Raw genomic sequence first — 126549 nt, 5'->3', positions numbered from 1 at the left:
AAATAGTCTAATTAGAAAATGGGTGAAAAAACACAGACATATCTCTGATGATACAGAGATGGCAAATAAGTACATGAAAATAGGTTCAACACCATTAGCTAGTAGGGTAATGCAAATTAAAATCACAAGGAGATACTGCCACAGACCTATCAGAATGGGTAAAATGAAAAATAGCAACAACACTAAATGCTGCTAGGATGAGAAGAAAGTGGATCACAAATACATTCCTGGTGAGAATGTAAAATAATACAGCCACTCTGGAGAACAATTGGTTAGTTTATTACAAAACTGAACATGCAGCTAATATTCAACCGAGTAATTGTATTCCTGGGCATTGACCGAAGAGAAGTGGAAACCTGTGTTCACAGAAACACTTGTACAGGAATGTTCATGGTAGCTTTGTTTTTAACTACGTACAAGTGAATGGCTAAATAAACGGGTACATCTATATCATGGAGTACCACTCAGCAATAAAAAGGAATTTATGCCGACAAGATCAAAGGATGGCAAACAGATGTTGTAGGAGATGCCGTCAGCTCCGCCCAGACCCCCTTGGATCCTTGAATCATGTCTGTAAGCTCACGCTGCTGGCTTCTATGTGTTTTGCTCTAACTACCTGCAACTGTTCATTCTGAGGATTGCCTCAGGCTAGGGAGTTGCTTTGCGTCACCAAAAGCCAGAAGCGCATGTGTTTCCTTCTCCCCTTCCCCGCCACCATCACTGCTGCAGAAGTGGGAAAGCTCAGCTCCCTCGCCCCTCGCCCCCTCGGATTACACTCCGGAGCTCCCTGTGAGTCAGGCTGGGGCGGGCACTTCTCCCAAAGCACCGCCCTGCACCGCCTCTGCCTTTTCCCTGATCTTCCTCACTGCCTGACAGCTTTCTCAGGGAAGCCCTTCCTCAGCCAATCATCTGGGCATTGCATTTGTTGTCTAAGCATTTAAACTATACCCTTTGGGAGGGTCTGCATTCCATGTTCAAATATAATTCTTGTAGCTTTGGGTCTTTATCAATGGTCATTATCACTGTTTCTGATTGCTTTCACTGGTTTTCTGATTAAAAACCTTGTCATGATTGAAAATCCAGGCAGTTGGTTCTCACACTCTTTTAAAAAACACATATATGTGTTTTTTGTTTGTTTGTTTTAGAGAGAGAGGAAAGGAGAGGAACAGAGAGACAATCACATTGATGAGAAACTTCATCGATCAGCTGCCTCCTGCACGCCCCCTACTGGGGATTGAACCTGCAACCCATGCCTGTGCCCTGACTGGGAATCAAACCGTGGTCTCCTGATTCAAGGGTTGACAATCACTGAGCCACACCAGCTGGGTGGTTCTCACACTCTTTTGACTAAAGACTATCTAAGAGGCAAAAGACCTACCATGCCACGTACATTTCATCCCCAACCCACCCTTTTTTGTGTGTGTGCATGTAAGGAAAAGTAACTCAGTGACAATAAAGAACTGGAAAGAATGCTAGGAGTTGTTCATTTACTTTTAAGGGAAGAATATTGATCTCATCCATATGATTATGTATTTCAAAATATGGCCTTATAAATTTTCCAAAAAATTTATTTTATCACAATTAACAACCTTCTCCCCAAAATGGAAATTTCAGTTCTCTTCAAGTGTATATGGCAGGACCTTTGCAATGTTGTGCACAGAAATGATGAACAGCCATTCTTGGTAAACTTGAATAAGGTGCTAATTTTAATTTATGAATTCTAAACATTGGTAATCCCTAATATCTTACTTGGTAGATTTGTAATAGATAAACCTATTAGTTGTATGTAAAAATAAAAACCTACAAAATTGCAAGTTATTTTTTCATGGTAACTGAAGAAATGACGTGCTTGTTGATATCATTTAATAGCCTATCAGGAAGATCCTTGAGTTCCAACAGTAGATGGGGGATGATGTTGGGAGAGTCACTGGTCTAGACTTTTCAAATATAATCTATCATCATGAATACATCTTAGTCATAAATGCTTGCTTGCAAAAAATGGAAACCGTCCTGTATTAATTTCATCCTTTGCACAATCCTGTGAAGTAGGTATCATTGTATCATTCCTATTTTCAGATCTGGATTTGGAGGCTCAGAGAGGTAAAAGAAAAATTGTGCTGACAAAAGCTAGTAGGTAAGCGAGCTGGAACTTGAACTCAGAGGATAGCACTCATTTCACGATTGCACTGCATTGATCTGATAGCTCTGACACCAAAGAGAAGGTAGGAAAAAAGAGAAATGTTAGCTTAACTCCACCTTTATAAATGCTTCTTAATGGGAAGAACCACATCTCATCAACAATGTGACATTTACACTTGACATGCAAACAAGTCTGGTAGAGGTAGCCTCCTTCCAGCTCACAGGTGTGTCTGTTTAAAAAATGCAGGATAAACTTTAACCCAATATTCTAAATAAGCTCTTGTCCAGCAGTCAAGGTCTTTGGTAGTTTTTCTCTCTCCCCCCTCATTTGTCTTTATAACCACAGAATACCTCTGTCTGTGTATCTCTGGACATGTTCACTCTTACCTCTGTAGAATGCCTTTCCCATTCTTCCAGGCCCCAAGCTCTTCTGTTGGTTACCTTCTATCTGCCTACTTCTCCAATCTCACCTCTGGATATATAAGAATCCTTCACTTTTGCTTGTCTGGCCTTCACACTGCAATCATTCATGCTAGTCAAACTGCCTGTTGACTCTCTTCCTCTAGGAACCTTTCCTGATAGAGCCTTCATGAGATGTTCACTTTCCCCTAGAATTATTGCCTATTCTACTCACATTATATGTGGTCAACTATGTTTCTGTGCTGTCTTTTTATGTAAGCATCTTTCACTCCAAAAAGAGTGTAGGTACCTTGAGGGTAGGGGTCCTGCCTCACACTTTGTATTCAGGCACCTAAACCAGGCATTAAACAGGGTATAGATAGTCAAGAAAATTTTGATGATTATAATATATCCACAATTCCACTCAAATCCACTTTTACAGGCAAGGGACTCTAATTTTTTATTTTGCATCTTTTGTGACTTATGTATTAAGTCTCACTTATATTTTGTATTTAGTGACAAGCTTTGGATCGGAGATAAGCTAGGTCAAATTTTGTCTCACATTAGCTGTGTAGCCATGGACAAGTCATTTAAATTTTTTGTCAATTTCTTCTGATGTAAAATGGGATACTAAATACCTGTCCTAGCCCATCACAGAATTGTTCTGTAAGGACCACATGAGCTAGTGTTTATGAAGGAACTTAGCAAATTCTAAAGCACCGTGTAAGGGATCATAAACACAGGCTCCTCCTGTGCTTCTCTTCCTTACATCTTTCATGCTTTCCTCTCTCCAAGAAACAGTTGTTTGTGGGCAAGGAATCACTTAGCATTCTTGCCATAGCATTCCATCTTCACTTTTAGCACAGGACGCTTCACACAGTTTGCTGATGGACTTCAGTGAGACATATAAAGTCCCTAAGCCTGGTTCTCACTAGCAGATACCTTGGCTCGGGTTTTAATAACTGCAATTTACCTGAATGCCTTTATTTGCTTATTTTTTTTTCTGGCACAAAAAGCCTTCATTATTTGTTTGTTCATTCACTTACTTATTTAACAAAACAAATTTGTTTTGAGTGCCTACCAGGGGCCATGAAGCCTGCTGGGTGTCCAAGCAAAGAAAGTGCTTCAAGATGTTAACATTGGACTGAGTAAAACACACACACAGCAATTATAGTAGAAATGAAAACTATAATAAGACATGCACACTGAGTATAGAGGTGGGCAATATTTCTGCCAGGGAAGGGAATTACAAGGAGGTGTGAGTTACAAGGAGGTGTTCATTTATCTTGAAGACTGAACAGGTGGAGAAGTAAGGTAGGGCAAATACAAGTGAAAAAAATAACTGGAGCGAAACAAAAGCATGCTGGGAACCATGGGCAACTCAGCCAGTGATTTCACTCTCTCTGTTGCTATGGATTAAATACCTGTTAGGCTAGTGGATGGAGTTACAGGGATCAGTGTAGGGAGCCCAGGGATTGGTGGTCATGTAGTGTTAGGTAGGACAAGGGTCTCAATGTCTGGGCAGGTCTTACTAAAATGTCAACTTGCTAAATGTTAAAGGTAGCACAATATTTTGCAGATGCAGCTGTACACAGGATGAGCTTGACAGGAACTCCACCAAATAAGAGTAGTCAACCCCAAAGAAGAAATCAACATGAATTGACCAAATAGTATATATGAACAATGGCCAAGCATCCCTTCCCAGAGGCAAAGCTTTGAATGTGAATCCCCTGTCTCCTTTCTTTGCTGCAAGTGAATAAAACTACCTTGGGACAACCAGTCTAGTTCTTGAATAGAACACCCCAGGCAGCAAGTTCTGTAACAGTAGCAAAGGAAGACTAGCCAGATTATGAAGAGCCTTGAACAACCATTTTACTCCATATATGGTAAAGGGTTAAAAGGCTATGTGAACCTGCTGCTACCAATGCCTTGATATTCTCTGGAACCTTGTTAACCACGTAAGGGGCTTTACTGCAACCTGGGCAGCGCTGTCTTAAGGGACAGGTCAACAGCTACTAGTAAGTGACAAGAACTTTCACACGAGAGGAAATTCAAGTAGTGAATAAACATGTGGGAAAATGTGCCACCTAATTAGTAATTAAAGAAACACAAATTCAAACAAGGTGGGATCTAGTAATCAGGAAGACAAAGTAAAAAAAAAACCACACACACACAACGTTTAAGCTGTTTAGCTGATGGGGAGGCAGGCACCTTGGAAAATCAGAAGGCCAAACTGCAAGGTAAGGGCTTGATAAACAAGCGAGGGATTCTGTGTGCTGAGGTTTAGGAATGGCAAGCGCAGGGGCCACAATCACTGCACCAGGGGAGGGCAGGGTCTTGGGGCTCAGGGAAGACCTAGCTCATCCTAGCCCAAGGGTGGAGTTACTAAGCGCTTGGGCGTCTCTAGGCAACCGATAAACCTTCCCTCTCCAGAATCAACTCTTTTGTAATTGGCTCACGAACCCACCAATGGGCGCACAGGAGGCGCTTTCCCGCCACGTCTGGCGCCCGCTTTTAAACAGCCTGACTTGTGCAACTGCAGGCGGACTTCTCAACCAACCTTGAGCAAGGCGGAGACTTTCGCTTCCACGTCCCGCCCCACCCCGGCATGGCCCCGCCCACCAGGAGAGCCTCTAGTGGGCGATTGAAGGAGGCAGCTGTTCCTCAGTAACATCAGGACTCCGGGTTCGGTTGTGACTAGGAAGGAGCTAGCAGATAGGAGCCTGGCTCTGGGGGTTTGCTAGAAGTTGGACTTCAGCTAGAGTTTCCCCGCGGTGACAGCATCCGCGGCCTCCGGTGAGTTTCGCTTAGCCTCCGGGCTTGGGGGGTACAGTTAGAGGAGGTGCGGGAGCCTCCGGATTCTGGCGGAGGCTTCCGGGCGGGTTGACCCGCCCCCTCCCCAAATCCCGCGGAGGTGCATTGCCCTGCGGGAGCTCAGCCTTTGACTTTGAAGTGTCATCCTGCTTAGCTGTGAACTCGGGGAGGCCCTCTTCTCTTAGGCTGCTGGGGTGACCCTGAGCCTCTACACTGGGGACCCCCTCCGTGGTCACCCTGGCGCCGCGCCTGGCTCACAGTGGGTGGTCTATACTCGTGTGTTGACCGAGTGCATGTGACGCTGGCAGGCAAAGCCCGCCATCCCAGGCATCCTGGGCTCTGTGCAGCTTCTGTCTACCGGAACCTGCTTGCTGTGCCATAGCTGACGCCAGACGCAGCTCCTGGGTAAGGCCTTTGATTCATTCATTCGTTCAGCCCGTGGGTACTTGCTTACTCGCTGCATCCTCTGGGATCCCTGACTTGATTTGTCTAAGCTGCTGTCATTAGCACTGATCACAGATTATTGTCATCCTTTGTTTATATGTTTAGTTTCTTCCACCAAGTCCTGTTAAGTTTTGTAATCTTGAGCAGTGCTTGGTAAATGGTTGAATGAATGAATAGACCTCCTAAACCTGATATTGCAAGTCTAAAACAGGCTAGAGTGCTCCGGCTATTTCCATTCTAGAAGAGAAGCAGGCATGTAAGCAAATAAGTAGAATTTACTAGCTCTCAGAGCTCTTATAAACCCCTTTTGTGGCACCTAACGTTTTCTATCTTATGGTCGTGAACTTACAGTGTGATTTAAGCTGAATTTCGTGGTATCCTTTCACCATATGTGACACTATATATGCACTTCCTAGATATGTGAATGCATTCAAGTTCATTGCCTTGGAATTTTCTTATGGCTGGAATTGAAGCCATAAGAAAAGCATAAGAAATATAGACCAAAAGTGGAAAAAGAGTGATTAATTCCATGGGGGAACAGGATAGGGAGGGCATTTTGAAGAAGGAGGCATTTTTATCTCAGAAGGGGTTGCGTTATATAAAAGTTTCCCACAGGCTAAACGTTTACCTTTTCTCAAATATTCTGAATGCTCTCTCTTCCTTTAACCTCTTTTGTAGCTGGCCGACTCTTATTCAACATTAATGTCATAATAATAACTAAAATGTATTGGTTGCTACACAGTGCTAAGCACTTAATATGCATTATCTTGTGAAGCCTTATAGCCAATCTTGGAGGTAGGTACTACTTTTGTCCTCATTTTACTAAGGGACAAATGGAAACACTTTGCTCAAAGTTGGGCATCTTGTAAGTGGAAGAGCCAGGTTTGAGCCCAGGTTGTCTGAATGAGTGTTCTCATTCTTCACTTCCAGCCGTATTGTGTCCTTGAACATCTATTTCTGATTAGAAGTCGTTCTGTGAAACGTCCCTCAGCCTTTTTTTCTTCTCAAAGTTAATATTTACTGTTACTTTTCTCTATTATAAAATTTATGACAATGTATCATTGTAACTATTAATTAATATCATTGTTTCCCTAAGGAACTGTTAGCTTCTCACGTCTGGTACTATGTCTTGGATATATCTAGGATATAACCTGGCACCCAGTAGGTGTTCAGTAAAGTTTTATCGAAATAATGAATCCATATAGGGTAACATGAATGCATTATATTCATTTAACCAGGACTCGTGTGCCTACCCTGTCCAAAGAGTAGGGTAGATACATTTAATTTCTGCCTTCAAAATGCTTGTAGACTCTTAAATGAGGCAACAACAAAATGTTTTAGTTTAGCTTAACGTTTTGTCTAACTAAACCCCCATTGGTCTTCCTTCTCATTGCAAGGAGAGCAAAGACAACATAACCGGGGACAACAAAATGAGTACTGAGGCCGAGCCCTGCTAATTTGAGTGTAAGAAAGGGCACACCATAGTCTTGATAATAGGTTCAGAAAAGTGACCTAGCTGGAAGGAAGTATTAACTAGCTTGCTATTAAAAAAGCATACTGGACACATATTTTGCCTCTTGATTTTTAAATGATCAATCAATAAATATAGAAATATTTAATTTTTATTAGTGGCATAGTATTGCCAGATTTATTCAAGAGTACATTTACTAGCCCTGGCTATTGTGGCTCAGTGGTAGAGTTTAGGCTCGAATACTGAAGGGTTTCAGGTTCGATTCCCAGTCAAGGGCACGTACCTGGGTTGCAGGTTCATTCCCTACTCCCGGGAAGCAACCAATTGATGGATGTGTCTTTCTCACATGGATGTGTTTCTCTCTCTTAGTGGAAAAAATGTCCTTAGGTGAAGGTTAACCAAAAAAAAAAAAATTGTCATGTCAGTTGCCTATTTTTAAATTGTTTTGTGTTTTTTTCTCCTCAATTTTTGTGTGAGAACTGTATATTGGGACTTTGTCATGTATTTTGCAAATATTTTTCTCATTATTATTATTATTTTATCTTTTGACATTTTTAGTGATGTATTTTTCCCTGAATAATTTTTAACTTGTTAATATTATCTTTTGCTTTATACAAAACTTTTTGTGTGGTTAATTTCTGTCAAGTTTTTCCTTTATGGCTTCTGGGTTTATTATCTTGCTAATTCTTTTTCTAAAGCAGGCTCTTTTATTGTTCTGAATATTATAGTAAAGTCTCTGGTAATTAGTAGAGGTTAATAAGTTGAAGAAGAACATTGGCTTTTATTTTAAATTTTAATTAAAATGCTAATTATCTTTTTAGTCTTTTTTTTCTTAACCACAGTTAGTTTATCAAATTCCCCTTTATGCCTATAATAGTTCTTAAGCTCTCTGGTATTTCACTTTTCAGAAAGAAAACTTGTCTGTATCTTTTCTTCTGCAATGGAGAGAGATTTTGGCCTTTTCAGATATTTTCAAATTTCTTCTTTAATGAGATGGTTTGAATTTAAAATGTAATTTAAAAAAAGATGTGCTTTGATCTTTTACATTCTCTTAACTTAAAAATCAAAATACCAGCCCTGGCTGGGTAGGTCAATTGACTAAAGTGACGTCCCCATACGCCAGAGTTGCGGAGTTTGAATGCCTGGCAGGGCACATCCAAGAAGCAACAAATGAATGCATAAATGAGTGGAACAAGAAATCGACGTTTCTCTCTTTCTCATTCTCTCTCTCCCCTCTCCCCCTTCCTCTCTAAATTCAATAAATAATAAAAAAATGAAAATACCTTATAGAATTCATTATTCGCTATCTGAGAAAAAAGTAGGCTCCTATAAATCTTTTTTTTCTTCAATGTTCAACACATTACTGGCATGTTAGTGAAAGAACACCTCCCCTTCTTTTACCTAATAAAGAAAAAATTAACCCAAATGCCACCGTCTGGCTTTAATGATAAAATTCAGGAAGAGGTGAATAAGAATCAAAAGCAGGAAAGATTATTTATGCCTGGAGACTTTCGGGAAGTCTTTAAGGTCTAGCTTCATCTCATTTCTTTTATGGAGCCAGGGTTTAAACGGCCTAGTATTTCCTTTATCTATAGATTGTGTAGACTTGATGTTCACAAGCAGTAGTGAAAAAAATCATGGACATGAGCTTGTATGTTTCCCCCCTCTCCATTTCAGCTCTACTATAGACTTGTAGCTCAGGGGTGGGGAATGTCTGGCCCATGGGCCGTATAAGGCCCGTGAAATCATTTGGTCTGGCAAAGCATTAGGGGTGAATTAATTAAGTGTTTGACCAAATAGCAGGCTAGTTTTTAAGTTGATAATTTTGGATGGCCTGCAAATGATGTTACAAATATCCAAATGGTGCTTGGCAGAAAAAAGGTTCCCCACCCGTGTTGTAGCTGCTGGGGGGAGACAGGGTTTAGGCTGCCCAAGCATAGATATTTTCCCTCTCAGTGAAAGAGAACACATGTCCCCTCCTCTTAGCCCTGGCACAGGAGCAGCAAGGAGCAGGGCAGGCCTAGGCAGCAGAGGCTTGGCACGTTTACAGCTGATGCAGGGAGTGTGAGTCTATAGAGTTGAAAGTGATGGGCAGGGTGTAGGGGTCCAGGAGGGAGGGATAAAAAAGGTGGACTGCAAATTAGAGTTGGGCCAAGAAGCATAACTCAGACCTTGAAAAAACAAAAACTGGACAAATGGGGATTTCAGCATTGAAAATCCTGTTTGTGTTGACCTGTAATCCCATATTTCTCCTACTTTAAAGTGCACATTTTTACCATCTACAAAGTCAGGCTGCATTTTAAAATTAATGATGTGCCATAACTTAATTGGCCACATCTTTCTCTTGGTGGTACAAATGGAACCGTGTCATACCATCCAGGGGGCCTCGGATCTGATGAAGTGGGATATCTTTTCCGTTAGAGCTGTTGGCTTATATAAAAGTTTGTGATCATAGCTCTTAACTGTTCACACGAAGGAGTTGAGTTCTTTATGGCAACATGCTTCTGGATGGCTGGGTCCATGTTTCTTATTTCACTTCCAGCTTCATGACATTTTAGAGCCTGAACAGTGTAGCGAATGAGCTGTGGCTCAGGCTCACATCAAAGTGCCTTTCACTGGCACCCGGGAGGGTCCGCGTGGAGGGCAGTAGCAGGGTAATTGATGGCGCCCGCCTCCTTTTCTGTCAGGATTGTTCAGAGCTTTGAAAATCCGGGTCGTTTCTGTGTAGCGTCAGGATCCCAAAGTATAATTCAAATCATCGGCAGCCTTTTCGGCGCAAGTGCTTGAAAACCCATTTCCTGCTGCTGCGTCTGCCACGGCGGTTACCATTCTCCGGGGAGCCCCGGCTGTTGCCTTTGGAAGGGGAACTCCACAGTGGTACCACTTCACAGCCTCCACTTCTGTTTTTCTGGAGTATTTTTTTCTCCTGGAACCTGGTTTTATCAGGTTTAAGAGCAGGACATTAACCACTTATAGTTTAGTTGTGTGCAGTATGGAGTCCACCCGATTGAAAATGGTTTTTGGGTTCCAGTGATTAACTCAGGGGTTAGTGGCTCATTTGTGTAAAACATGAACTTTGGATTTGTGACATTCAAAGGAGGGAGCCATTTGTGGAGGGTACTGCCTGTGCCGTACCGAATACGTCCAATTAGAAACTTTGAGCATGTTCTTAAGATTTTTATGTTTTGGGACATTTCTAGTTTATTATTATTATTATTATTTTTGTGTGTAAACTAATATCTTACTTGTAAAAAAAGTCTTTATTGTTGGAAGTATTACATATGTCCCCTTTTATCCTCATTGACCCCTTCTAGCCTGCACCTGCCCCTCTGCCCCAGGCCTTCACCACACTATTGTCTGTGTCCATGGGTTATGAAGTCTTATTGTTTTAAGTTATATTTTTCAGAACACTGGAAAGGTCTAGTCATCAGTTTATAACATTTTTGCATTTTTTTTTCTGCAAATTGCTGTCATACCACTATTTTCTGTGAATCACAATTGATTTGTAGTAACTCCCTTTATATTGGGAATACTAACCATTGGTCACACGTGAGTTGCAGATGTCTTCTTTGTGTACGGCATCTTCTGTATGGTTTGGTCTGGCGGGAGTTTTGGGGTATTTAGAAACCAGACATCTTTCTCGTCCCGCAGGAGGACCATGTCACTAGACTTTGGTAGTGTGGCACTGCAGACACAAAACGAAGATGAAGAATACGACAACGAAGATTATGAAAGGGAGAAAGAGGTGAGTTGCTCAGGAAAAAAAAGACTCCAAACCCAATCGTAAACAGTTTTATTTCCTCATCAAAATTATGTCCTTGTGTGTCATATTGAAGGAGTTTATAATCCCCCCTGAAACCTGATCAATACTTGGACTAAAGGTGGATGAGTGGAAGGCTTCCTTTTTTGAGACGAGAATAGAACACAACCTTGCATGATGCCGCTAGATAATGGTTGGATTCTCTAGGCTGTTTCATTTAGGCCAGGGGTCCTCAAACTTTTTAAACAGGGGGCCAGTTCACTGTCCCTCAGACCGTTGGAGGGCCGGACTATAGTTTAAAAAAAACTATGAACAAATTCCTATGCACACTGCACATATCTTATTTTGAAGTAAAAAAACAAAACGGCAAAAACACCCGCATGTGGCCCGCGGGCCGTAGTTTGAGGACGCCTGCTCTAGGCTGTTTCATTTAGGTCAGTGATGGGCAACCTTCTGAGCTTGGCGTGTCAAACTTCGCCAAAAAACTGAGCATAACTCGGGTAGTGTGTCACTTTGAGGAAAAAACATTATTTCGCAAATGTTTCATCCTCAGGAGCAGCAAATGTTTCATCCTCGGCATGCGGCCGCCTCATCGGCTGCGTGTCATCAGAAATGGCTACGCGTGTCAGTGCTGACACGCGTGTCATAGGTTCGCCATCACTGATTTAGGAGGTAGTAGCTGGCTTTGGAGGCAGAGGCCTAGAATCTAGCTGCTTGGAACATTGCGTTGACCAAGTGTGGCAAGGTCCTTAGCTTACTTCTTAGTGGAGGGCAGACCATTTATAAGAAAACAAATGAATGAAGTAATTTGAGTGAGTGATAATTTAGCACTGATAAATGATAGGGGAACAAAATAGGGTTATATAAAGCAACTGACAGGGAACTGGGGAGGAGGAAATGTTTGAACTGAGGCTTGACTTATGAGAAGGAGCAGCCTTGCAGAAGCCTGAGGAAAAATATCCCAGGCTGCCCTAGCTGGTTTGACTCAGTGAATAGAGCGTCGGCCTGCGGACTGAGGGGTCCCGGGTTCAATTCCAGTTAGGGGCACATGCCCGGGTTGCAGGCTCGATTCCCAGTGTGGAGCGTGCAGGAGGCAGCCAATCAGTGATTCTCTCTCATCATTGATGTTTCTATCTCTTTCCCTCTTCCTTCCTTTCTGAAATCAATAAAAATATATTGAAAAAAATATTCCAGGCCAAGACATCAATGAGTGTAAAGCCCAGAAGTCGGAAAGAGATCCTGTGTGTCCGCCAAACAGCTGTTGGGATTGTGTGAGCAAGGGCTGAGTGGTGGAGATGGGGCAAAGAGGCGGGCTGGGCCAGATCTCAGTATGTCATGGTGAGACGTTTGTAGTTTGTAGGAGCAATGGGAAGCCAGTGGAGAATTTTAAGCAAGGAAGTGATATCTGACCATATTTTTGAACGATCTATGTAAATGCTGTGTGGTGCATAGACTAAAGGAGAAAGGAGTACAGGGAGGAGATTTTATATATATATATAGTGCTTAATAGAATTCTTGGCACGTAGTAAATGGTGGCAATAGTGATAGTAGCAGTTGGTGCAAGTCAACTTACTTGTTGGAATTGTTTTTAGTTTGAGTCAGATTTCTCGATTGACTGTGATAGCAGGTTTCTTCTGCATTGAGTCTACGCTTGACATGGCACTTTTCTAAGTGGCCCATCAGTGTTGACAGGAAGCAAGGAATGGGGTCAGTTGCCCTTGTGGTTGGCAGTACAGTTAGGGCAGAGATACAAAACTGCCAGCTCAGTGGGTTTTGTCCACAGACATGTATTATTTGGTTGTATGGTATTTTTAAAATATTGAGTCTATATTTAAAGATTGGGAATTTTCATATAACAGTTCAGATTTTCTGGTTTGTCTTGAGACGTCCTAAGCCCTGGCCACATGCGGCCTGTGTCTGCAACATGTGGCAGGGGGGCTGGAGCTGAACGGTGGCTCTCCCTTCCCACTGGCCACGGTCCCCACCTCTCACACAGACATGGGCTCCGCTCTTGGACCTGCCAGCTTCGCTCTTATAAATTCTCTGCCAGGTCTCTGAGGGACTAGGCTTTGTGACCCTGGCCAGGGTGTTTGGATTTTGACAGGGTCCTTCACAGCAGTGTGGCAAGGACAGGGATGGGGATTTTCTGTTGCTTTGTGAACTCACAGCATGAGGTTTTCATGACCCCAATGGCTACTGGGATTCTTGAGAGGATCAGTTTAAGTAATTACTATAGTTGACTTTAGAGAAGAGGAAAAAATAAACTGACAGGGGATTTTTCATCAGAAAAGATAGTAGTAGAGAGATGGATAGGGTATTGGAGAAAATTTACTGCTAAGTGTATTGTGTGATGAAAGTTTTAAAGGGGTACTGGTATTAGTTAAGGAATCAATTAATTCTAGATAATATACAAAATAGCCATTAGGATAACTTCTTTTTAAAAAAATAAGTTTTTATTGATTTTAGAGAGAGGAAGGGTGAGGGAGAGAGAGAAACATGGCTGGGCTGCCTCCTGTATGCCCCCTACTGGGGATGGGGCCCACAATCAGGCCATGTGCCCTCACTGGGAATCTAACTGTGACCTCTTGGTGCATGGGACGATGCCAACCAACTGAGCCACACCTGCTAGGGTGGAATCATTTCTTGATAGATGATGTGCTGGGGTAGGGAATTTCCAGAGGCAAAGAAGCCCTTTCGAGGTAAAGTATCTGTGAATGAGTCTTTCTAGCAGAGTGGAAGAAAATAACACATAGATGATGTGACTCTGACACGATGATTATGGTTCGTGTTAATAAAAAGTGTTTCATGTTAATAAAAAGTGGTTTTACCTTTTTTAAAAATTGCTTCAAGGTAAGAAGTACAGTGGATAAGGTTTCCATTGGATAGAGACTTTAAGATTTTCAGCAACAAACTTCAGAATTATTCATAAAAATCCAGCTATATATACATTTTGTCACTGCAAGTTAAAACGAGAAGTTGACTGATCAGACCTAAGTTGTTTGCATATCCAAAAGCCTTTTCGAACCTCCTCACTCCCTGACCCTGCGGTAGCAGAACAGTCAGATGTTAGCTGTGGTCTTTTCTTGCCTGCCTGGTTGGTAGTTGGGGGATTGCTGGCTGGGTTATGAGTGTTAGCAGTGGGCTAAGGCATATGGCTTTCCCTGCTTAGTGAATCCCTTTGTATTCAGTTCACTTGTGTGGGCGGAATGCCTGTGTCCGTGAGGATGTGCTGTCGGCCATATCTGACTCCGAGTCTACCTTGCTAAGGATTTTGAGATCCTCTCTTGGCAGAATAATCCTGGTTTTGGTCAGTTGCTAATACAAGATGCTTTACCAAGTTGAGTTTTAATTTTGGAGCTCTGGGGTCAGTTGGGATTTTGTCCACACTTTCTTATAAGTCACTGAGTAAACCAGAGTCAAATTCTAACCTCCATGCCCTCCTATTTAGCAGCGCTACGATCATGAACTTGCCTTTTCCATTTTTATTCCCTCCATTGTTTGCTTTGAAGAGCAAATGGAGAAAATGCATTTAATCTTCAGAAAAACAAAGGATTCAGTAAAGTGATTTAATATTCAGAGAACACTTAGACCAGTGGAATCTCAAGTCACAGCCCACCATGAATAGACCCCCCCCCCCTTTTTTTTAAGCTCTAAGAATTTTGCAGAAAAGGCAGTGCAATTGTTTCTAAATTGTTACATTCTAACTGGTATATTGGTAAACGTTTGGCTACTGTGGGCCAAGGCATAGCAGATAAATGCATAACCCAGAGCCTCACCCAGTGTTTCACCTGAAACTCCATCTCCTACCCAGTAAACAGAACAGATTAGGGTGCAGGTGAGTGAGGGCGATGACAACATGGAGCCATGGTGTTATGTCAGTCAATAGTCATATCATTCACATTCCTGACAACTTATTGGAGCTCATTACTTTCTTGCTGTACCATTTGAGAACTACTGATACAGTTCTCTTTCTTGCTACTAAGTAGACCTCATCCAAAACATGTTAGGCGAAATTTTACTGGGAAAGCTGGCCCAGAGAAGAGGAATTGAAAAGTTCTTTCATTAACTCATTCTTAATGTGACACTGTGATTTTACAAAATATTTTTCACCTAAAGTCCCTCTACTTTGGGATTTCACTGTCAGATATTAGAGAAATATAGTTGATATCGTGATAGGAATAGTTGCTATAAACTTCAAAGTTATTGGGAAAGCCCTGGCTTCAGGTAGATTGTCATTCGGGGTCTCCCGTTTGCTCGTATACAGGTACTTTATGCAGTGTCACCAGAAACAGCTCTGTGATCATTGCTTGGTTCTTGATAATAAAATTATGTACGTATGTACATATTTTGGAGCTGGTGGTTTGGGGCAGCAGTACTTAGTAATCTGTGCTATCCAGATAATATTTGCTGATGTTGGTTCATTTAGTGATGAAACATTTGAAACCTGGAAAACAACCTTGAGTAGAACGGTCGGTGGTTTAAGTAGCAGATGGCCAACAGAAACTTGCACCTGGCAATTCCGACCTGAGGCTCTTTGGGTTTTTCCATTGGTACTCCTCTAATAGGATACGAAAGCTCAATTGAGCTTGGAATTGTGCATTTTAGAGATACGGTTTCCATTGTATAGCCTTTCTTCTACTTTTTTTTTTCCTTTTTACTGCCTGATTTGATATAATTATAGAAGCATTTTAATATTTTGTCCCCAGTAGAGGGAGTTGTAAAGCTACTATTTGTTTACATTTTATATTATTTGACCTATTTAGTGGAAATTTCTTGTCATCACCCAAGAAAATCAAAGGAACAAATGGTTGAGTATTCATCCTTTTCTGATATATTTTTTAAGCAACTTCTTATACTTTATCTAGATTGGGCCTTTGACTGTTTCCCATAACATATAGGTATTTTTTCAAGGATGGTTGCAATGGGAACAAACACATTGGACTCTGGCAGCCTGCAGTTTGTATACAAACAGGTAGAAGTAAGTGTCTCCCAGTGATGATTAAATGTCCTGTAGAAGAAAATAGGTGTGGAAATGGAGAGGGTCAGTAAATGGAGTCAGCTCTGGGGCTGTAATCCTCTCTTCCTGGGCCTGCCCCGTACCTCCTCTGGGCCTTGGCTTGCTGACTGTTAGGAGAGGTTTGGCTTGGAGGCGCTCCTGTGCTCCTTCCAGGCCTGAAGTTCTATCTATTATGTGTGGTCTGTAGTGCGGCCGGTATTTGTCTCATGCTGCCATATTTCTTTTTCAGAGATGTGGCAACCTAGACAAAGTCTTCCCCACTAACATTATAAAATTTAGTTCAACTCATGGAATGGATTTTTTTTTTTTTTGGTATCCTGCACAGAATGTAATTTGTCAACTAAAGTTTTAGCTGCCAAGTTATTTGGCTTGTTATCAAGCCCATAGAGGGCCTTTTCAAAGATGTTTTTAACTTGGCTCTTAGTGCATATATCCATACAAGTATTATTTAATAATTTATCCTCTAAACGATCAGAATCTTTACAGCATACTTATTTATGAGGCAACTGTTCACAAGGCACACGAGTGTTGGCAGTCCATTTGCTGCCTTGCTCTGGGGAGAAGATGTATTGTACAGTTTGTAAGCTGAGAAGTCTTGCTTTCGTGAATATCGAGGATCATAGGCTCTGAATACTGTCTGCTTAGTTAATTTAAGTTCAAAATCCTAACAAAAGGTTTATGTGTTCTCCGTTTTACATTCACCCTACACGTAGGCTTGTTGGTGTTCTACATTGGGTTATTGTAAAGTTTTTTTTCTTTTCTTTTGAAGTTCTTTGAGTAAAATGCCCTCTTTTAAAGGAAGGAACAGTATGAAGTAGTAAAGGGAGAGAGGTGTATGGAATGGTTTAGAATGCACTTCAATAGAAGCCTTCCCAATAGCAAATTATCTTCTTTTCTAGGGAAGGTAACTCTTTAATTACTAAACTCAGCTGACTCACAGTAATATCCCACCGAGAAGATTGCATTTTTCTGCCAAAAAGTAATTTGATGTATTTGAAAGTAATGAGTGGAATTAAATCTTGTCGTTTATAAGGATTGTTATCTTTGCCCTTGAGTCTATTTGGTAGTGGGTTGATCTTTAATGAGGAAACTTTATAGTTTCTAAAATTTTCAATTTGGTAACATGCATAAGTTGATCTGGTAATTCTACATTTTATGGCACAAGTTTCCATGACCAAAAGCAAAATCCATTTGACAGTGAATATGAGGAGAGCACACCTAAAAAAACGTGTTTTTTTTTGTTTTTTTTCTTTCAGTTTTTTCAATTACAGTTGACTTCCAATATTTATTGGTTTCAGCTGTACAACTTAGTCGTTAGACATTTATATAACTTATGAAGTGATCCCCTCTCCCCAATAAGTCTTACACCCAGCTGACAGCATATGTAAATATTGACTATATTCCATATACTGTACTTTACATCCCAATGACTATTTTGTAACTGCCAAAAATTTGTACTTTAAAAAATTTTTTTTATTGATTTCAGAGAGGAAGGGGGAGGAGAAGAGAGATAGAAACATCAATAATGAGAGAGAATCAATGATTGGCTGCCTCCTGCATGCCCACACTGGGGATCGAGCCCGAAACCGGGGCATGTGCCCTGACCAGGAATGGAACTGTGACCTCCTAGTTCATAGGTTGACGCTTAGCCATGCTGGCTGGGCCAATTTGTACTTCTTAATTCCTTCACCTTTTTCACCCAGTCCCCCAAACGTTCTCCCCTCTGGCAACCATCAGTCTGTTCTCTGTATCTATAAGTTCGTTTTTGTTTTGTTTGCTTATTTTGTTCTTCAGATTCCACATATAAGTGAAATCATATGGTATTTGTCTTTGACTTATTTCACTTAGCATAATACCCTCATGTCTTGGCAAATGGTAAGATTTCATTATCTATTATGGTTGAGTAATATTCCATTGTATATATGTACCATGTCTTTATCCATTCATCCTTTGATTGGAGTATTTAATCCATTTTCATTTAGATTAATTATTGACTAGAGGACCAGTGCATGATTTAATCATGCACCTGGTGCACCAGCGGGCTGGCTGTCCGCCGGTGCACCAGGCCTTCCGAAAGCCTCCTGCGCGGCGGAGGCTTTCGAAAGGCCTTGTGCTGGAGCAGACAGCCGGCCAGCTCCCCCGCTTTGGCTTTTGATCGCGGGGGAGCTGTCCGGCTGTCCGCAGGTGCACCAGGCCTTCCGAAAGCCTCTGGCAGCCATGGCACAGACGCTCAGCGTCCTGCTGGCCCAATCAGCTACCCCGGCCACCCTGAGTCCCGCCCCCTGCGCCTCCTGCTGGCCCAATCGTGGGCGTAGCGGAGTGATGGTAATTTACATATTACCATTTTATTATGTAGGATAGGTATATAGTTATTGCCATTTTATTAATAGTTTTTGATTGGTTTTATAGTTCTTTGCTCATTTCTTAATCTCTTGTTCTCTTCTCTTATTTGTTGATGACTTTCTGTAGTCTTGTTTTTGAATTCCTTTCTCTTTATTTCTTGTATATCTTTTGTAGATTTTTGGTTTGTGGTTACAATGTGCTGCATATATACCATGCTATGTATATAGCAGTCTATTTTAAGTTGATGTCTGCTCAAGTTCGAACACATTCTAAAATCACTACCATTTTTTCCACTCCCTCCATGTTTATGTTTTTGTCATTATTTTTTACTTCTTTTGTGTGTGTGTGTATTTGTGTATATGTATCCCTTGATTTACTGTTGTAATTACACATGATCTTCCTACTTTTGCCTTTTAACCTAGCTTTATTGTTGGTTGATCCACTGCTTTTATCCACTTTTATCCACTGCTTAGGGTCAGTGAGAATTTTTTTTTCTGCATTATTTTCTTATTCATATATATATATATATATATATATTTTTTTTTTTTTTTTTCTTCCTCTTCTTTAACAATTCTTGTAATACTGGTTTGGCAGTGATAAATTCCTTCAGGCTTTTCTTGTCTGGGAAGTTCTTTATCTCTAAATGATAACCTGCTGGGTAGAGTAATCTTGGTTTAAGTCCTTGCTTCTCATCACTTTGAATATTTCATGCTGATCCCTTCTAGCCTGCAAAGTTTCTATTGAGAAATCAGTTTTATGGGAGCTTCCTTATAGGTAACAACTGCTTTTTTTCTTGCTGCTTTTAAGATTTTCTCTTTGTTTCTAAACTTTGGGATTTTAATTATGCTGTGTCTTGGTGTGGGCCTCATCAGGTTCATCTTGTTTGTGACTCTCTCTGCTTCCTGGACTTGTCTGTCTATTTCCTTTGCTAGGTTAGGGAAGTTTTCCATCATTTTTTCTTCAAATAGATTTTCAATCCCTAGCTCTATCTCTTCTCCTTTTGGTACCCCCATTATGTGATTGTTGTTATTTGATGTTGTCCTAGAGGTTCCTTAAACTATCCTCTTTTTTTTTATTTTTATTCTTTTTTGTTTGTTTGTTTGTTCCGATTGAGTCTTTTCTGCTACCTAGTCTTCCAAATCATGGAATTGATCCTCTGCTTCATGTAATCTGATGTTGACTCCAAGTAATGTAGTCTTCATTTCAGTTATTTTATTCTTCATTTCTGACTGGTTATTTTTTATTCCCTATCTCTTTGTTAAAGTTTTCACTGAGATAATCTATTCTTCCCCTAAGCTCATTGAACATCCTTACAACCAGTGTTTTAAACTCTGCATCTGGTAGATTGCTTGCCTCCATTTTTTTTTTTCAAGTTTTGTTCTGTTCTTTTACTTGGTACATGCTTTTTGTCTCATTTTGGCCGTCTCCCTATGTTTGTGTTTATTACGTAGAGCTACTACATCTCTCAGTCTTGGCAGAGTGGCCTTATGTAGCAGTGGTACAATCTCCCTATTTACCTGAGCTGAGTGCTCTAGGGTTTTCCCTGAGTCAGTTGTGTGTGCCCTCCTCTTGTAGTTGAGCCTTGATTGCTGTTGGCACATCAGTGAATAGGATCGACGCTCAGGCTGTCTGTCTGTGATGACTGGCAGTGATTGTAGTGGACAAGCTGTTGTGGATTTGCTTTAGTGAGGTTCTGGTGCCCACTGAGTTCCCCCTTTGGGTATGTCATTTGTGGCACTAATAGGGTGGTGCTCTGGTGTGGTCTGAATCTGGCCACCAGGTGTGTTGGTCTGGGGTCTCTTGGGGTAGGGCTCTCCTGTAAGCCAATGTCAGGCACTGCCTATATCTGGCCTGGGGCCACCTGGTAAGAAGAAGGGTACACTTTGATCCTGGGAAAATGGAAGCCTTGGGGGTGGGCTTTTATTCCTGAATGAGGACTCACCTCATTTATCTTCTCTCTGGCCTGAAAGTTATGGAAGTCAAGGGGATGTGGCCCAGCTATACCAAAGAACTTTACGGAGAACGTTTTAGAAGGTGAAGGAAATGATTTCAAATGTTAGCATATATAAAAACATAGTTTATAAGGCATTAAATACTGCAGGGATGATTTTGCTGATTGCTAAGTTTACTTATGGATCCAGAAACATACAGAACTTATTGCTTATACTCAATTAAATTTCCTTTATAGATACCAATTTTGTTAATGCCTTTTCAGTTACACCTGTGGTGTCACAAAGAAAGTTACAAGAGCTGCTTAATTATTGCATAGCTTTTTCTATCTTTGTGAGGGGAAAATGTACTGTTCAGATGTCCCTGTCAAACTTCCCCTGAATTATAAGGCTATGTTCTTGAACCTCACTGAAGATTTAGAAGAAAGTATTCTTTCTGTACAGGAGTCCTTACTTGATGTAAGTATAAAATATTTGTTATTTCCCCCCCCTGTATAATGTGTGGGCATAGTCTTTTTCCTTAAAGCAGTGATGCATAATTATAGCCATAACAGGTTAGACTATTTTAAAAGACCTCATAGATGTTTTTTTTCTTCTTAGTAAATTTTGTGTTTGTAAAATCACTTTATTTTTCACTTGAGGCTCACAGGTAATATACTAATATTTTGATATGTTCTGTTTCATTTTTAGTATTGTCTCTTTTGTGTTTCTTATTCTTTATATCTTTGGATCAACTCTGATATGGCTAACTCTCAAAATGATTTTTCAATTACCTTGCACGAGCAGGTGGCCAGTAAATCAAGGCCTGACTTATTTATATTAGTGTCAAATAAATTTTGAGATGAAGATAACTTTTCATTGAATAGAATATTTTTCTCTAATATAAAGAATATTTGTAAAGAACCAAATGAATTGAGAAAATCTTTTTATTTTAAAAGTTATCCAGTGAATATTAGAAATATACAAGGGAGTGAGGAAGTATACCCCCTTCCCACCTCACACACCTATTTTCCATTCCCAAGTTTGATTTCACCAAAACTAACAATTGGAGCAGACCTTTCAGACCTTAAAATATTTTTATTTAACTTTTACCATATGAATTTTGTTTATGAACATTTTTTATTATAAATGTAATTCTTAGATATGTTTTATAACTACATTTTATTTTTTATTTTAATGATAAAGTGGGAAAAATCTATCATAAGACTAAGAAATGTTTCATTTTCTTCCTCCAGGGTTTTACACAGAGTATTTAATATCTTTAAATTTTACTCATTGCATAACTTTATGGGATTGATTTATGTTCTGTGGAGTGCCTCAGTCAACTTTTTTATTTAACTGGTGCTTAATTTGAAAGAGAAGGCATTATAAACAGTCTTTTAACTATTTAGAAATATAGTATTTGAATCTGTTACAGTTATTTTGGGATTTGATAATGTATTGGGATTTGAGGAAAAACATTTACTGGTAGATACTAAAATTCAACAGATTAGACCATTCATCTCTTTATCACAGTTTATCTGGAAACTTAAATGAATTTATTCTATGTCTAGTTTTTATAGTGAGAATGCTAAAAATAAGAGTTTTCTAGAAAAAAATTGGAGATCAAAGTCCAATGCGTTTATTGTTAGTTTTCGAGTTATGCTTTTGAGAGTGCGACCTGTGGAAAACTGAATCTTACGTCTCTTTTCACTCAACAGTTGAATATTGCATATCTTTTCATCACTGGAATTAGATGGCTATCTACTAATTAATCACTCCCTAGGAGGTTTCTGTCACATTTTTAGAGCTTTTAATAAGGGCTTCTAGGCCACCTGCTTCTTTTTCTGCCGTTCTCACCACCTGGGCAAAGCCAGTCTGGCAGTTCAGATTTCCTGCAGGAAGTCTGGTTATCAAGTCCCCAAGGCCTGGTTTCTGGTAGAACAGGATTCTGAGACTCACATCTACCCTGCAATAACATAATACAGTGACTGTACCATTATTACGACGTGCTGTATTTCCAGAAAGAAGTTTTTAAGTTCTAATGCAATGTTATGTGTGTTTAAATCTAAGACCTTGGTAGAAAAAAATAAAGCCTTCTAATATAAATCCTGAACTGATCTATTCCCCTTTCCCCAAGTGAAGGTAACTGGTGTGGAATTGATGACATTATTAAATGTAGAAATTAGGGACTTCTTTGACTTCTACAGTTGAGTCCTCGTTCCAGGGCAGCTTTGGTTTGGCATCTTGTTCTGTGTCAGTGTGCTATTGACGCCGACTCTCCTGTCTCAGTTGCAGCAGTTACTCACAGACCTGCCTCATGATATGCTGGATGACGACCTGTCCTCCCCCGAGCTCCCCTCTTCGGACTGCAGTGAGGACGACACAGAGGGACGGTAAGGGCGCGGATCATTTTCACACGTGTTATTACATTCTGTAAGTGTCCATCTTTTGATTCTCTGCAGGTTATAATAATGGATGTGATTATAAAATTGTGGACTAATTCTTAAGCCTGTAGGTGAAGGTTGGAGGGAAAACATGTTCAAATCTTGGGGTTCTTTGTGATAGCTGCGTCCAAATAAATGATAGGCTCTAAATCGAAAGTGTTGATTTTTCTCAAGACCTCATCCTTCTGAGCAATTGGAGATGAACTGGAATGACCATCAGGTGCTGCCTAAATCTAAAAGTGCAAATGTGAGTATCTGGTGTGATAATGATGTTGATAAGGGTGGGACTAGATCTTAGTGCTTTTGTCTTACTCTTGTTATCTAATAGGACTATAATGAGATTCGGGATATATATATGGGAGAGAAAATCGGCAATGGCTGGGAAGAGAATCCAAGTAAGACTGAAGAGCAGCATCCTGGGTACCATCCCGAAGAAGGTGGCGATGAAGGCGGAAGGGCTTACAGTCCTCCGAGTAAATATGAACAGACTGATTTATATCACCTTCCTGAAGACTTCAGGCCATTTACCAATGGTCAGAAGCAGGAATTTAATAATCAGCCAGCCAATGTAATTAAATTTTCAGATCCTCAAAGGAATCATTTTCAGGTATTATAAGAACTTGACTTTTAAGAATTTGCTTATATGTGCCCAAACACGTGTCTATTTAAGGAATGTATATAAGTACAATGATAAGATTTATTATAAGTATAAACAATTCTGAGAGTGCATTTATTCAGGCTCATGCTGAATTAGTCATGCTGGTTTCTGTTTACAATCTAATGAAATCATGATTTTAAGTCAGAATTTTAAAATATCATAGAGGATTTATGGAGACAGTTAATTAAACATTAAGAATTAAGTTTTTCAAAGAATAACATTCCTCATTTACTGTGGTTTCAGGCTTCTACCACTTCACTATGCTTTAGTGAGAAGCTATGTTCAGGTATCTTGATATAGCTTTTTTTTTTTAATTTATTGATTTTAGAGAGAGGAACGGAGAGAGAAAGAGAGAAAGACATCAATTTGTTATTCCACTTATTTATGCATTTATTGGTTGATTCTTGTGTGTGCCCTGACCGGGGATTGAACCCACAACCTTGTCATATTGGGATGATGCTCTAACCAACTGAGCTACCTGGCCAAGGCTGATACAGTTTTAAAGCAGTAAATCTATTTATTTAATTATCATGATTTTCTAGTTCACCACGCTTATAACACATTTTAGGTCAAACACTTTAAAGCTGATAGCTGTTTTGTGATAATAATGGCAGTAGATGGGATGAATGTTAAGGAAAGAAACACTCTTTATTATTATTATTATTATTATTATTATTTTACTTAACCCTGTCAGAGTTTAATGAAGTAAGACCTTAGGATACAGTTAGCTGTTTCTTAGACTTCCTTAATGATAATGAATGCCTCATTTTGCCAGTAACTACTCTGTGTCCCCCAATGACAGGATGGTTTTTTTCTTTTCTTTTAAAGTGGTCATTTTCTCTTCTGTCTCTGTAGAATAGTATTCATTCCACAAAAGTTACTGAATATTACATATGAGGCATTGTATAACATGTTCTTGGATATTTGTATTTTTGTGTTCCCAGGATGTTGGCATCATCTAAATCATTCTTAAATATTTCTGTACAGTCTTGATAGAATTCTCGAGTGTTATTTATGTGATTGGCCCGTTATAAGCTCAAAAGTCCAATTAAGATGTGAGAAATTATATTTCACAGACTTTCAGTAAACACTGTTAAATAACAATAAGTTATTTTAAAGCAAAGATGTCTGTATAAAATTTTAATTTTACCACAATTAAGTTTTGTAACAAAATTAAGATGATTCAGGTAATTTTTGAGGAAAAGGCCAAATCCTAATTGTCAATTTCATTTATTATCTTATAATAGCAATTTGGTACACCACAAGCTCCCAGTTGTCAAGTGTTGGAACCATATACAGTGGTATATAAACCTTACCAGTCTCCTGCTCAGCAAGGCGACTCACCAACCCAGGAGATAGCAGGAGGTGACACATTTGAAGGCCTGCAACAACAATTCCTAGGAGCTAACGAAAGTATGTATCATGTTTATATTTTTTAATGATTGGAGAATTTTAAACACGTTAAGCATGTTCAAGAATTATTTCTCTTTTAAATATGGTGATTGAATTGTGGTTGGTTTTTTAAAAGAACCCTTATTGTTGGAGATATAGCTGAAGTATTTATGAATAAACTGATATGAAGTCTAGGATTTACTTCAAATAATATGGTGATGGGATTCATTGTGCTCTTTTTTTCTACCTTCTTATATATTTGAAATTTTCCATAATAAAAACAAAAGTAAAATTTTCTCAACTGTACATTTGAGTCATTGTAGTTGGTTCAGATTTTTCACTAGTTTTATATTTTTCTAACTGAAGTCTAATTTGGAAAATGAAATATAGTTTTCCCTTTATTCTAGATTTTTTGTTATATAGAAATGTAATTTAGTAAATCAGCCATTACCATCTTAATTTTTCCTTTTGATTTTTAGAATTTAAATGTAATAGACAACTCTGATATAAATTACTTTATGTTCAGAATTGAAACTGGACTCCTATCTCAGGTTTAGTCATGTGGCACTTACCAAAAATTTTTTTGGATTGTATATGTATAAATATGAAAATGAGAAAAGTAGCTATGAGAGCATATTGAGGAGATAAAACACCCAAAACCAAAAATCAAAACTTTTACTTAGACTGACCTGAATTAGTGTTGTCATATATCCAACTTGCATTGTCTACTCTTGGGCATGTGAAAAAGGTAATTGTTGTGCATGTTGAAGAACCATAGTGATTCTAGGGTGTGACAGCAAGTTTTTTGTTTGCTTGTCTTACATTTAAGAAACGGGCGGCATGGGGAGGGAGTCATGCTGGATATTGTAGGTTTCCTGGGCTACGGCCAAAGAGAAAGCTAGCCTTCAGGCTCTAGCTCCACATAGGCTCAGGCTCCAGACTCAAACTTGGGGGTGGCCTCTCTTTGTTTATGCTACTGTGGCCTGAAGAGATGAGGAAGTGGACAGTGAGTGGCAGAACTGGTTTGGGGGTGTGTCCATAAGCACCACCACAGGGGTCTGAGGTATAGATTGCTTCAGTTCCCATGGTCAGTTGGTCGTTCTGCATATATAACCTTTTATCATTTTCTTAATCTGCATTTTGTCAAGTTGATTTATTTTTTGTTTACATCAGTTACACATGTGCCTAAGTTTGACTTTTGGAAGTTAACTGAGTAACTTAATGGCAGTGCCAGATTTAGTGATTACGGCTTCCTAGAAACAGTAGTTTAAAGAGAGGACCTTGGAGAGAGGTGTGGCTTGTACACTGTGTTTACTCCTGGGCTGGCCCTCCTCTAAGGCCGAGAGAAATTTAACTTCTAACAAAGTTTTCAGTCTTCAGGTTTTTTTTTTTTGCGGGAGGAGGTAAACCATATCTCTTTTTTAAAAGAGGCCTGCTTTGTTTGCTAGCAAGTAGGAGCAGTGGTCTAGTAGAAAATGCATTCGTCATTATGTAGTTTAAGCATTGTCCTCCTGTGAATCCTCCCCCCCTTCTCCCCGCCCCCCGCAATCATTTTTAAGTGCTCCCTAATGTGACTTTAATCACTTGTGAAAGAAGTCCTCAAAATCCTTTATTAATCTATTCATTACTTTATTAATTCAGCAGTTTTGTGCCAGCATAAACATGAATACTATGTAATCCCCACTCCTGCTTATAATAAAATATTTTGAGGAGGATATCTAGAAATTTTTTTTTAAAAAAATGGTTTAATAGAAGCTGATGTACTTAATTTTCAATTTTATGAGATCATAGAACTGTATGCTATTGAAATTTGTGTCAATGTAAGAAACGTCCAAACCTGTAGATAATTTTTATGAGTTTATTTGAGCCAACTGATGGCACTGCTGGGGAACTTATGCTCCGAGAATGGCAGCTTTGCAGCTTATTTTATGCATTAAAATCAAAGGAGAAGATGTAAGGGAGGTGGATGAAATCCATTGCTGGTAGGTTAAGGGGTTGGGAGAAAACATAGCAGGAAAAACACTAGCATTGGATAAGAGGCAAGATGGAGAAACACCTACTTTTACCTTGGTGGGTAAGGGGTAGTTAAATTTACAGCACATAGAGATGGCCTATGGAGAGAACAAGATAGCAATAAGGGGTTTTATGGTCTTGTGATCTGGTGCCTGCACTTGTGCCTTTGAGGGGTAGGAAAGGAAAATTACTTTGTTATTTCAAAGCCCTGTATCAGAACAATGGGCAGGGTTTCCTTAAGGTAAAGATTGGCCTCTGCCCATGATGCCGTAGACCTGGGATGTGACCACCCAGTTAAGATGTGACCAGATCATCTGTGGGGTTACTTTTGGTCACAGAGCTTGTCAGCCTGCCATATGTTCCCCTGAGCTTGTCGGGTTTATTGCATAGCCTGACACATTTTCGTTCACATTCGTATGTATTTATTTTTAATTAGCCAAAATGGTAGTGATGAAGAGTTATACTCTATAAACTAGTGACATTTCAAACTTTTCTGGCAGTGAGCACAGTAAGAAGTACATTTTGTACACTGTGATGGGGTCTACAATACTTATCTAGATAAATAAGTGTATGTAACTAAAACATACGTTCCGCAAAATCACAAAATAGTACTCATTTGTACTACATGATGGACTCTGATATGCATATGGACTCATATGGACTCTATAGAGTCATATGGACTCTATTATAGTCTATATTTTTTATTTCTTTAAGAAATGCTAGCCACAGTTCACCAAATTGTTTTCATGATACTCTGATGAGTAGTACCCACAGTTTGGGGAAACACTGCCCTAAATGACCACAGATTTATATTTTGGTATGCTTTTATCTAATAAATTATCTTTCATTCCAAATCAGGTTCTGCAGAAAATATGCAGATCATTCAACTTCAGGTTCTTAACAAAGCAAAAGAGAGACACCTGGACAATTTAGTTGAAAAGTTAAATGAAAGTGAGCGTCAAATCAGGTATCTGAATCACCAGCTTCTGATAATCAAAGGTAAGATGACAGCTGTCATTTATGAGGTATGCTAGAGCTTAGATGTCTTGTCTCCAGGATACTCATTTTAAATATGAAGCTTAGCGAGTTGACGGATTTGGTCAGAGGGATCATAGTGAGTCCGTCAGAATGAATCAGAACCCAGGACTTTGACACCTTTCTTTGGATCACTTCTCTCCAGAGCATACTCTTTTGAGGTCCTCATTTTCTCTCACTTCTTCCTCCTCTTCTTTCTGTTAGGCTATTAGAATAAGTGAACCTTATTTAACTATGCTGATAGCATTCTGTCCTAAAAATTTGTTGATGAATTTATCTTGGATGAAGTGTTACAATACCCAGTGAGACTTGTGATTAGTTTGCAAGATATTTTCTGAGCCTACAAATTAGCATCATGTTTTAATCCAAGGAAGAGACAGTGACCCTGAACTCCTTCAGGTGTGCCAAGGAGAAAATGGAGCCACACATGGGAGAAGCACACAGAGTAAATACAGATTCAAATTCTAATTGCTTACTCTTTGTACTTTCTGTAGTTTTGGTCCATGTTGAACTTTTCATTTATAGAATAATTTTGTGACTGCACTCCAGCTCATTTCAAACTTAATTGATAGCGATAAAGGTATCTTTCTATAGTGATCATAAATTTTATTTTGAGAGAAGAATTTGTAGGCTATCATATAAAGTATGTGGGAAGAATTTCAGATTAGGTGAATTTAAGAGTTCATTGCAAGTATGTATAAAATGTAATTCGTCTTCAGATTCCTTTTCAAAAAAATTTTTTTTATTAATTTCAGAGAGGAAGGGAGATGGAGAGAGAGAGAGAAATACCAGTGATGAGAGAGAATCATCGATAGGCTGCCTCCTGCATGCCCCACACTGGGAATCGAACCATGACCTTCTGGTTTATAGGTTGATTCTCAACCACTGAGCCATGCCGGCTGGGCCCTCAGATTTCTTTTCTGATTAACGGTTTTGTCACATCTGTGTAGCTTCTCAAATAAATAGAAGCTGACGTAATTGTTAGGAAATCTTTCGGTCCCCAAAGGGATACAATCAGATTTTTGAAGGAAGAGGTTCTGGTTCTCTAAATTTTTTTGGTGTCACTCAGGCATTCTTTTTTGGAACTTTTCTCTAAATCAGCTAAAGTTCATTATCTGTATTAAATTGAATGCAACAACTTTTATATATGATATAGATCTGATATTTGATAGAGATTGTGACAATTGGGGTCCCTTCACAGTAACATATTATTCCTGTAAACATTTTTAATGTCCTAGATGAAAAGGATGGTTTGGCCCTCAGCCTTCGAGAATCACAGAAACTCTTTCAGAATGGAAAAGAAAGAGAGATACAGCTTGAAGCACAAATCAAAGCACTGGAGACCCAAATACAGGCATTAAAAGTCAAGGAAGAACAGGTAAATATTTTAACAATTGATGAAAAATGTAGTTACTTAACTTTTGGTATGGTAGGACTAATTTAGTTTATATTTTCTTCCACCATAAGCCTGCTATTCTTTTCCTTACTCTGGAGGCATGGTGCTCCCATCCACCCAGCCATCTATACGTCAGACATCAGGAAGAAACCCCAGCTTCTCTGTTCCCCTTCATCTGCTACATTCTGTTGAGTCTCCTCATTTCTGTTCACAAGTCCTGAATTTGGGATTTTATCTATTGCAAAAGTCTCTTACGAGTCTCTATTCTTTTATCCCTTCTCCAAATTCTTTCTTATGGCCATGCGGTTAATCTTTCTAAAGTACAGTTCCGATTATGTCTTTCCCTTGCCTGTCTCTTCTCTAACTCTCACATTCAAGTCTGTTTATTGTTTTAGATACTTGTACATGGACAAAACTTTCCACAGCACACTGCTATTTGATTACCAAGCCCCTGCTCACAGGTTTTCTTTTCCCAAGTCTCCTCTGCTTTCCTCCCCAAACAAACACCAAGCAATTCTCAGACACAAGCTGGGCGTCCAGGAATTCATCAATTCTGACACTGTCTGCACCATCTTTAGATGCCAGTTGTAATCCGAGGTTGTTACCTGTACTTCTGACTGTCTGGCTGTAAATCAGTGGTTCCCTCGACCCCCTCTTTGGATCCCATTAATTGTCTAGAGAGGCTCACAGAACTCAGAAAAACATTTTACTTACTAGAGCATCCTATATAACAAAAGCCTAATATGCAAATCGACCGAACTGCAGAACGACTGGTCGGCAGGGAGCGGGGCTGGTGAGCGGGCGGCGCCAGGCCAGCCAAGGCAGGTTCCAGCGGGCAGAGAGAGGGGATGGCGATCGGGGAGCGGCGGCAGCAGAGGGGCAATTGAGGAGTGGGGCCGGCTGCCCGGTTGGCCCGCTGGTTGCTTCCTACAGGGGGAGGCCAGACTGTGGCTTAGGCCTGCTCCCTATAGAGAGCGGGCCTAAGCCGTCAGTTGGATATCCCCCGAGGGCTCCCAGACTCAGAGGGTGCAGACCAGGCTGAGGGACCCCCCGCCACCCCGTGCACGAATTTTTGTGCACCAGGCCTCTAGTTGGTTTATTATAAAAGGATATATAACTCAGGAACAGCCAGGGGAAGAGAGGCATGGAGCAGGGTATGGGAAAAGGACATGGAGCTTTCGTGCCCTCTTGAGTACACCCTCCCTGCATCTCCACATGTCCACCACCCCAGAAGCTCTGAGGACCCTATCTGATTGGGTTTTTATGGAGACTTCATTGCCTCGCATGGTTGATTAAAATCAGCCACCTACGATTAATTCAACCTCTAGCCCCTCTCCCCACCTTGGAGGTCAGGGGATGGGACTGAAAGTTCCAACACAACCAGCCCCATCCTCAGTTGAAAAGTCAACCTCATTCACGCAACAAGAGACATTTTATCACTCTCAATACTTAGGAAATGCCAGGGTTTTGGGAGCTGTGAGCCAGGGATTGCAGATGAGGACCAAATACCTTGGTCATTTGAATGACCAAATATATATTTCTTAGAAATCACAATATTGCAGTAGGTTATTTGTATTTAAAAAAGTTTTGAAAACTGATAAAGTTATTAGATTAAAAAGTTGAATTTCTTTTTATGTAGTAAAAGGTTATAACTTTGTAATCTTCTGAATTAGAAATTGCATTTACCAGAAATAAAGTAGCATAAATACAAGAATAAAATAAAAAAAACCTGACAGGATCACCAGGTGTTTTGGTTTCCTATTGCTGTTATAACAGAATACCAAAAACATAGTGGTTTAAAACAACACAAATTATTATCTTACAGTTCCAGAGGTCCGACGTCTGACATGGGTTTCACGGGGCTAAAAGTAAGGTGTGACTAGGGCTGTGTTGCTTTTTGGAGGCTCTATGGTATTAGCGGTAGGGAGATCTCCTCGTCCCCACCAGTTGCTGGGGGAAGTGGGCTTCTTGGGGTGCCACTGGAATAAGAATTTCCGGAGGTCCTCATGGGAAGCTGAGATATTGTAGAAAGCTTTATTTCTGTGGGGTTACACCCCTGAGTTTCCAAGGTCCCATTTCCCTCTGTCCCGTCATAGAAGAAGTGTAGCTGTGACTCCAGTAGGGCTAGAATTAAAGCCATTGCCCAGAGTTTCCATCCCATGTTGGAGCAGCGTCCGGTCCAGCATTAAACCAGCTTAGTTTGTGTTCCCAGCTGCAGTCCAGCAGTCCATTGCATATGGGGTCCCCAGGGCCACATGGCTATGGAGGGAACATGGGCAGGAGCAAAGCCAAAGGGACCAGAGAGCCAAGAGCCAAGACAGAGAGCTCTGGGGATTATGTATTCCCAAATGTTTGCGGGCTTGCAGTAGCCCTGCCTCCTTTGTCCAGTGATTTCTGTTCCCAGGTTTGACTGATGGCACCTTCCCTAGGTCACCCCAACTTCACTGCCCATGTGCCCATCTTCCCTTTGTTCAGTCCCTTCCTCCAGTAATCTGCAGGGAACGGGCCAGCAGTTCCCTGGGGAGTGTGAAGTGGCAGCTTCCTGGTGAAGCTGCCCAGATGACAGGTCTGTAATGTCTGGCCTCCCTTTGCCTTCTTTGCCATTATGAATAACTAGCTAATTACAACAGTATTAGTGGGAGAATCCATTTTCTTGCTTTTTCTAGCCTTGAGAGGCTACATGCAAAGGGTTTATGGCCCATTTCCATCCTCAGAGCCAGAGGTCACTGGTTCTGACCTTTCTGCCTCAGTTTTCCTCATGTAAGGACCATGTGGATACATTAGGCCCAGCCAGATAATCCGGGACAATCTCCTTATTTTAAGGCCATCAGTTTAGCAACTTCAGTTCAGTCCGCAACCTCAATTTTCTCTTGCCGTGTAACATACGGTATTCATAAGTTTCAGGAATTAGGACACGGACATCTTTTGGGAGCCAGTATTTAGCTTACCAGTATTTTGTAACTGTATAATTATAGCTTTCAAAACCGTGTTTTTAGTAAGTGGCCATTGACAAGTTTCATCAGTCTTTCAAGAAACAGTTGTCATTTTTCTGTGACCTAACAATCGATTGCCCCCCACACTTGGCTCACAGAGCAATGCAAACTGCACTGGGACCGTGTAGTAGCCGCAGGTTCCTTGTCTGGTACCCACATTGTCATCTCGGGTAATTCTAGTTTTTTTTTCTCCTCAGTGAATAATGTTTGCAGCCCCTATGGGCCTGGTGGGTCCCAGACAGGGAAATCTTAAGGAACCAGAGCCACCATGGGGAGACCCTTCTCTCCTGTCATTAAAGCATGGTTGATTTTGGGAGTTAACATTTATAAAGAGAGCACAGAATCACATACCATAAACGTGGCTGTCGTGTGTCTGCTAGATGATTAAGAAGTCCAGGACGACGGAAATGGCCCTGGAAAGCCTGAAGCAGCAGCTGCTGGACCTGCATCACTCCGAGTCCCTCCAGCGCGCCCGGGAGCAGCACGAGAGCATCGTGGCGGGCCTTACCAACAAGTACGAGGAGCAAGTGCTGTCCTTACAAAACAAGTTGGATGCTACGGTGGCTGCTCTTAAGGAACAGGTTGGGATGATTTCAAATGAGCAGCTGTTATCAATAAGCAAAACCGTTCTGTCGTGTAACTGACATTTTGTGGTTCTTCATATAGAAACTAGAGGTTCTTCATATAGAAACTAGACTCGTGCAATAGGCCTTCCTTCCCCTGGCTGCTGGCACCGGTTTTCCTCCGGCACCCGGAACCCAGGTCTTCGCTCTGGCCGGAGTCTTCGCTCTGGCCGGAGCCTTCAGTCTGCATTCCAGCCGGAGCGCCACTCCTGTAGCTCCCTCCACCCCCCGCCCTCCCCCTCATAGCAGGTGACCCGCCCCGCCCGGCCGCTCCACGCCTGCATGCGTGCTGCCCAGAGGCCTGGAGCGGCTGGGCGGCGGGGCTGCCTCCATCTTTGTTGGGGTAATTTGCATACTCACTCCTGATTGGCTCGTGGGCATCGCAAAGTGACGGTCAATTTGCATGTTTCTCTTTTATTAGTATAGATTCTGGATGTTTGCAGTAGGTTTTTTTATTGTAAGTAAAATTTTAAAGACAAAGATTTTTTATTTATGCATACTCCCTAAGGCAGGCATGATTTTGGAAACCCTTCCTGTGGTAGGATGGATTCTCACAGTGCTAGTCATTTACTTGTAGAGTATTTATACATATTGTCCTGGAATAAATCCAGACTGGAAGGAATGAGTGTGCTGGGAGACGACGTGCACTTGAGGGCTGGTCCTGGGAGCTTAAGAACTAGAACACCTTTCTCGGGTCTCCCAGCATTTGGTAAGCAGCCCATCATTAAGATTGTCTAGAAATGGTTCTTGAGAGAAGAGTTCATTTTGAGAATAGCATAATCAACGAGGGAAGGTAGTCCGATCTAAAATTATTGAGGTTTGAGACTTGAGCCTATTTCAGTTTTTATTACTTTAGCCCCAAAGGGAATAGGATGTTGTAAGCTGATGGTGAGTCAGGTTGCTTGAGCTCCAAAACTCAAGGTAATCATTTCAGTGAATAAAACTTCAGAGCGCATTTTCCTTAATGCAGTTTCAGAACTAATTTAACTCAAAGGAAGAGAAGAAGAAAAATAAGATGTGAAGGTATGGAAAATTCCACTACACTTAAAATTCATTCTGATTTGGGTTTTTATTTCTTATTTATACAGCTGACTCTAACATTTTCCATTATTTAGATAGAGCTATATAAGATGCATTATTGGCAATAATAATTGTTTGTATACCATTTTATTTTAGTTTTATGTACATTTACATGAGTTTTTATTATGTTCATTTTCCTAAATATGTTTTTATTCTTTTTATAGAGAAACTTATTATGAATTTGACCAGTGTGGAGCATATATAGGGGTGGGGAAAGACAAATGCTATGTCAAATTATTGAAAATTTACTTTATATAATATATAAACAAATGGAATTTGAAATATAGTTTTGTTAACTTTGGCTGTGTGTGGGGAATAGCATTAAGGTTAGACATGGAGAATGGTCCTCCTTGGATGATGAGAGGAGTGGAATCTGGCGGCTTTTGCATCGTGGGTTACTTGAGGATGTCTCCATTCTCTGCTGCCTTAGGCACAGTTACAGGGAGGGCTGAGAGAACTCCTGTGTGTTCAGCTCCTGAGCCCAGTCCATCCTCGATTCTCTGACCCCGTCCATAGAGGAACCTTAGACTGGAGCAGAGAACAAAGTCTTGACTCTGCTGAATGGGCTTCAGACCCTTGAACCATACACTGAAGGTGCTGATTAAGGTGTTTTTTCCTTGGTTACATTCTGTGACTGTTTTGTTGTTATTCTTTTTTTTTTTTAATATATATTTTATTGATTTTAGAGAGGAAGGAAGAGGGAGAGATAGATAGAAACATCAATGATGAGAGAGAATCATCGATTGGCTGCCTCCTGCACGCCCCCCACTGGGGATCGAGCCTGCAACCCAGGCAAGTGCCCTTGGCTGGAATCGAACCTGGGACCTTTCAGTCCGCAGGCTGACGCTCCATCCATTGAGCCAAACCAGCTAGGGCTTGTTGTTGTTCTTAAATAGCATAGCACAGCACAGCACGGATATAGGCCTTTGTGTTTTGCAAAGTGCTGATTCCAAAGTGCTTCTCGTTGTTTCTTTCTGGGAGTGTTTCATTATGGTGCCCCTTTGTGCTCTCCATTTGCTCTCAGTTGCCTCAGTAGTATTTTTAATGAAAGGTCAGTCTATATTATTTCAGAATCTAAATTGACTCAAGAGGTGCTGTAAAAATCCACCAGGAGCAAGGGCGATGCCTGCCTGTCATCTGAAAATGCATTGAGTCTGTTCCACACGGAGAGGGTCGATGTAGATTTTCTTACATAACTGGTAGCCATACGTACATACTGCATTTTACCCCTTGCCTGCTTTTTCTTCATAAGAGTTATTAAAGAGGAAGCTGTATTTTATTTCCCTTTCGGGTGAACATTTATCTGCTACACTCTATTCAGCAGATTGCAAAGAAAAGTAAAACAAGTCTTAGAAAGTAAGTAGCAAGGAACAAATAACTGGATAATTCAGTAAATGAACTTGAATACGTTCGCCAGTGTCTGGGTTCTGAGCAGCTCTCATGTAGTTTACCCATGACTCTGCCCATGTACTGTGTGTTTGACGTGCACAGTGTTGACAGAGTAGATGCTCACGCAGAGTAAGTATTCCTGGTTAGAGCGATTCTTACCCTGGCATCCTCTAAGGCAGTCGGGACTCGGCCCCGGGACATCGATGAATCCTCTGAAACTGGGGAGGAGTTTCTTTTGGGTGTGAGCATATGCAGTTTTTTTTAGAAGACCCGGGAGCTTCTTCAGATTTTTCTCCCTTGCAGAAGTTTAAAAATCACCGCTTTATGAAAAACACATTCTTGCTGGGAAGTGACTGCAGTTGTAGATTAATTACATTATTTCACCTGTTTAGCAAACCTTTATTGAACAACAGCTAAACATCAGGATGTAAACTAGCTTGATGTATATTTAAATATATTTTGAAAGACAAAATCCAACACGGTGATTGCCTAACTTAGCCATCCATGGTACAGTGGGCTTTCTTTTTTTAATTTATTTTTTTATTGTCTAAAGTTTTACATATGTTTCCTTTTTCCCCGATTGACCCCCCCCCACCCCCGAGCCATTCCCACCCCAGGCAAGCCCCCACCACCCCAGTGTCTGTGTCCATTGGGTATGCTAATATGTATGCATACAAGTCCTTTGGTTGCTCTCTAACCTCCCCCTCCCCTGCCATTTGTCTCTGGCTCTATTTTTGTTCCTCAGTTTATGATCATCATATCCCACATATGACAGTTGGGCTTTCTAAAAATGTCTCTGTAACTAGTATATTTTGAGAAATACATGGCTTGTGAAATTATAGTGTTAATTTACTGTTGTCTTTCAGCCACCAGCTTTTCTGGGTGGGAAGGACTGTACACAGTCACAGCACATTGTAACAGTTCTCTTTACTTTGGCTGAGCTTCTCTAGGTTCCCCGCGTGACAGAGAAGATGAGAGCAGACGAGCTGCTCGGAGCTCGGAGTGTTTCTCTGCGACAGAACTCGCTTCTGGCCAGCTGTCTCCCAGATTCTCTCCTCTACCCTGCCTCTGTGTCTCTAGTGCACGGCAGTGTCACGTCCTAGAACCTCTGGTTGTCTCTCCAAGTACGCCTCCCATTGGTGGACGTGTCACGGGAAGATCTCCATCTCCTTGAGGGTCTAAAACCTTTTTTCATTCTGATCTTGAAATCTTCAGCTTTCAGTATAGATTTCTGTGTCATGATTTTCACGTGATCCCTTTCCTACCTTTCTTTTAACGTTATATTAAATTTAAACTCATTCATTGGCTGAGCGACTCTCACAGATGTGTGTGTGTGTGTGTGTGTGTGTGTGAGTGTGTGTGTGTGTCCTAATCCTTATTTTGGCTGTGCCATAGAAATCTGTTCAATTTTATTTGCTTCCATGGGCTCAGCGATTATTACTCTTTTTATGACCCCACTTGTCTCGTTCAGTCTTAAAAGATGTCTGTCTTTGTCTTGAATTGAGTGTTCTCATCACTCAAGCTAATCATGGAAAAGATGGAGCCATTCATTTTGTGTTATTTGTTTTCGGTGTTTAAGTTGCACAGTTTATGAGTGTAATCTGTTTTCCTGAACATGTCAACAGGAAACAGCATGATTTAATTGATTGATGCGTGTAGTCAAATTATCGCCATGGTCTGCCTTTTGTTTACAATTTTTTTCATATCTACCTTTTAAACACACACACACACACACACACACACACAAAACACCCCAGTTTGCAGTCTCTTGTAAATCTCTTATGACCTCCCCAGCTCGTAAACGTTAGTTGTCTCCCCACCCCCTCTTGCACACATGTTCACACTGTCATTGACTCCAGGGCGCTCACTGTGCTTGCCCTGGTACTCCAGTGCGTGAGAGCCCTGCTTTCCGAGCTGGCCTGGGGATCGGCAGCGTGGCCAAGAGGCTGGCAGAGTTGGATAAACACGGACAGTTTCCAGGAGCTCCATTTTGCCCACAAATTCAGAAGAAAAAATTTAACGCAGAAATGGCTACATTGTGAACTAGAACACAAAGTTCACATGAATTAAGCCAAAACAGGAGACTTCAGAGTCCCTTTCCTCTGCTTAAGGGCACTGTCAGTATCCTTATGGGGTGTGCTTTGGGGTGGTATCCTTAGGGCATTATTAGGCGTTTGGTTTTCCTATGGATCAGGCCCCCAATGCTTTCTTTCTGCTCTAAAGCCCTTTCTTGGTTTTCCTCTTTCTATTCATTTCTTCAGGCTTTTCCCGGGAACTTTAGCCAGTTTACCTCTCCGCCTTTCTCATGCTCCGTTGGCTTGGAATTCAGCCTGTAAAGCCCTTTTTGAATGAAAGGTGATGATTTCCCCTACAGGGGCTCGGCACTCCCGTGACTCACTACTCCCAAATACATTTATTTTTTTTTGAAGAAACTTGAATACATTGTGTACATGCTCTATATTTAAACATCCCCATACAGGTATACACATTCATCCTGTTTGTTGTTCTTTGTCATTTATTTTTAAGTTGGTTTTTTTGTTTTGTTTGTTTTTTTGTAGTAAATACTATGTGTAAGGCACTGCTTAGGCACCTGCAAGGAGACTTTGAAGAGAAATAAGACATGTAAGAGGTAGAAGGAAAAACATGAGGAACAGATCAAGTTTAGAAGACGTTCAGAAAACGGAGAGATTATTTTTGGCTGCTCAGAACTGAATGAGCTTTTGGATGCCCAGAGTCGAGCGAGGCTCTGTGTGTTTATCTGTGTCCTTGCTGTCTTGGGATAGAAACTCCATGCTTCGGAGTCAGAGTGGCCTGCCTGTGTCTACGGACACTTACACTGGCAAATAGGAACGCACTGCCTTTCCTTTGGCCTGTATAGGACCTAGTTCTAGGACAGCAGCATCTTGTGAATGTAGAGCAGAAGGCACTTTAGAAATCATGGAATTCAACCTTTGTTAGTGAAATTCCAAAAGAAAAAACAGACTGAGGAGTTGATGACTCACCCAAGATCGCATGACTTGGTTCACCTGACTCCCAGCCCCGTGCACTTACCCTTGTAGAAGAGGTGATGTTGCCATGTGATGATTTTATAGTTGACTTAAAACCCAGTCATGAATGACAATTGATAGTTTAATACTTAATAACGGATCATAAAAATGACTTCTTGAACACTTTTTCTATTTAGGAAGACATTTGCTGTCATTTGAAAGATAAGGTGAAACAACTGGAAAGGAATCAAGAAGCAACCAAATTAGAAAAGACGGAGATCATTAACAGATTATCCAGAAGTCTAGAAGAGAGTCAAACGCAGTGTGCCAACTTATTGCACTCAGGTGGGTGTCTGAGGCACTGTGGTCTCCCCGAAGGCTGGGATACTATGCAGAGAGGACATAGGAGCCTTGAATGATAAAGACCCAGAAAAGACAAACAAGATCATTGGTGACAATTATTTATTTATTTTTATTATTTATTTATTTATTTTTAAAAATACATTTTATTGATTTTTTTTTACAGAGAGGAAGGGAGAGGGATAGAGAGTTAGAAACATCCATGAGAGAGAAACATCGATCAGCTGCCTCCTGCACGCCCCCTACTGGGGATGTGCCTGCAACCAAGGTACATGCCCTTGACCAGAATCGAACCTGGGACCCTTCAGTCTGCAGGTTGACGCTCTATCCACTGAGCCAAACCGGTTAGGGCTGGTGACAGTTTTTTAAACATCATTATTATACATGTGTCAGAGCTAGTGCATATTTAGTACTAGTAGATAATTTGGAAAACACAGATAATATAAGGTAGAAAATAAAAATAACCAATAATTCTACTGCACAGAGGTAACTGCAGTAGACATTTGAATGTCTTTCCTTCAAGTGAAATGAAGGCCACACACATAGACAATTCCCTGCTTTTGAAAATGTACCAAAGCTGAATGTTCAAAAATTGAATAATAAATTACATGTTATAATGTAGATTCTATCTCTGAAAGCTAAAAATGATATGAAATCCTGTTATATTTTGCTGTTTAGAATTTATCACTGATCATGTAGTTCTGTCATTTTGTATAACTTTTTAAATTATTTTCCCTCTCACAATGGAATATAGCCACTTACCTGGTCAATTGAAGCCAGTGATGCTTTTTTTTTTTTTTTTTTAATCAATCCTCACCCAATTTTTCCATTGATTTTTAGAGAGAGTGGAAGGGAGAGGGAAAGACAGAAACACATCGGTTGGTTACCTCTGGCCTGGGCCCTGGTCAGAAGCCTCCTACACGCTCCAAACTGGAGATCGAACCCGCAACCTGGGCATGTGCCCCGACTGGGAATTGAACAGTGACCTCCTGGTTTATAGGTCAATGTTCAACCACTGAACCACACCAGGCAGGCTCCATTGATTTTTATAGAGTGGAAGGGAAGGAGGGATGGGAGAGAGAGAGAGAGAGAAAGAAACATTGATGTGAGAGAGACACATTGATTGGTTGCCTCCTGCACGTGCCCAGAGGTGGGGGCAAGGGGTAAGAGGGGGACCAGGGATCGAACCTGCAACCCATTATGTGCCCTTGATCCGATTTCGAACTCATGTCCCTTTGGTGCAGGGACAGACACTATAGCCACTGAGCACACCATCCAGGGCTGTCATGCTTAAGATTTCTCCTATGTTCTCCATGCTATTAAGTTTGAGAATATGTTTCCTATCATTAGTTTCAGCAGTCTTTTGATTTCCTATTTATTTTTATAAAATGATATTAGAGTAAAAGGCAATAATAATTAAATTTTTATTTTTCATGCTGTGGAAATAGCTCAGTGGTTATTAATTAACATATATATGAAAGTTACACTTTGGCATGTTAAGTCAATTCTGACTATTGGTACAATGGGTATATGAGTGGGTTATGCAAAAGTCAATCAGAGCCGTGACCCTGGAGTGGGGAATGTGGTAGACATGAGCAGAGCAAGGATGATGGGCCAGGTACAGAAGTTCCCCTGGACAGAAATCCCCAGGTACCTGGCAATGGGCAAAACTAGGAAAACAAGGACCTGCCTCAGGGTGACCTTTCCTCCCCTGGAGTGTCTCTGGTCATGGGTTTAGACTTCCTGATCCTTCACATTGATGGTCATGTGGTTCAGACCCTCCCCTGACTTTTCCTTCCCTGGCATGCCGCTAGTCATGTGGTAGACCCGCTTAGAGGAGGGACAAAGGGCTGAAGAGTGGCCTCATTCGACTCCCATGCAGGCCCTTGCACAACCACTCCCTTAAGCACTAACTCCTTAGAGATAACGTTAGGCCTCAGTTGCATGCCAGGGCTGACATCAGGACCAGCTGCAATGACTACTGGTCCCCTGTCCTGGCGCCCACCAATCAGTGGAGACCACAGCCCTGAAAGGACACACCTGGAAAGCTGATGAATATTCTGTTGAGATCTGCCGCTAAGAGCTCCCCTAACTTCCCCACCTTTAAAACCCTCAAGGCAGAGGACCTAGCTCATTCTTTTGCTCCCTAGAGCACGCCCACGGGGGTCTTCTTTTTAGTGCACTTTGCTTTCTTTCTCCTGATTTTCAAGGGCCCTTCTTTTGCCTCTCTGCCTGGTTTCCTGAGCCCAGTTCTTCTAAAGCTCACATCATCTACCTCTGTAACTTTCTAAAGAAGCTTTCTCTTATAAAAAAACACCAAAAAGTTAGGTTGCAGGTTCGATCCCCAACCCTATTTGGGGCATGTGCAAGGGCAACCGATTGATGTTTCACTTTCACATCGATGCTTTTCTCTCCCTTTCCCACTCTCTAAAAAAACAAAACAAAGCAAGTCAAAAGTACTAATGTCAACGATTGTCTAAATGTGTGTGTTTTGATCAAAATTTGGACCATGGTCTATTTAGGTCTCCCCTCTCTGTTTAGTTTTGTATTCTTTTGTTTCCCATGTCATAAACTATGAGCCTTTTTCCTTGCCATTAAAGGATTTGAAAATACGATTTTTTTTTAGTTGCATAATATGTCATCATTACTTCGCTTAAACATTTCCCAGATGCTCATTTTCTTTTGAGGAAACCCAATAAAGTTCCTTGTAAATGGAATCCTCCTCCCCCCACACCACCTCATTTGACTCCATGTGGGTGTGGCTCAGTGGTTGAACCAGGGGGTCTGGGTTCCATTCCTGGTCAGGGCACGTGTCCGAGTTGTGGGCTCAATCTCCGGGGTGTGTGTGTGTGTGTGTATGCGCGCGCGCGTGCGTGGGTTGATGTCTCATCGATGCATCTATCTCTCTATCCTTCTCCCTTCCTCTCTCAAATTAATAAAAACTTTAAAAAAAGAATAAGAGAAACAAGAAAAAAATTAAATGGGAACCTCCCGTGTTTTATTTACAATACTAGGTGACTAAAGTTCCAGAGGCATAATTCTAATAGGCTTCTTTCACTTGTGGAGGTCAGGGTGGCGGAAATAAAAACATTTAGAAAGAAGCTGAAGGCAACCAGATGTAGTTTTCTTATTAGAGGGCAGAAATGGGTTCCAAGGAATTTTCACTTTGGCTTTCTATGAGTTGGAATGTTATGCTCCTATTAAAGGACTTCTGGAGTGTTCAGGTGTTGGAGACGTGATTTGATTCACAGCAAGGTCAGAGTAGCCCATGTTTTTAACTTCCCAAAGACATATGGGGAGCCATATTACATCTTGGACCTATGCCTTCTGGGTCCCCCTGGCTATTCCTGTATGCACCTGAGTAGATAATAAAACGTAATAAAGCAGAATCCCACCTTCTGTAGCCTCAGTGGATTCATGTCTTCTGTTCCCCATAGGTGCTTTGGCCATTTACGTTTGGTGTATTCTGTGCCCCTTCCCCCCCTAGGCTCCGTCCAGGAGGTGGCTCAGCTCCGGCTCCAGCTGCAGCAAGCGCAGAAGGCACATTCTATGAGCGAAAACATGAACAGGGCTTTGCAGGTGAGCGTGGCCCCTCGGAAGAGATGGCTGGATTACATCACCGTTCTGCGCCTTGGATTTCTCTGCATCAGAGAGGCAGTGCACCATCTCCATCGCAGCCCATCAGAGTTGTTCTCAGTCTCGCCCCCACGGCTGGGTAGTCAAGCCCGGGGCCTGTCTGTGTGTGTGCCCCAGAGAAAAGGTTACCTGCAGGCGTGGGAAACCTACAGCGCCGCTGCGGTGCCGTCACCCCCTCCTCCGGCGCCGCTGACATTTCCTGCTGGTACCTCCACTGGAAAGAGGCGGTTTGCCTTTTCGCCACTGGCAGCCTATAAAGGACAGCCGTTGCTGGGAAACCAGTCTACTCTGTCTCCCGGTCTAGCGAGCCAAAAAGTGCTGCCACCGGTACCTCAGCTGCAGGGATACTTTTCATGGAGGAGAACAGAGTGTGAGAGGAGCTACTTACATGTGCTTCCTCATGTATTCGCTCCTCCATTCAGTTTATTGGAAAACCTGATCCGCGCTGGCCTTTGTAAAGTTATATTTAACGTGCGCTAACGTGTATTTGAAGAAGCGTTTCTGCCTCCTCTTGACCAGTAAAATGAATCTGAAGCATACACAGCATGCCTGATTCCTTCTTATAGAAAAGTCATGAAAATAACTTTCAGTAATTTTGTGTTGTAGGAAGAATTAACAGAACTAAAAGCTGAAATTTCTCTTTATGAATCTGCTGCAAGACTAGGAATACTTCCAAGTGACTCAGAAGGAGAATTAAACGCAGAACTCACGGAATCATACATGGATTTGGGTATTAAAAAAGCCAATTGGGAAAAATCCAAAGTTAAGAGGTATGGAGAAAATAGTTTACTGTGGAAGAGTCTGCATTAATAATACTGATGAGGCTTGGTAAACAAGTGGCACCGGGCATGAGGCGACCAGGGGTCCTTGAATGTGGGGCAGTATGTTTTAGTAATATCTGATGAAGTGCAAATGTCTGATATCAAAATGAACAGAAACCTCAAGAACTGATATTGCGCTCACTTCAGCACCAATAGGCACATCAGTTTTAGTAAGGTAAAAAATGACTAATCTAGCTAAAATACACAAAGTACGTAAATTCTACAGTTGGTTATGGATCTGTTTTACTATTAAGGCGAAGCATATTATTTTTATTATATTAACACTGTTGAAGGCAGGCGTCTGGCATTTATCAGTAGTCTATGAGAAAATAAGCATTCATTTTCCCTAGGAATCTTACTGTGGCCTTACTTTTAAAATAGGGATTTTGTCTTAAAATAGGGATTTTTAACACGGCTATTTTAGCAGTCCTATGGAAGGGATTGTGTTATCGTCCCTCCCTGGGACTGACGGGGGAGGACATGTGGTGTTAGAGGAGGGAGTATATTTAGGAATCATTACGTTAAACACTTGAAAGATGAATGGCGGAGAGGATGCACATTTGTGAAGCACTTGCTTTCTGGAAGGTGTGGTGCAAGGCTCTGGGAGTGGAGTACAGAAGATGAGCAAGAGGCACTCCCTTCCCACAGGGGTTCACATTCTATCTGGTGGCGAGAGGGAGACATGCTTAGTGCACAAAGGGGTACTTATCCTTCCCTCTGTTGGTCTGGGGAAAGATGAGCGGTGCCTGTCTGGAAGAGACTGCATTCAGGCTAAGGAAAGCCTTTCTTGAGTGCATTGGCCCACACCAGCACCATCTGGTTTCCAGTTCAAGACTGAGTTTACCATCATTATTGTTTAGTGGGAGTGTCCATTTCCTGTTGTGTTTCAGGCATCAGGCAGCTAAATACAAGCATATAAGTCTCCCGAAGGGTTTGCTCTACAATAGCTTGTAGAACTTATGTATTTTAGTACTGGATCTTGTTTTTAGAACTGTAAGGTGAGATTCAGTAAATTGAAATCTCCAGTGATCAGGAAATACTGTGAAACAGTATGTTTTAGTTTAGTAAGGCCCCATTTATCTGGAGGTCAGTCTTTAGCGACTGTCGTCTCCAAAGACCACAGCGACAATCCGTAAGAAAGCAAAGAAGAAAATCCACAGAACTAAATTAGGTGGTGTATTTCGTTGGAGTCACCGTCAGGCTCTTAGGCCAGGGCCATTATTGACTTGGATTTGTTTGTACCCCCATGAGTTATCTCAGTGGTCGGCAAACTCATTAGTCAACAGAGCCAAATATCAACAGTACAACGATTGAAATTTCTTTTGAGAGCCAAATTTTTAAAACTTAAACTTCTTCTAACGCCACTTCTTCAAAAGAGACTCACCCAGGCCGTGGTATTTTGTGGAAGAGCCACACTCAAGGGGCCAAAGAGCCGCGTGTGGCTCGCGAGCCGCAGTTTGCCGACCACGGAGTTATCTGATGGAAGAGTAGCTGGGGCTAGGCGTGGGGAAAGGCACTGCCATGGGTTAGCCAGACAGCTCAGCAAGGAGAGGTCTATGGGGGCACAGTGGGCTGGATGGAGCTGCTGATCCACGTGATCCCAGGTTGTCCAAGAAAGCTGTCAGCTTGGTTAGTTAATTAAAGTGCAAGAGGATGCATGTGTCACATTTTTTAGACAGATTTACACAAAATTTTAAAGTTAAAATGTCATCTGGAAAATTTACTGCCGTGAATGCCTCATTTCCTGTTGATGCCAGATGATTCAGATTTTGTTTTGAATAATAGTTTTGCCATTTATTAGTAGCTTTATGACCTTGGGCAAGTTTCTTAACTTTTCTAAGCCTGTTTTCTTATCAGGCTTTTTCTATAAGTGGATTATAGGATACATCTTGGGGGTTCAAGTGAGGATTAAAGCAGATAATGAATAAAAAGGACCTTTTGTAATACGTTCTAGCACGTGAGGCACTTAATCAATGGTAGGTGTTACTATTAATATTTAATAGATGATTGGTTAAAATACACCATTGATCAGACCTTATATCAATCCACTTCTTACTCAACACATTCTTTATAAAAGGTCCTTGATCCACATCTCAACCTTGAGAAAAGCAATAGATCCATTATCACTAATCACATTAGAATTGGGAAAATCAGAGCTCAAAGAGCTAAACTCTTCTGCCCAAGAAAGTGGACCATTATCAGCAGAGCCAATACTTGAACCCCAAACTTTACTGTCACGTAAACCTGTTGTTCTGTGTTTACATGACAGTCAAACCATTTGGCCTTAAACGTCATTCTTTATGTCTTTTATTTTAAATATTTAGTTCACGCCAGAAAAGCTTTCTTTCCAGTATATTATTGCTTTAATTTATGCCATAATTAGCTTGGAAATTGGGTAAATAATAATAATATATATGTTATATATCTGTATATAATATATAGTTTCAAGTAGACTGACTTCATCACACTGTCTACTAAAATGTATTCTACTTTTGCTCTTTCTACTTCAGTAATACTCATAGCCAAAATCTTCTAGTAATCTAAAGCCCATTCCCATAGATAATAATTCTGAGACCACCTCTCTGTCGTGGGAAAGGGAATACCAGCCATGTACAACTGGGAAAGTGGAGAGTAACTAACACACAGTGGGTAGCCATTGAGGCTCAGCGAGACGAATTCAATGAAACACAGGCTATGTGAAGAAAGGTTCAGCTACAGTCATCCCACCTACCCACAGTTTAATAGATAAGAATTCAGTTTAGAGGATAAAGTAGATATTTTCTTTCTTAGATCGGCGTGCGAGTTGTAATAGGAGAGAAGATTTGTACTTTTCCTCTGCTGGCCTGTGATTATTAGAACAAGAGGAAGCAACGGTTTTCCCAGTGTCGAGAATTTTTGTTCTTTGTTGACTTGAGCTGCTTTCAAATCACAGCCCCAATTATTAGCGGCTCCAAGCTTTTATCCCCAGCTACTACATCCCTCAAGCTACCGCCTGGTAAATGTGAAGGGTTTAGCCTCAGTGTTCTGTTTCACATTCATGGAATTTGAGTAACTAAATCTGCATGTGGCTTGCACACGGCTTCTCCTCTCCCTTATTATAGTTGGCTGCGAAGCTCAAATAATAAACATTTAACAAGTGGAATGCCTTTTCCCTTTGGTCTTCTCAGCAGGCTTCACAAGGGACTACAGTTTATTTGGATTCAGGGGAACCAACTTCCACAGGGCTCAGTAGTGAGCCTTATGCAGGGCTGGTCACCCCCGTTGACTTTTTCCCTTTTGGGAAAGACGAGAAAATTATTTTAGCAAGCACTTTCTCTGCTCTCTGACTTGGCTCCCTCCAGGAGTACATGATGTGCTGTTTCAGTGGTCAGCAGTCAGTAAGGAAAGAAATGAGGGATGCATAATTTGTTAACTGAGCAAAATAAGTGTTCTGCTTAAAGTCAGTTCACCATGTCTCACAGCATGGACAGATGCATTCAATATGTTTTATATTCTATTTCTTATATAAGTCTATTTCTATTATATTTACATATTCTATTCCTATATAGATAGAAGTGGTTAAAATAGGTGAGTTCTATATATACAGGCATATATATATATACACACACACACACACATACATACACACACACACACTGAGATCTATATATACATTGTGATACATATATATCACATATGAACAGTATATTGATAAGTCTGTAGCATATTGGAAGGAGCTCCTTTTATTATGTTAAAACTATATATGTTCTTAATTCTCTCTCTGTATGCATGAGTGTGTGTACACGTAGCCTATACACTAATGTTTCCTTTGGAATCATTTGAAACTGAAAATAGTAAAAATTTTAACTCAGATACTATTTATGTCTTTTTAAAGAAATAAATGTTAGTCTTTTAGAACAGTTTTAGATTTAAACAAAATTAGTATAATACAAAGAGTTCTTGTATACTCTGCACCCATTTTCCCCTATTAACATCCTACATCAGCACAGTACTTTGTTACAATTAATGAAATAATGTTGATATAGTATCATTGACTGATCTATCCATGGTTGGTCTTCGTTTTTACTTGATGTCCCTTTTCTGTCCCAGGATCACATCCAGGGTACCGCATTATATTTAGGAGTCACATTTCCTTAGGTTCCTCTTTAATTTCCTTCTTTTTGATGACCGTGACCGTTTTGAGAAATATTGGTCAACTATTTTCTAGGAAGCCCCTCTATTGCAATTTGCTGTTTATCTCACAATTACGTTTTCCTTTTGGATTTTTTGGAGGGAAACTCAGCAACAAGGTTCCATTTTCTTAACATCATTTTAAAGGTACATGCTATCAATATTTATTTTTTTAAGAAGTAACTTTCTCCTTTATTATGGAAAAAAAAAAGAAAATACAGATTGAGAAAACAAGAAAATTAAAAGCACCTATAATCTTACTTCAATTCCCATGAAGAAAACCACTATTAACATTTTAGTATATAATTTCTTTTAAAAAAATATGTTTTTATTGATTTTAGAGAATGAGAGGAAGAGAGAGGGAGAGAGAGAGAAACAGCAATGTGAGAGAGAAACCTAGATTGGTTGCCTCCCAAATGCACTCCAACTTGGGATCAAACCTGAAACCTGGGCATGTGCCCTGAACGAGAATCCAACTGGCGACCTTTCAGTGCCTGGGACGATGCTCAACCAACTGAGCCACACTGGCCAAGGCACATTTTGGTATATAATGTCCACATCTGTTCTGATGTTTCTAAGAGAAAATAATGTAGAATATAGTTTTCTAATGTGCCTTAATACATTCTGAAATCTTTAGTCAGTAGATATTGTTATATACTAGAGGCCTGGTGCACAAAATTTGTGCCCGGGTAGGGTCCCTAGGCCTGGCCAGCAATCAGGGTCGACGGGCGGGGTGATCGGGGGAGCCCCCACTGGCACCCACCTTGGCTGGCCTGGAGCCACCTGCTTGCCGGCCCCACCCCCTGCCCCCGCTGCTGGTTGCCTCCCTTTGTGGGGTGATGGGGGGGTCCCCCACTGGCACCTGCCTTTGGCTGGCCTGGGGCCTGAGGCCTGGGGGCAGCTCCTGAATTGAGTGTCTGTCCCCCTGGTGGTCAGTGCATGTCATAGCAACCAGTCGTTCTACCGGTCTTTCCACTGTTTGGTCAATTTGCACATTAGGCTTTTATTATATAGGATATTTACTAATGGATATGTGGATGAGTGTAATATATTTTAGTTAGTGACACACTGTTTAAAAAATTTGAAATTGTAAATAATACATTATTATTACAAGCATCCTTGTAGCCAAGTCTTTATTCACATCTTTGATTATTTCCTTAAGATGTGGAGGAATATTCTTGCTAAAGGATTTGCACATTATGTGAGGCCTTTGATACATGTTGCCAAGTAGCCCTGTAGTTTGCATTATTTCCCACATCCTGACTTACCTATTTCTATGTACCTAGCCAGTGTTGAAAGTTATCATTTTTCCTGTTTAAAATTTTGTTCGTGGTATTTTTCTAGTGTTTTTATAGTTTAGTTTACTTTTTAAACCTTTAAAAATTGTGAAATACAACACATAAAGAAAAGTATGTGAAGCATAAACTTAATGAATGATTTTAAAGTGAATACCCATGGAACCACTGCCCACGTCAAGAAACTGCCCATATTCCTCTTTCCAATCACACCCTGGAGAGTAATTGCTGTTTTGACTGTTATGGCAATCATTTTCTGTTTTTGTTTATTGTTGTTATCCTTTCAAGACCTAATATTCATACCTAAACCCTATAGATTGGGTTTGCCTTCATATGAATGGAACTCATATAGTGTTTGTGCTTGTTTGTTTTCTTCTACAGCTTTGTTTATATATTTCACAAACCATAAAATTGACCCATTTTAAGAGTTACTGTTCAGTGGTTTTTAGTATAGTCACGGAGTTGTGCAACCATCGCCACACCAAATTTTAGAACATTTTAATATCCACCCCATAAAACCCATACCCATTATCAGTTATTCTCCATTACCCCTTCCTTCCCACACAGCTCTAGGCAACCATATTGTCATTTTTTAAAAAATGTATTTTATTGATTTTTCACAGAGAGGAAGGGAGAGGGATAGAGAGCTAGAAACATCGATGAGAGAGAGACATCGACCAGCTGCCTCCTGCACACCCCCTACCGAGGATGTGCCCGCAACCAATGTACATGCCCTTGACCAGAATCGAACCTGGGACCTTCCAGTCCGCAGACCGACGCTCTATCCACTGAGCCAAACCGGTTTCGGCCATATTGTCATTTTTTGTCTCTGTAAGTCCAATTTGGATCTTTTTTATGTCTTCCATTTCTATCCTCATCATGTTTGATTTTTTTCTACCTTCTTAAACATATGGTATACTTAATTCTATTGCCTGTGTCATTTCTGGTTCATTGCCTATTGATTGATTTATCTCCTGGTTATTTTCTTTCCTGCTTATCTGCATGCCTGGTAAATTTTGATTAGGTGCTGGACACTTAAAATTTTGTATTTTAGAAGTTGGATTTTACTGTATATTTTAAAATACTGTTATTTTTTTTTCCTGTGACACAGTTAATTTACCTGGAATTCACTTTATCCTTTTGAGGCTACTTTATAGGTTTTGTGAGATTAGGTTTAGCGCAGCCTTTAATCTGGGGCTTATTTGGCCCCATCACTCAGGCAGTATTTGATGCTCTGAATTAGGAGGTCTTCCCACTATGGCTCATTGGAATGCAAATACTTCCCGTCTGTTCTTTTCCGGGTCTTGAGGTAACTTCCTCACGTTCGTACATAGGGCTCTAGAGCTCTCTTTCTGTGTGGCTTTCTTTTCCTCCTCAAATTCTAGCCATTTTGTCCTCCCCAAACTGAGGTCTTTGCACCTGAGATGGCTGGGTCCTGTTTGGGTGTCCTCTCCCTGTGCTCCACCCCGGAGAATGCAGGCAGGAAGCTGTGGCAGCCGAGGGCTCCCCTGGTTTGCTCTTCTTTTCTCAGGGACCACTGTGCGATGCTGCCATTGCCTAACAACCGGCAATCTTTGTTTCAGATATTTTATTTGGTTTTCCAGTTTTTTAAGGTGGGAAGATAAATCTGGTTCTTTTAACCCATTACGAGAAGGAACATAAATTCTCATTGCAGTTTTGAAATTTATTGAAACTAAAATTGGGGTTAAATGGCTCTTATTTTTGTTATTTTTCCCCCCAGTTGCTCTGATATCCACTTAGACTTGTGTTTTAGTAAAAGAAATACAGAAATTATAGATTAGGATGACTTGTGTTTACTATTTTTTTCTCTTTTGTTTTGTTGTATTTCTCCTGAAGTCATAAAGGACACACATATATGCACATACATCGTGCAGCTTATCAAAAACAAAAGCACGTGCCATATTGAAGTTCCTGTGGCTGACCTTTCAATGGGGCAGCAGGACTAAGCCTAGGAGTGGTCCTCCTAGGAATAAATGTATTCCTGTACATGGGGATGTAGCCAAAGGGATGCCCTTGTGTCTGACAAAGGTTAAAAACGTTAAGTGCCCAGTCCGTTTTGTATTCCGGAAGGAAAGTATAGTGTCAGTCACCGGTGACTGACTGGGCGCTTAACGTGTTAAAATTGCTTTTGAAATACTGGTATAGGATTGTATAGGTCAAACACATGGCCACCGTTGCAGTTTGTAGCTTTTAAGGAATAACCATGCTTGATCTGTTACTTGATTTGATTTTAAATATGGCCATTTCTCCATTAGCATGGCCCAACAAGAAGACCCAGATAAAGAGCTTTCCAAGGAAGAGGTGATCCTGAGGCTGAAAGCAGAAGTGCAGCGTTTGCTGGGCAGCAACTCGGTGAAGCGCCGCCTGGTGTCTCAGCTGCAGAGTGACCTCAAAGGCTGTCGGAAGCAAATCGAAGACCTACAGCAAGTGGAGAAGGATGTAAAGAGCATCGCGGTCGAGGTTCGTAGTTTGTAGAGCTAAAATGCCATTTTTAAAGAGCTCAGCAAAGAAAATGCTTACAGTTCTCACAGTTAAATTAAACCTTTGTCTTTCAGGGGTTCATTTGACTTTCTTAGAAGTAAATTTTAGAGAAGGGAATGCCACTTAAAGGAATACATTTTCTGGTTACTCTCGGCACCTAGTAAATGAGATGCAAATTAGATGATTTTTTTTTTTATCACAAATCCAAGGAAGCATCCAACCTAGGTAACACGGTATCTGCATTTCCTCTAGATTGGCTTGTACCATCATGCACTAACATCTAGCGAAGTTCCCCACTTAGCATGGTGGCCATCAGATTTCTCTGGCCCATATTTCTGTAATGAAGGTCATTCTGTATAAGGAAATGAATTATGTAGTGATGGTGTTATAGGGGGAGAGGCACAGAATCAGGTTTTGTCGGAGTCACTGATCTGCCTTTATATCTTTCAGTTTCTCTCCTTACTTTATAGATGAGGAAGGAAGCTGGAGCAGTTTGTGACCCTTCTGAGGTGACAGAGTCAACCTTGAAGCAAAATGAAATTAAAACACTTGAATGACAAATAGGTGAAGGTTGTTTCCCCAAGATGGTGCTCTCACGGAGATCTTTAGGGTTGCCCTCCACGGACAGCTGCCTTTTTCACATTTTACAAATTCAAGCCCATGAGTACTCCCAATAGAAAATAAGGCGGAGAGACTTAGCAACTAACAGGAAAGGGAAGGAGGAAGATTAATGGAGATGGTGTATTCTTTTTCCTCCTGGATGGAAAACTTTTTTTACTTCCTATGTTAGTACTGTTTTATCTCCTGATCCATTAAACTAGGAATTGTGTTCATTAAAACAGTCCTATTAGCACACAGTTTACAGGATGTTCTATGGTGCCTTATTATTGTGGAAATTTAATTGGGTCTAATTTATTTTCCAGAAATAATAGTGTTCTTCCTGTTAAAGGCCTGCCCAGTCGGGTTCCCTCTTCTGAGTAACTATATTTGATGAGTACAACATTGATTTCAGTGTTAACGACCACCTGTGACAGACCACCTTCTCCGCAGCATATCCAGCGTCTTTAAATCAAGCTGTTTGAACTGTTTCCATATGTTTCTTAAAAAGGAAGGGAGTGGAAGTTGGTGTCTCAAATTGTGTTAGAGCAGAGTGAATTAGTTTACACTTTTTGGTGAGAGTATCCTAACATTTAGGAGAGTAGGAACCTGTTTTTGAGTCTGAACCTGAGCCCAGGTGTCTTGGTACTTTCTTTGCTTTATATTGAAATTACTGGTGGCATTGGTCAGACAGGTACACTCTCACACGTGTGGCAGTGATGGTGGTCGTGGCCTATGTTGTTTTTATGTTTTAGCCTTTCCATTTGCCTTTGTAGTCTAGTTGATCAATAAGTCGAAGGGGGATACCTCCTATTTGAATGCTCCTTTTGTCCAGCTTCTCTTTTGCCATAGTCATTTCCCAGCAGTCTGCATTTGGTTTTTCCTTTTTTTCCCTCCACACCCAAGGATATGTTTATTGATTTTTTAGAGAGAGGGAGAGGGAGAGGGAGAAGGAGAGAGAGAGAGAGAGAGAGAGAGAGAGAGAGAGAGAGAGAGAGAGAAAGAAAGGAAGGAAGGAAAGAAAGAAAGAAAGAAAGAAAGAAAGAAAGAAAGAAAGAAAGAAAGAAAGAAAGAAAAGAAGGAAGGAAGGAAGGAAGGAAGGAAGGAAGGAAGAAAGAAAGAAAGAAAGAAAGAAAGAAAGAAAGAAAGAAAGAAAGAAAGAAAGGAAAGAGAAAAGAAGAGAAACATCAGTGTGAAAGAGAAACATCAATCGGTTGCCTCCCGTATGTGCCCTGACTGGTGATTGAACCCAAAACCCTTTGGTGTGGTATTCCAACTAACTGAGCCACCTGGCCAGGGCTGCATTTGTTTTTGTTTTTTTAAAGTGTGACTTTAGCTCTTGCTGCTATGTCTGTTCTGCCTCAACTTACTATATAAGAAATTCTTATGAGTATTGTGTTGATAATTCTCTGCATATTTTCTCAATAAATATTTGTTGAATTAATAACATCTAGGATCTACTTCCTAGATGGGGAATGGGAGAGGATACAGTAATTTAACCAGTGGATGGTTTTTTAAAATAAATTCTCAAGTTTAGTCATCTAATTAGCCCATGGACACCTTCAAGTCTTGCCTTTGTCACTCATTTCCCACATCTTTTCTAATAGAGTTTTCTATTTAGTCTTTAAAGTCAGAAAGCAGGGTTGGGAGGCATGTGGAGAAAGAACAAATCATTCAGTGTAAACTTTTTTTTTAAAAGGTGCTTTGTGCAAGGTCTTGTGGGATTCAGTGATAAAAGAAACAATGGCCATTTCCTAAAGGAACTTTGAATCTAGAACAGCACTGTCCAAGAGAAATACAGTAGAGTCACATATGTAACTTAAAATCTAGTGCTGCCGTTAAAGTAAAAGTAATAAGTGAAGTTAATTTTAATAATATATTTTATTTAACCCAACATATGCAAAATATTCTCAATATTAATCAGTATAAAATTGTTGTAAGGTGGTCTGCATTTTTGTGTGTCTGTGCTCAGTCCTTGAAACCTGTATTTTTTACTTAACTGCACATTTCAGTCTGGACCAGCCACCTGGCCCGTGGCCATAAGCTCCTGTGTCCATAAGCACACGTGGGTTAGCGGCTGCACATTCAGCAATGCAGCTTTGCAGTGAAAGGGCACCTGTAACTCTGTGTAATAAGGGTGGTACTGGTTACAATGCCAGGAGAAGGAATTGACTACGGAATAGAATCCATATTGTGTAAGCTCAGTCTTTCTGAAATCTTTTTAAAAATATATATATTTTTTTATTTCAGAGAGGAAGGGTGAGGGAGAAAGAGATAGAAACATCAATGATGAGCGATAATCATCGACTGGCTGCCTCCTTCACGCCCCCTACTGGGGATCGAGCCTGCAATCCAGTCATGTGCCCTTGACCGGAATCGAACCTGGGACCTTTCAATCCGCAGGCAGACCTGCTATCCATTTAGCTAAACCAGCTAGGGCCTTTCTGAAATCTTTAATGAGGCCAAAACCATTTAGGAGTCTCATTGATTTCCAGAAAGAATGGTTATAGCTGGGATGTAATGTTGAACTCCTTTGCTTGCTGTAGGGATGTTATGAGAACACATCAATTTAAACTTGTGCAGATGTGTTTTTAAAGATAACTAGGCCATCGAAATTCTCTCCTTAAAGCTTTTGTAAGAATTAAGAAAGCCAGCAAAAATATTTATGTATGTAGTCTTTAAAAATTTTTTTTTTAAATTTCTTGGTTTGAGAGAGAGAGAGAAAAATTGATTTGTTGTTCCACTTATTTATGCATTTATTGGTTGATTCTTGTATCTGCAGGGTGACAAAACACCCCCCCATGCAGGGATTGAACCGACAACCTTGGTGAATCAGGACAGTGCTCTAACCAACTGAGCCTACCTGGCCAGGGCTATGTATGTAGTCTTTTTAAAAATATATATATTTCTTTATTGATTTCAGAGAGGAAGGAAGAGGGAGAGAGAGATAGAAACATCAATGATGAGAGAGAATCATTGATTGGCTGCCTCCTGCATGCCCCCCACTGGGCATCGAGCCCACAACCCAGGCATATGCCCTTGGCCAGAATTGAACCTGGGACCCTTCAAGTCCGCAGGCCGACATTCTATCCACTGGGCCAAACTGGCTAGGGCATATGTAGTCTTATTTGGCATTTTTTTTAAATGAACATTATAAAGATATTGATATATTTATTGCATTATACATATCTTGTAGTACATTTTATGTTAGTTTATATCCCTCATACAGAACAAATTAATATTATGATACAGAATCAGTATTTTGCTTTTAAATCATATGACTATTCAAAGCGGTGCTGTTTTCTGGCATTCCTAGGATAATATGTGATGAAAATTAGGAGTCTGCCCATTCATAGCACTGTGTAATGATTGGGAATGGATCCGATACTTTGCTGATCGCTCCAGTTGAAAACTGGGCTGTTAAGTTAGAATGTGGTCAAGGCCTTAGGAAACCAGACTATCACTAACAGTCAGGATCTGCAATTGCACTTAACATTTTGTAAGCGTAATAAGTAAAACATAGAGGCCTTTCTGTGCCTGACACTCAATAGAGACGGTTACCTCACCACATGTTGTGATGAAAGCCGTACTTTGATTCCAAGGTATTTGATAGACAGTGTTCGGTAGCCAACCTAGAAGGTTCCTCATTAGAATCTTTTAGGAACTAGGAAGATAGTATGAGAGTTGGTGTAATATTATAATTCTTTTTTTCTTGAAGATGATGTCTTCAGAATTCCACCTTTAGAAAGAAACCTGATTGTGCCATTTATGTGGTCCTTCTCTTTTTCAAGATGTTTGTAAGGGTTTTGTGCTGACAAGTACAGGTATGTAGGCCCTGTGTGCCTACAGTGTGAAAATAGGTCAAAACTGAGTAATAGCTAGATATGAAAGAATTTTTTTTAGTGTATCTGCATATTACTTTTGTTTATAGTAATAAAAACTTACCAGTGGGGAAGGAAGCACAAATGAATATCAAAATTTTAAAAAGTAGAGGCCAGCCTTGGCCGGGTAGCTTGGTTGGTTGGAGCATCCTCCCCATACAACAAAAGGACGTGGGTTCAATTCCTGGTCAGGGCACATAACCCAGGTTGTGGGTTCAATCCATGGTTTGGGTGCATTCAGGAGGCAACAGATCAATGTTTCTTTCTCACATCGATGTTTCTCTCTCAAATCAATAAAAAAAATAAACAAACGTATCTTAAAGAAAAAAAAAAAGTGGAGGCCAAGTTAAAAAAATGAAAGCCATTCTCCTGAGTCAGAGATCTTTTCAAGTGTCATTAGTATCCCCAAATCTGGAGAGAAGCTAACAGAATAAGCAGTCTTAGCTATTTTCTCTGCCAACTGGGCTAGGGGCAATGGCTTCTGGGAAATGATGGCAAGTAAAAAGGGGAAAGTCAGTAACTGGAGCAGTTTCCCTCTGAAAGTGAAGACTCTGTGAATTGGAAGACTGAGCCAAAGCCTTGGTGTTTTGTCACTCCACCTGGGAATGCGATACACATACCTTCCTGTCCCCAATGAATAGAATGACCCTTGGTACACGATGTTTTTTAAGCATTGTGTAAGAGAGCTCAGAGTTCAGGTAAATACATAAAACCAACAAGCCTAGTAATATAGGGTTGTTTTTTTTTTCCAATCTTTGTACCCCCTGAATAAAAAAGTCATAAATAGCCTGGCTGGTGTGGCTCAGGTGGTTGAGTGTCATTCCACGCACCAGGAGGTCGCCAGTTCCATTCCTGGTCAGGGCACGTGCCTGAGTTGTAGGCTCGATTGCCAGTGCAGGAGGCAGCCAATCAATGTTTCTTTCTCATCGATGTTTCTGTCTCTCCCTCTCCCTTCTTCTCTGAAATCATTTAAAAAAACATTAGAAAAAGAACTCATAAAAATAAATACGAAGACATTTAGATGGTGAGAGGAAAACGTGCAGTCATATAAACAGACAAACTTGGGAAGATGTAAAACAAATGAACAATGAAGGTATGTAAGAGGTTCCACTCTGATGGCAATACAAGGGATGCCAGTGGAAGCCATTGTTAGATACCCTTTCCCCCATCAAATACAACCATTATTTAAAGATAGTCACTGCCATTGGCGGTAAAGAGAGTTGGACAAACTCATGAGAGTATACATTTGTACAAGCTTTCTGGAAAAAATTTGCCAAAGTCTATCATAAGCCTTAAAAATTGTACCTATTGAGTAAAATATGTATCTATGAGTTAATACTGGTTATATAAACAAATAAATACTAAATTTAGTGGGTGAAAGTATGATGAAAAATAGAGTATTTGCATAGTCTCGAAGTATCTTCTTATAAGGTACTTACTATTAATTGTAAGTGGAAAAATAGTAACTTTTCAGTGGAGGTACTTGCAGACACTCCCTTCATCAATTGATCATCATGAGACGAGACATATTGGTATCGTGTCTCCCCGAAAAGCATGCGCATCATTGCTGTGGCATTCATGCCAAAAATGCATAACCTGAATTTACTATTGAAGTAACATCAGAAAAAGGAAAAAAAATGGAGGGCCATGCTACAAAATAATTGGTTAGTACTCAAAAATATCAGGAGTTTGAACAAAGGACAGAGACTGAGGAGCTGTCCTAGACTGGAGGAGACTGGTGAGATGTGACAACTAAGTGCAATGGGGGATCATAGATTGGATCCTGAAACAGAAAAGGACATTAGAGGAAAATCAGAAAATTTTGTGTTTTTTTTTGTTTGTTTTTTCCCCCCAATTTTTTTATTAAGGTATTATATGTGTACATATCTTACCATTGCCCCCCCCCCCCCACTCCCATATATGCCCTCACCCCCCAGAGTTTTGCATCCATTGGTTATGCTTATATGCATGCATACAAGTCCTTTGATTGAAAATCAGAAAATTTTGTATAAGGTCTGTAGATTAGTTAATAGTATTGTGTCCTAGTCAATGTCCTGGTTTTGATCATTGTACTGTGGTTATGTTTGGGGACATGGTAAAAGGTATATGGAAATCATTTGTACTGTTTCTGTAATTTCTTTGCATGACATTATTTCAAAACTAGAGACCCGGTGCACGAAATTCGTGCATGGGTAGGGTCCGTAGGCCTGGCCAGTGATCGGGGCCAATTAGGTTCCCTGCCTCTCCACCTCCCTGCCTCCTCCTTCCCTCGCCACCTGCATGCTGCCACTGTGGTTCCCCTGCCTCCCCGCCTCCTCCTTCCCTCGTCACCCACATGCCACCCCGCTGCTGCTGGTCACACGCCATGTTCCGCGCCGCCCCCTGGTGGTCAGCGCATGTCATAGTGAGTGATGGAACTCCCAGTTTCCCGGTCAAACTCCTGAGGGGACACTACATATTAGCCTTTTATATAGATAGATAAGTACTTAGACTTTTTTAAGAACCTGAAAAACGTTTGACTTTTTTTAAACATTTAGACTAAAACAGATGCCTCAGAGAAACCAACTAATCAGTTATGGCCTGATTCTTCTACTTCTGAATTGACTGTCAAAGATGATATTCTGCGACTTGAAAATGAAATTCAAGTTTTGCAACAACAAAATCAGGTAATTACAAATTTTAAAAATATTTTGTGAGAATTTCCATGGCCACATTAAATGCAAAAGTACGGAGGCAATGTGAGTTAGTAGACAAGGATATTAGTAGGTGATTAAGGATTCCAGTTATTTCCCTTTAGTGTTGGTCACAGGGTAGTAGTTTCATTAGAAAGTAAGTTGGTATAAATCCAGTTTTCTGTCTGTACAGTAGCTTGGCTAATAGAGGTGTCCTTCCCTCCTTAGCCAGCCCTTGACCAAAAAGTAAAACTTTGCTTATTTAAAAGGCTACTGAAGACTGTTAATTCTAAGACTTATTTTCAGGCATCAATTAGCCAATACTTCTCTGGTTAAGTGTTTTCATTTCATATATTTCAAATAAAATACAAAATTTTAATTTTTACTCCTTTCAGAAAGCTCCTTGTCAAAGAAATGATTCTGTACTCTTATCAAAGCATGAAGAGACTTTTGTGGATTATGAAATGCTATGTCAGATAATGTTACAGGGTAGAGATAAAATACAGAGGATGTTTAAAAATGAGATTAATCATTGAAAATGATACTTATTTCCAACAAACACTTTATTCTTTTATATGTAGGCACTAAAAGAAACAGAAGAAAAACTGAGAAATACAAACCAGGAGTTATGTAATCAAATGAGACAAATGGTACAAGATTTTGACCATGATAAACAAGAAACTATTGATAGGTAAAGTCTATATAATGCCTGCCTCCTGGGCACCCTCCCTATTTGCTTTCCCCTCATCTTCCTCCCCTCCCACACCCCCAAAAAAGATTCGAGAGAAATGATGGAGTGACCCCTCCCTATTGAGACCTTAGCTTGGAGAAGACGAGTTCCTGGCTTCTCAAATTAGAATTTGGAACTCATTTTCCATAGAAGTGGTTTAGATGCTGTGTTGGGTTCTATAGCACCGTCACATGGTGGTTCATTGAAATGGTATAGCTTAAGGCTGTTTTAAAGGCTATTCTATATAAGGAAGAAATCTGTGAGAGGGTATGTCTTCCAAATACCAAATCATAAACTTGGAAACGGACTTTTGGAACATAACTTACATGTGAGTTCGGTACTACTAAGTATTTGTGTTTAATATAGATGACTTGCAATTTAGGAACCACACACACCCTCAGTTATTTCAGTTCATTTTTCATAAACAAGTCCTCAACACAGACTGTTCTCTCTGTGTGAAGGACATCCTCAATCCAAGTTTCTAATTCTTTTTCTAGAAAAATTTGAAGATTCTTTTTTTTTTTAAATATATTTTATTGATTTTTTGCAGAGAGGAAGAGAGAGGGATAGAGAGTTAGAAACATCGATGAGAGAGAAACATCGATCAGCTGCCTCCTGCACACCCCCCACTGGGGATGTGCCCGCAACCAAAGTACATGCCCTTGACCGGAATCGAACCTGGGAGTCCACAGGCCAACGCTCTATCCACTGAGCCAAACCGGTTTCAGCGAAGATTCTTATGACACAGTGAAAATTAATCATTACCACTTTTGGTTGGGGACAACCAATCTGACCTTAATGATCACGTGCATTAGAGCAGAGTGGGGGAAAGGGAGGAGGGGAAACCAGTTGGTCCTGGGGTTTCTTGTGAAGCTGGGCACTGCCTTAGGTTCAGCTGGCCGCCTTGTTCGCAGGTGTGAGAGGACTTACCAGCAGCACCACGAAGCCATGAAAGCCCAGATTCGCGAGAGCCTGTTAGCGAAGCATGCTATGGAGAAGCAGCAGCTCTTCGAGGTCTATGAGGGGACTCGCTTGCAACTTAGGTGAGAATAAAACAGTTTAGCTGCCTTCGAAGCTGTAAGACAACGCTCTCCTATTTCCTATTTTAGAGAACATTGTGCTGCAGCCCTGGTATTTTTTTTTTTTTTGTGGTCATTTAGCTACTGGTTTTGTGTATCCAAGGTCTGAACTGGATAAGATGAATAAGGAGATGGCCGCTGTGCAGGAGTGTTACCTGGAAGTGTGCAGAGAGAAGGATGACCTAGAATCGACTCTCAGGAAGACCATCGAAAAGGAGCAGCAAACGCAGGAGAAGGTACCGCACAAGTTAATACCGTGTTTCCTTCAGTTGATTTCCCCGGCCTCGCTGTTGTCATTGAAACCAGTACACTTGTTCTCCTGTGCAAGGGGGAGGGCGTACGTAGAAGTCTCTTTTCTTTCGGCTATTTCACACTACTATAGCTCACGTGATACATTTAAGTGTTGAGATGATTATTAAAACCTTGTTAGAAATTGGCCTACATATAGGAGAAAATCATTCTTCCGTATCGATTCTTTCCTCAGAGGCAAAAACGAGTTCTGAAAATAGGAGTGGACCCGAGTCACTTTGAGTCTGAAACCCGGGATCCTCATTTTGCATTTGTTTGTGGGCTGCTCAGGCGACCCTACCCAGTCCTCTGAGCCCGGTACAGAGGATTCCTTCAGGGGCATTTTGCTCCGGCCCATTTCTCCACCCGTGTCGGAGCTTCGTTGCATTCGGGGGGGGGGCACAGTGGTCACATGAATTTGGGTTTCATGACAGGGAAGGGGGTGGCATGGTGGCTGTGGAGAGAAAGGTCAGGGTCAGTGTGGCCTCTCAGGGAAACGGGAGGGGCTACCGTGTGCTCTGCTCCTCCCTGTCGTCCAGGCGGCCATTGCTGAGTGTCCAGAGTCCGATCGCGTGGAAAGAGGTGCACCTCCCCTTTTCTTCCCTGTCCTCAGAGTCACATCCAGACACATTTCTCACTCCCACTTTGGACAGGTGCAGACCACAGTTTGAAAGCCACCTGCGTCTAGATTAGAAAATATTTTTAAAGGCCTGAGTAAATGTTCTAAACAGCTTTTGAATAAGTCACATGAAAGCAAGGCCTTGCTACCACAGACTTAAAAAAAATAGTGAAGAGCAGGTGAGTAAAGAGCATTTAATATTTTGATTACTTTTGAGTAGATTAATATGATAAAAAAAACATGTCATGTATAATTCTAAAGGGAGCTGTTTAAATTTAGTACTGGAAGTGTAAAAGTTAGAAGGGATCTTAAATTACCTAGAAGTTAAAAACTTAGCTTTTAGTAATGTTATAAAAATTAAAATAGATCTCTAGTGTGATTCTTTTTATATATATATATATATATATATATATATATATATATATATATAGAGAGAGAGAGAGAGAGAGAGAGAGAGAGAGAGATACGCCCTTTATATGGCTTAGGAGTATTTATAAGCCAGTCAGGACAGAATTTCTTTAAATTTAAGAGACTAATTATTTCATATCCTCCAGAGCTAGGTAAAGATATACCAAACTATTTTCCTATTATATATATACATATACATACATATATATGTGTGTATATACATATACTTTACTATATTTTTATTGATTTCAGAGAGGAAGGGAGAGAGAGAGAGAGAGATAGAAACATCAATGATGAAAGAAAATCATTGATTGGCTGCCTCCTGCATGCCCCCTACTAGGGATCGAGCCCACAACATGGGCATGTGCCCTTGCCTGGAATTGAACCTGGGACCCTTCAGTCTGTGGGCTGATGCTCTATCCACTGAGCCAAACCAGCTGGGGCCTATGATATATTTCACACGCATACAATGGAAGAATGTTATTAGACTGGAAAAAACTAAGTAACTTTTTGGGTAGCCCTTCTCTGCTGGGCATAAGCCATATTTCCTGTGGCTGAGCTTCAGGTCAGGGACTTAGTCTGGATACAGAATTTATAAGACAGTCAAAACCAGGAGTCCAAAGTTTCATATGTTTCATATGTGGTCTATTCTGAAACAGTTATTGAGTCCAGCTGGGGGTTAAGTAGGAGCTCAATTCCAAGTTCTAAAGCTTTTATTAACACAGAACTTTCCTCATGTTAACCTGGTTTGTTCAGAGAAAGGGAAAAAAAGTCATGCACACAGAACCCTTCAGACTCATAGACAAGGCAGATGTTCAATAGTCCCATTCATAATGCCATACCTGTACACATTAAGGCTCATATATTTAGTTATAATACATGCTAAGTCAGTCCTTATAAGTTAGAGGGTTTTTGCAGTTCGAGCCATGCAAAACAAGTGCTTTAAAACTATCCAAATATTTCTTTCCCTTTAGTGGTACAACTTTTGGAATAGATATTTCTGTAATATCTTCAGATGGCGGATCCCTATACCCAGTAAATCTACTATTTTTCCTCTGTAAAGAGAGGTAACAAGGTTTTCCTCGCTGTGGCGAATTGCAGAAATGGCCAGACCTTTTTCCTACCCCTGAATGCATGCCCCCTTGCAGCGTGATATTGTGGTTCTTCTCAGTAAGAGGCAGACTCTTTCTCTTCCTTGAATTTGACCTTGGCCACATGACTGACTTTGGTCATTGGGAAGCATTGAAGCATTGTGGCTTTTGGAAGTTTGGTGCTCTTAGGAACCCTGTGGCCACCACCATATGAATGATCTGGGATAACCTGTTGGATGATGACACATGTGATCAAGTCATCGCCATTGTCCTTGCAGACACCGCACTAACTACCAGACACGTGAGGCCAGCTTAGACCATGTAGCCCCAGTTGCCTGCAGAGACCAGCTGTATTGGCTTAGACCGGAATCAAGCCCTGGCTGACCCACAGTTTCATGAGAAATAAGAGAAGTTTGTTTGTTGTTTTAAATCACTAAATGTTAGCTGGTTTATGAGGTAGCAAAATTAACTTACATACCCACAAACACAGAAAATTGGTAGCAATTTTCTGCTGTGAATCAAAAGGAAATGCAGGTACAAATGGGTAAAATCTCCTGAGGGATAGACATATACAGAGAGAAAAATTTGAAGATTTCTTCCATAGTCCAACAAAAAAATAATCAAACAAAAAATATAATACCAGTGTTAGGTGACAATTTTCTCACCTATTGTGGTGCAGCTGCAGTCCCCATGACCTGATTGTGAAGAAATGCGTCTCTTGGTCACTGGAGAATTTCCAAAATCACAGAGCACTGAGCATAGAGATCATCTAGTCGGCATGTGCCTGTGGTGGGGAGGAATCAGATGCCAATTAAGACAGAACTAGTCTAGGTCAGCTGTGAACCAGAAAAGACCCAGACAACCAGTGTGACGGAAGAGCTCCAATCCCAGGAGTGCCACACTGTCCTTTGATAGTCCAAAAAAACCACACGGGGGACCAGAGAGGAAGGATATAGCCCAGTGATGGTGAACCTATGACACGCGTGTCAGCACTGACACGCGTAGCCATTTCTGATGACACACAGCCGCTAAGGCGGCCGCATGCTGAGGATGAAACATTTGCTGCTCCTGAGGATGAAACATTTTCGAAATAATGTTTTTTCCTCAAAGTGACACACTCCCTGAGTTATGCTCAGTTTTTTGGCGAAGTTTGACACACCAAGCTCAAAAGGTTGCCCATCACTGATATAGCCTTTACTACTTACACATGGAGAAGACCCCACGGCAGGAACGTTTCCGCCCTCGGCCAGGGTTAGGCAGGGGCTTACCTAGTAGAGGAGAGGGGGCGGGTGCCATGCTTGGAACGGCTTGCGTGCAGGCCGAGGACAAACAGAGAGTCTGGTGAGACTCGTAGGCTGTCAAGGACAAGGCACCTGAGTATGTGCTGCTCTGCTCCTTGTGGCTGCTGGCCAGGTGGACACCGTTCAACTGACTGGAAGGGGGAATCGGGCTTTGTCCTCGCGTGATCCCACAGCCAGGTAGTCATGAGTCAGAAATAATACCAAAAGAGAGGCAGAGCAAAAGCTCGGTGCTGCGTGGCAGTGGGTGTGTGGGGTGTACGTCTCTGGCACTGCAGTTTGTGGGCATCTGTATGTGACTTCTCACGGCCTTTCAGTGATACCTCCAGAAAACTATCTCTGAACATTTTCAAACAAACGCTCATAAATAATTTTGACCGCTGTGAGGAGTCTTATTTGCAATGATGTAACATCATGCAAGGGATTCCCATTTTCAGATGCACTGGGTTCCTAGAGTGAATAGAGAATGTTGTATGAATATTTAAAAACCTGACATTTCGTATCTGCTATTGCTTTAGCTAGTCTTGATAAAAACATTTTGTCTTTGACAATGAAAAAAACCCAATTAGGATTTATCACAAGATGCATAGTTTTTAGTACAGAGCAGTGATTTTTGGCTTATCTCAAAATGTAAGGCTTTCAGAAATATAAATTTTTTCTGGGCTAAGATATCTGATGAATCCCTTGATGGTGGGATGTAAATGTATATTTCAGTTTTACTTTTTAAAAAGAGTATTTTGTCTTCTGGGACTGTATTTATTATATTAGATGTTTTTCTGTTGATAGAGCCATCATGATTTTTTATCCAATATTTGAGATGCATGCCGGCTTTTTACAAGCAACTTATTCAGCCAATTGACTTGGCATTTGGAAAGGTCATTTGTCTCTGTTGCTGTTCTCTATTGCATACATGTAACCATTATTTTATAAATTTGACTTGGAGAATATTAGTGTTGTACAGAGATATTTACTTGGATTTTTGTTTAAAGAGACAGTTATTGGAGGAAAGAGAAGAATATATAAGCAAATTGCAGGTGGAACTTGTAGAAAAGTACCAAGATACCCTTATTACAGAAAAACAACAACAAGTGGCCAAAAGAACAGGAAAGTGATATTGAACAGCAGGTTAAAATGAAGTGATGTTAGCCAAAGCACACAGATAAGGAACAGAAAGAGGTGTGGGTTAAAATTTATTTCTAGTCACCGTGTTTGAAAAATGTAGTATTAACTGTTGAGAGAGAATTCTTCCTGAACAGACATGTAACTTTTCATTGCCAAGTACATAATCACTCATTATACTTTTCAGAATTGGGCTATTAGTAGCTTAGACCAATTTTATTTTAAAAAACTAGAGGCCCAGTGGATGAAATTTGTGCACTGGGGAGGGGGGGGGTGTCTATCAGCCCAGCCTGCACCCTCTCCAATCTGGGACCCCTCGGGGGATGTCCGACTGCCGGTTTAGGCCCAATCCCACAGGGGTGTACTTCTCTGGAACTGCAGTTTGTGGGCATCTGTATGCAGTGATTTTTGGCTTATCTCAAAATGTAAGGCTTTCAGAAATGTAAAGGGGATCGGGCCTAAACCGGCAGTCGGACATCCCTCTCACAATCCGGAACTGCTGGCTCCCAGCCGCTCACCTGCCTGCCAGCCTGATCACCCCCTAACCACTCTCCTGCCAGCCTGATCAATGCCTAACTACTCCCCTGCCGGCCCGATCGCCCCCAACTGCCCTCCCCTGCAGGCCAGATCCCCCCCACAACTGCCTTCCCCTGCCGGCCTGGTCACCCCCAACTGCCCTCCCCTGCCGACCTGGTCCCCCCCAACTGCCTTCCCCTGCTGGCCATCTTTGACCACATGGGGGTGGCCATCTTTTACCACATGGGGCGGCCATCTTGTGTGAGGGCATGAGAGTCAATTTGCATATTACCTCTTTATTATATAGGATTACCTCCCATACTCCTCCCCCCCCCCCCCCATATTGATTCTTCAACCCAATTTTGGATATAATTTTTTTAGGGCACTTTTTTATTCTTTAAAATGAAACCATGACCTACTTTCATATTGTGAAATGATTCTAAGTTTAGACCAATCTATAATCCTATATAATAAAAGGCTAATATGCAAATTGTCCCCTTGGGAGTTTGACCGGGAGTTCGATCACTCGCTATGACGTGCGCTGACCACCAGGGGGTGGCATGAAACATGGTGGGCAACCAGCGGTGGCGGGGCGCTGAGGGAGGCCGGGAGGCGGGGAACCTGATTTGCCCTGATCACCGACCAGGCCTAGGGACCCTACCCGTGCACGAATTTCGTGCACCGGGCCTCTAGTCCTATATAATAAAGAGGTAATATGCAAATTGACCGTCATTCCAACACACAAGATGGCTGCCCCATGTGGTCAAAGATGGCCGCCCCCAATGTGGACAGAAGATGGCTGCCACAAGATGACCAGCAGGGGAGGGCAGTTGGGAGCAACCAGGCCTGCAGGGGAGGGCAGTTAGGGGTGACCAGGTCAGCAGAGGAGGGCAGTTGGGAGTGACCAGGCCTGCAGGGGAGGACAGTTAGGGGTGACCAGGCCTGTAGGGAAGGATAGTTAGTGGTGACCATGCCGGCAGGGGAGGGCAGTTAGGGGCAACCAGGCCTGCAGGGGAGGACAGTTGGGGGTGACCAGGCTGGCAGGGGAGGTCAGTTAGGGGCGACCAGGCTGGCAAGGGAGGGAAGTTAGGGGTGACCAGGTCAGCAGGGGAGGGCAGTTGGGGGCAACCAGGACGGCAGGGGAGGACAGTTAGGGGCGACCAGGCCTGCAGGGGAGGGCAGTTGGGGGCAATCAGGCCGGCAGGGGAGCAGTTAGACATCGATCAGGATGGCAAGGGAGTGGTTAGGTGGTGATCAGGCTGGCAGGTGAGTGGTTGGGAGCCAGCAGTCCTGGGTTGTGAGAGGGATGTCCAACTGCCCGTTTAGGCCCGATGGGATCGGGCCTAAATGGGCAGTCGGACATCCCTCGAAGGGTCCCAGATTGGAGAGGGTGCAGGCTGGGCTGAGGGACACCTCCCCTACCCCCCCCCCCCCCCCCGTGCACGAATTTTGTGCACCGGGCCTCTAGTTTAATATAACAAAGAAAATTCTCATGTGTTCTAGTGAATAAAATTAGGCTTATTAATTAGACATGCAGAGTGCTTGCTTTGTGGAAAGCCTTGTGTTGATAGGAAACACATATTAAGAGCAAAAATTGTTCCCTTCCCTTCCCCTTCCCTCTCCTTCCCTCCCTTCTTCCCCCTCCCATCTCCTCCCCTTCTCCCTCCCTACCTCCCTCTTCCTCTCTCCCTCTTTTTTATTTCTCCCCCTATTCCTTTCTTCCTATCATGTCATCTTGGTATCGGCAATGCCAAAGCCTCCAGCAGGTTGCATCTTGAGAGCAAGAAAGCCTGACCTTACACGACATACTTAAATTTTCCATGTGATTTATGTCACGTAGATAAGGTCAAAGAGTAATTTTCAGGAATTACTTGAGAACATATTTCCACAGACTTCATTTCCAAACCTCATGTAATTATCACAACAATGTCTAGATGGTTTTCAAACACAGCTGTGGCTGCCTTTTTGGCTATCTATTCTAGTTTTCACTAATAATGATTTGAATATTTTTCTTTTGAAAACAGATGAAAGAAGAACTTTTTCAACAGATTGAAAAGGAGTGGCAGGCTAAGCTGGCTCAAACTGTAAAGGCAGTGAAAAAGACAACCTCTGACTGTTACAGCCAGACGGACCAGGTAGCCGCCAAAGATGCTGTTTCCCAGAAAGAGATGGCAATGGTGACAGAAGGACAGGAGCAGGGGGCCCAGCAGGATCTAGAGCAGGAAAAGGACAGAGCTATCAAGGCAGCCCTGAAGAAACTCGAGGTTGAATTGGAACTCAAATATTGTGAAAACGTTGCCAAACAGGTAATAGGTTTATTTTAGTAAAATTATTGGAACTCCTTGTCTATTAGCAAAAGCCTATAAAATGCTATCATTGCACTGCTTCATAACTTTATACTTTAAAATGTTTGTGCATTCTAGGGTAGAGGACTCCTATGCGGCTCCTAAAATTGTCCTCATTATGTTTCTGTTATAAAAACTGTTACCTTCAACGTTTCTGTATATTCTTTCCATTAACAAAATGTTTGCTCCTCTGAGGTTACTCTGAGCATTCAGAAAGCTGAGGTTAAAGACGGTGGTTTTACAGCTGAATTAAACACAATTTAATTATGAATCTTTCCTGTATATCTGTATAGAAAACATTCCACCAACGTGGCTGTAGATAAGCAAACGTAAAGCGAAAGGTCTTTGACAGTGTTTGTGTTGAGACTTGTGAAGTTGAATAAGCAGGGACGTGGTCTGTAAATCCCATCTTCTGCCCCAAAGTGGTGCCCTTACCTCCCCTGGGACACGCCCAGAAAGCTGTTTCACTTTTAACTGGGGCTTGTCACTTCATTTCCGAGAACTGTCATACCAAGGAAAGTACAGCTCTGTGTGCACAGAGTGAAGATGAGCAGTTTGTTTTATCAATTACAGCACTTCTTGAATTTTTTGGTCTCGGGCTACCTTTACATAAGAAATTTTTCAAAAACATCTATTCTAGCACGTATTCCATCGGCTGTGAGAGCAGTGACACCACCACATAACATGTTGCCCGGAGAACGACACTGTTTCAACGTGAGAGAACAAGAATAGAAAAGATGGAGAATGTCTGAATATTGTTTTGAAAATGGTTTTGACCTCACAGACCACATGATAGGGTTTCTAGACCTTAGAAGTTCCTGGAACCTTCCTATATAATAAAGATGTAATATGCAAATTAACCCTCACACCCTCAAAAGATGGCTGACTACGACCAGGCTGGCAGGGGGGTTAGTGAGGGATGACCAAACAATTGAATAGCAGGCTGCATGGGGCGACCAGGCTAGCAGGGGGGGGGTCATGAGGGGTGACCAGACCGGCAGGGAGAGCAGTTAGAGGTGACCAGGCTAGCAGGGGGCAGTTGAAGGCGACCAGGCTGGCAGAGGGGGCCAGTTAGAGGTGACCAGGCCAGGAGAGGGGAGCAATTGGGGGTGACCAGGCTGGCGGGGGGGGGGGCAGTAAGAGGTGACCAGGCCAGTGGGGGGGCAGTTATGAGCAACCAGGCCATCAGGGAGGGGACAGTTGGGGGTGCGGGGGGGCAGTTAGGGGCAATCAGGCAGGCAGGCAGGTGAGCGATTAGGAGCCAGCGGTCCAGGATTGTGAGAGGGATGTCTGACTGCTGGTATCGGGCCTAAACCGGCAGTCGGACATCCTCCGAGGGGATTGGAGAGGGTGCAGGCTGGGCTGAGAGGACCTCCCCCACCCCTGTGCATGAATTTCCTGCACCAGGCCTCTAGTTATATAATATTTATTGTGTATTTATTATTTAAAACTATTATTAAAAGTCTTAAGATAATAACCTGAAGTAACATTTTGAAAAACATACTCAGCTTTTGCTAAATACTTGAAAATTCTGCCTACTCGTTAAATTGTTCTACATGATGTTGCAGGGCATCCTTAAAGTCTGGAAACAGGCAAATGCATGTAATGGTATCAAAGATATCTTCCGTCAGTTAAAATAATTTTCTGAAATGTTTACCGTAAGACTTGAACAGATCAAGAAAATACTCTGTCAACAAAGAGACATATTTAAGGGTTCAGTTATAGATCAAGCTCAAGTATAGCTCTTGTGAAGAAAAGCAAATAGCGTAGTATAGTAGAAAGGGAATTGCATACGAACTTTTTAAGGAATATAAATTTCTATAGGTACTTTATCTTTTCCCCATATTTTTAACTCTTTGGAATTTACCTGTAACTGTATATGACATTTTAGTGAGGAATACAGCCTCTTATATCAGCTGCACTTTTCTGTGTGTGTGTGGATATACTGTATGTATGTGTGTATCTGTGTATTTCAAAACGAGAATAAGGAATTATTTAATAAATGATCTTGTAATAGATTTATAAGCAGATTAGCCTTATAATTCATCAAGGCTTAGATTTTTGCCTGAATTGATGTACTACCCTTATTCTTTAGTCACAAACTCATTCTTGACTGCAGGAAAATATGCCAGGTATAAGGCTCTAAACTGTATTGGTGCTTGCATGCGTGTGTGTGTGTGTGTGTGTGTGTGTGTGTGTGTGTGTGTGTGTAGGGCGTGCGGACTGAGAAGGGGGTAGGTGTACTGATTGGACAGACCGCAGTTAGCACCAAGCAGCCCTTCTGTCTGTCTTCTCCTTTTCCCAAGATACATAGGGAAATGGCAATTGGTACTTTGTACAGAGCTTTCTAGCATAGTACTGGCCATCAAACATTTATAGGCCCTCGCTTCCTGTTGTGGCATTTGCCTGGGACAGTACGGGAAGTTTAGAACAGATGGATTAGACTCCACTGTTTGGGGTCAGGGGAGGTACTTGAAGTCAGTTATAACTGTGATGTAGTACAATGCAGCGTAACATACACATGCCATCATAGTTGCTATTTGCAAATGAGGTCCTTTTGTATTTTATACCCCCCTTTACCTCTTTCTCTTGCAATATCCTGCAGGTAGAAACAGCTGTGCAAAATGCTCGCCATCGATGGCTGGAAGAACTGCCTGAGCTTGCAGAGTATAAAGCACGTGTCAGAGCGGAACAGAAGAGGTGGGAAGAACAGCAAGAGGTCTTTGTGGCCAAACGGGTAAGAACTCTCCCGGGAAGGGCCCCTCCTGCCCTCTTCTCTCATCTCAGTCCTGGAAATTGGTGCCGACTCACAGGGTTGTTGGAGGGTTAAATGTGATGATGCATGTTAAGTATTAGCTCAGAGTCTGGCCGGTGGTCCCTGTTCTCATTGTCATCAAGTTGCTCAGGGAGAGAGAATGTATTTAGGAAATCTTGAAACTCACAGAATCAGGAAGATAACCTTACCTGTGAAACTCAGTTGCACTCTATCTTGCCAGATCTTTAGGAGAAATTGAGGACAGGTGTTTATCTGTTTACTAGCTATTCAGTGTCCTTTCACCTGCTTAAAGATTGTTTTTTGTTCTGTGTCAGTAGTCTTCTTATAACATACTAGAGGCTCGGTGCACGAGATTTGTGCACTGGTGGGGGGCGAGTCCCTTAGCCCGGCCTGTGTCCTCTCGTAGTCCGAGAGCCCTCGGGGGATGTCCAATGAGGGGAGCGAGCCTATGCTGCAGTTGGACATCCTTAGCACTGCCCCAGAGGTGGGAGAGGCTCCCACCATGGCCGCTGCGCTTGCCAGCTGTCAGCCCAGCTTGTGGGTGGGAGCGTATTGACCACCAAGGGGCAGCTCCTGCATTGAGCGTCTGCCCCCTGGTGGTCAGTGCTCATCATAGCGACCGGTCTTTCTGTCGTTGTTTGGTCGATTTTCATATTACCCTTTTATTATATAGGGTTCTCCTTGGTAAATAGTCAATCCAACTCTCCTTTTCGGAGATCTCATGTTCCTTCACTGTAATTATTTGTATTCTCCCAGCTTAGTTTCGTAGTGTAAATCAATTCTCATCAAAATGCCATTAAACTGAACATAGTCTTGAAATTTGACCCTATGATTCTAAAATTTATTGGAAAACTAAAAGGACCAGATATATTTTTTTTAATGTTCTAGAAAAGAAGTAGTAGTCCAACCCCAACACAGAATATATTGGAAAGCAATAATTCTGATAGTAGAGAGTCACAAATATAACATTCTTTTTCATTCAGTAAAATACAGACTTCAGAGTTAGGCCCAACTGTGAATAAAACATCAGTAAATTATTTCAAAAACAACAGAATGATAAATAATATTATAATAAACACTCTTCTGACAGCCAGATAACACTTGGGAAAAATTAAGTTTACCTACACCCTGCATTGCCATAAAATCTAGGTTGATTAAAGAGTTTTGTTTTTTTATTTTCCATTGATTTTTAAAATTTTATATTTATTGTTGAAAGTATTATAGATGTCTCCTATTTTTCCCCATTGACCCCTCCACTCCACACCTGTTACCCCCCCCCCCCATGCCTTCCATTGATTTTTAGAGAGAGTAGACGAGAGGGAGAGAGAGAGAGAAAGAGAGGAAGAAAGAGAGAGGAACATCGATGTGAGGGAGACACATAGATTGATTGTGTCCTGCACACACCCCAACTGGGAGCAGGTATGAAACCTGCAACTCAGGTACGTTCCCTTTACTGGGAATGGAACCTGTGACCCTTTGGTTTTCGGGCTGACACTCTAACCACTGAGAAATGTCAGCCAGGGGTAAGGAGTTATTTTTTAAAATTAAATCAGATATTTCAGATATGTATCATAATAAAATTTGAGGCAACAGACTCAGTAGCAAAGACAAATAGGATAAAATATGTACAAACCTTTAAAACATTTTTACTTGTAATAAAAAATAACAAAAGAAGATGATAAAAATAAGGAAAATAAATGAATCAAACATGAGGAACATTATTACTAGTATATGTTAAGAAAACAAGCATCCATGAATAAGTCTGCCAAAGATATCCTATATAATAAAGAGGTAATATGCAAATTGACCATCATTCCAACACACTAGATGGCCACTCCCATGTGGTCAAAGATGGCCGCCCCCAAGTGGACACAAGATGGCCGCCACAAGATGGGGAGGACAGTTGGGAGGGACCAGGCCTGAAAGAGAGGGCAGTTGTGGGGGGACCAGCCCTGCAGGGGAGAGCAGTTAGGGGCGATGAGGCTGGCAGGGGAGGGCAGTTAGGGGAGACCAGGCCTGCAGGGGAGCATAGTTAGAGGCGACCAGGCCAGCAGGAGAGGGCAGTTATGGGTGACCAGGCCGGCAGGGGAGGGCAGTTAGGGGCAATTGGGATGGCAAGAGAGGGCAGTTAGAGGTGACCAGGCTGGTAAGGGAGGGAAGTTAGGGGTGATCAGATCAGCAGGGGAGGGCAGTTGGGGGCGACCAGGCCTGCAAGGGAGGACAGTTAGGGGCGACCAGGCCGGCAGGGGAAGGCAGTTAGGGTGACCAAGCCAGCAGGGGAGGGCAATTAGGGGCAATCGGGCCGACAAGGGAGGGCAGTTAGGGGCAACCAGGCTGGCAAGGGAGGGAAGTTAGGGGCGACCAGGCCAGCAGGGGAGGGCAGTTAGGAGTGACCAGGCCATCAGGGGAGGGCAGTTAGGGGCCATTGGGCCAGCAGGGGAGCAGTTAGGCGTCAATCAGTCTGGCAGGGGAGTGGTTAGGGGGTGATCAGGCTGGCAGGCAGAAGCGGTTAGGGGCAATCAGGCTGGTAGGCAGGCGAGCGGTTGGGAGCCAGCAGTTCTGCATCGTGAGAGGGATGTCTGACTGCTTAAGTGGGCAGTCGGACATCTCGAGGGGTCTCAGATTGAAGAGGGTGCAGGCTGGGCTGAGGGACCCCTCCGCCCCCATTCACGAATTTTGTGCACCGGGCCTCTAGTGAACAAATAATCTTCATGAGAATTCCAAACAGCACAAACCAATGGAAAAACATTCATACCTACCAGATTGGAGACATGCAAACTAAGCCAAACTTCAGGTGCCATTTTGTGCCAAATGTATAGATCCTCTCTTCTTAGCTGTAATACACAGAACATCATGGATTGTAGTATCAAGCATGTGCTACTGTCCCAATGTCACAACCACTTTTTGGATAATAATGTGCATGACAGACATTATAAATGATTCATACATTGTATTTGTGATCTTATTCCACAAATTACTTAAGGAAATAATCCAACATAAATAAAAGTGTTTTAATCTAGCTTTAAGTCATGTGGCAGTACCTGGGTGTTTATTACATTATTCTCTATACTTTTTAGTTTGTTGAAATAGTTCAAAAGGAAATTTAGGAGGCAGAGAGAAAAAGGAAATAATAGGATGTTATGCATATGTGTCTCATAGCTGAAGAGTAATAAAGTTGGGTAGAATATAGAAAATAGAAAAGAGATCATTCCTTAAGAACACAGAGCCCTGCACATATGTGAATGCAGAAATATAGAGACGAGAGGACAGTGTGTTGCTTCTCAAACTTGAGCAGGCACAAGAGTCACCTGGAGGGTTTGTTAAAGCAGATTCCTGGGCTTTTCTCCTGGAAATCTGATTTGGAGGGTCTCGAGTGAGTCCTGAGAATTTGCATTTCAGACAGGCTCCCCGCTGACGTGACACTGCTGGTCTTTGGACCACACGTGGGTGGGAGTTGCACGATTGAGATAATTATTCAGCCACAGAACAATGTTAGCATGTTGGGCATCCATCCTCAAACCACAGGAGGCAGGCAAGGTCCAGTTTCCTAGCACTGGCTAGAGAGGCAAGTTTTTGCAGGATTAGAGTGTTCATCAAGTGTGTGGAAATTTAAAGCCATTTCCCAGAGTCGAGAAGTAGTCAGGTTGGTTTGGCGGTCCCCACACTTTGCTGCACATTGGAAAACCTTGAGGATTTAAAAAAAATATATTGTTGTCTGGCTCCCACTCCCACACTTTATGTTCTACTTGGTATGGGGTGTGGCTTGGGCATCGGGATTTTTAGAAGGTGCTTAGGTGACTCAAATATGCAGCAAAGTTGGGAACCACTGAGTCAACAAATGCTGTCCGATGCTCCTTGTAAAACTTCATGTGAGAGGATGTGTGCTTCTAGTGAGCTTGGGCTGGCTATCCACATTCCGTAGGATCCACTACCTCTGCCTGCCACCTGGCAGTGATTTCCAGGCATCCATTGTGACATGACCTGTTTTCTCCAAAGCATTCTTTAAACATGTTTCATACACAACTGAACCCTTCTGCTGGTAGCAAAAGAATTTTACTGTGAATTCTTTGTGGGTTCTTTTTAGTAAAGTAATTCAAATGCAATTACCTCAATTTTTTAAATTATTAAATGCAACTATTTAAGAGCACATACAATTGAATAAAGATATATAACGTGTTTATAAATCTGTATAGGTGAAGATGTTTGCTATCCTATCTAAAAAAGAGGGAATATGCCCCAACCGGGTTGGCTTAGTGGATAGAGCGTCGGCCTGCGGACTGAAGGGTCCCAGGTTCGATTCCAGTCAAGGGCATGTACCTTGGTTGCGGGCACATCCCCAGTAGGGGGTGTGCATGAGGCAGCTGATCGATGTTTCTCTCTCATCGATGTTTCTAATTCTCTATCCCTTTCCTTTCCTCTCTGTAAAAAATCAATAAAATATATTTTTAAAAAAAATAAAAAGAGGGAATATGCTAATTGACCCTCACACTGTCACAAAGGTGGCGGCACCCACAGCCAATAAGGAAGGAATATGCTAATTGACTGTCACGCCCTCAAAGATGGCGGCACCCACAGCCACAAGATGGCGGCACCCAGTCCCCTTAGCCACACCAGGACAGCAGGCGTGTAGTGTAGCAAGGCACGTGGCAAGGCCTGGAGGTGGACCCGGCTGCTCCGCGCGCCTGCCTCCAGAGTCCCCCAGCCCCCTCAACCCCCAGCTGCCCAGGGCCGGCCCGAAGAGCAGGCAAGCCTTGGATGGCGGCTGCCCAGCCGCCCAGGGCCGCCCGAGGCTCAGGTAACCAGGGCAGGCCGAGGCTTGAGCTGCCGGCAGTGGCAGCAGCAGAGGTGTGATGGGGCGTCGCCTTCCCCTGATCGCCGGGTCACCTCCCGCCCCTGAGGGCTCCTGGACTGTGAGAGGGGGCAGGCCGGGCTGATGGACCCCTGTCCAGTTCATGAATTTTCATGCACCGGGCCTCTAGTAATTACATAATAGAAAATTTTGTAAGCAGATAGCCTATCTCAGCATAAGGAGCAAAAATGTAGTATTAATCAATCTAGGCCAAGCCTTTGGAGATGCCCAATTCTTTTAACACTTTGTATTCTAATAACTTTTTGGAATCACTCAGTGGATATTAGAACTAAAAGGGATTCAAGGTCATTATCCAGTTTGCTCATTATATAGATGAAGACACCAAATGCTAAAGAGATTGACTTTTCCAAGTTCAAGAAGCCAAAAGCAACAATAACTACATAACATTATTGAGTCCTTATTATTTACCACACTCTGGGCTAAGTGCTTCAAATGGATTATCTCTGTCATTTAATCCTAAAATAACTCTTTCATGTAGGCATGGCAATTATCCCCATTTTATTTATCTATTTATTTATTTATTTATTTTGTAATCCTCACCCAAGAAACATCGATTGGTTGCCTCCCGTATATGCCCTGACTGGGAATCGAAGCCACAACCTTTTGGTGTATGGAATCACACTCCAACCAACTGAGCAACCCGGCCAAGGCTATCCCGATTTTATTGCTGAGGAAACTGAGGCTCCAAGAAGTTGAGGAATGGGCCTGAGGTCCCAAAGCTAATTCCTGAGATCCCGCAGCAGTTGGCCTCCAGAGCCCCCTCTGATAAGCACTCTACTGTACTAGGCAGGATTAGAGCTAGAGCCCAGGTGTTTTGATTCCCTGTTGCTTTTTGGTTACATACTCTATTTTCTGTGGTCTACTATTTCTGTTCTGTTATAAAAGAAAATTAACCATAAGGGGGGAAAAGTAACCTTTTCTGTTTGCTATTGTCATTTAATGAACTGCATTACCACTAAAATTGCATTCAAATACAATTATGTTTGTCAGCAAGTAATTATGCAGGTATGTGTTATATTCCTAAATAACAATAAGATTTCCTTATGAGGCTGCTTTTGCTTTATGTAAATGATGCTTAATTTGTTTTGGGGGTTTAGATAAAATTTGAGAATGCATCTGTATAAAACAAGTGATATGGAATTTTTCCTAAAATTAGTTTTGAGTAAATAATTACAAATGCATATTTTTGATCAGTTTAAAGTTCTAATTCTTCATAAAGAAACTGTGCTTTGTTTTGTTTTTGTTTTTTGTTAATCCTCACCAGAGGACACTTTTTTCCATTGATTATTTTATATATATATATATATATATATATATATATATATATATATATATATATATATATATATTTCAGAGAGGAAGGGAGAGGGAGAGAGAGAGAGAGAAACATCAATTATGAGAGAGAATCATTGATTGATTGGCCACCTCCTGCATGCTCCACACTGGGGATTGAGCCTGTAATCCTGGGCATGTGCCCCGACTGGGAATTGAACCGTGACCTCCTGGTTCATAGGTTGATGCTCAACCACTGAGCTCAACCACTGGGCTCCATTGATTATTTAGAGAGCGTGAAAGATAAGGGAGGAGAGGGAGAGGAGAGAGAGAGAGAGAGAGAGAGAGAGAGAGAGAAACATGATGTAAGAGAGACACATCAATTGGCTGCCTCCTGCAAGCACCCAGACCAGGGCCGGAAACTGAACCTGAAACGCAGGTACATGCCCTAGACCAGGAATCAAACCCCTGACCCCGTGGTGTGCAGGCCGACGATCTAACCTCTGAGCTGTGCTAGCCAGGGCAGATATTTTGTTTTTTAAATAACATAAGATAAAATGTTAGGTGACTTAAAATGAAGGAAAAGATCCTTAAGTATAGTGTAAGAATGTTTTAGGAATATTATCTAAATTCACTGTTTCCCCTTAATTTTGATTCTAAATCTCTTACTAAGTTCAGAAGTTAACCCAAATAATTACTTTAATTTTTTTATTAATGAGGAGAATCTTAAAGGTTTTTAAATGTACATTATGTCCTTTAGATATTGTTTGCTGTTTCTGAAGCTAAAGAGAAATGGAAAAGCGAGCTTGAAAATACGAAGAAAAATGTAACACCTGGAAAGGAATTGGAGGAGAAGATTCATTCTCTTCAGAGAGAGCTGGAACTGAAGGACGAGGAAGTCCCTGTGGTTGTCAGGGCCGAGTTGGCAAAGGCCCGGAGTGAATGGAACAAAGAAAAGCAAGAAGAAATCCACAGAATTCAAGAACAAAATGAGCAAGATTACAGACAATTTTTAGATGATCATCGAAATAAAATTAATGAGGTGCTTGCAGCAGCTAAAGAAGACTTTCTGAAACAGAAAGCCGAACTGCTCCTCCAGAAGGAGACAGAATTGCAAACCTGTCTAGACCAGAGTCGCAGGGAGTGGACTGTGCAGGAAGCCAGGCGGGTCCAGCTGGAAATCTGTCAGTTCGAGGAGGACATTCTGACTGTCCTTGAACTTCTGCTAAAGGACACCCCGAAGGAGCAAGCCTCTGGTTCAGAGAACAAGCAACTCTCAGAACTCGTGTCGACGTGTTCTTCAAAGTGGGCGTCTGTGCGATATTTTGAAAAACTAAAGGCCTGCATTCAGAAAGCACTTCAAGATATGCTCTCCCTACTTACGGAAAATGCCAATTCAGAATGGGAAAAGGTATGTGCCCAGGAAGTGAAAAGAGCTGTTAAACATCAAGGATGATTGTAGAAGTTGCATACGGTTTTTTTTTCCTTTCATTTTACAGATGTAATACTTGTGTGTTTTTTAACCAGTGGTTTAAAAAACTTTTTGTAACAAATCCAAAGCATTGCATCCTTTTTTTTTTTTTTTTTTTTTTGCCAAAATAACATTACTTCTTCATAGTGCCATAAATATGAGGCAGGGCTTTTAACCCCCAGACATCTTTTTTCCTAAAAAATATATGCTATTCTTTGTAAGGGCCTGAAATTTCAGAAACTGAATAACTCTCATTCCTATTTTGTTTTTTCGGCATTGCCACTCCACAAAATATGCATCATATTAAAGTAGGGTTTCTTAAGAGCTTCTAAAGAGTTTAGAAACCTATTTCTTGCCCTCAAGGGATTTATGTCTCATGTAGGCAAAAAAGTGCCAAACAAGTATAAAGAACATTGATGTAGAAACAAGCCAGTAGAGGTATGGCTTGCTCACACAAACTTGGAAGTCCAGTTTGGCTGGTGTACTGTGTACATGCATGTGTAATGAAATCATTGCATCCTTCTCATTGTGTAAGTACTAAGTACTTTCTGATACCAGCTTTGAGTTTGTGGAACAGTTGATAAAGTCAAAGTCTTGCTCCCTTATGATTGAAGAAATTTGGTATGGGTGAAAATTTCAGAATGATATTCTAGGCATTGTGATCAACATTTGTACTTAGAGGAAGAAAAAACAAACCACTATTATAAGGTTTGTCTGATAGAAGAGTTGAGATATGAGTTAATTCTGTCAGATAGCATGTTTAAATATTTTCAATATTTTCAAGGCAAGAATTGAGCATTTGGTATTAATACCTCCTGGAAAGAGTCATAAGCTAAGAAAGAAATCTGAATTCCAGTCCCATACGTGGGGATAACTAACTTATTATCTTGGGTAATCATATAGTATTGTTTGTCATCTGAAAAAGAAAGTACAAATCCCTTGGGTGCAGCTCAGCCTTTCTGCATCCCAGAATTGTAGAGCTGAAGAAACTGAAAGATCAGTCCCACCCCACCCCATTTCACTCCTGTCATTTTTTTTTTGTTTTTGTTTTTTCTTTTAAATAGGTTTTTATTGATTTTAGACAGAAAGGAAGGGAGAGGGAGAGTTAAAAACATTGATGAGAGATAAACATCAACATTGATTGGCTGTCTCCTGCATGCCCCCCACTGGAGTTTGAGCCTGCAACTTGGGGATGTCGCTCTGACCAGGAATCAAACCAATGACTTCCTGGTGCATAGGTCAACACTTAACCACTGAGCCATACCAGCCAGGCTCCAGTTGATATTTTTAATTCTTTTATTGTTATTACTAGAGGCCTGGTGCACGAAATTTGTGCACGGGGGGCTGGGGTGTCCCTCAGCCCAGCCTGCAACTTCTCCAATCTGGGACCCCTCAGGGGATGTCTGACTGCCTAGGCCCAATCCCCCAGGAATTGGGCCTAAACTGGCAGTCAGACATCCCTCTCACAATCCGGGACTGCTGGCTCCTAACCGCTCGCCTGCCTGCCTGCCTGCCTGCCTGATTGCCTCTAACCACTTCTGTCTGCCAGCCTGATCACCCCCTAACCTCTCCCCTGCCGGCCTGATTAACACCTAACTTCTCCTCTGCCGGCCCAATTGCCCCCAACTTCCCTCCCCTGCCGGCCTGATTGCCCCCAACTGCCCTCCCCTGCTGGCCTGGTTTCCCCCAACTGCCCTCTCCTGCCGGCCTGGTTGCTCCCAACTGCCCTTCCCTTCTGGCCTGATCTCGCCCCCAATGGCTCTCCCCTGCCGGCCTGATCTCGCCCCCAACTGCCCTTCCCTGCCGGCCTGATTGCCCCTAACTGCCTCTGCCTGCCTGATCACCCCTAATTGCCCTCCTCTGCCAGCCAATTTGGTTCTGATTGGTCCGTTTCTATGCCAGTCAGCGTCAAAAGCTCTGCCTCCTAGGCAGCCATTGGCTCCTCACAGTTGACCCAGATTTGGTCCTGATTGGTCGGTTACTATGCCAGTCAGTATCAAAAGCTCCGCCTCCTATGCAACCATTGGCTCCTTGCAATTCACCCAGATTTGGATCTGATTGGTCAGTTTCTATGCCAGTCAGCATCTCCGGGCCTGATCATAGAGGCGGGGCTGATCAGCAGCCACCCCAGGCTACTGGTGAGCGATTGAATTGCTGACCTCTGGGAGAGAGAGAGGCTAATTACCCTGCTTCTCTATCCGCGCTGTGTCACTTAGCCACAATTCCTGCTGGTTTTTACAGCCCAAAGTAACGGGGACTTCTCTTCCCAGCACTGGAACCCTGAGCTGACAGTTTTGATGTGGAGCTGGGACCCCTTGCTCCTCCCAGGAGGCCTTCTCAGCCAAGATATCCATCCCAATTGAAAACACGTATTGGATCAGCCCATTCTGTGCCTCTGTCCCATCTGCCAGTCTCATTGTGGTTTCTTTAAATTTTCTAGTTGGAGGGCTTTCATTCAGTCTGATTTTAGGCATTTCTGAATGATGGTTGTTCTATATTTTAGTTGTAATTTTGATGGGTTGTGGGAGGTGGCGAGTACCACGTTTATCTATGCCGCCATCTTCTCTGTAGCTCAAATCTGATATTTTAAATTACTGATTTCAAAAGATGTTATTACTTACTAGTTGCTTTCAATTTAAGAATAATTGGGTGAGACTCCTTCCCCCAAGAAAATGTAACACCTTTCTTCTACCATTAATATGAAATCAAACCCGGGGTCTTTTTATAGGGCTTATAATTGTGCAAACAGTGAAAGATCATTTGTATGACTCAATGTGGCTTACATGTCTCTGGAGACAGAATCACGTAATTTGGCTAAGAACTTAGACTTTTGCGGCTTTAGTTGGGTGGGATCAGATTCCGTTCCTGAGAAAAGGGTGGCTTTGAAATGCCTAATCTGGCGTTTGTAACAGAGTAATAATGACTTTTGCTCTTTTAAAGCTAACTCATTTCAGAACCTTGAGGTAAAGCAGTGATTATAAATTTGCAATATAGGTGCCATAAATGTGAAGAGCTGTGATTGATGATTTATTAAATTTATAGTTTTTAGAGCTGTTCATGAAAATTAAAGCAGGAACACTGATCAACAGGTATATATTAAATAAGTCTCATTAAAATAATTTAGATGATCAAAGGGTTTTTTAAAATGGAAAGGATGGCCCTAGCTGGTTTGGATCAGTGGATAGAGCATCGGCCTGCAGACTGAAGGGTCCCAGGTTTGATTCCAGTCAGGGGCAAATGCCCTGGTTGCAGGCTTGATCCCCAGCAGGGGCATGCAGAAGACAGCTGATCAATGATTCTCATCATTGATGTTTCTGTCTCTCCTCCGTCTTCCTTCCTCTCTGAAATCAATAAAAATGTTTAAAAATAAATAAATAATAAATAAATACATACATACAATGGAAAGGATGAAATGAATTAAAAATCAAGTGTCCAAGGAAATGAACATATCAAAATATATTAACACAACATTTCATAGTTGATAAAAGAGAAATATCAATTGGAATAAAAATTTCAAACAGACTTAAGGATGTGCATTCTATCTCTTCTTACCACCAAAGTCAAGTCAAAGCTAAGACCAAAAAGTGCTTCCTGATTTTTTTTGTTATCTTAGATTTCTCCAGTTTTGAGTAGAAACTGGAAACATTGACTGTTTGGGGGCTCCACTTTTATTACTCCTTTTGGCCTCAACCCCATCTGTGTCCTCTTGAATGCTCGGAATTTGCCTCTTCTCTTTACTTGCTGATCTCTGCTTGTGGTGGGCATCTTAGGTAGGTTTCCTGACAGTTAAATGCGTTTCTCATAATCAAAGTAAAGGCTTCTAGAATCAAGCATATACTAGTATAATGTGTTTTAAGTAATTAAGCAAGACAGCCCTCTCAAGATCATTCTTTGGGATTTAGTAGTTGTCCAAAATCTGAAAATACTACCTTAAAAGAATGTCTCACCACGAATTAGTTTAGTGGCTGCATTGCCTGTAACAGGACTAGAATGCAGAAAGTGTTCAATACGTGTTAGTGAAGAAATGGTCTTGTGCAAGGTGCTTCATTTAGGTGAGCCTCAGTTTCTCCTTTTAACATTGGGATTTAACTGGCCTTTCTTTCAAAATGGCAGCATATATTAAAATATTTAGAAACATAGCATACTTATGTAAGTTAAAAAATTTTTTTTTACTGTTGTTATTTTACTTGCAATTCATGGAAGGCAAAGGATCGCTATTGTAGTTTCTAATGAATTTAATTCCTGCTGCAGTGAAAATGTTCTGGATTTTCAAGAGCAATTTTGATTTCACCTAGTCTGTCCAATGGTTTGATCACATAAACTATTAAAATACTTCAAATTCATATGTATCTCCTATTTGTCTCATAGTTGGCCGCCAGTCCTCTGCCAGGTAATATTCTAATTTGGAAAATTAGAGAGACTAGTTCGTAGTAATGACAGTATTCACATTAACACCATAGAAAAATATTGGTGATAGTTTAGGCAAGATTTGTTTCAGGGTGATGGGTTTGTGTGTGTGTGTGTGTGTGTGTGTGTGTGTTTAATATTAGCATGTTAAATAGAGAATTGTGTGAAGACTTTTACTAGGCATTAACTATAAAGCTAATTTGTTTCAGAGAAACATGGGTGTCACTGGGCGAGGAGACCCTGGAACCCTGGTCATCCTTCCTGCACCCACGTCCGGACACCATGCTCAGACCTCGGCCTCAAAACAAACAGAAGCAGAAGCTGGTAATGGGGCTTGATTCCTACTGATCTTTGTAACATCCATAACCACAGTTCCAGAGGGTTGCTTTGAAGATGAAAAGAGAGCAAAGATGTATATAGTTTTTGAGTGAACAAATGTGTAATGTTACTCCTACTTGATGTGTATCCTCCCCCTAAATTTCATTTTGCATTTAGAAGACAAAGTTGCCTTAGGCCCTCTTACGTCTATTTTTCATGGTCTTCCCTCCATTCAGAAGTGATTCTGTTTAGAAGGAGAATAATGAGAATTTTAATGGCACAGTCATGTTTTTATTTCCTGGCTTTATTGAGAAATCAAGGGTTTCACGTAAGAACATTGACAAATACTGGATAGTTTTTCATTCACATTATTGGTTTATTTCAACCATTTTTTCTTTTTAAAAAGTATATTTTTATTGATTTCAGAGAGGAAGAGAGAGGGAGAGGTAGAAACATCAGTGATGAGAGAGAATCATTGATTGGCTGCCTCCTGCAGCACCCCCCTCCGCCCCCGCCCCCCCCCCCCCCCCCCCCCCTTTGGGGATTGAGCCTGCAGCCTGGGCATGTGCCCTTGACTGGAATCGACCTTGGGACTCTTCAGTCCACAGGCCAACACTCTATCCACTGAGCCAAACCAGCTAGGGCTCAACCATTTTTTTAATGGAAATGTTCCTGATTAGGTGTTTTCTGATTTATTTTTGAGTTTCTTGTGGGCAGGGGCAGTGTTTTTATCTCTTCCTCCCCAACACATGGCGAGTGAATGACACAGAATTTGCGTTCCTTGAGTATTTAATGAATTGACAGTTTAACTTTTTCTTAATGACTTAGAATTATCATTATGAAAAAGAATTAGTGTGCTGTACTGCAGCCCCTTGAAGTTTTCAGAGGTCACAGAGGAATATAGGACTTATATTCACTGAGCTTTGGAGCTAGGCTTGGCATGTCTTTTAGTAGCTTTCATCCCTTATAGGAGATTGACCCCTTGCAGCCTGCTCCTCCCCCTACACACACACACACACACACACCCTTGCAGCCTGCTCCTCCCCCTACACACACACACACCAACACATGCACACTCTCTCTGTTTGTAAACTGAAAAGAACTAAGAATTGCCAGTACTAAGCCAATAACCTTAGTTTCCACACATTTCTAATTCAGTAGACACTATTACCAGGATCCTTAGAGAACCTCTGCCTTGCCTAAGAAGTCAGTCAATAGTATTTTTCTCATTGTTCATAGATCTTTTTCCCTTACTTCTAGGTTCTAGATGGTTGAGAATATCTAATTGCTAATTAGGTGCGTGGTAATACCACCTTAATTTATATCTTGCTTCTTACTTTTCAGTGTCATTTTATGTCTGTTGTTATATTTGGAATGGCCTGAGAATCATATTTTTGTGTATGAAATGAGTAGTTTGGCTTTGGGAAATCCTGTCAATATGAAAGAAATTGGACTAAGTCAAATCAGACTATAGAAAGGCTTAAATAATCCAAAACATATAGTAAGAGATAAAGTCCTTTACAATCCTACTCCTAGAGTGCTCCTGTTGACTGTTTGGTTATAGTCTTCTCATATCTCATTATTTTAAAATGTAATTTAAACATTAATTATTAAATACTTGACACATACAAAAAATACATGTAATGCTTATATAAGTTATGAGGGCTGACAACCAGGAACCCACTTTAAGACTTAAGAAATAGAACATTACCAATACTGTTAAAGCCTGTTCCCCTCCACTTTGTGTAGTTATTTATCTATTTGTTTATTTGTCTGTCCACCCGTCCTTCTGCCTCTCTACTTACCAACTTGCCTACCTATCTGTCCATCCATCCATCCATCCATCCATCCATCCATCCATCCACCATCCATCCATCTATTCCATTTTTGGTAGGATTATTGGTATGAATCATGTATTCATATTTTTAAAAATATATATATTTTAAAAATATGTTTTATTGACTTTTTAGAGAGAGAGGAAGGGAGAGAAATAGAAATATTGATGAGAGAGGACCATCATCGATTAGCTGCCTCCTGCACGCCCCCTACTGAGGATGGACCCACAACCCAGGCATGTGCCAGGTGACCTCTTGGTTCCTGGGTCGATGCTCAACTGCTGAGCCACACCAGCCGGGCTAAAATATATTTTATAATTCATTACTACACTTGGTGTTCAAATTCAGCTAATGGAGCCTCCTCAAACTGGCTCCCATGTCCTTGTGACATGCTATATATTTGAGTTATTTCTTACTTTCTGGTATAGCAAAATACTCTAGCCTCATCTTGTATATACCCTTTCCCAGTACTAGAGTCAGCCATTTCTTGAAGATTTCAGGTCCTTTTTAGTGGGGAATGGTATTCAATACTAAAGTCTGAGCATTGTTTTTCATAGCAATTTAAAATAGATGGTTTTATTCAATTTTGCACCTTAAAATACTAAGTCTCAGAGAGGTTAAGTAATATTCTCTGAGTCACACAGCCAGTAAATAGTGGAAACAGGATTTAAACCCAGGTCTTTCCCTTATGCATCATACTTTTTACAGTTATACTGTAGCTTTTAGTTATGTCATTTGGTCTCCTTTTTCCCTCCTTTCCTCCCTCCTTCCCTCCCTCCCTCGTACCCTTCCTTGTAGTTCTTAGTCTAAATTGATATAAAGGTTTGCTATCATTTAATTTTTGCAGATAAGAAAAAGATCCCTGAAATTAAAGGTTCATGCTGTGGACACAGCTTCCAAGAACTTGAAAAGGCAAAGCAGGAATGTCAAGATCTGAAAAGAAAACTGGAGAAATGCTGTAGGCATCTTCAGCATTTAGAAAGGAAGCACAAAGCCGTAGTGGAAAAAATCGGAGGTTAGCATTTAAGGTAGCACTTGCTACCAGTAGAAATATCTTTGATCCTTGTTGAAATATTCAGATGTGACATTTTAGTTAACAGGCACTGATTCTCTTTGGGAGTTCATGTAAACTAATTTGGACCTTTTTTTTTTCTAACCAAATTATTACTGAACTCAAAAGGGGAAATTTGGAGCTCTGATGAAAAGGTCACATTCCTTTCTTCCTTTTTTGACTGAAGAGATATTGAGTGCCCATTTTGTGTCAGGCAGTATTGTAGGCACTGTCGATACCGCAGTAAATGCATCAGGCAGAATTGCAGTTTAGATGGAGATGTGCAAGACTGTTCTTTTCCTTCAAGAAGCTTCTTATCAAGTGAGTAGAATTGAAAACAAATTAATCAATAATTGCAGCATTGAGTGCTACTGGCAGTATGTTTGTGTAAACTTGGAAGAAAAGATGTTAATTAACTCTTCCTCCTGTTTCGAGTTAAGGGAGGCTTGACTAAGTCATAAAAGGTGAAGGTCTTTGCCAAAGAGAACAGCATTCTAGGCAGAGGGCAAAGGCATGAACAAAGGTGCCTGGGTCTGACCTGGTCGCCTTCCAGTCCATTTTTCACAGTGTTTTCAGGGAAATTATTAAAACGGGCATTTCTGCCATTTCCTATTGCCCTTGTAAGAAAGGAAGCTATTGAGCTTATGAGGGTGCACCCTCTTACCTTTCACTATTCACTTACATTCCATCCTCTGTATTCTTTACATTTGAAATAGTTCAGATTCCTGAACTGGTCAGGAATTTTCTTTCACTACTGTAAGTACCCTGAGGATAAGGAATGTTTTGTCTTATTCACCCTTGTCCTGGTGCCCACTACATACCAGACAATAGTAAATGTCTGAATGAATGAAAGCCTGAATCCATGGGCTCCAAATAATTGCATCATCCATAAAAGACCAGGTGGATAGACTTACTTTGTTTTTTCTACATTCACCTCTTGCTTGCCTGGGCAACCACAGTCACTTCCTGAGTCTTTCTGCTTCCACTCTTGTCCCTCTCAAATGTTCTCCTCAGGTAGCTAGACCAACCTTTTACAAAGCAAATTGGATCACCACACTCTTAAAGCCCAGCAGGGGCTGGATGTGGTCCTCAGTGTGAAATACAAATACTTAATTGAAGAGTCTAAAAGGCCCTTCATGACTGAGCATCTGCTAGCCCCTCCGGCCTCCTCTTCCCCCAGCCCACTTACCCATTCCTAGAGCCATAGTATGGATTTCTTTGTCTCTTTCCTCTGGACCTCTTTGCATTCCCTCCTTTTACGAAAACATCTGTCCTACCATCCTGGCCCTATTGCCTGGCTAGCTCCTCCACCTCTCTCTCTCAGTGCATGCCTTCCTCAGGGAGGTAATCCCAGCCACCAGACTTGATTAGGTTCTTCTGGTAGACGTCCCCCCACCACCTGTGATTTTTATAATAGTCATCATCCTTGGAGTTATTGGGCGTTTATATTTTCCAAAGGAGTAGAGACTTGATAGTGACAAGGACCAAGTCCTGGCCCAGCACTTAGCACAGTGTCTGGCATCAGCACACACTGTAAACACCGTTGCCTAAGAGAAGTTGTGTACTTCCACCTCCTGCTTGCTAAGTCTGTTAAAGATCTATATATATAAAAGTCTATGCAACCATTACGACCCAACGACTGGAACGACTGGTCGCTATGACATGCACTGACCACTAGGGGGCAAACGCTCAATGCAGGAGCTTCCCCCTGGTGGTCAGTGCACTCCCACAGCCAACCTCCTGTGGTCCCTCCCCGGGCCAGCCAACCTCCCTGGGTCCCTCCCCCAGCTGGCCTGGCCCCAATGGGCCCCGATGGGGGGCAGGGCCGGCTGGCCAATCTTCCATGGTCCCTCCCCCTGGCTGGCCAACCTCCTGCGGTCCCTCCCCCCAGCACGCCCCACCAGGCTGGCCAGGCTGAAGGATCCCACCCATGTACGAATTCGTGCACCTGGCCTCTAGTAGATAATAATTACTTTAAGGCAAGAAGGGTTTTAAGAATTTTGAGAAAAAAACTTTAACAGTTACAACTCCTATAGTGATTGCTTACTTATTTAGTTTATTTGTTCAACTGTAGATGTAGATACAATGTAGCTACTGTAAAATTAGGTGAAAACCAACAATATCTGTTTTATAGAATAAAATGACAGGGCAGTTGGGTGTAATTATTATTTATAAATAATTTTTAGCACCATTTATTGTGATCATAAAATCATTCTACATAGTGCTTTTTTAAAAAAATATATTTTTTTATTGATTTCACAGAGGAAGGGAGAGGGAGAGAGAGATAGAAACATCCATGATGAGAGAGAATCATTGATTGGCTGCTTCCTGTACGCCCCCCTACTGGAGATCAAGCCTGCAACCTGGGTATGTGCCCTTGACTGGAATGGAACCCAGGACCCTTCAGTCCACAGGTGGACTCTCTTATCCACTGAGCCAAACCAGCTAGGGCTACCCAGTGCTTTTTGAGGCGGATCTCTTCTGTAATTTGTGCACTTAGAAGTTGGTGATTAGCTCAAAACAATGGCTGAAAAAAAAGGGGTCAGTGTCAGAATTTAAGTCATTCAATAGTTTCGTTTTAGTGTTTGTCTTAATGTAAATCTGTTGATAATATTTTTGCTATTGTGGTTGCTTCCTTTTTGTTTCTTAAACTCCCTTTCCACTGTCTTGGTAGCATTTATTGGAAAGTGATAGAGTAAGAATGAATGGTTTAAAAATATACAAGTTAACATCAATCACTAGGTGGAATAGAGTGAACCATTCCCCAATTTATGGGGTGTAATGAGAGGGTTACGAGTAGGATACATGAGGTGCCAGGTTTGTACTTCTTGAGCAATGGTATTGCCAGGCCTTATGTAAAGTACTGTTCATTTATTGTTTTATCTCTATTATAATCTTCAAAGTAGGTAATACTACCCCCTTTTTCCAATGAAAAAACTCAGGTTCAGATAGTTTAAGAAATTTGTCTAAGCTCATCCAACCGGTAAGAAGCAGAGTTAGTATTTACACCCGTGTCACTGACTGAAATTCGTGGACTCCATCAGTCTCCTCATCTTCTTTTTAAAAGTTCAAAGAATTGAAAAATCTGACCTTCATTCTGAAAACATCAGCTACTTAAGCTTGATTTTTTTAAAAATGTTTTAAGGTGCTTGTTCAGGGATCATTGATATTTTCATAGACTGTATACCAGGATCCACGGGAACCGGGAATTAGAAAACCTAGTAGTTTCTACAGAGCTTGAGTCTAGCTGGAAAACGAAAGAGATGCCTCAGAGACAATTGGAAATCATTGCAGAGCAGGGTACAACCCGAAGCAAGATGAACAAGCAGCGTGGGTTTTAAGTGCTGAGAAAACAGAACAGGAGTGGTCAGCTTAGGGCTCATCAGGGAATGAATGGCACAGGGAGCAACTGGAAATCCTGTGGTTTCTTCTATAAACATTTGGGTTGTGAACATAAGGGAACAGGAGGCTGAGAAAAAAAGATTAATGGATCAATATGCTAACTTCTTTTTTAGAAGAGAACAGTAAAGTTGTTGAAGAATTAATAGAAGAAAACAATGACATGAAGAGTAAATTGGAAGAACTGAGAACCCTTCGTAACTTACCACCAAGGTATACTTCTACTATTTTAAAGAAATTGCTTATTTCTAGGTATCTTTAAGTTATTTACATCAATCGTGTTGATAATATATCAGGAAAATCAATTATTGCCCTAGCCAGCTTGGCTCAGTGGATAGAGCGTCGGCCTGCGGACTGAAGGGTCCCAGGTTCGATTCCGGCCAAGGGCACATGCCTGGGTTGCGAGCTCGATCCCCAGTAGGGGGCGTGCAGGAGGTGGCCGATCAATGATTCTCTCTCATCATTGATGTTTCTATCTCTCTCTCCTTCTCCCTTCCTCTCTGAAATCAATAAAGAAATATATTTAAAAAAAAAGAAAATCAATTATTGTCATTGTTATATATTCCTATGCCGTGTAACAACATTTTGCTTAATGATGGACTTCATATATGTTAGTAGTCCCATTAGATTATAAAATTAGCTGAACAATTCCTCTTCCTAGTGACCTCATAGCTGTTGAAATGCAACACTTTATTCATGTGTTTGTGGAGATGCTGGTGTAAACAAACCTGCTGAGTCAAACAAACATACAATACATACAGTTATGTACAGTACATAATACTTGGTAATGATAATAACTATGTTACTGGTTTACGTTTATTACGTTTCCTGGTCGCATCATTATTTCTTGTGCTTGATTTAATCTCATGTTGTTTCGTACAGTGACAGGTGTACAGGCTTGTAGCCTAGGAGCAATAGGCTACGCCAGATAGCCTACGTGTGTAGTAGGCTGTGCCATCTAGGTTTGTGGGAGGTCACTCTGTGATGCTTGCACAATGATAAAATTACCTAATGACACATTTTCCAGAACTTACCCTGATCATTAAGTGGTGCATAACTATGTGGCACAAAGTATAAAAAAAGAAGAAAATCTTTCAAAATCCTGTCCCTGGGATACCCTCTTTTAACCTATTGTTTTATATCATTTAGGCTCCTTCATATACACATACCATGTGCACAGGTTTTAAAAATTGAGAATATTGTAAAAGCTGTTTTGTAATCTTTATTAACATTTCCCCACCTCATCATATACTCTATAATATGCTGCATAGATTTTCATCATGTGGGTTTACCACAATTTACTAAAGTAACCATAACATTTCAGTTATTTTCATTTTTCTCCTGATTTAAATAGCTATATAATAAAGATTCTCCTATGTGAACTTTTAAGCACATTTCAGTTTGTTTTATTGGAATATATAGACAGAAGTTTTTCACTCACAACCTATGCTTTTGCAACCTTCTGTTTGTGTTTAGGTCATTGTCAGAAGGGGCCATTGAACATGCTTGCCAGCCGTGCAGTCAGGGGGCCTTGGAAGAGCTTCGTGAGCAGTACATTAAAGCAGTGAAAAAAATCAAGCGTAAGTCCCTAGAGAGAGTCCCACGATTTTCAAGTGGTTTGGGCCTTTTTGTAACTAGCAGTAGTAATTTTTGGGAATTTTTCAAACTACTTTATCCTGGACTCTTACCAGCTTGTATAGGAGAACATTGATACCTTTCCTAATTAAACAGCAATGGATCATTTTGCCCAAGTAATTTCTTTTGGAAGTGACATATGAGGATAGAGTTGTTTTTATATTGTTGATTATCCTGTTTCTTTTTTGGACACTGATATTAAACTAAAAATGTTATAATCTTTTAACGGGTAGCCAAGAAACAGTCACCTGAGTGTTAAATTATTTTTTACTACCATCAACTTTTAAGGACCATGGAAAACAGATCTCGTTAGGAGTCGTTCTCCTGTTTCTCATTATTTTGACTAAGTTGTAGACGCGCATTTGTTTGCCACGGCCTTTGCAGTCCTAGGTGGTGCAGCGCACCCCGCACAGCGTTTCTTCAGTCATGTTTTCCCAGTAGCATGAATACCTCCAGGTTTTTAATCACAATAAATATTGCATAGAATGTGTGTGTCCCAGAACAATAACCAACACTTATATAGAAGAAATGTCTATTTGCGTCCTAGTATTGCATTCATTTTTAACAAGAGGAGTGGAGCAGGTCTCAAGTTCCGAATATAATTGGTAGATCATGCCGAAACCGGTTTGGCTCAGTGGATAGAGCGTCGGCCTGCGGACTCAGGGGTCCCAGGTTCGATTCCAAGGTACAGGGCATGTACCTTGGTTACGGGCACATCCCCAGTAGGGGGTGTGCAGGAGGCAGCTGATCGATGTTTCTTTCTCATCGATGTTTCTAACTCTCTATCCCTCTCTCTTCCTCTCTGTAAAAAATAAAAAATAAATAAATAATTGGTAGATCATGAGAATCATGTGTAGGTGTTGAAAAGCCCATTTAGTATCAGTTTAAAAGGATTTGCTTCTCAGTTGCTGCTTATGTTAACAGAAGCTCTATTACTACAAACAAGGCAATTTTTGTTACCAATCATATTAATTGGGAAGTGAAATTTTAATATAACTTGTGTGTGCATGTGTTTACATTTTAGAAGTTGGTTGGAAATTTTGTGTTGACATGTACTTTGTTTTCATTTTTCCCACTTCAGATAGTGAAAAGTAGTCTATCGGTATTTTTGCAGAGAACATGTGATTTTTAGGACAAGCTTACTGTTCTCTGTGAACTGGAATCCTTAATATAACGGGGGTGGTGATATTCTACATGGAGGATGCAGGCCTGGGCTTGGTAACAAAAGTCAACCTTAGCTAAAGGTATTCCCAATCGAAGCATGCCGAGTTAAAGATAAAAAGAGATTTCGAAAGCTTGTGGACTGTTGTAAATGTGAATTTCAGAAGGCAACGTGAGTCCCATTCCTTTCCCTGTAATAGCACTGTGCACCTCTCTCTGGTGGTTGGTGAGATTCCATGTAGTTGGATGCGCACCAGTGCTGAAAGGATCGAATACATGATGAAACATGGACTTTCAGAGCACAAGTAAACAGAAGACTCAGTCTCTTCAGCGCCTTTTGCCTCCTTCTGTATCTGCTATCTCCTCCTTTCTGGCTCCCCTTTCCTGTATATTTCTTTTTTTCTCTTTTAATCAGACCTAATAGACAAGTAAAATGCATACAGGGTGGAGCCAAAGTAGGTTTACAGTTGTGAGTATGTGAAAGTTTATCCTTGTATTATTATTTCTGAATGATTGCATTTTCCACATGAACAACTGTAAGCCTACTTTTTGCCCCACCCTGTGTTTATGGTCTTTTTCTTACCTCAGTGTTTCAGAAGAGGACAGAACCTCCCTGGGGAATGTGCTCTGTGTCCTTACCATATGTGGCTGTCATCATTCTGGAAAGACTTTTAGATTCCTTTGCCTTTGAGTCTACCAAAATAGTCATCGGAAATATTCCATTTTAATGACCGTGGAAAAGTGTAGCATTTAACTTATACCTGTAATCAGTTCATCTCTTAGAAAATTGGTCTGAAGTCTGCCTCTCTTGTTTTTGAAGAATTGGTAACAAACGTGCCTCTGTGGGGATTTCTCTGCGCGTGCACGCACACACACATGCACACTCACACGCGCACACCCCTCCCCCACCCCTTGCCCGCAGGTGACATGCTGCGGTACATTCGGGAGAGTAAGGAGAGAGCTGCGGAAATGGTCAAGGCAGAGGTGTTGCGAGAACGTCAAGAAACCATCCGTAAGATGCGCACGTACTATTTGACCTGCCTCCAGCAGATCTTGCAGGATAATGGGAAACAGGAGGGGTAAGTTTAAACAAACATCGTGTCCTTAGAGTACCATGACGCATGTTCTTTTCTAAGCATTTTGCTTAATCACGCTATTAACTGTTTCTACATGATCAGCCATTGTGGGTTAAGAGAGGCTCAAAGGCTGTGCTGCCCTAATGTTGGCAGAGCTAATAGGAAAACAGAAGTCCTGGGGTGAAGGAAACTCATTTTTTCCTTTAAACTATATTAATTTAATGTTCTGGAATTCCCACAGAGCTGAGAAAAAGATTATGAATGCTGCTAGCAAACTTGCTACAATGGCAAAGCTGCTGGAAACACCTATTGCAAACAGATCCCAGAGCAAAACCACAGCATCAGGTATGTCAACATGAGTCACTTGAGGGGTTTTCTCTCTCTCTCTCTCTCTTTTTTTTTTCTTTTGATACTTAATATTTTTCGAATGAAAAAAAACATAACAGGAAATGTAGGGAGTGAGAGGTAATTTATTAACTTCTGTGTGTTTTTTACTTAAACTGGAAATGTGCAAAACAGTGTCGTTTCCAGCTCAAGTGGGCAGACTCAGCAAACCCATCCGCTTCCTGTTGCTGCTTCCATCCCTAGAAATGATAGAAAAGATTGTAATCAACAACTGTAAAGAAGAAATGATAACTGGGCTTAGAAAAGTGTGATCGATAGGCCAGAAGCCATGAGAAATCTTAAAAGAAAGAAGACAGGAGAAGATTGAGGAGAGGAGCCTCAGTTCAGAACTGCCAGAGGTGACAGCCACAATAGGAGCAGTATCAGAACTGTCCCACAGACGAAGGTGGTTATGTTGCAGGAGAAGCAAGCCTGGGCGATCCCAACAGGAAAACTAGTTGGGGTTCTAGAACAGCAGGATCCAGGCGGGGTCACCCTCTTCATGTCTTCTCCTCTCCCTTCCCCAACCCCAATATTGGGCTGGGTCAGAGCAACAGGAAGAAGCGCCTGGGAGCAGGGCAGTGTTCTGGGTGGCCGGCCACACCAAGGCGCAGAGTGGGAGCCCACATGCTCAGAGGACCAGCTTTTGTATTTTTTAATTTAATGTTTTTCATCCTCACCAGTGGATATGTGTATTGATTTGAGAGAGAAGAAGGGAGAGAGAGAAAGAGAAAGAGAAACATTGATGTGAGAGAGAAACATCGATCAGTTGCCTCCCAAATGCTCTCCTATTGGGGATCAAACCCATGACCTAGGTATGTGCCCTGACTGGGAATCAAATCTGCAACCTTTTGGTGTATAGAACAATGCTCCAACCAACTGAGCCACCTGGCCAGGGCCAGAGTACCAGGTTTTAGGTCTTTCTACCCTGCAGCTCATTTCTTCCCATTCCATTCCCAACTCCTTTAAACCAACAGCAAAAGGTGAGCATTCAACCAAGAACCATCACATATTTATAGAAAGCCAGTACCATGGAAAAAGGCACCAAACTCAAAACAAAAAAAACAGAACTTATACCTAAGGAAATAGAATTCGTAGAACAAACAGCAGGACCTGAGAATGTTAGAAAAGTATAGTATTCTCAGAAAAACGTAAGAGAAGATTATAGCGGAAACTAACAATATGCTAAGATTTTTATTATTTTCAAGGAGAGGATATAGATACTGGTAATTCTAGCCATTACTAGAAAAATATGGGTTTAAGTATGTGTATGAAATTTAAGGATAACTAATAGAGAGATAGAAATAGAGTATGTAACTTTCAAACTGCTAGGGGAAAAACTTGGAAGAAGATGTTTTTAATCTCACAGAATCAAGAAGAGGAAAAAGACAACTAGAAAGCATGGGTAAGTAGGAAACAATAATTGGTTGAAATATCAGCAATCACACCAAATATGAATAGCTTAAACTCACTTACTAAGTGACCACAACTTGCAAACAGTTTTTTAAAAATCCAGACATATGTCCTTTTCACCGGAAGAACATTTAAAATTCAAAATAAAGGGATGGAGGGTGACATACCTAGTGAATGCTGTGCTGATATTGGAAAAATTATGGAGTTAAATGCAATATTAGGTAAATTACAGAGTTTTAGCATTAAAAGGGACCAAAGTTCATGATAAAGGAATTGCTTCCCAAGAAGCTATATAAATGGTTTCTTTTTCTATAAATAAATAAATAAATAAATAAATAAATAAAAGCTTTAGAATATGTAAAGCAACAGCTGGTGAAAATACATGAAAGCATTGGTAAATTCCACATGGGTGGCAGGGGGGCGGATTTGGACTCTGGGAAGCTTCAGGCAGAAATTATTCAGGAAACTGAGTCTGATATTGGTAGATGTGATTATTTGTGTAAATTTTGGAATGGTAACGTGAACCTTGGGTAGAAAAGGGCAGTGGCATATAATAAGAAAAGATTTGTCTGGATTTGGAGCAACAGTGTGCAAACAGTGTTCCCAGTTTTCAGGGACTGTGGGGACCAAGCTGGACTCTTCTGAGACAGGTGGCCTCTGATTCTGTGCCGAGTGGCTCCTTTGCCTCGGGTCAGATTTAACGCCTTCGCTGATTAAATGAGAGACTCCGATTAGTTTGTGCTGTGTGTGTTGGGGGGGGGGGGGCATAAGTGTTGGGCAGTGGGGTTCTTCCAGTCAACTTTCTTCACCAGAAACTCCCTATCAGAACAGGACTGGAAACGCCGCAATGGCTCTTAAAATACTATAACATCTGTTGCAGAAAATAAAGAGACCCGGTGGATAGCAATTATAATGTATCAGATTTCAATAACAAAATTGCCTACCTTTTTCTAATGGATATATGTAAAAGAGGATTTTAACATGTTGACATTGATGTATTTTTGAGAGTGACTAAAATAAATACGCCTTCTTTGGGAATACATAAAAATGTAGTTTCTGTCCTTCTCTCTCAATGTTAATTTTCTCCTACTTTTACGTTCCCCTAATTTTGTGTTCCCTTGTATGTTGCAGTACTGCCCCTGACTTCAGAGATAACTGGTGTTGAGAAATCAAAAAGTCACGACGTGAAGCAGACTATACCGGGTCACCCTGAAAGCAAATCAAACGGTATGAAAACTCTCCCCAAAAGTGTGTGCGACCAGGTTCCCAAGAGGAGGGCCGCTTGCGACCTACGGAGGCGGCTGGAGGAGGCGGAGCTTGGGGACCCGAAGCACGCGGGTCCCAGAGGGTCGCATCCAGACTTTCAGTGTGAGGACGGCAAACATCTGGACGCGTCGCCGAGGACTGCCTCCCCCGAGTTTGTTCCTTGGGAAGGCGAAGGGGGCTTTGGTCTGCACAGGAAAGACCTCCTGGGTGACGCCGGCTCGGAATCCTGTCCGCCTGCAGCCGAATGCCCCTTCCCCGGCCCCTTCGGAAGCAAGTCCTCACCGAGAAATGGGCCCCGTCTCTCCGAATCCGGATGCGCACACGTAACCTGTCGGAGCCCTAATGGAAGACTGGGCTTCCAGGCATACAAGTGTGTCCCCCTCAGTGAAAGTGGAGACGCCGCGTCGGAGAAAAGGGAGCGCCCGCGTGTGGAGGAAGCTCCGGTCAAGGACGGCGCAGACCTGGGTGCCTCCGGGGGCTGGCGGTCCAGCTCCAGCGGCGCCACCCTGCCCTGCGGCAGCCGCCAGGCGTCCCTGGACACGCTCGCCTCCGAGGCTGGTCATTTCAAACAGTTCTTCGCAGCCGGTTGCCTTTCCGAGAAAGAGAAACATAGTGAGAATTCTCAGCCGATGAAATGTCGGACCGGTCGCATTCCAGACCTGTTCGAAGAAGCCGTGTATTCCCAGCCGGGGAAGGTCAGCAGGCCCCCTGGACACCCAGCTCATCCTCAGGCTGATGCGTTGGCGTCAGGTTTCCAAAAGCTGAGCGGTGCAGAGCATCGGCAGCCTTCGAGGAAGCTGATGGCCCCCCTGTCCAGCCAGCAGGACAGCGGCTTTGACAGCCCCTTTGTCCATCTTGACTAATCGTTGTACAGTATTTAAGAAGAATATATTGACAAGAAAACTGGAAGGGAAGACTTCACACTGAAAAATGTTTTGAGATGTTTTCGTAACATCTATTCTATGAGTAAAGTATTCCCATAAAATTACTTGAGATATTAATGTCGCCTTACTCTCCCAAAGGCCTGATAGTGTCTGTGTAATCTGTTTCCGTGTGGTGTTTGTATTTGATTGCTAAACCATCTATTTTTTTATACTTACAAATTAGCTCTCTGTGCACTGTTAAATTATTTAAATAAAACTTGCATATGGTCTATAGAGTTGTTATGAATTATTTTGTAGCTCATGACATAGAAATGTTACATTGACATTATGTTTGAAATTCATCCAGGAAAAAAAAAAAAGTAAACTTGGATGATCTGTGTGTATGATCAGCCAAATTCAGTTTTTAAAATTGGCAATATTTAATGAGGCTATATACTCTCTCTTACACATACCTTTCCTGGAAGTATCTTCTCAAAATTTCTATTCTTGCTTTCAATTTGTAGAAAAGAGGTTTTGTAAGGATCTCCACAAAATATGTAGCGGTGTCCTGGTTTTATTGTTTAGAATGATAGTATACATTTTTTAGTTGGCATTCACATTATTTCATGTCTCCTAGGACATCCAAAGACTTGCTTTGTCTCCTTTATGGTTTCATAGTCTTTCTTTTAGTTAAAATACCACTTTTTTAAAAATGGAAATGATAGGCCTTGTAATGTAGCAAATAATTTTTAGCTATTAGATTTTTATGTTCATTTATAGAATGGAAATTGGCTAAGTTATTAATGCTATGTGTCAAAGGTCATAACTTTAAACCATGCAGAAATGAATGACCACCTGAATACTGTTGTTTTTAGAGGAATTGTTTTACAGATTCTTAGAGGTGCGTATGGAAGTGTTAGGTGTATGCAGGTGCTTCTCTCAAACCTCTCACCCTCAACCATGTTATGGACGGGATATGTGGTTTGATTCACTATAGTTTCCACCCAGATCCAGGCTAACATGGGTGTTGGTGGGATGAGTGGCAAATGCATCCTCCTCTTGCTGTGAATCATCTCTAAAAGCAAGAACCTGGAACAGAACCTTCTGGAGCTTGGAAAGCTATGTCATCTCAACTGGTGACCGGATGTAGAGAGAGAAGCCTGAAAACTAGCCCAGATTTCAGTGCTTGAGTTGACAGGGAAAGGAACACGGCATCTCTTCCAAGTCTCACTTCTGTTCCTGAGGATCAGTGTCCCTTGTCTAATAGTTTGGCTGGAATTTCTGACTCTAGGAAAACTCCTAAACCAGCTGAACTTATGGGTCTGGTTTGGTGATTGATCCGTTGAAGCCCTGAGTGTAACTGGACTGAGAATCTAGCTCATTGCTCACCTACCTTCTCATCTTTTGTTTGTTGTAAAACCTTGTCAGGTATTGACATCCTCAGCATCAAAGTTGACATTGGAGATCATGCTTTCTGCTTCTTTTATGGTGTGTCTGATCTCTTTTGATATCATAATTTCAACCTAATTTTTTTGATATCCATCTTTCATTCTATTCAATAGGATTAAGTTACTTTATTTCAAACACCTTACACACAACCACCAAGGAAGGTATACACAGACAACTGTGCAAATGAAGGGACTACACAGCCAAACCAGCACAGTGATTTGCATCTGAAGGATGATGTCAGAACAGAAAGGAAGCGGGAGCTCCATGGATGACACGGTCACATACATTTAGCTTCATCATGGTGTTTAATCTTTTTTATGTGTTGCTGGGTTCTGTTTGCTAATATTGTGTTAGGGACTTTCATGTGTATGCTCACTAAGGATGTCAGTCTCTAGTTTTCTTGTGATAGCTTTGTCTTGCTTTGATAAAAAGGCAATACTGGTCTCGTAGAATGGGTTGGAGGGTGTTTCCCTGCCTCTGTTTTCTGAAAGAATCTGTATAGAACTGGTACTATTCTTTAAATACGGGATAGATCACTATGTGAAATTTTGGTTTCTTTGATCCCCCCTCTCCCCCGCTATTTTTCTGTTTCCTATTTAATTGATTTTTCTCCCCCTTGATCATTATTTCCTTTCTAATACTTGCTTTAGATTTAATTCACTCTTATTTGTCTGTTCTTAAAGTGGAAGCTTAGCTTATTGATGTGAAACCTTTCTTTTCTACTATAGCTATTTAAACCTCTAAGTACTATTTAAGTCATATCTTGTAAATTTTGATATGTTGTGCTTTTTTTTTTCATTTAGTTCAAAATATTTTCTAATTTCCCTTGTGATTTCTTATTTGACCCATGGGTTATATAGAAACATGTAACTTCATTTCTAAATATTAAGGATTTTCCAAATTTCTTGTTTATTTTTAATTTTTTTTGTCATTGGAGAATATACTTGGAATGATTTAAATCCCTTTAAATTTCTTGAGATTTGTTTTATGGCCTGGCATATAGTTTATCCTGGAGAATGGTTACACCTGAAAAGAACGTGTACAGTATACTCTTGTTTGGTGGAGTATTAAAAACTGTCAGTTAGGCCCTAGCTGGTTTTGCTCAGTGGATAGAGCATCGGCCTGCAGACTGAAGGGTCCCGGGTTCGATTCTGGTCAAGGGCATGTACCTCGGTTGCAAACTCCTCCCTGGCCTGGGCCCTGGCCTGGTGCTGTGCAGGAGGCAACCAATTGATGTGGATGTGTTTCTCTCACATCGATGTTTCTCTTTGTCTTTCCCTTTCTCTTCCACTCTCTAAAAATCAATGGAAAAATGTCCTTGGGTGAGGATTAAAAAAAAAAAAAAAGAAAGTCAGATCAAATTGTTGCTTGATAGTGGTGTTCAAGTCTGTGATAGCTTTGCTGATTTGTGCCTATTTGTTCTGTTAATTATAAAAAATGTGATGTTGTGATTTCTGACAATAATTGTTAAAGTGTCTTTCTCCTTTCAAGTGAGACCATGCTGTAGGGGGGCTTTCCATGCTGATCAGAGGAAGCAGGCAGGGAAGCCAGGAGGGCCGTGTCCTGGTACAGTTAGGCAGGAACAAGGCCAGAGCCAGGGTAGAAATGGTAGGAAAGAAGGAGAATATCACAGCACTGAGCTGAACAGGACCTGCCGCCTGATTGAATACAAGGTCAAGAGCAAAAGAAGCACCCAAAGAGGATTAGAGCTGGAATGATTGTGCAGATTATTGTGCTGTTCATCAACAGATATTGGGAAATCAGGAAGAACATGGGACCTGGTGAATTTAACTGGACCTACCTTCCATTCAATACTACAACGCCTGGTGCTTTGGTGGCCACACACTAACGTTAAAACTAATTTACAGACACTTAACTGCATTCGGAGCATTGAGCCAAGTACTTCATTAGCTCATTTAATCCTCACAGCAGTCTTTGAAGTAGGCTCCATATGACACTTTTTGGATGAATGAAATTGAGGCTTAGAGGGGTTAAATAATTTGCTCAAAGCTAACACAGCTAACACTACTTGGGCAGAGCCAGAAATCACACCCAGGTCTTTTTTTTTAATAAACTTTTCACTTAAAATAGTATTAGGTTTACAAAAGAGTTAGAAAGATATTCCAGAGAGCCTCCAGATGTATCTCACCCAGACTCCCCTACTGTTAGCATCTTACATCACTGTGATGTATTTGCCACAACTAAGGAACCAATTTCACTGACAATTTTTTTTTTTTTTTTCCCCTCCAGAGCCCATGGTCTTAATCCCTATCCTGTCTATTTGGCTTGGCTTATAGGTGAGCTGGAATTCACTTTAAAAGGGGAGTTCTTTCCTTTTTCCTCTCCTTCCACTTCTCCCCCATGCTCCTGAGAAGGAAAATGAGTTCAGCAGGCTTTTCCACATGTGAAATCCTTTTAATTTGCTTTCTTGGTAGAATATAGGGGAAAAGAAAGATCTTATTCTTTAGTGGAGATTTATGGAATATGACATTATGTGGAGGTTGTGTTGCAACTCAGAATTTACCAACACAACTGGAAAATCTATAATACAATAGAGTCATCTTTTGTAATTTTAAAATTCAACCAATAATGGTTCATCTAAAAAGAAAAAAGAAAAGACATTTAGAAATTTCCTAGCAGTAAATAAGCCATTCTAAAGCTTCTTGATATTATTGTAACAACATTTTTCCTTAAGGACCAGAACAGGAAATTAATTGGAAATCAAAATAGTAATATCATTAAAGAGAAACTTCATTTGCAAAAGGAACATAAACTGAAGGAATTCTTTCATAAAGTTCAACAATAATATGAAAACTCAGAGATTGAGTTACTAGGTGTACCAGTTAATAATGCGGATTTTTGTAATCAAAACACAATAATTTCAAGAGAAACATCAAAAGTGCTTTATTCAAAGTAATGTCCATCGCTAGCTACACAGTTCCCCCATCTTTCAGGTAATTTGTGGATACCGTCCCAATAGAACTTTACTTGTTTTGAGGCAGACCATTCAGAGACCCAATTTTCCACTTCGTACCTTTTGAAGTGCTGCTCAGAAAGTGAGTGTGCCATCGATCAGAAAAAGTGGTAATCTGAAGGAGCAAGGTCTGGTGAATATGGCGGATGGGTTAATACTTCCCAGGCAAGATCTTTTAATGTGTCTTTAACTGGTTTTGAAGTGTGTGATGGTGCGTTATCATGAAGCAAAATTACTTTGCCATGTCTTCTGGCCCATTCTAGTTGTTTTATGATCAAAGCGTGGTTCAAATTGATTATTTGTTGTTGGTAGTGATCGGTATTAATGGTTTCACCTGGTTTTATAAGCTCATAATACACCACATCTTCCTGATCCCACCAAATGCAGAGCATTGTCTTCTTTCTGAAGGGATTTGGCCTTGCAGTCGATGTTGATGATTGACCTGGATCAACCCATGATTTTGTGCATTTGGGATTCTCAAAATAAATCCACTTTTCATTGCCAGTCACAATTCGATGCAAAAAAGACTTTCTTTCGTGCTGTTGAAGCAATATTTTACTGATGACTTTTCGGTTTCCAATTTCTTTCGTTTAGTTGATGTGGCACCTATTTTCCTTCCTTTAAAATCTTCCCCATTGCTTGTAAACAATCGGAAATTATTTGCTGAACAACGTTTAATCTTTCTGCAAGTTGTTTTTGAGTTTGACACGCATCTTCATCCAATAATGCTTGTAATTGTTGGTCTTCAAACTTTATCGGTTGACCTGGACATTCTTTGTCTTTCACATTGAAATAATCACTTTTAAAGAGTTTAAACCAGCGTTCATGTGATATTTATCGTTCTCTGACTGGTTTATTTCATTTAGTATAATGCTCTCCTGATGAACAAAAACAGATCCAGAGACAGAGAAGCATTGATCAGACTGTCAAACCTCAGAGGGAAGGTAGGGGAGGGTGGGAGTAAGGGGGAGAAATCAACCAAAAGACTTGTATGCATGCATATAAGCCTAACCAATGGACACAGACAACAGGGGGGTGAGGGTATGAGTGGGGGGGGGGGGTTGGGGGGTAATGGGGCGATGAGGACACATGTAATACCTTAATCAATAAAATAATTTTTAAAAATCTGATAAGAAAAAAACAACAAAACAGCGCTCACAGTATCTTGAGATGGAGGAGGTTCACCATAGCTTTCCGAAGTATACAATAATTTTCAGCAGCACTTTTCTTCAAAATAATGAATTAAAACTTCCCGCAAATGCTCTTTTTTTGGGCACGAAATTTGACATTTTTAAGCGTAAAAATATTTTGTTTTCTCACAAGAAGTTTGATTTCACAATTTTATTAATCATGTTGTGTACATAGTATACTGACCAAATTCTCCTCCCGGTGCTTCCTGACCTCATGTGCCCTAGAGCCGTAGTTCATTTGTATAAGGACATAGAGTGAACCCACTTTATGCATGATCACAATGCCCTATAGGTATTAATTGTTTTATTGGCTGCCAATGAGTTTTCTGGAGATTTTTGAAAATGTGGTTCAATTTCACAATTTACTCTGCAAAGTCTACAAGGCTTTGATTATTGTTAGTTACTTTGATTCTAAGTTGTTTCTGACTTTCCCACGAATTCAGGTTTCTGTTTCAATTGGTTAAAAATTTTCCAAAATTCTTTTTTTTTTAAATTAAATTTATTGGGATGACATTGGTCAACATGAACATATAGGTTTCATGTTACAAGATCTGTACATTGCACCATGTGCTCACCACCCAAACCAAAATTCTCACCTGTTATGTTTCTTAAAGTTCGGCCTAGGTATAAACACAAAATAATAATATATGCTTTTTGGATACCTGTAATGGTGCAGTCATCATATTAAGCTCCATACATATCCTTTGTCCTAATCCTTTCAACAGCCCTTCAAAGTGCATCTTCTTATCCTCATTTGACCGACGAGGAAGGCTTGAAAGGTGAAGGGACTTGCACAGGGACTCTCTGTGGCTGAGCAGGTAACTCAGTGGCCCTAAATGCGAATGTGGATACGAACCCATATGCTCAGCAAACATTATCTTTAACCCAAAGCCATACATTGCTAGCATTGATATTGCTTTCCTCGCAAAAACAATACATGTGCATGCTACTGTATCATTAATAAGAAGTCTTCATACTAAAGACAGTTAAGAGTTGCTGCACTGTCCTTAAAAATCAAAAACAAAAAACCTTCCTAAAATTAGGTGTGTGCTGAACAGCTCATATCCAGTTAGTACCAAGCAGGCTTTTCTCCGGTTAGACACTGAGGTAGTGATTAGGATCAGAACTTTGGAATCAAATATGGTTCGTATTTTTATTCCATCACTTACCAGTGAACCTACACCCCACAACTGAAAGGTGGGGATATGTGGCTGACACTGTTGGTTGTGTACCCAACATGATTACCTAGTTCTTGTTGGCAGAGCAAGGAACTGGGGGTGTCTGTTCCTTCCCTCATGACTCAGTCCCGCCTGCAGAGCTGACTCCTGGTTGGCATGAGCTAATCACAGTGGCCCCAATTCCAGCTGCCAGGGATTGGTTTAGGGGTGGGCATACAACTCAGTTTTGTGGGACACTGGTAGAAGGGAAGGGCTGGAGGGCTTCTGGAAAATGTTCCTAACTGCGCGTCCTTCCTCACTGGGAAGGAGAACTGACCTATAATGACAAATGTGTAACGACTAGATTGGTGGTGAGACCCACTTCCTCGATGTCTTACCTATTGGAAGCAAATTATCTTCTTCAAGTCACCTGAATAAATATTGTAGGAAGTTTACTCTCAAAGGTCTTTTCTCTGGAGCACATCTAATTATTTACATGTACTAGAGGCCCAGTGCACAAAATTCATGCATGGGGGTGTGTGTCCCTCAGCCCAGCCTGCACCCTCTCCAATCTGGGACCCCTTGAGGGATGTCCGACTGCCCGTTTAGGCCCGATCCCGGTAGGATCGGGCCTAAACGGGCAGTTGGACATCCCTCTCACAATCCAGGACTGCTGGCTCCCAACTGCTCGCCTGCCTGCCTTCCTGATTGCCCCTAACCGCTTCTGCCTGCCATCCTGATCACCCCCTAACCACTCCCTGCCAGCCTGATTGATGCCTAACTGCTCCCCTGCCAACCTATGTGCCCCTAACTGCCCTCCCCTTCAGGCCTGGTCACCCCTAACTGCCCTCTCCTGCAGGCGTGGTTCCCACCCCCCCAACTGCTCTCCCCTGCAGGCCTGGGTCCCCCACAACTGCCCTTCCCTGCAGGCCCGGTTGCCCCCAACTTCCCTCCTCTGCCAGCCTGGTCACCCCTAACTGCCCTCCCCTGTAGGCTTGATCACCCCCAACTGCCCTCCCTTGCAGGCCTGGTCCCTCCCAACCGCCCTCCCCTGCTGGCCATCTTGTGGTGGCCATCTTGTGTCCACATGGGGGCAGCCATCTTGTGTGTTGGAGTGATGGTCAATTTGCATATTACTCTTTTATTAGATAGGATAGAGGCCTGGTGCACGGGTGGGGGCCAGCTGGTTTGCTCTGAAGGGTGTCCTATATCAGGGTGGGGGTTCCCTTGGGGCATGGGGCGGCCTGGGCTAGGGGCCTGTGGTGGTTTGCAGGCCGGCCATGCCCCCCGGCGACCCAAGCGGAGGCCCTGGTATCTGGGATTTATTTATCTTCTATAATTGAAACTTTGTAGCCTTGAGCAGAGCCAAGCCTCTTGCTTGCTCCGTGGCCGCAGCCATTTTTGTTGGGATTTATCTATCTTCTATAATTGAAACTTTGTAGCCTTGAGTGGAGGCCTTGGCTGGCCAGGGTGTGGGGAAAGCTTGGCTTCCTCCATCGCTGGGGAAACCCAAGCCTCCTGTTCACTCTGTGGCCGTAGCCATCTTGGTTGGGTTAATTTGCATACTCGCTCCTGATTGGCTGGTGGGCATGGCTTGTTGGTGTAGCAGAGTGATGGTTAATTTGCATATTACTCTTTTATTAGATAGGATTTGACCAAATTAGTGAAGCAAAAACAGACAGAAGAAGAAATTCTGAATTGGCTCAAAATCAAAATATGTAAGATTAACCAGAGGTTTCCTTAGGAGAAATGAAAAGTCTTATTGTTCTTGGAAGAAGTCTTCAAAAATTTTATGTTATTTATTTTTTAATTGAATTTTGAGAGAGAGAGAGAAAGAGAGAGAGAGAGAGGGAGAGAGAGAGAGAGAGAGAGAGAGAGAGAGAGAGAGAGAGATTGATTTGTTGTTCCACTTATTTATGCATTCATTGATTGATTCTGGTATGTGCCTTTACCGGAGATTGGACTTGCAATCTTGGCATATGGGGAATATGCTTTATCCCACTGAGCTACCGGCCAGGGCTCAAAGATTTTAGAGCCAAACACCTATGGGTATGGGCACTATAAGATGAAAAAAGATCTCAAAAAATGAAATGTTTTGTCTCGTAAGTCTTTCAGAGTAATTAAGATGTTGCCGTAGCTGACAAAATCTATGGCCAAATATTTAGAAACCTGTAAGTTGAAAATCTGGAATCCTCTGACCTTCCACCTTGCTGCTCTCCTCCCCCTTCCCATCAGCCTATTTAGAGAGGCCAGGCCAGCCTCCCTGAGTAGGTGCAAAGATGAGTGGCAGAGGAGCCAAAGCCCAAGGCCAGACATAGCTTTCAAAACCTCCCCTATGATGGGCTCAATGCGGAATGCAGAACACCCAATTGGCCAGAGAAAGGCTTTTGGAAACAGCTGAGTGATAGAAGTTCTTCGGCACTCATTTTCCAGCAGGGACAAATATTTGATTATATAATGAGAAGTTATGTCTTCTGGCATCCAAAGAACTGACCTACAATGACAAATGTGCAACTTATTAAACACATTCCACTGGGCCTGCAACACATGCTGGTTGTTTTCTCTAGACACGTAGTAGCTTTACCACGAAGAGCCCTTTCCCCATGGCTCCAGCTGGCAAATCTCTCTCTCATTCGTATTCGTGGCTTTGTAATCACACAAAGCTTCACTGTGGGTTTTTTAAAACACAAAATAGGTTGATGTGGATTCCCCTCTACTGCCACAATTCTAGAGACTACAGATCATTGTTTAAGGCCAAACCCATAATGCAAGTTTCTATTAGTGAAAAAAAAACAAAAAAACAGAGAAAGAGAGCCCCCTCCATGCTGTATCTCATATGTACTGCCTGCTCCGTGGTGGGTGTGGCTTTGTTTTCTTAATCAAGATTCACATCCTAAGCATCTAAATGGGTTCACATGTATTAGTTTTGCTCTGGAGTTTTCACTAATGTTAGTTGGGAAATCTTGGTTCTGTATGTTATTGGGGTTTCTCCTTTTCCCACAAAACACATGCATGGGTGGTTGTACCAATGGTGAGCGTGGTCACTACAGCCCATGAAGTTAACGGGCACAGTCACGTGCTTGCTGAGGAAGAAGAGGGGCATGTGGAGTATTTCTTTGAGGTCCTAGCAGGCTGGGCTCTGGAGAAGCTAGAGAAAGAGATGAGGACAGCAGTGGCTGGCTGCTCTGTGCAGAGTTGTGTTGTAAGTGCAGCAGACAGAATATTCGATCTATACGTAAAAATTGTTCACAACTGAGTTTATATTGTTTTTAAAATTATTATTATTATTTTTAAATATATTTTATTGATTTTTTACAGAGAGGAAGGGAGAGGGATAGAAAGCTAGAAACATCAATCAGCCGCCTCCTGCACACTCCCAACAGGGGATGTGCCCACAACCAAGGTACATGCCCTGGACCGGATTCGAACCTGGGACCCTTGAGTCCACAGGCCGAAGCTCTATCCACTGAGCCAAACCGGTTTCGGCTTAAAATTATTAATGGTAAGTTAAACTTGAATGGTAAGCGAAACTTATAGATGTTAAGTTTAACATTGCAAGAAGATATATAGTGAAAAGCCTCCTTCCCAGCTCTGATCCCCTCGTTTTCCATCTTTGAAGCAGAATCAATTACTCCGAGTCTATGTACACAGGGATGTGTATATAAATAGCCTCTATTCTAAGTGGTAGCTGATTATACCTACTGTTCTGTACCTTACTCTTACATAAACACATTAAAGCAAGCGTATGAACAACAGATTGTCATACTTTTCTAATGCTACAAAATAATGAAAACCTGAAAATAGTGAAACTGGATAAAAAAAAAGATCAGCCACTTATAAGTATGGGGCAGTCCTCTACAGATATTTATAACTGAAGTGTGGGGTGACCTTCTAGTGGGGACTATGCAGTTACATGTAATCCTTGAAAACTGATTCACAGAAGCCTCTTCAAACATCAGCAGTACAAGACAGCACACTCAACTGCTCTCTCGAACAATATGCAAAGGAAGTGTAGGTCCCAGGATGTTGGCGGGGTACAAACCATGTAGGCATCAGAATGTCAAGCAGAAACTTATTTGACATACATGTGAGCTCCTAAACAGTCCTACATTAGCTCACATGCAGGTCAGGTAAGAATGCCCTAAATATCACAAGGGACTTATTAGAATGTAAATTTGAATTCCCGGTAAACAACAAATACCCCTTTAGTATAAGTATGTCTGAAATTACATGGGACTTGTTAAAAAAAATTATTTGTTCATCTAATATTCAGATTTAGTAAGGAATCCTTTATTTTCTCTGGCAACCCTAGTCATTAATCTTAGTGGCTACATGATTGATGTATTGATTAATCTTAGGCACATGAGTTAGCACAGAGATGGGCACAAGACTCAAGCGAGGCAATCAGCCTGTCTCTAGGATTGTATATATAGCTGTCGAAAGAAAGACTCTTTCTGGGGTGGATGTCATTTTTTAGATCCTCTTCCATTAGCCAAATAAAGTAGGCAGTATGTATTAGAATTAAATTCAGGGACTCTAGAATAAAAATATAAAGAAAAACAGAGGGAGAAAAAGAGGAGAGAGACCTGATGACATTGTCTATATAGATAGCCTAATTTGAATTTGATTAATGTTCATTGTAACCAAGAGTCCTGCTTCACATATTGTGCAGAAAAGGTTATGTAAATAGCTCCAGGTCACACAGAAGTCAGTTCATCAACCTAGAATTTGTCCAACTGACTCCAAAATTAATGCTCTCTCTACTGTATCATCTGCAACTCCTGGGAAATGAAGAAATTAAGACCCCTCCCACCCCCCTGAAGTAGAATTTAAAGAACAAGTACATAAATCCCTGGTCCTCTGCCTGGTTTTCCAGTGGAGCCCCACTAGGGCACCATCTTGCTGTTTCTGCTTGTTCTTCCTTTCCTCTGAGGCTGGTTCCCTGAGAATGACCAGAGGCTCAGGCATCCTTTTAAAACCTAACTTTGAAAGAGAAGATGAGAAAATAATATTAAGATTGTATTTCTTCAAAGTAAAAGTATTAAACTACTGGGCCACGGGTCTCTAATCATCTTAATGTGAGAAAAATCCCACCTAAGGAATCTTTCTTTCAGGCTTTGGATGCAAAGAACTTGGACCGCAGACAAGGTTCTGAGGTCTCTTTAAACATGGAACTACTCAAGGGCTGGGAACACTGGTGTTGTTCCTGCCTTTCAGTAAGAATTAGTTGTCAGGATGAAACATCTCTTCTGAAGTAAGGATTAGGGAATCTTTTGGGTTGCTGTAACTCAGTTGTAAATAAATAGAAAACTAGAAATGGAATGGGCATGCTTGTTCTAAGGAACTGATCTTGTTCCATTAGCCAGTGACTTTAAAGAGTACAAGGCTTGGGGCTGTATTCCATAGAGCAGAAGATCTCCACACGGAAATGGTGAAGCCCTCACATCTTTGCATTTTAAAGCAATCAAACATGATTGATTGGAAACAACACACGTTAGGCAACAGTTGCAAATACAATTTATACAAGATACCCAAGTTGAATTGTGGTATGTCCTCATCTAATGTTTTACTCCCCTCTAGTGGCTTTTTATATAGGATAGCAGATTTTAGAGGAAAATTAATTTAAAAATATATTTAAAGCATATTTATGTTTTATAGAACTTCTGTCTAATTCTGTAGAATTTAAAGATAAAAAAAATTGAACTTGAAGTGCTGTTACTTTACTGCTCATTTTGTAAGTGAAGAAATTAAGGCAGAAAGGGGAAATGACTCACTCAAGATCACATAGTTGGTTTCAATCAGATCTTCTCATCACAAATGATGGTATTGAACATATAAATTTATGGTTTCCATGGAACTAGAAAGTTTACAGCTGTCCACTCAGATGCTCATCAACTGAGGAGAGACTTATGCTTTGGAGGAAGTTGGAAATCAAATTCAGTAAGTGCATTATGGACTATGGGCACTCTGGGATGAGAGGGGCTTACACCAGGAAGGGAAGAGTAACTGTTAACAAGGATACCTAGAGATGAAAATACTGACCAGGTAAGCTCTGGTTTTCCTTTTTCCTTGCTAATGTTGATGGGTGCTATACCTGCACCGAGGTGTCCTTTGTCTTAGAAACTTTCCTATTTCACAGCCTGAATTCTTGCTATGTAATTTTTAGCTCTGCTTCATTCTCCTAAAACTTTTACTATCATTCTCCAAAGTCTACTTCCCATTGTTCTCTATATAAATGTAAAGTTACTTTTTTTTTTTTTCTGAATGGAAGGTTTTTGCTTATGATACAACTAGAAGCTCAGTGCATGAAATTCGTGCACTTGGGGGGGTTCCTCAGGCTGGCCTGCACCCTCTCGCAGTTGGGGACCCCTCAGGGGATGTCCGCCTGCTGGCTTAGGCCCGATCAGGCCGGCAGTCAGACATCCCTCTTGCAGTCTGGGGCTCTCGCAGTTCGAGACCCCTCGCTCCTTACCGCCCGCCTGCAGTGGAGGCGGGAGAGGCTCCTGCCACCACCACTGCGCTTGCCAGTGGAGTGCACTGACCACCAGGGGGCAGCTCCTGCATTGAGCATCTGTCCCCCTGTGGTCAGTGAGCATCATAGCGACTGGTCGTTCAGCCTGTTGTTCCATCATTCTGTCGATTTGCATATTAAGGTTTTATTATATAGTATATTAATATAATAAAAAATAATTTTTTTGATTATAAAAGAAACTCTTGATTACTTTTAGAATGCCCCTCCCAGAGATAACAACTATAAACAATGGGAAAATGAACAAACAAAGACTTCCTGGAAGCAATGAAGGCTGAACAGAGTTGAACAGATTATGGAGAGGATTGGTATTTTTTTTTGTTTTTTACAGTTGAATACATGAGGCAGCTAAAATACCTGTAGAAAAACAATGGTCTTTATGGCCTGAAGGCTCAGAGAGCAGAGCTTAAGGCAATCATGGCCTCTGGGAAGTGAGGGAGGAATTCTGGCAATGACAAATCCTAAGAGAGGAACCAAAAATTCTGTGCACTCCTAAGGGTGGGTCAGATTTTAAGTAGCTTAGCTCAGGATAAAGTAACAGGACAAAAACTTGCAGTTTAAATTAAGCTAAGTTACTTACCTGCTAAACCAAACCAAAACAACAATAATAAAAAACAAAACAAAAAGTAATATTATTCAGAGGAATGTAACGTAATCCAGTCTCCCTAGATAAGGTTCACAATATCAAGGATACAATCCAAATTTATTTAACATAATAGAAACAAAAAAATTTGATCTACTTTTGAGAATGACAATAAAAAAGATGAAACCTGATATGACTCAACTTTTGTAATTATCAGTCAAAGGATTTTAAAGCTTATTATAACTATGCACAATTATGTAAAGGGAAAAATGCTTAAAATGAATAAAAAGACAGGAAATTTCAGCAAGAAAAAAAACCATGAAAAGAACCAAACAAATTCTTGAACTAAAAATTAAATTACATGAAATATAAAATTTAACAACAGAAAGGAGAAGACAGAGGAAAGGACCATTTAAGAGCCAAAAGGAGATGACAGAGAAAGAACCACTGAACTTGAAGATAAATCAACAGAATTATCTAATCTGAAGTACAGTGAGCAAAAACACTTTAAAAACAAAGAAATAGTACCTCATGGATTTGTGGTACAATATCAAAACATTTAACATATGTATAATTGGAGGCTCAGAAGTAAGAAGAAAAAGCAAATGCAACACAAAGAAACATTTTAAGAAATAGTGGCCAAAATACCCCAATATTTTGTAAATTATAAGTTTATAGTTTATAAAAGCTTAGCAAGCCCAAAATCAGAGTACAGTCAAACTGCTTAAAATTAAGAATAAAGAGTAAATCTAGATAGCAGCCAGGAAAACCAAGCAATGCATTACCTATAAGAGTACAATAATTTGAATGAGTTCAAATTTTATCATACAGCAGTGCCACTTTTAATACTTTGGTATTAAAAATTCTCAGAAACAATGAAGAGAGAAGAGAGCTAACCAACATCTTTAAAGAACTATAAGAGAGGGGAAAAATACCTGTTTGCCCAAAACTATATTAAAATTTTTATATCAACAAAAATATTGTTTAAGAAATGAAGGCAAATAAAGACATTTTCAGATAAAAGAAAATTCAGAGAACTTGTTTTAAACGGAACTACACTAAAGATATGTTGAATAAAATTCAGGCTGATGGAAAATAAGGCCAGATGGAAACCTGGTTCTTCAGAGAGAGAGGGAAAGAGAGAAGTAGGGAAAAAGGAAGAAAGAACATCTGAACTAGTAAAAATAAAATGTTACTTTTCTCTTAATTTCTTTAAAATATGTGACAGTTTAAAGGAACACTTGTAACATTGTCTCATGAGTTTATAATGTAAATAGATGTGTAATGAATATGACAATTACAGCATAAAGGCTGGAGGTGGCTGATAAGTGGACCTATATGGTTGAAAGGGTTTTGCATTTTACATGGAGTGATACAGTTATGTATCTTGATAGCAGTTTGAGTTACACAGATATATGCATTTACCAAAACTCAGTGAATTTATATTTCATATTTATATATTTTACTTTATATAAAAACTAGAGGCCCGATGCACGAAATTCGTGCACTGGGCGGGGGGGGGGTGTCCCTCAGCCCGACCTGCACCCTCTCCAATCTGGGACCCCTCGGGGAATGTCGACTGCTGGTTTAGGCCCAGCTTTCAGACATTCCTCTCACAATCTGGGACTGCTGGCTCCTAACCGCTCGCCTGCCTGCCAGCCTGCCAGCCTGCTAGCCCCTTAACCACTCCCCTGCTGGCCTGATTGACACCTAACTGCTCCCCTGCTGGCCCGATCACCCCCAACTGCCCTCCCCTGCTGGCCCAATTGCCCCCAACTGCCCTCTCCTTCAGGCCCAGTCGCCCCCAACTGCCCTCCCCTGCAGGCCTGGTCACCCCCAACTGCCCTCCCCTGCAGGCCTGTTCGCCCCCAACTGCCCTCTCCTGCTGGCCCGATCACCCCCAACTACCCTCCCCTGCAGGCCTGGTTGCCCCAAACTGCCCTCCCCTGACAGCTATCTTGTGACAATGTGGGGGTGGCCATCGTGTGGTGGCCCTTTTGTGACAATGTGGGGGTGGCCATCTTGTGATGATGTGGGGGAGGCCACCTTGTGACATGAGGGTGTGAGGGTCAATTTGCATATTACCTCTTTATTATATAGGACTAGTAGCCCATTTGCAGGAAAAATCCTGCAAGCAGCCGCTGCGGCCGCATGCGCTGCCGCCGCCGCCGCTGCTGTTGCGGCCGCCGTGCCTGCACCTGCGCGCCGCTGCCACCCACCCCGCTCCGCCCCACTCCGCCCCACTCCGCCCTGCCCTGCCCCGCCTGGGCTTTTCCTCTGGCAACCATCTTGCTTTCCGCTTTTCCTCCGTCTTCCTTCTAAGTTGTCTTCAGTCTTCACTCCTCCCTCCCTCAGCGTATGCAAATTAACCTCCATCTTTGTTGGGTAATTTGCATACTCGCCCTGATTGGCTGGTGGGCGTGGCTTTGGCTGGTGGGCGTGGCTTGGGCGTAGCGAAGGTGCGGTCAATTTGCATATTACTATTTTATTAGGTAGGATTACCTCTAATGAAAATTACTACAAATAATATTGAACTCAATAATATGTATACTGAAACATTTAAAGAGAACTATTTCATATTGAAATACATAAAAAGTAAGAGAGATTAATGTATGGCTAGAGGAATGGATAGATGGATAGATATGTGATAAAACACATATAGCAGAATGTTATTGCTATAATATAGGCAGTCGGAATACAGTTGTTTACTGACAAATTCTTTTAACTTTGCTATGTGTTGAAAATGTTTATTATAAGATGTTGGAAATAGAAGATTAAAATTATAATTGTAAATATTTATATTAATATGTTCCTTTATTGATTTTTTCAAAGTAATAATGATATTTATTACTGGTTGAAAGAGGATTTTTAACATGGCATTAGAACACTTTTTTAAACCCAATTATATATATTAAAAAAACAGGTTCCATACATTTATTTAGTATAGAAGTGTCTTAGCTTCAGTTGCTATATCAAGGTTGCTTAAACAAGAGACATTTATTTGTCACAGTTCTGGAGACTGGGAAGTCAAGATTAAGGTGCTGGCATATTTGGTTCCAGGTGAGAATCCTTTTCTTGCTTTGCAGACAGCTGCCTTCTCTCATGTTCTCACATGGCCTTGAGAGAGAAAGAGTGCTCTAGTGTCTTTACCTCTTCTTATAAGGACACTAATTCCATCCTGGGAGCTGCACCCCCAAGACCTCATCTACACCTAATTACCTCCCAAGACCGCAGCTACAAATATAACCACGTTGTGAGTTTAGGGCTTCAATTCTGAATTCGGGGTCAGGGGACACAACCATTCATGAGTCTATAACAAGAAGTTACTAAAAAAGGGAACTCAAAATTGTGTCATACAGCAGTGCCACTTTTAATACTTTGGTGAGTTATCTTTCAGTATTTTAAAACATTAATATATTATCTTTTCTATTATGGTTATTTTATTATGACATTAAATATTTGTGTAAAATATATTTTAATGGCTAAATTATATGAAGATACCAAAATTAATAACATCTATTATTTGACATACATTGTTTTTGAATTTTCACATAAATACTCACATAAAAAGAGATCATATAACCTGGTCTGTGTGGCTCAGTGGATTAAGCACTGTCCCATAGAGGTCCCCTATTTGATTGCCAGTCAGGACACATGCCCAGGTTGTGGGCTCTATCCCAGTGGTGGGTATGCAGGAGGCAGCCGATCGAAGTTTCTCTCTCTCCCTCTCCCTTCTTCTCTATCTAAAAATCAATAAAAACATATTTTTGAAAAAGAGGTCATAGAATAAGAATCAATAATCAAAAGGCATGAGACTTTTTTATGGCAATTGACAAAATTAGAAGTCAGTGCCTTTAAAATTCTGATGGAAAAGATTTTCAGTTCATAATTCAAAACTCATCCTGTCAATAAGATGTACATTGCAATATCTTTTAAAATTTACTCATTTTTTTAGGAGACAATTATGGGATGTGCATTGCCAAAACAAGGTGACAAAGCAATATGGAAAACACAGGATCCAGGGAACAAGGACCCAATGGAACACAGTGGAAAAGGAAGGAAATTCCCAGGATGGCTGTGAAGAGAAGTCCCAACAGTACAACAGATCTACAGTGCAATCAGTCTAGATTAATAGAGAAGGATGGAGATACCCAAGAGAGTGAGTTCTTAAAGAAAAAGAAAACTTACAGAATACCTTGTAGAGTTTGAACTTGAGAGAATATTTTTAGTTTAGTTGAAGAATTATGGATGAAGTGATAAGCGATCTATATTATAAAAACCCAGTGGCCCTAATGCCGTAACGACCAAAGACCGGACACCAGGAGGCTGCGTGTGTGGCGAGGCGCATGTGGAACTCTTAATGGGAGATGTGTATGTATTTTGCTAGTTCAGGTTGTAGGAAGCTCTGAATAGGGCTTACAAAGCCTAACCACATTGTTCTGACACTCCACATATTTGCCTTGCCTGGTTATAAAACTGCTTTCAGTAAGCCCTGTCACCTAGGTATAATATTTGGATTCTGGGTAGAATTTCTTACATCATTACCAGACTCATCCTATGACAGACTCTAAGATAATGACTAGTTATCTCAGAGGTACAGTTGAATTGCTGCTGTGAAAGAATGACTTGCTTGCAGGCATGGCAACTGGTTAAAAGCTGGGAGGGGCTGGGCATGGCAGGGTTGCCCAGGCACCGCCACAGTTCCCCATCATGGATACATTTATTTATTCATTTTATTTTATTTTTTTAAATATATATTTTTTATTGATTTCAGAGAGGAAGGAAGAGGGGAGAGATAGACAGAAACATCAATGATGAGAGAGAATCATTGATCGGCTGCCTTCTGTACACCCCACACTGGGGATTGAGCCTACAACCCAGGCATGTGCCCTGAGAATTAAACCTTGACCTCCTGGTTCATAGGTCAGTCGACTCTCAGCCACTGAGCCACGCTGGCCGGGCAACATAGAAACTAGATTAAGGTTTTAGGGAAGGTTGTTGGGACTTTTCAATTAGGTATAGGGTTGGAGTAGGCAACTCTGAAGTGCCTCCACCCTGAGATTCTATGAAGGAGTTCCATTCGTAGAATGGCTACAGGTTACTATTTACTAGTAAGTAAGGATTAGAACCCAGGTAGAGGAGGCAATGATTTTACTTTTTCTGTTAGTGTTGAGTTATACTCAGTATCTTCCCATTTCCCTTCAAATATTCCTTGTGTGTTTTAAAATAATGTACGTTATCTATTTTGGAGGCCCTTATTTTATATGTGGTCATTTGATTAAGCTTGACAAATGTGTTTGTTTAAATTTTCTATGCCCTTACAATTTCTTGTTTACTCAGTCTGTCAGTTATTTTAAGAGGTATGTGAAATCTCTCACGAAGACAGTGAATGCATCAATTTTTCCTTGTGGTGGTCTTAAAATTTCTTTATATATTTTTGAAGCTATCTTATGTTCACATACATTTAGAACTAATATTCCTTCTTGGTTTACTAAAATGTAAAAAAAAAATCTACCTAGTGGCCTTCATTATCTTTGGTAAAGTATTCACCTTCCATTTAAAGTTTATATAACAATGCCAGGTTTTTTTTCATTAGTATTTGACTGGTATATAATTTTCATCCTTCTACTTTCAACCTTTATATTTTATGCTTTTGTTGTGCAGAATTTTAGTTCACTTGAAAAGTAATCCCACAAGTTATATATTATTTTTGTTTTATGCAGTTATTGTTTGTTGAGATTTATCCAAATTCTTATTATTTTTCTCACTAGTATTTCCTCTTGTACTTCAGACTTTCCTTTTGAGACTATTTTCTTTTTTGCTTTAGAAGTTCCTTTGGTAAATATTGGAAAGAATTATTTTAGTTTGAAATTTTTTAAAAAAATTCTTTTTTACTTCAATGTTAATAGACAACATTGCCGGTACAGATTTATAAATTGACAATTTCATTCAGTGCTTTGAGACATTATCCCATTGTCATGCTTTTCTTGTTGGTGAGAAATCAGCTTTTGTCTAATTCAGGGGTCCTCAAACTACGGCCCGAGGGCCACATGCGGCCCGCCGAGGACATTTATCCGGCCTGCTGGGTATTTTTGCCGCCGCTGCCTGTCCGGCTTAGCAGCCGACTTAGCAGTGTGCATAGGAACTTGTTCATAGTTTTTTTTTTAAACTATAGTCCGGCCCTCCAATGGTCTGAGGGACAGTGAACTGGCCCCCTGTTTAAAATGTTTGAGGACCCCTGGTGATGTTTCCTTGAAAATAATCTGTTGTTTTACTCCCTGGCTGCTCTTTTTAGGGGGGTGCTGGAGGGGAAGTATAATGTACTTTTAAGATCATCATCTTAACTTGATGTTTTACTGTCTCATTGTGATATGTCTAGTGAAGATTTGTTTGTATCTATTTTGCTTGGGATTTACTATAGTTCCTGGATCTGAAGACTCATGAGTTTAATAGATTCTGGAAAAGTCTCAGCTATAATTTCTTCAAAATATTGCCTCTCCCTATTACCTCCTTCACTAGGACTCTGATTAACTCTAGTTCAAATTTCTCAATCCATGTTCTATTTCACATTTTTAATGTCTGTATTTATTGACTTGTATTCTAGTAATTCCTTTAGCCCTATTATTCACTTTGCAAAGTCTCTTTTCAGCTGCATCTGATCTGCTGTTTCATCTGTCATTGAATTTCTAATTTTAATTTCTAAACATTTTATGTGCTTTTCAAGAAATGATTTCTTGCTATTTTTGATAATATCTCTTATTCCTTGACATATTTTTGATAGTTTTAAAACATTTTAAGCAAAGATATTTTATATTTATTTTTTAAAATTATTCTAACGTATCCAGTTTTTGTAGGTATAATTCTAAAATATATTCTTTTGTCAAGTTTGGTGACATTTTTTTAAGGGGAACTCAAGTACTTTGAAACTTTATTCTTGGGATTCACTGAATCCTGGTTTAATTAAAGTGTGCTACCAGCAAAGAACTGTGTTTGCTTCTGCAGCATGTATAGGGCCTTTACAACTTGAGAATCCTTTAAATGAAAAAAAAAAAAAGTGTTTGGACTTAGACAATTTGGCTCAGTGGATAGATCGTCAGCCCGTGGATTGAAGGGTTCTGGGTTCAGTTTGGTTAAGGGCCTGAACCTGGTCAGGGTTCTGTGCAGGAAGCAACCCATCGATGTGTCTCTGTCACATGGATGTTTCTTTTTGTCTCTCACTCTCCTTTTCACTCTCTCTAAAAATCAATGGAAAAATTTCCTCTGGTGAGGATTAACCAAAAAATAAAAAATAAAAGTTTTTTGAACCCAATAGAAATTTAACTCCATGCTATAATTTTAGAAATTTCAGGAGAGAAATTTTATTTCCTCTATCTGAGGCAAGTCTGAGATAGGCAAATTTCTTTCAATGGGGCTTTTGTTTCTTTGTTTTCCATTTTGCCCACTAAGAGTGTTACCCTGCCGGGGTCTTGCTTTATGTGGGGGATATGATCTGACTCTCCCTGCGTGGGCGCTGTGCTTCTTCTCCTGTGCCCCTTTTTCCCATAGGCCACCAGGGATTGACAAATATTTTTACTGCAACCTTTGACTTCAGTGCTGGCTCACCCTCTCAATTCATGCTTTCTTGTGATTTGGGGCCTCTGAGGATTTTCCTAACTTTCTTGCCACATAAACTATTTATTTAATGACTCGAGGGATTGCTTACTCACTGGAATTGAAAGATACTCTAACTGGGTTTGAAGGAATAAGATCGGAGTTTGTGTGGGTCATTAGTTGGCTGTACATCTGTAAAGACCTCCTACTGTATATAAAACATACATAACATATGCTTTTTTATCTGATATTTTGAAGTGTACTGTACTAGGAGAAAATTGCTGGCTATTTAATTCAGCATATTGAAAAAAATAGAAATACTTTGCTTCCTTTCATTATTGATTTTTTTTTTTTTACTTTTCCCCTCTCTATCCCTCTCTGTCTACTCTGTTGACTTTCTTGTTTTTATTCATTTTCACTATTCCATTTTTTGTCATTCTATTTTTCTTTTCACTTGTCCTTGGCCTTTTTATTTCTTTTCACATTCTTGTCTCTTCATTGTTATGTTTCTTTTCTTTCTTTGTTTTATTTCTTTCCCCTCCATTCCTTTCCTCCGCTTTTTCTTTCTATCGTTCATGTACTTTCCCAACAAGGGCCAAAAGATTATTCTTGGTCTCACTTAGAATAATTGTTTAATAATCTCTTTTATAAAAATTAGTTTAGCCAACACTAATTAGAACAAGGAGTCTATGTCATTGGAATGAGGTCAAATTATAGTGCCTTTCATATAATAAGTGCTCAATAAATGTTTTTGTTTTTGAGTGCAACTTCAATAAAGATTCTAACTCGCCTATGGTAAGCACACCATGAGATAAAAATGCTGCCAAGCAGACCGTACCTGTGACTCAATCAAGTCTAACCCACACTGACAGGGAAGCGGATGGAATGTTAATTGAGAGCAGCTGGATGACTGGCATGCCTGCAGCCACAGGAAGGGGCCAAGGAGCTCTCAGCGAGTGGACAACTTACATTTATCAAAGACCCCAGAGGCTTTTTAATGAGAATGACCTCTGGTTAAAATTAGAGTGAAGGGGAAGTAAAGATAGTAATTTGGGGACTTTGGGTCTTAGCATGTTTTCCACCTAGTAGCCACTGTCCTAGAAAATGAAACTCATGGAATTCTCCGAATAGTAATAATGACTTGGCCTTAATAATTTCGAGAACCCCGTTAGGTGGGCTCACCTCTTGTTGGTTAGCAACATTGGGAAATATGTCATGTGGAGAAAACCGAGATAAACCCCCTGGTTTAAAATACTCTTATTGTTGTCTTGGCTGATAGAAAACAGGCTGTGGTGATCGGATTTGCCTCTGAGAGGGATTGCTTACTCACTGGGATGGAAAGATACTCTAAATGGTTTCGAGGAGAATAAGATCAGAATTTTGGGGGATTGTTAGCTGGCTGTATATCTGTAAAGACATCCCACGCTATGGAAAATCCTAAATTGAGGCTGGAATAAAGTGACAAAGCTAATCCAAAAGTTTTAAGATGCATTTTGGTGGGGACCCCCAGACAACTCCTTTTGGGATTTGGGATTTCACCAAGAGAAATTAGTAATCTCCCCATCCACTAAATGTTCCTGACACATCCATAGGAATCCATAGAAATCGCTAGGCACATGAGAGGAAGTATCATGGACCAGGTTCATGTCTTGTGGCTTCCTCTATCTAATGGACCAGCTGGGTATAACCTTGACCCTTCTCAAGAGTAGCCAGGATTCTACAATATTTACTTTAACATTTCAAGCATACTCAAAGTCACACTAGTATATTACAATCTAGTTGCATCAGCCAGCTTTATAGTCACAAACCAAAGGCTTCATTTAGTGGATGGGGAGATTACTAATTTCTCCTGGTGAAATCCCAAATCCCAAAAGGAGTTGTCTGGGGGTCCCCACCAAAATGCATCTTAGAACTTGTAGGTTAGCTTTGTCACTTTATTCCAGCCTCGATTTAGGATTTGTAAGTACTTATACATTTTTATACCCATTTCACGCCATTGACAAACTTGGAGGGAGTTGGTTTCCTTGAGGACCCACAGACTATCAACCAACTCCACCGCTACATCCAATCAGCATATGCCCTGTAAGAAGTGCTTGGGCCCCCATTTGGCTATTTCTCCTTTTTCCTTTACCACTAACCTCAGAAGGATGGAGGTGATTACCCTGGTTGCTTTTGTTTTATCTCTATATGAAAATTCCATTCTCTGGATAAAAGACCATTTATCCAGAGCATACAGAGATGTTTTTATTCTGGGAACCTGGAAGGTATTCTGTCATCAGAGCACTGTTTAAAGCCATCTTTACATTTTTTTACTATTAAACAGTATTTATTTCAGGTTATTTTCTGCTTCTTTGGGATGATTGTGAAGAAATGCAAGAAGGTAGGTGAACAGACAGACTTATTTGGAATTAATCAGCTTTCTTTCCCTCAGAAGGTATAAGGAAAGTAAGTTATAAATTATTATCTATTATGGTAGTCTTTCAAGTTGAATATTTTAAGTTGGAAAAAGGAGGCCTTTCCAACCCTATAACCCAAGGAAGTTTGCCCACTTGCATTTTGACTTAAAAAATACATTTTGAACAAATGAAGAAATTGTATAATATTTTAAATACATTATTTTATAGTTTAAAAATTATAAATATAAATTCTCTGGAAATTCAGATGTACATAAGATGATTTTTTTTCATTAGGAAGAGGTCCTAAGCAGTGATCTTCCTCCAAGTTTATGTAACTATTTTCCTGTGTGTGTGTGTGTGTGTGTGTGTGTGTGTGTGTGTGTGTCCTTTTAGCATTCTTAAGGTTTTATTTTCACATTTAATTTTTGGTCCTTGGAAATATTTCTAAGTAGTCAGGCAGTGGTCATAGTGGTTTATATTGAATAAACCATCATTTCTCCAAAGGTATAAAACTCTACCCAATTCCCAGAGTAATTTCTTAAATGTAAGTGTTTCAGGACAGTTTATTCTGTTCCATCAGTGTCTATAGTTCTGGTACCAATATCACGCACTATTATAATTTAGGTAACTTCAAAATAAACTTTTGCATCTAATAGGGGAACTCTGTCAGAATGACCTAGAAAGTTTTGAAAAGTTCTGATTCCCAGGCACACACCAGACTTACTGAATCAGTAGGACTCTCAAGAAATGAGTCCAAGATGCATATTTTTGGAAGCCTCCCCTGATGTTTTTGATGTGCAGCCGGTTAAGGTAGAGCTACATCCTGATGTTTAATGGGTGTATAATAGTCCATGATATGTGTGTGCATGTTATTGCTATTATAAACAATATTGTAACAGACATTCTTGATCCATAGACACTTTTCCAACTATTTATTTGGAATAAATTTCTAAAAATAACAATTTTAAAAATATGTTTTTACTGATTTTAGAGAGAAGAAGGGAGAGGGAGAGGGAGAGAGAGAGAGAAACATTAATGATGAGATAGAATCATATGATCGGCTGCCTCCTGCGCACCCCCTACTGGGGATAGAGCCCACAGCTTGAGCATGTGCCCAGACGGAAAATCAAACCTGCGACCTCCTGCAGGGATTGGCCCGCTGTGGGAGCACTGCTCATCCCATTCAGCTGAGCAGCTGTGGACCCGCCCTCTGAGCGGCTGCTGAATGAGGAAATTAGTCTGAGCTGATATTTCGGGGTAATGTCTTGGGTAAAGGCGTGTTATGTGTCCTGGAGGAACCTGGCAGAGAGCTTTGCACCCCAAAGCCACTCGGTGAATGTCCTTGATGTGTGATGCCAGGTCGGTGACACCACCAGGAATGTTCAGGTCAGCCGTGCTCCAGGATCCTCAGCCATCAGGACAGCCTCCCCGGGGGATCCACAGTCATGTCCCCTCTTGCCATCCACCTATGCCAGCTTACTGCACTCTTTATAGAACACATCTTAGAGGGCTGCATAAGCTGGTGGGGTCAGGCCAGAGTCTGGATTGTCTCAGGTATTTGATAGGTGCAGAGACTCAGCCTCACCCTGGGCCTGGTAGTGGGCTGCTCCTGCTGCGGGAGCAGCCAATCATCCCGATCAGCTGAGTGGTGCTCCCACTGTGGGAGTGCACTGACCACCAGGGGACAGCGCCTGCATTGAGCATCTGCCCCCTAGTGGTCAGTGCACGTCATAGAGACTGGTCGACTGGTTGTTCTGCCATTCGGTTGCTGGGCTTTTATGTATATAGATTTGCCCATTGTATATGTCTCTGTGAGAGTTGAGACTTGAGGGCATCAGGAAGAATGAGGAGGAAGAAGCATATCTTCAACTCACAATGGTGTATAACTCTGGAGGAGTTGGGATTTGGAACAACGATACCCATGTACTGTTTTCCTTAACTGTTCCATGTTGGGGGAAAGCACTTCTGGAGATTATTGAGGCCTAGAGGTTATTACCCTGGGCTGGGGTGGGGCTGAGAGAGGAGATAATATATGTGAGAAATAGAATTTTCTGTAAACATGTGGACATCAGATGGTTGTTCTGAAATGGGAGATGTCATCTAGGAGAAAACACAAGTGAGAGTTTGGAGTGGAGTTGGTAGGTAGGAAAGAGGAAGTATTTTCTAAAATTTCAAGACATATCAAATAGGAGACTGGACTTCTTAAAATTACCTAAGATTCAGGTTTGAATTATTTTATTTGTATTTTTAAAAAAATATTTCAGGTATTATCCTTGTGTCATATATATTGCAAATATTTTCCTGAATGTATTGTGTACCTTTTTAATACTTATGGTGGCTTTTCTTTTTTGACATATAGACATGTTCTTTTATTTTATGGTTTCCACATAAATATTTCACATTTTTTTCAGATAAAAATTGTAATTATTTGGTTAAAATTTTAGATGGCACTGGAATTCTTTGGGATTTATGATTAGTTCAGGTAAAATTGACATTTTTTATGGTATTTAATTTTTTCAATTTGAGACATACCATATCTGCCCTTTTAATTTTTTTCAGGAAAAATTTCTTGTATTGCTTGTCTTCTTTATGTAGCTCCTATATATTTCTTAAGTTTATCCTTAGATATTTTTAGTTTTTGTTGTTCTATATTGTAATTTCTAATGGACCAATATTGGGATATAAGGAACCTATTGAGTTTGTGTATTAATTAGTAAAAGATTGGTTTTTTATTAGTTTTGTAGTGTTCCAGTTGTTTTTTTTTGGTATTTCAGCTAGGCATTCATCAGCAGTAAGTAATAATGATTTTGCCTTTTCCATTTCACAGTATTTATTCCTTGTTTTGCTGGCTTCTAAGATTGTACTGACTAGCACTTCTAGAATGATTTGAAATTATTCTAGACTCTTTTTTGCCTTATATCTGATTGAAAAGAGAGTGTCTTTGTAGCAGTGTTTTTCAAAGTCCCCTTTGATATCCTTTAAAAAGAGTTCAGTAGTCAAGTATGTTTTGAAAACATATATTAGTATATTAAAGGCCTTCAAATATCTATTGTAAATGCACTTGTTTAAATTTGTTTAAATATGCTTACCATTTCCTAATTAATAATTCTTTATCCTTTCTCTTTTTTTTTTAACACAATAACTATAATCTTACTCAACCACTGCTCTACATATTTAAGCATGCTGTTGGATGTTGACTTGAAAGAATTTTTAAGACCACTTTACATAAGTTCCTTTGATTCCTGTATTGCTAGTAATTAAATGATAAATCTTGCCAAATATACTTTTTTTAGTATTTAAGATGATAATATATATATTTTTGTTTTGATTGACATGATAAATAATACTAATAGTGTTTTTAAAGTATATTAAACTGTCTTTGAATTCCTAAAAGAAACCATTCCATGACCATTGGGTTTCATATCTTTTATATTCTTCTGTGTCTTATTTGCTAATATTTTATGTAATATTTTAGATATATAGTCACAAATGATATTGACCTCTAGTTTTCTTTGATATGTCAGTATCAGCACTATGCCAGCTTCACAGAATGAATTCAAGTGTTTCCTACTTTCTCTATGCCCTGGACCAGTCTTATAGCACATAAATTCTCTGTTCCTCAAGTATTTGAAAGAACTTTCTGGGAATTAGAAATGGTTTGAACACATTGGGTCCGACACATATTTTGGGAGTAGTTCTGATAGCTCTTTCAGTGTCATTCATGGTATATGCATGGTATATACATATTTTCTCTTAGTTTTTGCGGTAGGTTGATTGCATGGATGGATCCAATGAATGCCCACCTTGTGTCCATGCGCTTTCCAGCGGCTTTGCAGCTCTTCCCATCAAAGTGTGGCTTCTCTTTTCTGCATCTTGAATCTGGGCTGATCTTGTAACTTGCTTTGGCCCATAGATTCTGATAGAAGTGACAGTGTGTCATTTCCCAGCTTGTGCCTCACAGGGCCTTGTGCATTCTGCCCTTACTCTTGGAACCCTGCCACTCTCTGTGAGTAAGCTAAAGCTAGCCTGCTGGAGAATGAGAGAGCACATGGAGGAAGCCATAGTGTCCCGTCCAAGACCATCCTAGACCAGCTTGTAGCCAGTCATCTCCTAAAATGTGCAAGATCTGAGACAAGATTAGCTGAGACAAGATGAGCTGCCCAATTAACCTGCAGCTGACTGCAAACTTATGAGCGAGCGCAGCAAGACCGGAAGAAACACCCAGCTGATGCAGACTCATGAACAGTAATAAGTGCTTACTGTTTGAAACTACTGAGTTTGCTATATAGCAGTAGTTAACTAATGCAGTTATATTTCTTTAGAAAATCATCCTTTACAAGGAGATTTTAAAATTTATTGCGGTAGTTTTTATATGATATTCTATCATGAATTTTCCATGTTTTCTTCTTATCTGTAGCATTACCTCCTTTATTCATTTTAATGTGTTTACTTGTTGCCTTTGTGTATGAGTGTGTGTTTTAGTTAGTTTTGTCTCTTTTATTGGTACTTTCAAATAATCCCCTCCTAAATACTTTACATATACACCGAGTGGCTAGATTATTATGGTCTCCGAACGCATAATAATCTGGCCACTCAGTATATATATTAGAGGCCTGGTGCATGAATTCGTGCATGGGTGGGGTCCGGCCAGCCTGGCCAGGGGGAGGGGACATGGGTGGTTGGCCGGTCTGCCTGCTGGTCGAACTCCTGGTTGAGGGGACAATTTGCATATTAGCCTTTTATTATATAGGATATACACTGAGTGGCCAGATTATTATGCATTCAGAGATCATAATAATCTGGCCACTCAGTGTATATAAATTTTATATTAAAATATATTTCCTTCTTTTTTATTTGTGTTATTTTTTAATTTAATAAAACATGTATTAAGCTTGGCTGGTGTGGCTTAGTGGTTAAGCATTCACCCATGCACTAAGAAGTCACCAGTTCGATTCCCAGTCAGGGCACATGCCCGGGTTGCTGGCTCAATCCCCAGTAGGCAGTGTGCAGGAGGCAGCCAATCAATGTTTCTCTCTCATCAATGTTTCTATCTCTTCTCTCTCTCTCTAAAATCAATAAAAAGCATTTGAAAAATGCGTTAAGATTTTACTTTTATCTTCGGTTCAGCTTTGCCAGAAACTCACATTATAAGGTCTGACATTGTCATTTTGTTGCATCTCGTTACATTTAAATTGGTAGTTTTAGCCAGTTTTTTTTCTTTTTTCATTAACACGTTAAGCGCCCAGTCAGTCACCAGTGACTGACACTATACTTTCCGTTTGGAAGACAAGACAGGCTGGGTGGTTAATGTGTTAAACTTTACATAAAAATGAATTCTTTTTTAAAAATATATATTTTATTGATATTTTACTGAGAGGAAAGGAGAGGGATAGAGAGTTAGAAGCATCGATGAGAGAGAAACATCAATCAGCTGCCTCCTGCACACCTCCTACTGGGCATGTGCCCGCAACCAAGGTACATGTCCTTGACCAGAATCAAACCTGGGACCTTTCAGTCTGCAGGCCAATGCTCTATCTACTGAGCCAAACTGGTTAGGGCTAAAAATGAATTCTTAGTTTTTATTTTAATTTTTAAATTTTTTGGTTAATCCTCACTCGAGGATTTTTCCATTGATTTTTAGAGAGAGTGGAAAGGAGGGAGTGAGGAAGAAAAGAGAGAGAGAGAGAGAGAGAGAGAGAGAGAGAGAGAGAGAGAGAGAGAGAGAGAGA

At 41.0% G+C, this 126549-nt stretch overlaps 1 protein-coding gene across 6 annotated transcripts; it reads left to right on the top strand.

The window, feature by feature from the left end:
- The first annotated feature begins 5241 nt into the window (after positions 1-5241).
- On the top strand, positions 5242-97197 carry CEP152 (centrosomal protein 152). Of its 6 annotated transcripts, none has more exons than XM_079768666.1 (27): positions 5242-5334; positions 10919-11012; positions 22608-22711; positions 22937-23009; positions 23091-23369; positions 24668-24833; positions 27684-27824; positions 29099-29238; positions 32630-32830; positions 38526-38673; positions 42176-42267; positions 42931-43094; positions 50887-51091; positions 58128-58256; positions 58844-58953; positions 59907-60035; positions 60175-60307; positions 67435-67716; positions 70361-70492; positions 77434-78084; positions 82761-82875; positions 85552-85719; positions 89271-89367; positions 90631-90734; positions 92873-93029; positions 93268-93371; positions 95955-97197. In XM_079768666.1, exons 2-27 carry the CDS (start codon positions 10926-10928, stop codon positions 96950-96952), a joined length of 5109 nt encoding a protein of 1702 aa, XP_079624792.1. In that variant the 5' UTR covers positions 5242-5334; positions 10919-10925; the 3' UTR covers positions 96953-97197. The 6 variants fall into 6 exon arrangements, with proteins under 6 accessions (XP_079624792.1, XP_079624794.1, XP_079624796.1 ...); XM_079768668.1 differs by having other exon boundaries at positions 22608-22751; XM_079768667.1 differs by lacking the exon at positions 5242-5334 and adding an exon at positions 5364-5757.
- The last annotated feature ends 29352 nt before the right edge of the window (positions 97198-126549 follow it).

Source organism: Cnephaeus nilssonii (genome assembly GCF_951640355.1).
Source record: "Cnephaeus nilssonii genome assembly, chromosome: 4".
NCBI lineage: Eukaryota > Metazoa > Chordata > Mammalia > Chiroptera > Vespertilionidae > Cnephaeus > Cnephaeus nilssonii.
The sequence above is the reverse complement of the archived record's forward strand: the minus strand, read 5'-3'. Positions and strand labels throughout refer to the sequence as shown.

Bases quoted from the DNA above. Each gene is read 5' to 3' on its own strand.
- CEP152 (XM_079768666.1), top strand. From the start codon at position 10,926: ATGTCACTAGACTTTGGTAGTGTGGCACTGCAGACACAAAACGAAGAT. The intron at 42,268-42,930 runs GTGAGCGTGGCC...TTTGTGTTGTAG, and splicing joins ACATGAACAGGGCTTTGCAG to GAAGAATTAACAGAACTAAA. The intron at 43,095-50,886 runs GTATGGAGAAAA...TTTCTCCATTAG, and splicing joins GAAAAATCCAAAGTTAAGAG to CATGGCCCAACAAGAAGACC.